The sequence below is a fragment of the Colossoma macropomum genome, unplaced genomic scaffold (assembly GCF_904425465.1).
Source record: "Colossoma macropomum unplaced genomic scaffold, Colossoma_macropomum, whole genome shotgun sequence".
Classification (NCBI taxonomy): Eukaryota; Metazoa; Chordata; class Actinopteri; order Characiformes; family Serrasalmidae; genus Colossoma; species Colossoma macropomum.
In genome coordinates, this window is record NW_023494810.1 from 19,576,190 (window position 1) to 19,717,700 (window position 141,511).

General features: G+C 38.5%; 6 protein-coding genes across 12 annotated transcripts; all 6 read right to left on the bottom strand.

The window, feature by feature from the left end:
• Positions 1-23,078: 23,078 nt before the first annotated feature.
• On the bottom strand, positions 23,079-27,169 carry timm17a (translocase of inner mitochondrial membrane 17 homolog A (yeast)). The gene is made up of 6 exons (XM_036559617.1): positions 27,071-27,169; positions 26,343-26,442; positions 25,688-25,751; positions 25,149-25,277; positions 24,219-24,329; positions 23,079-24,114 (listed from the first exon to the last, which is right to left on the bottom strand). Exons 1-6 carry the CDS (start codon positions 27,094-27,096, stop codon positions 24,044-24,046), a joined length of 501 nt encoding a protein of 166 aa, XP_036415510.1. The 5' UTR covers positions 27,097-27,169; the 3' UTR covers positions 23,079-24,043.
• An 11,584-nt stretch (positions 27,170-38,753) lies between these two features.
• Positions 38,754-43,871, bottom strand: lmod1b (leiomodin 1b (smooth muscle)). Its single transcript, XM_036559932.1, has 3 exons — positions 43,429-43,871; positions 40,773-42,548; positions 38,754-40,312 (listed from the first exon to the last, which is right to left on the bottom strand). The coding sequence occupies exons 1-3, from the start codon at positions 43,696-43,698 to the stop codon at positions 40,286-40,288; spliced, it is 2,073 nt and encodes a 690-aa protein (XP_036415825.1). The 5' UTR covers positions 43,699-43,871; the 3' UTR covers positions 38,754-40,285.
• A 314-nt stretch (positions 43,872-44,185) lies between these two features.
• Positions 44,186-53,366, bottom strand: shisa4 (shisa family member 4). The gene is made up of 5 exons (XM_036559902.1): positions 53,110-53,366; positions 51,356-51,533; positions 48,965-49,101; positions 47,602-47,793; positions 44,186-46,655 (listed from the first exon to the last, which is right to left on the bottom strand). Exons 1-5 carry the CDS (start codon positions 53,165-53,167, stop codon positions 46,615-46,617), a joined length of 606 nt encoding a protein of 201 aa, XP_036415795.1. The 5' UTR covers positions 53,168-53,366; the 3' UTR covers positions 44,186-46,614.
• A 2,985-nt stretch (positions 53,367-56,351) lies between these two features.
• ipo9 (importin 9) lies at positions 56,352-78,850 on the bottom strand. 3 transcript variants are annotated; one of them, XM_036559713.1, is made up of 24 exons: positions 76,890-78,850; positions 73,635-73,696; positions 73,452-73,538; positions 72,740-72,941; positions 70,694-70,782; positions 70,460-70,546; positions 70,252-70,371; positions 69,044-69,144; positions 68,818-68,876; positions 66,921-67,072; positions 66,716-66,814; positions 66,360-66,466; positions 64,365-64,504; positions 64,084-64,246; positions 60,915-61,141; positions 60,664-60,812; positions 60,441-60,569; positions 60,001-60,276; positions 59,029-59,195; positions 58,799-58,932; positions 58,585-58,704; positions 57,908-58,015; positions 57,310-57,386; positions 56,352-57,200 (listed from the first exon to the last, which is right to left on the bottom strand). In XM_036559713.1, exons 1-24 carry the CDS (start codon positions 77,053-77,055, stop codon positions 57,090-57,092), a joined length of 3,132 nt encoding a protein of 1,043 aa, XP_036415606.1. In that variant the 5' UTR covers positions 77,056-78,850; the 3' UTR covers positions 56,352-57,089. The 3 variants fall into 3 exon arrangements, with proteins under 3 accessions (XP_036415606.1, XP_036415608.1, XP_036415607.1); XM_036559715.1 differs by lacking the exon at positions 76,890-78,850 and adding an exon at positions 76,528-76,632; XM_036559714.1 differs by lacking the exon at positions 76,890-78,850 and adding an exon at positions 75,594-76,445.
• A 130-nt stretch (positions 78,851-78,980) lies between these two features.
• Positions 78,981-103,004, bottom strand: kdm5ba (lysine (K)-specific demethylase 5Ba). Of its 5 annotated transcripts, XM_036559707.1 has the most exons (29): positions 102,813-103,004; positions 101,775-101,866; positions 101,509-101,670; positions 99,912-99,989; positions 99,257-99,379; positions 98,976-99,146; positions 96,266-96,394; positions 96,035-96,128; positions 95,820-95,896; positions 95,089-95,247; positions 94,633-94,752; positions 94,386-94,544; positions 94,021-94,202; positions 93,596-93,758; positions 93,257-93,376; positions 92,950-93,144; positions 91,058-91,239; positions 88,763-88,884; positions 88,504-88,654; positions 84,640-84,754; positions 83,940-84,295; positions 83,167-83,305; positions 82,874-83,053; positions 82,607-82,759; positions 82,036-82,449; positions 80,692-80,782; positions 80,372-80,592; positions 79,970-80,239; positions 78,981-79,834 (listed from the first exon to the last, which is right to left on the bottom strand). In XM_036559707.1, exons 2-29 carry the CDS (start codon positions 101,799-101,801, stop codon positions 79,706-79,708), a joined length of 4,482 nt encoding a protein of 1,493 aa, XP_036415600.1. In that variant the 5' UTR covers positions 101,802-101,866; positions 102,813-103,004; the 3' UTR covers positions 78,981-79,705. The 5 variants fall into 5 exon arrangements, with proteins under 5 accessions (XP_036415600.1, XP_036415604.1, XP_036415603.1 ...); XM_036559711.1 differs by lacking the exon at positions 101,775-101,866 and having other exon boundaries at positions 101,509-101,707; positions 102,808-103,004; XM_036559710.1 differs by lacking the exon at positions 101,775-101,866 and having other exon boundaries at positions 102,813-103,003.
• A 354-nt stretch (positions 103,005-103,358) lies between these two features.
• rabif (RAB interacting factor) lies at positions 103,359-106,928 on the bottom strand. The gene is made up of 3 exons (XM_036559716.1): positions 106,759-106,928; positions 106,416-106,579; positions 103,359-104,401 (listed from the first exon to the last, which is right to left on the bottom strand). Exons 2-3 carry the CDS (start codon positions 106,566-106,568, stop codon positions 104,153-104,155), a joined length of 402 nt encoding a protein of 133 aa, XP_036415609.1. The 5' UTR covers positions 106,569-106,579; positions 106,759-106,928; the 3' UTR covers positions 103,359-104,152.
• Between the last annotated feature and the right edge of the window lie 34,583 nt (positions 106,929-141,511).

Below are 141,511 nucleotides of genomic sequence, written 5' to 3' on the forward strand. Positions count from 1 at the left end.
CCCCTGTCCCAGCTTTTTTGGAACGTGCTTTTGGCATCAAATTAAAAATGGGCATGTATTTTTCAAAAAACAAATTTTCTCAGTTTCAACATTTGATTTGTTATCTTTGTACTATTTTCAATGAAATACAGGGTTTAAATGATATGCACATCATTGAATTTTGTTTTTATTTATATTTTGCACAGTGTACCAACTTTTTTGGAAATGGGGTTGTGCATTCTGCACAGCATCCCAACTTTTCTGGAAATGGGGTTGTGCAATCTTTACATAATAAAGACAAAATCTGTTCAATGCAACATGACTTTACAGCATAAGAGCATTATAACAGCACTGCATGCAGGGTCATTAACCTGCACTATATGTAAATTTTTGTCAAGGAAAATAATTCAGCCATGGTTACTGTTACTTTCAACTTTCTCTCTTTTAAACACACCATGGAGTGTCAGTGCACACTAACACACATACTGGCACAGCAGTTAATATACAGGGAGATTCACTCGAAAGAGGCCCCAAATATTCTGTAATAACTCTCTCTAGGACGAAGCACTCTCAATGAAACAAAGTGCAATGTGCTTCTCAGTATATGGAGCTTCGAACAAGTGTGGAGTGATGAGGTAGGTGCCGGACAGCCATCATGACATTTAACTTTACTAATGCTTGCCGATACCTTCAGGAACACAGAGCGCTGCGTTGAAATGTGTCTGGCAGAAAATGGAGATCATTTCCAGCATCACATGTAATGCAATCGATTACACATATGTCAAGGTATGTACTGCATTTTTTTGGTTTAGATTGCTTCATCCTAAGGGGAGTTACACCAGAATATTCGGGGCCTCTTTCAAGTGAATAGAATAAGCACAGATTCTAGTCTAAGCATTTCTCAAACACATATTCAATAGAAATTCTAAGGTGGCAGGCAGACAACTTTATGGCTTTAATAATGAGCGTATTTAACAGCTACAAGGACAACAGATTATAAAAATGCTTATTTAATAAACATGGTTAAACAATACTTAAGAGTGGTTTTGCCTTTTCTGGTGGTCCATCATCATGAATAGCGCCTGTGTTATCTCTTCGGGTGCTTGTGCATCGCACTAGTGCTGCTGTGGTATACCATCAAAGATTTGCACAGTGTACAGATCACCTTTTTTGTCGTGTGCTAATTTGAAGTACTCCTATGCTTTTGATGCCTTGAATTTTTGTAAACTTTTAGAAACGTCTTTCACAACTGAGTCGGACTCTGCTGCACGTGGCATGGTTTTTTAAAACTGTAGCGTTGCATGTAGGTGACTAATGACTGGAGCCAAAAACTAAGTGAAATGAAGAGTTTTCGAAATCAAAAAGCTAAATTTATAAAAAATAATAAAAACTGATAGGTAGGTTTAAAATATCGACATTGATGCATTTTCAGTGTCAATGTCATTAATTACATTGACTAATTGTGGAAGCCCTATTCTCCTCGTCCCTGAACACCTCCTCCTTAGTAGAGAAGGCAGAACAGCGCCTCTACTTTATAAAGAGACTGAAGAGGGCTAACCTGTGCACATCTATTCTAAACTGCTTCTGCAAAAATATCATAGAGAGCATCCTGGCCTGCAGCATCACTGTCTGGTATGGAAACTGCTCCTTCTCAGAGAGGAAAGCACTGCAAGGACATCTACACCAAATAATATAAATGAAAAGCATGCAGCATCAGGAAAGATACTCCTCCATCTATCACACTGACTGGTTACAGTGCTGAATTAACTCCCACAAAGTGGATTTCAACACTTTTTGAGGGTTTACACAGTTCCACACTGTCCAGAGTTAAATTAATCCTTCAAATTGTTAAGTTCCTTTTTTTTACTCAAAGTGCAGAGTTAACGTAACACTAAGCTCATCAAAAATCTCCATGAATAGCTTGTTTGTGATTTTCAACCAAAAGTATACCACTTATTTGACAAAAGACTGAAATGTCTTCGTCCATTGCACAGAGAAGGTGAAAAACTTTGCTCATTATTTGAAGTAACAACAGTAACAAATCCCAGTTTTTGTTTCCTTCAGGAATAATGTCACCAAACAACAGAGGGATGTTCTTCACAAGACATGATGTTTGAATAAAATGCCAATGCTATTGCCAGCAAAATGATGTTTGTGAGACTTTTTTTGTCCTAAATCCATAATCAAAACCATAAATCCTGGAAAGCAAGTGAGTCCTGTTCTGATATAACACTTTATCTCACTTTATATGCACAGTCACTTATATTGGTAATTATAAGTGCACTGATAACCAATACATGCACAGCTATTATTGCTGCTGTGGACCAACATCTATTTTCTCTCAATGGTTGTATAGCTACAGGTACTGTATATTTAGAGATATGTTTACTGTATAGTGCACAGTGTGGACAGTAACGAAGTAAATGTAATTCGTTACTGTACTTAAGTAGTTTTTTCGTGTATCTGTACTTTACTGAAGTATTTCCATTTTTGGTGACTTTTTACTTTTACTCCACTACATTTCAAAGTCAAATATCTTACTTTTTACTCCACTACATTATGCGAAATCTGTTGCTCCTTTTGGCTTATGTGTGCATAAAAACGTAATGTCAAAACGTAAGAAGCACGAAGCAAGCACACCAATCAGGGTACAGCATGCACTTTGTTTTGAGCTTGTTTTGACCTGTTGGACATAACTACCCAGTGCAAGCATACGGTTCAACGTCAGTGCAACAGGGTAAAGGTTTGGGAGAGCCTATGCCAACATAAATGATGGAAGAAACTCCTGACTCTAATCAAACTTTGTGTAAATAGACCACAATATAGAAATATGTACACATATGCAGTTGTGACTGGCATGTTTCTTTTTTCTGAATTTATACAAACACCATTTCATTTTATAGTAAATTCATTTTGGCTAGTTATGTTTATGAACAGAGACCTACAGATGCAATGTAGTAAAGGAAAACTCATATGTGAACCTGTGTTTAAAGCAAGTTTTTATTAAATTTAAACTTGTTTAAATTTAAATTAATTTTTATTTAAACTAAGTTGCAATTAAATCTTGAACCGAAATTTTTGCTTGTTCGCAAAAGGTTCGTTCATAGCCACTTAGTTCTATCTAATGGAAATTGTTTGCCTTCAGTGTTTTGTGCTTTTGATAATATTAATAGACATCAGCATCAGACTAATTAATGACATTCTAGTAAAATATTGGTGTTCCAAGAGTGTCACTAGAATATTTTCACCTAAAATGAGTTGATAAAGCAAGAGTCTTGTTACAAAAATGGTAATAAATAGGAGATTAGAGCCATAATTAATCTTTTAGTACTTTCACTTTTGATACTTAAGTACATTTGAAGGCAAATACTTTTGTACTTTTACTCAAGTGGAGGTCTAAAGGGAGGACTTCTACTTTTACTGGAGTTATTTTTTACCTTGGGTATCTCTACTTTAACTCAAGTACATGCTTTGTGTACTTCGTCCACCACTGGTATAGTGTTTGTATAGTTTGCCTGTATTTATTGAATTTATTTTTATTTTTATTATTATTATATCCATCTGTTGTCAGCTGCTGTTCTGTAGTACCGTAAATGCAAATTTATCATGCATTCATATGTCAAGGTACTTACATTCTGTGACTCTCAGTACTGGATCCTGTCAGGGTGCTGATATTCACAGTGTTAAATTCTATACTTACTCCGCAAAACAGAATGAATTTTATTTTCTTTGCATTTAAAACTAGCTTATGCTGGTACACAGGGGTGCAAAGAGTACTGAAAATCCCTACTTAAGTACAAGTACTCTTAGGCCAAATCCCATTTCACTCCTTGCCCCTACCACTTAGCCCTTAGCCCTCTGTTTTGCGCGTTCACATCTAGGGTTAGGGTGTCCCAATTTTTGTTGACATAGAGGGGTAGGGGGAAGCGTTAGGCCTACAAACAGAGGTTTTTCAGAGGCACATTCCAAACTGAATGTTGTGAGAAAAAAAGAAAAACCGGCAAGATGGCTGTGCAAGAGACCAAAGAAGCTCACAAATGTGAGTATTTTCTCTGTTAAAAAACTACAATAGCCATTGTATTATCTTAGTTTAATGTCGTTACAATGTATTACAAGCATAATGAAGCAATGTTTTTTTTTGGTTTTTTTTTTTATTTTAGGGTTGTCCCATTTCGTAGGGCAAGATTTCAACCACTACCCCTTGTAACTTAGTTCCAAGGGGTTAGGGTGACACTCGAGAATGAGGGGTAGGGGTAAAAAGAAGAAATGGGATTGGGCCTTACTGTAGTGATAATTTACTCAAGTACAAGTAAAAGTATTAGCAAATAAAATTACTCAAGTAAGAGTAAATAAGTAGTTCGTTAAAAAACGACTTGAATATTTCCGCTGTCACAACCTGAACATATTTCTGAGCTGACACGGCTACATTACTGAAAATAATCTGTACAGAAAAAAAACCTAAAGCAAAAGCTCCGAGAGCTGATACTGATCACAGTTTGCTCTGCTAGTGCACATTTACACACCTTTCTGTGAACTGTGTAAAGAAAAAGGTTTACATTAAATTGCATGCATTTCATGGTTAGATGATTATATAAGACGTCCTAGTTTATCTGTTTCTAATAAAGTATTTTAGAATCTCTGAAAAACTGTGTAGAGGATATTACTGTTTAATTAAGTTCGTTTAAGAGAAAAAACAGTCAAAATTCTGAGTAGATTGCTTAATTAATAATGTAATTTTAGTGTGAGTCCTGCTGCCCATCAGCTCCCTGGACTCTAGCTTAGGTTAACAGGTGTGAACCTCTACAGACAATAAGCGCATTCACAGCCTTTAAACTGTATATTTTCACTGATATCTGTCCAGAACATTCTACCATTAAAATCAGCAGCAACATCAGCATTTTACCCAGCTTTTACTGTAATATATTTCATTAGTAATCATGCTGATCACTTCATACAGAATCAGATATTATTACTGCATTTCACAGTTAAACAGCTACACAACCTCTCACAGTTAAAGAAAAACACCAAGGCAGAGAGAGACAGAGAGACAGAGAGAGAGAGAGAGAGAGAGAGGGCAGGGAGGTGGGGAGGGATCAGATCAGGCCAGTCAACGACAGCATGACAGAATCACTGTCCAGAGTTTATGAAGAGACTGTATTAGACTAGACTTCTTGTATCACAGCCGTTCACGACCATTTATCTCCAAAACAGCAGGTGAGCTAGGCTGTATTTTAAACGGTACACTGTAGGCTATGGGCGACACCTGTTAACTAAAGTAGCTGACAGACACGTAATAAAATGTACACAACAGATTTCAAGTTTAATAAACAGAAGCATTGTAAAAGAAAGAAGAAAACCATAAACACAGTATCTGTTTTAGCTCGGATTAGCTAGCTCGGCTAATGCTGCCTCAGGCTGGAGTCGAGTTGTGAAAGCGGACATCCCAGCAGGTTTCGTGTTTGGTCGCTGATAATAACGCCATTTTCTTTAGTTCATGAGAAATGAATACAGATGACTGTATGGACGCGGTCTGTTCCTCGTGTGTGCTGGTTAAGTGCTACTCTGTCCTTCTCCACTAAACTGGACATCTCTGTAGTGGTTTTCCTGCCGGAGCTGCAGTTTTTTGATTGCTGAATCTTTCAAATTTAACCGCGCTTGGTTCTCATTGGTTTCTGAGCTGATACGCTCATCATTTATTTTTAATCTGTAATGTTATGAAAATGAAAGTAGTGAAGTAAAAGTATTTAATTAAAAATTAACTCAAGTAAAAGTACTATGATTTAATTCTACTCCAAAAAGTACCGTTACAGGGAAAATGTAATCACAATAACGAGAGTAAATGTAATTTGTCATCATACATCTCTGGACTGGAGTTTTATACCTTGTAAGACCCATTTAGAGGCAGGCATTAAATCTGATTTGTAGTTATCCAGTGCCACACGTTATCCAGTGCCACACTCATCAGAGAGGTAGTTTTGGGCACAGGTTATTGCATTTTTATCAAAACCAATCGTGCAAAAGATACTTATAAGAAGAAAGTGATTAACAGTATCAAATGCTTTGTACCAAAAGCAGCACAGTGCTTCTTTCTGTCTACGGCCATAAAAAGATCATTTAAAACAAGTGTGCTAAAAGAAATGGTGCTATGTTTTTTCCTAAAGCCAGATTTATGGAAAAACAGGACAGAATTTTCATAAAGGAACAATTTATGCTGGGAGTTCAGTAAAGATTCTAAAATTTTACTTAAGCACGACACTTTTGAAATCAGTCTATAATTATGTATATATAAACACACGGTCAGCTTGTATGATACGGGTTGGAACAGGAAAAAGTTGTTTTAGAGAGTCCAGGGGTGGAATTGGACCACAAAAAAAAACAAAACAAAACAAAAAAAAAACAGATTTGCCACAGTTTTTGGTGAAGATAACAAACATGTTAAGTCACTTTCTGATGTTTAAGACTTTGGCACCAGATAGAGAGTGAACAACAGCTGAGTGGAGCTTCATGTTTCTGATAATAGAATCACCCACTATCAAGGTGGTTGGTGGGGAGCAGCTGGTCGGTGCAGTGAGATGCAAAGGGGATAGACACTGGGCCCACTGCTCAATGTCCAGCACTGGTGGGTAAAAGGATGTACAGGCAGCAGTATCCAATAAAGGGATGCTCCTGCTACTCAGTAGAGCAGGTCTACTCAGTCAGCAGGAAGTGACGCTCCTGCTGATAACATCCATAGTGGAGGGAGCAGCGCCCCTGCCAACAGTCAGAGCTCAGTGGGGTGGCCATGCAGCAGCCTCAAGGAGAGAGGTGGAGGGATGGGTCAGCTGCCCAGAGGAATTCCAGGACGGAGCTGGGATGAGATGAATGACTGGAGAGCTTACTCGAGTGCACCTGTTGAACCTCAGATGGACAGTTCATGGCACGGCGTGGAGCACCACACCCAGGGAGGCCAGGGATCTTTGGCCTGAACTGGTACCACAATTGAGTGGGAGAAATCGCCAATCAGGTCCTGTGAGCTGATGCCAACATCCTCATCATTTAGTATTCAAAAGAGTACAGAGATTCTCACTTCCAGTTCTGATATCTTCTGACTCAAACATGTACTGCTGTCGCATCCAGCCAGAGAGCTGAGTGGACACACAGTAGTAGGAGGCTCAGAGGCTTTTAAAACAAAACCAAGATGATAAAAAAGATTGTGTGGATTAGGCTGATCTGAGAAGAAGCTTCTGAGTGCTTTTGAGCTCGAGTTACAGGACCCTAATCATAACTGTGGTGTATATCTAGCATTATAAGAGTGATTCTGGTGATCATGGGTAGTACTGCATTGCTTTGGGTATCTGCAAAGTGTCACAAACAAATCCAGACTTGTCACTGATGGCCAACCACAGAGACTCAACAGCTGTATAGTGCTGGGTAGGTGACTTTTCACCACATGCAGTGATAGATCAAGGTCATCTCCTTGATCATCTCAGCTTAAGCTACTGAGACTGTGATTTATTTAAATATTTTGCATTATTTAATGGGATCTGTTGGGTTTACAGTTTACAGTTGAGGGTGATGCATTTCTTGCATCATGTCACACTTTGAGCTTCCATTACAGTTGATAAGGGAGTTAAAAGCATGCAGTAATTCTAAGGCATCAGGGAAGTTTCATATTGTTTTAATTTCTGCCACTGAACCTGTTACACTCCGTATTGTGAGCAGAAGATGTGGGCAGATATTCCAGAAGAGGGTGAGACACACAATTTTGTCAACAAGTGCTCCACTGAAGACTCCATCCTGGGTCAAGGAAGCTTCATGCTGAAAATACTGCTACCTGAAATAGGGACAGTATGGTTGACTCTAAGTGGAGAGATTTGAGATGAACTGGCGATGTTTTAGTGACAGGAGTCAAATTCAAAGTGAAGATTCCTTATACGATCAGCATTTGTCTTTCCTTGTGGTGTTGCAGGACCCTAATTAGGCAGGAAGAGATACAGCCTTTTACAGCATATGAAGACAAACAAGGTCCAGAGACTTTGCTTAGGACAAAGTATTTGGATTCCTTGTCAAACAAGAGTGTTTGATGATATAGCATGGACAAGACATGCCATTTCTGATGGTGACACATAGTATGCTACACATGCCATTCTACACATAGATGTTCTATATTCATACTCAATGCTGTACACTTGGTGTACTAGTGGGTAACCAACAGAGGTGGAAAGCACCAAATTACACTCTCGTTACTGTACTTGAGTACAATTTTCCCTGTAGTGATACTTTTTGGAGAAAATGAAATCATAGTACTTTTACTTGAGTTAATTTATAATGAAATGCTACTTTAATTTTTAATAACATTAAGGAGTAAAAAGATTATTAGCGTCTCAGCTCATAACCCAATTAGAAGAAAGCCTGGTAAATTTAAAAGATTCACCAATCAAAACAGAGGAGCTCCCAGCCACAAAAACACTACAGAGACGTAGGCTGCATTCAAAACCGCATACTACCACACTAAATAGTATGTCAAAAATATGACACAACCCCCAGAAATCCACTTCTTAGTGTAGTATGTGTAGTATAGTAGCACATGGTTTTGTCTGCAGCACCAGTTGAAGCAGAAAACAAGAGGATCATTTTACCAGCACACATAAGGAACAGACTTCAAACGGTCATCTTCATTCATTTTCAAATAAACAAAAGACAACGACAGTAATAACATTTGCTAAAATCTGTCAACATCTCTGCTTTCCCCCTTTCACTTAACCCCCACCGGGAGCAGAAGCAGCTGCCTAACTAGCTAATCCCAGCTAAACAGGTACTGTACTATGTTTACTCTTTTCTTCGCTGTAGAATAAAATGGTGACTATTTATTAAACTGAAAATCAGTTGTGTATGTTTTATTGCAAGTGCCTGTCAGCTAACTACTTAAGTTAACACTGGTGTCAACTCATACGATTTACCTGTGTAAAATATTGCTAGTTTTGTCACAGTTTTTGGAGATAATTGGCCATACAAGGGTTTCATGTGGGAAAGCTAGTCAAATACAGTTTTCCATAAACTCCGGACAATAATTCTCAAGCTTAACGCTTGTCCTAAGCAGTGATCTAATCAGACTGCAGTGGAGAATGAAGCTCATTTGTCGCATGGACATTTTGCACAGCTGTATCATACAACAATGAACCATTCAATACTTCAGATCATCACCAGAGTTTAAAAAAAATGTTATGATCATCGTTTGACTGTAGACAAAAACGGTAATCAGAATGTCTGCCATGTCACTGCATTGGCAAAAATACATTTAGTTCTCAATTTCACCCTACAGATAATACTACATCGTCAGACTTTTATTCTGTCAGTTTACCACAGAACACAGCCTGACTCTGCTTTGCCTCTCTCTCTGCCTCTGTGTTTGTCTTTAACTGTCTGTCTTTAACTGTCTGTTTATACAGTAAAGAGACATTTCTGACATATGAAGTAATTAATATGATTTCCAGAGGAATATAACACAGTAAAGATAATTTGCTGCTGATAAAGATTTTAATGGTAGAAATGTACTATACAGGTATTATGAACGTAATGTTTACTGCCTGAGGTTAGCAGAGAGGTTAACAGAGTTGACGGGCAGAAGGACTGTCCCTAAAAATTACATTATCAGTTGAGTAATCTATCTGTTATTTTAATTGTTAATCAAGTAATCTTTCTATATGGACTTATCTAAACAGCAACACACTTTGCACAGCTTTTCAGCATTTCAGGGATTCTAAACTTCTTTATTGGAAACTTAAAGATTTAGGAAAAAAGAATTAGGAAGCCTTATAATCATTTAATCATGAAATGCATATAGTTGTACATATGCATATGTACACCATGGTCCTTACACAGTTTACAGAAAGATGTGAAAATGTGGAGTAAAGCATACTGTGATCAGTTTCAGGAAACATTTTTTTCTCATGAAATAAGCACAGGTTTTAGTGGACGTCCTGTTAAAGTTGTATGATCAAGGTTTATTGATTTGTTTACTGTCAGTCATGAGATTCAGACCTGGCACACGCTCTCAGTTTGCTGTAAAGTTAACAAAGATATGTTATCCTTGTTTATCATCCATCAGATATACTGAGCATGGATAGGTTCATAGTTACCTTGGATGTCCTGAGTACTTGTAGACGTGTACATTGTGATAATCAAATGAATACTTGGTAATGACACAGGGTTCAGTTAAATTATGTCCTAGCATACCAAAGGGTGAATTAATTGGCCCTGAATGACTCATATGCTATTCAGATTTAGTTGACCTATGAAACTGTGTCAGCCATGTGGATTATTCCGTTATTCTCAGCTCCTATGTCAACAAAAGTTCATAGAACAGGTGTGTCAGCTAATGTATATAACAGGATATTCTAAAGGTCTCTTTAAACCAGGATTTGCTGAAGACAGTGCATGTTAAACCAGGATTTACAAAGACTAGGGTCTGCAGGCTGGGGTGTGGCATGATGACTAAGGAAGAACTCACAAACAAGAGCAAAACAGAGCACTGGTTGAACAGAGACTGGGCCATAGCTGACATCACAATGTGCTATTAAATAAAGAACTACACCACTGCATCTGGTCTCCTGACTCTCCTTGTTGGTGCAGAAAATATTCACATCAAGGCAGTCAAAAGAAGGTCATCAGGTAACCTTTTTTCAGTTCTATTAAATGCACGCAAATTTTCTAGCTATTAACCAGATGTAAACATTTCAAGTCACTGCACAAGGGTGCCCAATCCTGGTCCTGCAGATCTACCACCCTGTGCATTTCAGATTCAACACACCTGGCTTTAATGTTCAGATACCCCTGAAGGCCTTCATTACGTGTATCAGGTGTGTCAGATTAGGGTCAGTAGGGTGGTGCATCACCAGGACCAGGACTGAGCACCCCATCCTAGCATATGTGAAACTTGGAGTATTTTTATGCAGGTAAAAGTCTACAGGCTTGATAGTGGATATTGCAGAATGTCAAACTCGAATGGAAAACTTTTATTTCATTTATCTAGCACTTTTTCTAAGAAATGGTGCATGTCTTGCAGGGACAAAAGTTATGATTGACTATGTGACTGCAAAGTGTGATCATCTACCTTTCTTCCTCTTTCAGGTTAGACATTCCTCGCATGTTCACCCTGGTATGTTGGCTCCAAGCTAGCAGGTTAGCTTGGTGCTATATTAGATTTTGATGTCAGTGGTAGTTTAAATACAGTCATTTTAAGCATGTAACAACAGGCATTATTTACTTTGTATGCCTCAGTTTTTTAATTGACTCTTAAATTCTTTAAAGGCTTGAACTTAAAGTCTGTCTTTTATTATTGGTTATTACTGGAGCATTAGCCTTAGCCATTAGCATAAAAATCACAAAAATCATATTATTAATTTGTTTGTGGGTCAGCAATTTTTGGTATTTTCTACCATCAACTACACTAGGGGTTCCCAATCCCTGTCCTGGCTGCTGTGTTTCCTTATAATTAAATATTGTGAGGCCAAACTGTAGTGTAGACGTTTTACTGCAAGCTACACTCAATGTCTTTACAGTGAATCACATTTGTAAATCCATCTTCCCAAAGGCTAATCCCTAAAGTGTCCCTAAAGGTACAGGAAAATGTTCCCTTTCTAGAGACAAAGTGTGGATTACCTTTATTTTGACAGACACTGGGGGATTATTCTGCCCTTGCTGCTGGAAGGTCTGTTCCTATCTAAATGTATTAAAAAAACAAAGCCCTACGAAATGCATGTGTTTACTTTTCTAAATACTCAGAAAGTAAGCTATTTTACACTATGAAACATATTTATGCTGTTTCTTAGCAAATCTAATTTGCTAGTGTGAGGCACTAGTGAGCTGGTGGGCTGGAAAGCATGTAGTTATGAGCCAAGATGTAGTGACCAAAAAGAGATCCCAACCGAGTGATTTATTTACAGGCTCAAAAAGAAGGGGAAAAAGTCTTTGGTAGAGAGAGAAGAGACAAAAAAGGTTTATCTCTCGCCATCCACTCAACAGGGCAAGATCAGTTATCAACATAAAGGGCCTACCTGTTAAACAGAATTTTTATACGTACCCCCAACGTCATTTGGTGTACGCGGACCACAAGAGTCAAGAGGCTTTTTATTGTCATTCCGTCTATGTACTTGTACTTGTACACTTGTACACAGTGGAGTGAAATTACATTCCTCCAGGAACAAGGTGCAACAAGGAACAAAAGTACAAAGTACAAAATTACAAAGTGCGAACGTGCAGACATTAGACACAGTAAACAGACAGGACAGTGTAGCACCGACACAGCACCGATTTGGGAATCACTGTCCTGTTGGTTTCCCTGGATGCCCCACCAGACTCCAATGGGAGCTTTGATCACAACCCAGGGAGGAGGCACTTGCAACAACAAAAGGAACAGTATGGAGGAGACTGGGGATTTATAGGGACTAGGACAGTGGAACAGCTGTTCCTTTGTGCCAAATACCCAGATCTAGTCTTTGTTATTTGTTATGTTAAAAAACCTGGTCAATCAAAGTGGATGACTGATGATACTGTGGAGACTGCAGAAAAAGAGAATCCAAAAATTAAGAAGAAAAAAGATCTTTTAAGAGAACCTACCTGTAAATTAGAACAAGGACTATGTATGGTTGCATTCTTGCACCATACCTGTTCAATCTGTAAGCAGAACATAAAGAGAGAAGCAGGAGAGAAACAGGACTGGAGGAAGATGATTGAGGATTCAGCATTGGTGGAAACAACAATAACCTTCAATATGTGGATAATATAACACCTAGAGCGGAAAATCTATAAGACCTGAAGACCATTACAAGTTAAAGTTAAAGAACAGAGTGAAAAGATGGAACTTTAGCTTGATATGAAGAAGACTAAGGTTATGACGACAGGAAAGCCTGCTAACTTTTCCATTGATGGAGAAAATGTGGATATGGTGGACAGCTTTTGCCTACTCAGATCAATTATTAATAACAGAGGATCCAGCACTCAAAAAATATAACACAGATTGGCAGAACGAGGAGGAAAGAGCATGAAAAGATCTTGTCATACAACAGTTTGTCTCTACAAACAAAGATCAGAATTGTCCAGGCTATGGTCTTCTTTGTGGATGTAAAAGCTGGACAATAAACAATTAAGACAAAAAGATATAGATGCCTTTAAACAATGTTGTTGGCAAAGACGTTTGAGAGTACCTTGGATGGCAAAGAAAACAAACAAATGGATTCTTAAACAAATCAAGCTTTACCTCTCACTTGAAACCCAGATAACCAAACTGAAGCTCTCTTATTTTTACACATATTTTAAGAAGAGAAAATTTATTGGAAAAAACCATTATGCTTGGAACAGTAAAAGTGGAAGAGGATGACTAGCAACAAGATGGATGGATACAATCAGAGGAATCATGAATCAGCCATTCAGAGGCCTGAAGACCCAAACAAAAGAAAGGATATTCTAGAGAACCACTATCCACATGGTCACCAGGAGTCAGAAACGACTTGATGACTTACTAAAATAAATAAATAAATGTGTACCTGATACACGGTTGTATCTGGATCTCAGTGTAAACAATCCATGATGTAACGTTAGAGCAAACACAGCAAATAATGTAATGTTAGTGAACGTTAACTAGGTTGCTACAAATGCTGCTGCAAAGCTAACCAGTTGCTACCACAAACATTAGCAAACAAGATGAAACAACACTGATCTATTGGTTCTGTCTAACAGCAAAAATAATGTTACCCACCTGTCAAGCAGAAACAACCTCCTCATCCCTTTTCTGCATTTCAACGCTCAATTTTCTCAATTTTCCTGTTCCAACTTAAATGGTGCAGCAGTTATATTTAGCTGTGTCAGGTGCAAAACAAAATTGCTGCATGATTTGTACGCAACGGGAAAACTCAAATAGGAAGCCAAATTCAGTCATCAACTGTGAGGAATATTTGAAAGGTCACCTTCACCTGACTGCTTCCTACTGCATGCAACCATCTTGCATGCACAACGCTGGTTGGACGATCATTGTCTTTGTGTCTTAGGGAAGGCAAAACAAAACGTGGGAAGGGCCAACGTTTTCACAGGGATGGGCGCACAGCCAGACCAGCCATGTAAAAACAGAAACTCGGCATACAACACACACAGAGGGACCCTTGTAGGAAAAAAGTATACTCAAGTAGTGTTAAAGTTATATGCGTAAATTTTGTTATTAAACAAATAACACACACCACATACCATTCACATAACAAAAACATACCACACATCATACACAAACCACAAATGCACCACACACTCTAGATACAACACACATACATATTCTACACACAGTTTACACTGAATACAACAACCACTCCTCACAACAAACACTCTACTCACCACACACACTCCAAACAGCACACAGACTCAACTCACCATAAGGTAGCAGTGTATTTAAGGCACCAGTGGACTTAAGGTATCAGTAAATTTAAGGTGGTACTGTATTTAGGGTAGCAGCAAATTTAAATATCAGAAAATTTAAGGTGGCAGTGAATTTAAGGTATCAGTAAATTTATGGTGGCAGTGAATTTAAAGTATCAGTAAATTTAAGGTGTACATGGATTTAAGATATCAGTAAATTTAAGGTGGCAGTGAATTTAAGTTGGTAGTGGATTTAAGGCATTACTAAATTTAAGGTGGCACTGAATTTAAGGAGGATTGAAAGTATCAGTAAATTTAAGATGGAAGCAGATTTGAGGCATCAGTGAATTTAAGGTGGCAGTGGATTTAAGGTATAAGTAAATTTAAGGTTGCAGTGGATGTAAGGTACCAGTGGAATTAAGTAGGCATTGAATTTAAGGGAGCAGTGTATTTAAGGTACCAATGAATTTAAGGTAGCACAATATTCAAGGTGGCAGTGGATTTAAAGTATCATTAAATTTACGGTGGAAGTGGTTTTAAGGAATCAGTGAATTTAAAGTGGCAGTGTACTTGAAGTGGCAGTGCATTTAAGGTGGCGGTGAATTTAAGGTAGCATTGTATTTAAGGTAGCAGTGTATGTAGGATACCACTGAATTTAAGGGAGCAGTTTATTTAAGGTACCAATGTATTTAAGGTGCCAGTGGATTTAAGGTATTAGTATATTTAAGATGGCAGTGGATTTAAGGTACCAGTGAATTTAAGATAAATGATTGTTTACTGTTCACTCAAACTAAAAATAATCTATATCACAAAATCTATATTATGCTATATTATGCTATGTTATGATCTGTTTCTCCTTCCAAATACAGTTAAGTGAAGCTCCATAATGGAAAATATACATGTGGATGAAATATATTGTCATATTAATATATGATACACTAGCATTAATTACTTCCGAGCTAAATCAGCAACATTTTCAGACAAGTAAAAAGCCCTGTCAAAGTCATATCCTCCTCGCGAACAGCAAAGATTCGCTCCATAGTAGACATAATATTCGTATAGACATATAGACATAATATACGTATCCTGAAACTAAGTTGACAGTTTTCCATTAAAGAGAACAATGAATAATCCGTCAAATTCTGTTAAATTCACGTAATGCACTTGAATGAAATTATAAATGTCATTCATGTGTATTACATACCTGGTTTGATAATGTTACATTACAGTTATTCTAAGACTTTGGAGACAGTGTTTAATTAAGGGGAACATTTATAATCAATTAAAATGCCTTTTCCAAATCTGTTCCCCCTGCTAATTACAGCTAAAAGAAGCTCCATTATGGAGGATTAATATTATAGAATAATTATAGAAGCAGATATTTCTGAACATGGTTAGTTTGGAGAAAATGTGTAGTCATTTTAAAACAGTGATAAACTTGGATTATTCGATGACTTATTCTTAAACATTAGAGCTTTTAGTTGTATTTGGGGCAAAGGAACAGATTAAGAACAGCTTCTTACCTGTCTCTAAATGTTGTCCATAATTTAAAATTGATATGCTTAGTTCCAAAGTAACTGCTAGGGCATTATAGATTAATATGATTATATATTTCATCCACATGTATAGTTTCCATTACTGAGCTTCTCTTAGAATGCATTTCACAGCAGATCTGCATAGGATATTTTGTCTGAAGAAAAAAAAAACTGTATTAACAACAACAGGTCCAGTAATTATATGTTCGATAAAGCAGTATTTATTATGAATGTAGTAATTTTTAGTTAAAGTAATAAATCTATTGTGTTACTTTTTTCTTTATTTTGCGTGTCTCAGGATGCCCAGATAAACACGACATGATTCAGATTCCATTATGAACATTATTTTTAATTTGAGTAAACAGTCCTAGTGATTAACACTTTATGCACTGTCCATCGCCGACTGGGTGAATACACGCTGCCGTGCAATCTTTTTTGAACCTTTTTGCTTTATGTAGTCGCAGTGTTTGCTGTGAGTGAATATATGCATGCAAGGACCTGATTTGTCAAAGGTAACGTAAATTTCATGGGAAACTGAATCGGATACAACACTGGCATGGTGTGGTGCAAATGCAGGCTATAGCTAGCTAGTTTGTTTTCTTCTTTGTTTTCAGGTGGTTTCGTTTGAGTACTGAACCACAAAATTACTTGAAATGCCCATCCCTAAAATATAACTTGACACTCACTTTCTGTAAAAGTTACTATTGCAGTAAGTTATTTGCTATGTTTAGCCAGCTAACGGGCTAACTTATTCTGGATGACATCTGAAAACAGGGCAAAAAAGTGTGCCTCTTTATCAGAAGGAAAAATACAATTAAATGACATCATCCACATATGACGTTAAATTATCATTAGACTGCTTCCTACAGTTTTAAACACATGCTTAAAAAAATGCAGCTAATTGCATTAAAACGTTAAATTGGTGGAAGACTGCTGAAGGTTGTTAAAGTGTTGCTAAAATGTTGCTAGGTGGTTGCCACAGTATTTAATTAGGATATTTTAATAGCCTAAATCAGCTTATCATGGGTAAGCAGTAATATGAAGCTGACTCTGTACTTAATTAGCCTGAGTGCAGGTACATTTGTAGAGCTTTTCAAATCGAGCTACAAGAAAAAATCTATTGTGTTTCAGTGAGTATCAGATGAAGAACAGAGAACTGCAGGGAAACCTGCTTCTTTTGTTCAGATTTCTTTTCATCTGTCCTCAGTCTGTACAAGGAAGCCTGCTACCAGTCTAATGACGTTAATTCAGTGCACAGTAGCATTAGCTTAAATGTAGCAATATTCATATTTTAACTCTTTAATGACCTTAAAGAGTTAAAATATGGATCCAGTGATATTGACAGAAGAATGTTCACAGAACAAAACATATATGGTTCTGGGTATTTCTATTTAACACAGGGTGCAACAGAGGTGACTTTTCGTAAACCCCATTCATTCTGGCCTAGAGAAATTGAGCTTAGACTCAGAGTTCCTAATATGGGCACAAGAGCATGGCGCTGACTACAAAATGACGACACGACTACTGTGGTCTATAGCAGAGTTAGACAGTTGAAGGTTGTTTTAGTGTTGCTAAAATGTTGCTAGATGGTTGCCACAGTATCTGAGGTGGATGGTAATGTGTTGCTAGGTGCTACCTTAAACTGCTACCCTAAATCCACTGCCACTTCAAACTTACTATTTTAAATACAATGCCACATTACATTTACTGATACCTTAAATACTTTGCCACTTTAAATTCATGACCACCTTAAATTTACTAATACCTTAAAATTACTGCAACATTAAATTCACTGCCACCTTAAATGTAATCATAAATTCACTGACACCTTAAATTCACTGCCAACTTAAATTTACTGGTATCTTAAATACAACGCCACCTTAAATTTACTGATACCTAAAATCAACAGCCACTTTAAATTTACTGCCACTTTAAATGCAATTCCACCTTAAAATTAGTGGTACCTTACATGCAGTGCCACATTAAATTCACTGCCACCTCAAACTCAGTGCTGATACCTTAAATTCAGTACCACCTTAATTGCAATCTACCTTAAATTCAGTGCTACCGTAAATGCAGTTCTACCTTAAATTCACTGCCACTTTAAATTTACTGATACCTTAAATTCACTGCCACCTCAAATTCAGTGCTACCTTAAAAACAGTGCCAACTTAAATGCATTATTTGTGCTCATATTGCTGTGCAATAGGCTTTTTACAAAAACTGTACATCGGATCACACAGAAAAGCACAAGCAATCTAATCAGCTATAGGTCCTACGATCCTGCAAAATTTCGTGGCTCTAGCTTTAAAACTACAGGAAAAGAAACATTTTATTTTTTGACCATAGAATAATAATAAGATTATAAAGAACAGCAGGTTGGCTTTTTCAAGCCAACTGCGTAATAACAAACTAGACCACTAAACTTTGGTGTAACTTTGGTTGACTGATTTGCATACTGTGACGTGTCATCGTACCATCCGTGCCTAAAGACCACTGTAGTCCACGTTATACCCACATTAGGAACTCTGGGTCTAAGCTTGATTTCTCATTGGCCAGAATGAGGAATGAGGCCAATTGTATATGCGAAATTGCCCCTAGGTGTGAATATATATGTCTGTGTGTCTGCCCTGCAATGGACTGGTGACCTGTCCAGGGTGTATCCTGCCTTCCACCCAATAACTGCTGGGATATGCTCCAGTTCCCCCCGCGACACTGAAGGATAAGCGGCTTAGAAGGTGTGTGTGTGTATGTGTGTGTAAGCTACACAAGACTAAGGTGGGCTATGGTGGTGTTCTGACGAGTTTTGCTACCTTATCGAAATGTTCTACTGAAGCGCATGTTTACAGATATACCCATAAATGGAACCTCTAGGTAGGACATTTTGACAGCCTAAAACTCCTTGTCAAAAAATACGGCCAGTGTTAAAACTAAAAGGTTAATTTTAGCTTTAGCACACGAGCATGGCGCTGACTACAAAATGACGACACGACTACAGTGGTCTATAGCAGAGTTAAACCAGATGCGGCTGCAGAGGCGAATTTGACCACAATAAAAATGTTAATTTGACAGTTTAAAAAGATGTTTAAATTTTAAGCAAGGCTGGCATATTTTATTATTACAGAGCAATGCATTTCAGCTGTTAATGAAAAAAGGTATAGAGTGTAGATACTCTTTAAACATGAACAGAAATTAAATCAACAAGACGTGCTCTTACATCACAATACACTGAATTGAGGAGATATAGAAGATATAGGAGAATAGTCATCTTTAAATAAAATATAATTTGGGATTCTATTTGTAAATTCCATTTTACCAATATCAAATATTTATCAAGAAAAATGAACAGATTAATTAAATGGATAACCTTATTGCAGTCTTTGTAAACTAAATATCACAAGTTTCTATCCTTAATATAATGTTTCAATACATTCATTGTTTTACCATAAAAGTTGCATATATCCTCCCCCCCGTGGGTAATATTTTGAGACAACACTGTTGAAGGGGTAACATTTATGAATGATCCGGCATGTGACTTTATTATTTAGTACATTAGAGGGTTCCATAGCTTGTTCCAATCAATCACAAATTTTGAAGCTTACTGAGAGAGTACTTCAAGTATACATCTCGGGATAAACAGGTCTCTAACAAACTTATTATTCATTTTTACTTGTAATTACACGTATATTTTGCATTCTTCCTGCTCTGCTCTGATGCTGTGTTATCCTTATCAATGAGAACACAAGGTTTAAGATGTGATTGTCTACTGGCGCAGTTTTGCTTAATGTAGCATTGTTAGCCTTTACGTGCACAAAGCTGGACAAAATACAGGCTCAATCTCAAATGGCTTCCTAGTCCCGATGCAGTGTGCAATACATAGGTCATTACATAACAGCGTATTATATGTCTAAATAAAAAGTTATTTATATTCAGTCCTAGCTGCAAAATCCTACCTAACATTTAGAGCATTCTTTGGGTGTAGAAGCCATAATTTTATGACGTATGCTGCACACTATACAGAGAGCCATTTGAGATTCAGCCACAGACATGCTCTCATGCAAAACCAAAATGATACTAACATTGAGCAGGTTTTTGTACGTACCACTCTCCTTGTATTCTACCTGATTGTTTACACCCATAAACTTAATACAAATTGGTATTAAACTAAGAGAATGAGACTTATATATAAGATAATCGTGAATCCTCTCTAGCGTCGTAAAACGTAATGCAGTGTTCACATGCATGACAGTAGTGCGAATGCGCAATGCGAATTGGGCAGAGGACGCAGATGAGGTAGTGATAGAAGCCAAATGGAGGAAACACACGTGCATCTTATTCTAATTTCTCTGACTATGCTATAAAGTCATTAGATGATTACAGTTAATGGAGTAGTACTGCCAAAGGATGATTTACTAAAAAGTTGACGTGGTTGAATTTTAATTAATTTCAGTTGATAATATGATAAAAATGTTTATTATCGGCAGGCCTGTGAAAGTGATGACTGAGTGAAGGACGTCTCATTGGGTAAACAAGTTTGGCATGGATCCTTTTGTCCTTGCATCTTTTCCTCAAAGGGAAGAGAGGAGCAAAGAAAGGACACAAGGATGAATGACTGGCCTCTTATAAAACCCTGTAGCCTACCTTACCTTTTTAAAAAAAAACTCCCCAATAATGCCAAGACTGACCTCCAGTGTTGACTCTCCGCTAGAGTGACCAATGGTTAGCCTCGACTCCTTTGAATCTCATGACAACTCGTTTTTTTTGTTTCTTGATTGTCCAATGCCATTCTGGCCCTTACATACAGTCAGGTTAGAGCTGGGCGATATGGCCAAAAATGTTATCACAATAAACAAAATTCATATCGTTCGATATCGATACATACCGCGATAAATGTCAAATCATTATTTCTTTCGAGTTTGAAGGCTGATTTTTGCTCCTGGGTGGTTAATTGCTGTTTTAAATGATCCTTTATGGTCGGAACACGACAAACACTCGCCAAACAGTGGAACATTTCACAAATCTGTCATGGGAGAGTGGGAGAAAGTGTCTGGTGAGCTGTTTTTACCAGCTGGAAAAGCATGGCTATTTTGTAATAGTCATAATCTAAGAAAGAAAACAGATTATTTTTAACTGGTGACGAGTGCTCGGCTACCCCGTTACAAATGACATCACAGTATTCAGGCACCAGCTAGCGACGACTGGATTTCTCTATACTATCATAGTAGTTTAAGTGGTGCACCGCAAAATATCAACACCAGACAAACAGAGTCCTCTTTTTAGGTAAACTGAAAGCGGTGCTTTTGTGTCGTGTTTGATCTACAGTATCATCAATTCTCTGTGTGATGGAGCGCTGCTTCAAGTTAGCCAGCTGCAAAAAACAGCTAGCTTGGAAAGCTAGGGCTCTCCCGCTCTCCAATGCCTGACAGCTACAGTTTACTTTTGTTTAAATCAGGGCTGTAATTTACATGAACCCACATCTTTTTCACTTTCGTTGCTTGGGAATGCACTAATACTTAAATATGACGGTTTGGCGCTGTAACAGCACTTTAGTTGTGAGGAGTGTGATTGTGATTTAACGCTGCTGAAGCTGGTTAGGATGTTAGGAAAGAGGTGAGTTCACTGGACAGTATAGTTACACCACTGACCTCATCACTCACACTCGGTCACAGGAGAACAGATCGCCGGTCGCTCCACGCAAACAGGGAATGTGTAACTCCACGTTTCAGCCGTTGCTAAAGACTCATCTTACTCGTGGCCCCCTCCCTCTCTAATCATGTAGAAAAACTCGGAAGTGCACCCTCTCCTGGCGACAGCAGAGTAGTGTCGCTTTCTTTGCAGAAGATGCCTCCAAGGCTTTCGCTAGAAAGAGCAAGTGTGAGAATGGTGTATTATATCAAACATTTATCGAACATGTTGTATCGCTCTATCGAGGAAAAGTTATATCGCGATAATTATCGTTATCGTTTTATCACCCAGCCCTAAGTCAGGTCCATAAATATATGGACGTAGACAAAGTTACTGTTATTTTAGCTATCTACTACAGCATATTGAATTTGAAATTAATCAATAAATATGAACAGTGAAGACTTTTCAGCTATTGGGAGTATTTACATTCATTTTTAAGGACTCAAAAGTAATAGGACAGTTGACTGTTCAGATGTTTCATGGCCAGGTGTGTTACTCCCTCATTATTTCACCTACAAATAAGAAGATAAAAGGTCTAGAAAACCGTTTGGTGTAGCCAATCATTGTTAAAGAACGTACTGCTGAGCTCAGAAACACCAAAAGGCCAAACAGGAAAAACAGATTAGAAACTGCCAATCAATCAATCAATAAATAAATACAAAAATAAAAAAGCCCATGAAGTTCTTGAACAACATCTTCTGGACAGATGAGACAAAGATCAACTTGTACTAGAATTATAAGAAGAGTATGGAGAAGGGATGGAAGCGTTCATGATCCAAAGCATACAACCTTGCTTCAATGCAATGGTCAAGTCAGTCACCCAACTTCAATCCAACTGAGCAAGGATTTCACTTACTGAGGCAAAACTAAACATAAAATGTCCCAAGAAGTCCCAAGAAGAACTGAAGACAGCTGCAGTAAAGGCCTAGCAAAGCATCACCAGAGGGGGAAAAAAAAACATTGTCTGGTGATGTCTATGGGTTCTGGACTTAAGAGTGCCTAAAAGTGTGTGTTTGGAGGTGGGGTTCTCCCTGTGTTTTCTTAGTGTTTCTTGCATTATGCTCATTATTAAGTGATCTAGACCTCAATGCTTAAATGAACACACATTACATACATAAATAAATCAGAATAGGAATTAAAAAAAAATATATAGACAAGCAAAGAAGTCCATTGCAACATAAGGAAAACACATCCAACAGCAAAATCTAGCTCATATTTTTATCTGTCTATGGCAGATGTCTGCTATAGACACAGATAAAAATGCGCAGGGTCTCTGCTCTGGGCTGCCTTACATAATTAAAGCAAAAAAAGACAGCATTTGCTAAATTGTACCACATACGATCCACATGAATAATGCTGGTACGTTCTTCCTTGCAATAACAACAGCTGAATCTATGTAGTGTGTTCTGTAAGTGATCGTAATTATGCTGTAATGTAAATATTGCTAACGTCCACACAGGCACTGTCATTGACCAATGAACATGAACGTAAGTGCTTAACTCCAGTACAGTAATAACTGTTTATTCACAATAGTATTCAATCCAATTTGACATCTGCCACCTGAAATCTGTCCACCGTTTTAACCTTTTATCTGAAAAACATCCTTTGCCCATAATGGTCCTAATATTATTCTGTTAAGCTGAATGAAGCACAAGAAGACATAAAACACATAAAATCTGCTGTACCTCTTGTAAAAAATAAATAGCAACTTCAAAAAGTGAATAGTTCAGGGACATTCAGATGGTAAAGGTTTATGAAAGTAACTATATAACAAGGGCTTAAGCAGAACCCATGAGACAGAGGACGTTAAGGCAAAATATTCCACTAATGCATGTCTGTGTAACTTTTATATACCCACATACATGCAGACACACAATCATACAAAGTGAATCACATCCAAACACACAATTTCAGTTGCTTTTTGAGCAAACGGTCCAATATTGGTCTCCTTGCTATTCTTAGTCCATAATTTAGCGGCTCAAAATACGACTCATCAACTAATAAGCAAGCCTTTAATGAGCTTAAAATAAAGGTGTTATACCTAGGAAAATAAGCCATGGAGGACTACTCCAGGACCAAAGATGGGAAACACTGGTCTGTCTGAATAAACTGGCATCATCTACAGTGTTCCCAATTTCTGTCTTTACCTGATGTCAACAGACGTATGATGAATAAAGTGAAGACACTTCAAGGCAGACATCACATCATTCATCCCTTGCTGGACTAAAGAAGACTTTAAATAGGGTGAACTACAAACAAAATAGCTGAAAACAGCAAAAGGGCATACTGCAGAAGACCAGTGAAAAAGTGTTTGGCCTTTTCATTCTCAGACAAAAGTTCCTAATGGTGGGCTGCATTGGTGCATGCTCATTTAATGAGAGACAGTTCCACAGGTGCTTAAGTGCAACTCTGGCACCCCAGATGAGTTCATGGAAATTTGAAAGACCTCAAGACGAACTGGCCTCTCACTGGTACTGTCTGTAGTCCCCAAAAGAAGGGGCAGGCATAGGAGCAGGTTCCTCTGCAAACTGTGGACCTAAAGGGGGAAGAAAAAATAATGGTGTTTAAACAACTCAACACCAAATGTTCATGACTAATGACATCTCATGATAAGGCGGCTATAAACTTTTTTGCACTCACCAGTAGGGAACTGTGAAGAAGCAAATCTTGTAAGAAGGATTCCAGCACCTTCTATCAATGCTAACAGTATGCCTCCCATAGCAGCAGAACCAACCATGGCAACCGGCCCATCTAAGAACAGAGAGCATGGATCAATATCAATTTAACAAACCCTAATAGAACAATGGCAGATAGCCAACACAGAACATCATTTATGTGTATTATTAACATAACACCTAGAGAGTAGGAGTGAAATAACACACATTTGTGTTTTTCCTATGGGTAATGCAGTACGGTTCAGAATGGTACGTTACTAATCTGAATCCAGAACTATCTGTACTTGAGATACATGCATCTCTTTCCAATGTCACAACAGAACTGAGAAAGTAAGTTCTCTGGAGGTTGTCTGGTGGTCCCATGCTGGTGTGTAACCTCAAACAACAGTAGCAACAATGGAGAGCTTTCTGTGAAGACTGCATTGACCAATCAATGGTCTGTGCTATTTCTCGCTCCACCAATACATTCCAGCCCACACTTGTTACTCTGGATAGAAAACTCAGGTACGGTATAGGTTACTCGCCAGTGGAAATTATGGTAAAATGCATGATCCCAGACATGTAACCTTACCGTACTATACTGCAGTGCCTAGTCAAAAAATGGGAAAAGTCACATTGTTGCACCATGATACAACATATTTTAGATACTGGGGAAAAAAAAAAACAAATATGTTTAAATATGCACAAAGAAGAAACAGTTTTGGATTTTAATCGTTCTTACTTTCATGTTTCATTTCGTTTTAGGAATATCATGGACTGTTTTTTATAGAACAGTGGAAACCATTCCAATTTGTGTCAGTATGTCACAAATATTTTTTTTACTCACTGAACTGTCATACAGTTGTATACCAAAGTCATGCATGAATCTGAAATATAGGCCTAAATCCTGACTCACTTCTTGCAGCAAGGATAGCACCCGTCATGGCTCCACTTGTTATCGAGTTCCAGGGATCCTCTTTTCCCCGCACTTTCACCAGCCCGCAATCAATCATTGAAAAGAGTCCGCCCCATACAGCAAAACTTCCTGTAAAAATTTCAAAACCATTTGGGGATTTTAAATGTGTCTGAATTTCTAGATTCTGACATGTAATAGATGTTCCAGAGCAGTGAAAGCAACTCTAAATTCTACTATGTAGACTTTGCACCAACTTTTATAGTATATGTCACAGTATTAAATTTTCAAGACACCTGAGTAGGGATGAGTAAAAACTATATTCCAAACATACTAAACTAAAAACACTGAATATAGATGGTTTATTAATGTTAAGTTCATTTTTACTGTTTGGCTTAAAAAAAAGGCCAAATTAGCTGATTAATCTTTAAAATATCTGGTAGATTACTACATTACTAAAATAATTAACAGTGACATCCCCTTTACTGAAACATGCCATAACACTGAGATATGTGAAACAATCTGTAAGAGTAAACTCTTACCTCCTAGTTGTGGGGCTCTTGTCCTAACGGCTGTCATGCTCCCCCTTAGTCTGTGGTTCATTCCCTGAAGAACAGAAAACATAAAAAATACACATAAAAATGTAACGTAATGAAATGAACATTACAAATTCCAGCATAGGCTGATCAGCAAACAGAGCAATTATGGATAAAACAACTGAATAAAACAAATTTATGCTAAAACATGTGTGTAAAAAATGTGTGATTGTTTTAGATGTATTGTCCCACATTATCCAGCATTATGCAAGAAGACACAGTGCTGTTATCTTGTAAAGAATGTACATAGTCAGAGTGGCAATAATTCTGACGTGTTTTTGCAATATAAGCCAACCCTAATGATACACACGGTTCACAAGTATTTCATCATCTTCCTGCAGTAAAGAAAAGCTGTTCCTGAAACAGGCTGTCTTAATTTTTAAAGACCTACAGTGTCTTGCAGAAGAAAGTAATTGAAAAAGATGATACACTTGATGAGAGGAATCCAATCCTCTTGGCACGTTTACATACAACTACATTTATCAAATTTTAATACAACAGTGTGATAACAGTGCATTACAGATGTGATTTAGTTTTTGTCAACAAGTCAAATGACCATTACTATCACGGCATTTCAACTACACAAAACAGCTGAACTTACAGCAGGTGAGTTTCTAAAGCCTTTAACAGCCTGGAATATTCCTCCACCTATTGCTCCCATGGTGAATGCACCGCCACAGTCGTCCACTATCCTCCACGGACTGAAAGAAGACAAGAGACCAATGTAAATACAGACACAACCATTTTTTTTTCACAAAAAACGAATCAGGACAGCTAAGGATTGTGACAGATATAACTGCTACTTGCCATTTCTAATTTATATAAACTTATCTTTTTGCGAAAGTAAATGTGAGTGTCTTAAACACAATATCATGTTATCGAAACAGAGCCAAATTACACACCACAGCGGCAAGATATCAGAGCAGAATAACTAACTTCTAAACTACCATTAGAGTAAGACAGATACGATACAGACAGCAAGCTTGCTAACGTTATTTAAAATACAACGCAAATTGTACTTTCAGCAAATTAGATAAAACCTGCCCAGTCTCAAAAGTTTTATACCTACGTATGGTCACTAGGAATAAACGACAAAACCATAGTCATTCCTAATAGTGCTAACAGAGCTAAAGGAGCAAGGTCATCCAGCTCGTCAGGTTAGTTAGCGCAGGCATCGTGGCAGCAAAGCGTGAGTCAATCATTCCACGTGATGCTGATTTAAGATCAATTTTGACAAGACGTCCAATTACCAGATTTATTTCAGAGAGAACACAGATAACTAAATTAGCAAACGACAACATATCAAGGTATTTCAGCTGACCGGCTTACCATGGCTCCCTCGCGTACTCCTCCATTTTGTTCTTTTCCTGCTCCGTGTGACGCAATCAGAAACGTGAGGATTCTATGTGACGATCTGCTTGACGACAGTGTCAGCCTGTTTAATCAGGCCCTCTAGTGGGCCGAGAGCAGAACTGCGGGAAAAGTTTGTTAAAAGGGCCGTTTCTTGTTACAAGCAGTAGAGTAACCTGAGGGAAGAAGCCCCCAAGTTACTCTATTACCCCGCCTTATTTTCTCTGGTGTTCAAAGGATGGGCCCAAATCTAATCAAATCTCGATACATTTACTAAATGGCTATGGTCTAATTAATTTTAAATTTTATCTGGTTCACTGCATTTATTGCCCAGAAATTTCCGAGAGTCAGTTGACCAACTTTTGGCATTGGATAATAAGTGATGTATGTATTTATATCAAGTTTTACCAGGGGTGTTGTTAAAGTCCCCTCAGACATGGGCCAAAAGGCCCCCGTTAAATATAATTTCTTTAGATTTTAACCATAAAAACACAAAGTTATTTGCTGTATGTTCACTGACTGACTAGCATTAGCATTATCTGCTAGCTGTACTGATCACTGTCTTTCTTAGCCATCATGTTGGAGTTCAGTTTTGCAGTTAGGCACTGACACATCTGATACATGGTTTTGTCATCATCTTAAATTGACTGCCACCTTAAATTTACTGATACCTTAAATTTACAGATACCTTAAATCCCCTGCCACCTTAAATGTACTGCTACCTTAAATCCACTGCCACCTTAAATTTACTGACACTTGAATCCACTGCTACCATGGTGTGTAGAGTGTGTGGCATGGAGTGCTTGTTGTGTGTTGAGTCTGGGTGTGTGTAGTGTAGAGTGCTAATGGTGTGGAGTCGTTGTTGTGTTCAGTGTGTGTTGTATGTAGAGTGTATTTTGTGTTTGTGGTGTGTATGATGTGTGTGTGGTGTGGTGGTTTTGTGGTGTGTATGTGTGGTGTATGTGTGGTGTGGTATGCGTTCAGTTTGTGTGTTTTTCGTTGAGTATGTGTGTGGAATATGTATTGAGTATGTGTGGTTTGTGATGTGTTTTTGTTGTTTGTGTGGTGTGTTTGTAGTGCGTGTGTTTTGTTATGTATGTGGTGTCTGTTTGTGGTGTGTGTGTGTGTGTGTGTGTATGAGAGAGAGAGAGTTCTGTGGTGTGTTGCGTGTGTTTGTGCTGTGGGGTGTGTTAAATATGTATTGTTACGGTTGTCACTGTTGTTACTGTGTTATTTCTCTTAGAATCGTTTATTACTTTTTGATTTCTGTTATTACCATTTCAGTTTGGTTATTACTGTTATTGTTGTTATTGCGGGCCATTGGGCGGTATGCTTGTGAGTCTGTGTGTACTGTGCATGAGTGTCTGTGTAAGAGATGTGCATTGTGACATTACTTGTGGCAGTTAGACTGAATGTTCTGAACACTCCACCTTTCATTTTTAATGGGAAAATTTCATCTTTGAACGATCGTCGAACTGTCCATCGGATCGGTCCAAAAAGTACGGGCGCACTATTCCCTTATATGAGGAACATCTGTGCAAAATTTGGTCATTTTACATCAAAAACTGTGGACCGTGAAAAGTTGACCAAATTTGAGTGTAGAATAATAATAATAAATATAGCCGCGAGCGGCAATGAGCGGGTTCAAGCATGCAACAGCAGTACAGGCCCTACTGCAGGTTTAGCCCATTAGGCCTAAAAAGGCCTCAAGGTTTTGGTTTAGCCCATTAGGCCTAAAAAGGCCTCAAGCTTTTGGTTTCGCCCATTAGGCCTAAAAAGGCCTCAAGCTATGGGTCTTATTCATAGGCAGAGTGAACAGAACTGATAGGAAGTCAGTTCATCAAAAGGCCTTCAGTTGCCATAAACAAGAAGCAGTGGTGTTTTAAACACATTATAGGTTTGCATTCATATGTACTGATCTACACTGCTTTGTAGAACATCCAAGAAGTTGCACTTGCACAGTGGAATGATTCTATATTTAAGCCATTGATTTGATGTAGGCCATAATGAAGCCCAATGAACTCATAAGAGGTCCTAAGGGTGTAGAGGAGCTCAGTAAAAGTGGGTCAGAATTGGTGAAAAGGCCACAATATGGTATGATTCTTGATCAGGGACCATATCCAAAGATGTTTACCAAGTTTTGGTCAGATTGACCTTTTGACCTTTGTATAATAAGCCTTCGTATAATGTAGTCTTCAAATGAATAAGCCAAAATACCAGACAAACAGTATAATTTGTGACAGAACATGCACTTAGAAAGTTGTTTAGGTGATTGATCTGAGTCGTATGGCACCATTTGTTTATCTGTCGACCTTGTAATAACATTGTAATAGCATTTTTATTGATTTTTCAGTGCGCCCCCTAAAGGCCAATCTGGACCAAACTGGGCAAACACAATTATAGTCCAAATATGTAAAAGTCCTTAAAGTTTGGACATGATCTGACCAATGACTGTTGAGTTATAGCTTATCAAGCTAACAATGCCATGGTCGCAGTAATTAATTGATTGATCCACACGACCCTGAGTAGAAAAGTCAAAATGTTTTTGATAATTATTTACCTACACATGCCAAAGAATTTTTCCAGACCAAGTTCAAAAAGATTGGATCAAAATCCAGGGACTAGTTCGAAAAGTAGGCTTTTTAAACAGTTACCGATTACAAAAAAACTATGTAGTTTTGTAATAAATATGCATTGGCAAAATTGTTTGGAATAACATACTTAATATGATACACAAGGACTTTCAAGTAAACTTGTAATAAAAGAATAATAATATGTAATAATAAGTTAATTTTTATGAATAGCGCCCCCCAGTGGCCAAATCTTTTGAAACTTGGTTGGTTGTTAGAAAGTGGCTAAATGTAGAGATCATTTAAGTTTCATGATGATTGGTCAATGTTAAGCCTGTCAAAAGCCTGCTAAATGCTTATTGGCCGATGGCAACCATATACTTCAATGAATCAAATTGTCCTTATGGATTCACTTATAGTCTGGCCAACAGATGGTATCTGCAAAGTTTCAGCTAGATCGGATGTACGGATGCTGAGAAACAGCCATGTAGCATTAACTCCGACCCCATAATTACATATGCGCACAAAAATCGAATGGCTACCTCAAAATGGGGTATTAACATGGCCTGTGAAGTTTGAAATTTTTTGGCTGAAGGATTCTTGAGTTACAGATTTCTCAATTAATTCTGAATTATTTTGAATTTATCCAGAAGGGTTCATTTGCATATGGCAGCCATGTTGTTTAGAAAAGTCTAAATGTTTTTGATAATTATTGACCTTGAGGCTCTTCTGAATTTTTTGACACCAACTACATGGGGATCGGGCAAAAATTGTAGGACTAGTTCGCAAAAGCATATTATGCAAATGAGCTCAAAATCTAAGTGGGCGGAGCTAAATGGTCCCAATGGCAAAGTTGTTTGTTTGGACCCAAGGAACCAGGAAAAAAATATGTCTTGTCAAGGAAAAATCTTTTTTTAGGAGTTATAGGCCAAAACGCGTTGACCTGCGCAATAGCGCCCCCTTGTGGCCTACTGGGCTGATTCCTTGCGCCTGAGTAGCGGGAGGGACTACTACCTATTGACCAAGTTTGGTGTCTCTAGGACTTACGGTTTGGGCTGTGCGTTCTGTTTTAGGGAAGAAAAATAATAATAAGAAAAACCTTGACAATTCCAATAGGGTTCAATGCATTGCATGCTTGAACCCTAATAAGAAGAAGAAGTAGAAGAAAAATCCTAGCAAAAGCAATAGGGTCCTACGCACTGCGTGCTTGGACCCTAATAATAAGAAAAATCTTGACAATTCCAATAGGGTTCAATGCATTGCATGCTTGAACCCTAATAAACCCTAATAAACCCTAATAAAATCCAAGCAAAAACAATAGGGTTCTACGCACTGCGTGCTTGAACCCTAAACATAGCCGCAAGCGGCAATGAGCGGGTCCAAGCACGCATAAGCACAAGAAGCTCTCATGCACTTTGAGCCAAATAGGCCTAATCAGGCCTCATGCAGTTTGGGCCTTCGAGGCATAGAGGCTGAAATGAAGTCTGAGTTTATCGCAAGGCCTTCATTTGTCATGAACCATTTTACTTTCAACATATGTTTACATTTCTATGGACTGATCTACAAAGGTTTGTAGAACATGCAAAAGATTATCAACATAGATGTCAAAAATACATGAGTAATGGTAAAATATCTGTCATAGTTCTGTTTGCAAGGGGTTTTGTTTCTCCATGTTTAAGGCTTTGATAATCAGGCCATAATGAGACCCAGTGCACTCATAAGGGGCCCTTTTGGCATAGAGGAGCTCACTGAAAGTGGTTTAGAATTGGTCAAAAGGTCTCCACATGTTATGATAATTGATCAGGGAACTTGATCAAAGCTGTTCACTGAGTTATGTTCAGATTGACCTTTTGACCTTAGTATAATAAGCTGTAATTGTTAAAGGAATAATTCAAAATACTAGACAAGAAGTGAAATATTTGACATGACATGTAATTACAAAGTTATTCAGGTCAGTGAACTGAATCAAATGGTTCATGTGTTTATCTGTAGACTTTGTAATAACACTGTAATAGCATCTTTAATGATTTTTGAGGTTTTTGACAGCTAAGGCGCCCTCTAAAGGTCATATCTAGACCAAATTTTGCACACCTTGTCTGAGTCTCAATAGATGTAAGTGCTCAAAGTTTTGAGATGATACAACCAAAGACTGATGAGTTATAGCAAATCAAGCTGGCTATGCCATGGCCGCAGTGATGTATTGAAGGAGCAACACCAGGTCGAGTGAAAAATTCAATTTTGTTTGATAATTATTTACCTAGAGAGGCCACAGAGTATTTCTAGACCAAATTCGAGAAGTTTGGATCAAAACTCAGAGACTAGTTCGAAAGCATGGTTTTCAAACAGTTAACGATTACAAAAAACTATGCATTTTCATAATAAACATGCAATGGTAAAATTGTTTGGCATAATGTACTACATAAGATTCATACAGAGCATGGGTCAAAATTAGTAATAATATGTTCATATCATGTAATAATATATGATTTTTCATGAATAGCGCCCCCTAGTGGCCAAATCTGTTGAAACTTCACTGGTTGTTAGAAAGGGGCTACATGTAGACACCATTCAAGTTTTGTCATTATTGGTCGATGTTAAGCCTGTCAAAAGCCTGCTGAATGCTGATTGGCTGATGGCGGCCATAAATTTCAATGAATCAAATTGTCCTTCAAGATTCACCTATAGTCTGTCAAGTAGATGCTACATGCCAAGTTTCAGCTCAATCGGATGCACGGATGCTGAGAAACAGTTAATTGGCAATGGCCCCGCCCCCTAATGACGTATGCCCACCAAAATTAATAGGCTAACACAGAATCTTGGCCTTAATGTGCATGTAAAGTTTCAATGTTTAAGGCAGAAGCATTCTCCACTTATAGAGTTTTAAATGAATTATGAGCTATTTCAGAAGGGTTCATTAGCATATGGCAGCCATATTGTTTATAAAAGTCAACATTTTTTTGATAATTATTGAGGTTCAGACTCTTCTGAATGTTTTGATACCAGAAACATGAGGATTGAGTGAAAAGCCTAGAACTAGTTCGCAAAAGTAGGTTTTGCATATTATGCAAATTAGCAAAAAATCTAAGTGGGCAGAGCTAAATGGTCCAAATTGCAAAGTTGTTTGGCTTGACCCAAGGAATCAGCCACAAAAAGAATTTTGTCTCTACACATCATGGTGTAGAAGTTATGAAGCAAAATGTTCTATGTTGATGTTCTATAGCGCCCCCCTTTGGCCAATCGGGGTCATTTTTGTTGCCTGGCGAGATGCACACAAACTACATCTAGCCACCAAGTTTGGTGTCTCTAGGCCTTACGGTCTGTTCTCCACAACACGTTTTTCAGGAGAAAAAGAATAATAATAAGAAGAAGAAGAAAAATCCGAGCAAAAGCAATAGGGTCCTACGCACTGCGTGCTTGGACCCTAATAAGAAAAATCTTGACAATTCCAATAGGGTTCAATGCATTGCATGCTTGAACCCTAAAAATCTTGACAATTCCGATAGGGTTCAATGCATTGCATGCTTGAACCCTAGTAATAATAATATAGCCGCAAGCGGCAATTTGCGGGGTCCAAGCACCTGGAAGACCTTGAGGAGTAAAGTAGCGGCCCCTGGTCATAGACTGCAGCAGATCTTCAGATTTTTAAGAAAGTTCTCCTTTTCCTATGATTAAGGCCGCTAACGGATACATCTGCTACAATCTATGCAACTCATTTTAACATCCATGACAGGAATTCGAACCCACAACCCTAGAGTTCAAAGGCAGAGGCTCTAACGCTGAGCCACAAGACGTCTGCGGCAAAACTGCAGTTTTTGAAACAATTTATTGAAAGGATGCAACAAGGAACCACGCACCATTTTAGGACAAAGTAGCAGCATAAACAAATTTCATGTCTCTGGACATAGAAGGCAGCAAATCTTTGGATTTTTAAGAAAGACCCTTCATTAAGATAATTAAGCATGTGTTCACAACAACTGCTACAGCACCATCCAACACCAGTATAGGGAATCAAACCCACAACCTTAATCTTCAAAAGCAGATATTTTCATGGTGAGCTACAAGAGGCCCACAGCAGACCTATTTTTTTGAGAGAATTTATCGGTCTAGAGCAATAAGGAACCTAGCACCACCCCATTGGGAATTAGTTTCCACCTTGCAATTGCTGTGACTACTGAGTAGTATAATTTCAAACGAAATCATAATACACTGTCAGTTTGTCATTTTGTACATTTGTGTCAAATTTGGTTATATTCAGACAATTATTGGTGTATTATTAGCCTTTTATGGCAGAATAAGCCAATTCACACCAAATTATTCAAATCTTCAGCCACACTGTGCTTAAGTCATGATATTTTCAATATGATTGTTTTAAAAAAAATTTAATTTGATTTAAACTCATGAATTAGTAAGCAATGTCTATTCTCCATCTTTTTTCAACCATGATATTACTGAAAGTTTTTTAAGACTTGTATTTGCAAAATTGTTAGGCTTAGTGAAAAACATAACATTCAGAAATGCTCTTCGCTTAAAGACATACAGTAAAGCTTTCCATGTATATGTCAACAATGACGTGCAGTTACTGATTTGGCTCCCTCTGGTGGTCAGAGAAAAACTGTTGCTCTGAACAAAATTTGCTGAAATCAAATTATAGGATTTCCTGTACAGTACAACGTACACATTATGCAAAGTGTTAATGTGTCATTAAGATGCATAATTTGAAACAATAATCATGTCTTCATTTTAATCTTAGACAGGAATAATTACATTTTAGATTAGTACATTGAGCATTGTAAGAGCCAACTTAAGCCAATTCAAACCAAATGTCATATGTTTCCTCAACTGATAATTTTCAATGTATATATCAATTTTAGTCACAATCGGAGCATAAGTGACAGATTTGTGGTCCCTTGTTTCCGAATAGGCTGGACCGCACTGATTGATCCATAACTTGCAATAATATTGTGCTTAAAAGCCAAGGTTTTTTAAATAATTATTGATCTTTAGACTTCGACGGTTGTTTAGAGACCAAGTTTGAGACAATGCAAAAACATTTCAGCAAGCAGTATGAAAACATCAGTTTGTAAACTCCGATGATTTACAGAAAAACAATAAAGTTTTTTAAAAGACTTGTATTTGCAAAATTGTCAGGCACAGTGGAAAGCAAAAATTACAGAAATTGTCTTGACCTAAAGACATAGAGTAAAGCTTTCCACTAATAGTATATTTTTTATTAATTAGTTGAACATTGACATTTGCAGTTATTGATTTGGCTCCCTCTGGTGGCCAGAGAAATATAAAACACCTCTTGCTCTAATTAAAATTTGCTGAAATCAAATTATATGATTTCCTGTACAGTTAAGCAACCTACACATATTTGCAAAGTGTTAATTCTTATTAAGATGCATAATTTGAAACAATAGTCATGTCTTTATTTTAATCTTAGACAGGAATAATTACATTTTAGATTGTTGGCAGTACATTGAGCATTGTAAGAGCCAACTTAAGCCAATTCACGCCAAATCTCATAGGTTTCCTCAGCTGATTATTTGCAATGTATATATCTTTTTTGGTCACAATCAGAGCATAAGTGACAGATTTGTGGTCCCTTGTTTCTGAATCGGCTGGACCAAACTGATTGATCCATAACTTGCAATAACATTGTGCTTAAAAGCCAAGGTTTTTTTTAATAATTGTTGATCTTTAATAATAATTGTTGACAATTTAATAACTGTTGAGACTTTGACGGTTGTTTAGAGACCAAGTTTGAGACGTTGCAAAAACATTTCAGCAAGCAGTATGAAAACATCAGTTTTCAAACTCTGATGATTTACAGAAAAACAATAGAGTTTTTTATAAGACTTGTATAAGCAAAATTGCTTGGCTCAGTGGAATACATAAAATTCTGAAAGTTCCTTTGCCGCAAGATAGATGTTGCAAAGACTATGACCATAAGTATGTTTGAAGTCATAATTTGCATTTAATGCTGATGCTCCCTCTGCTGGGCAGAAAATATATTACCCTTATTAATTATGTGGCCATCCTGGCTTTAACTCAAATTTCCACATTTCCTGTGCAGTTTTGGAACAGACATATAATTGCAATGTTTTAGACGTTAATAAGATGTGTAATTTAAAACTATTATCTTTTCTTTATTTCATTCATAGAAGAATATAATGCATAGAAAAATATAACTTTGCATGTTTCATCAGAAAACAGTAGTGTACAAGTTTACCAAGATTTATCACAATCACCTAAAAACTAAAGAATCTATAGCCCCCTAAGTCAGAAAAGGCCAGGCCAAACAGATTCATTGGTGTCTCATGTCTGTTCTTTGCAATAAAGTCAAGTTTTTTTTGATAATTATTTACCTACGGACTCCACAGATTGTTTGAAGACCAAAATTGAAACAGTTGTTTTAAAATCCACAGACTAATTTGAAAAGCTCAATTTTCAAACATTGATCAATCAAAGAAAAACTTTACAGAATTTTAAAAGACTTGTATTGGATAAAATGTCATGCTCAGTGTAAGCAATGATATTTATTGATTTATTTTGATATATGATAAAATTTATAGGACTTATTCTCGTTTATACTCTGTAGCGCCACCTCATGGCCAATTGAGGTCAAACTTTATAGGCTATTAGAGATTGCCTATATGGACACATGATATAATTTTTGTGATGATTGGCCCTCCAAATGCCTGTTGAAAGCTTATTGTCCAATGGCGGCCATATTTGTCAAATGATTCAGTTGTCCTTAATAGATCTTGTAAATATTAGGCCATGGATACAGCATGCAAAGTTTCAGCTCAATTGGCCGAGCGGTTGCTGAGAAACAGATTTTTCGCTGTAATAGCGCCCCCTATTGAGTAATCGGTATCAACCTTGGTGGGCTTCCACAGAATCATGTGGGGTACAGGACATTTATGTGAATTAAGCCAAACCCAGAGGGGCTTAATTGGCATGTGCCAGCCATACTGTTTATAAATATTCAAATTTTTTTTATAATTCTTGACCTCCAGACTCCCCTGAACATTTTGAGACCAATATTGTGTTGATATCTTGAAAAACCTCAGACTAGTAGAAAAATGTAGATGTCACATATTTTGTCAATTATGATGATAAATTTGGGGACGGAGCTAAAAACATGCAGAGGGGCATTGATGTAGAATAAAGCAAGGATTATGTAGAAGCAAGAATTTTGAGGGTAGCCCCCATGGTTCAGGAGATATGGGCAAAAATGTAAAATGTTGCTCTATAGCACCACCATCAGGCCAACTGGGGTCATTTCAGTTGCCTGAGTAGTGGGGGGGAATCTACACCTACCCTCTAAGTTTGGTCTTTGGATGACTTACGGTGTCTTCTCCACAAACCATTTTAGGGCAGAAAAAGAAGAAGAAGAAGAAGAAGAAGAAGAAGAAGAAGAAGAAAAATCTGAGCAAAAGCAATAGGGTTCCATGCACCTAAAGGTGCTTGGACCCCTAATAAGATTCTGATGAACAGTAAGTTGGCTTTTCCAACCCTACTTAATGATATGGTCCTTTAAATGCTGCTGCAAATTTCATCTCATTATTGTGAAACATTAGGAAAAAAACTTTTTTCACACGTTTTGCGGGTTATTTATTTATTTATTTTCATTTTATTTATTTATTTATTCATCCATTCTGATAACTAGATGTTGTACAATAACTAATGCATGTTGTTACAGAAAAATAAAGCAATTCTAAAATTTAAAAATATAAGCCACAATCACAAAACAACATAAATTGACAGTATTAGCAAGATCATCTTTGTATCAAGTAAGAATTGAAGTGTAGCCACATTTATGTACTCTAATCTATCTAAAGATAATGTTTGTATATTTTACTTTATCATGTCTAAAATCCATTCAATTCAAAATACTGAGTCTATCTGTAAGGTTTTTTTCGAGGAAAGGTGAAAAACTCGTTAATACCCTTGATTTCAGAATAAACACTGGTTGGAATTTCCAGACACTTTTGGACAGTGGATTTCAAAGTCTCTTCTTTGCTCGGTAGACATTGCTACACTTCAAGGTGATGCTGACTCTTCAAAAACTATAAGAATATAAGAAGTGATTACTGCAGGATCCATGGCCAATGTTCCTGTATAAAACAGGCAGCTTTTTGAATTACACATTGCCAGACCAGCACATTGATTTCAGTCTCTCTTTCTCTCTCTCTCTCTCTCTCTAGTCCTAGAGACAGCATGTTGGCTATCTTCCCATTATTAGGAAGGAGAAAGGAATGAGTTGCAGCATGAGTCTACATTGAGAATGACCAAATATAGGCATTTCATGGGTGAGGCGGGCGAGGTAGGGGCAAATGCACTATAAACTGGCCTGCTGTTGTTCAAATCACTCCTCAGATTTCCAGCAGGGCTTCACTGCTGGATAAAGGTCTTGAAACAAGACATTTCTGTTGACACAGCATCTGCTGTTCCCGGGATCTATGTTATCACAATATGTAAAATGTTCCCTCTTTAACAGAGAGGACCATTTTCCAAGGGTGTTTCATTTGCAGTGCACTACTAAGTACATGTGAATGTCCAAATTGTAACGTGATTTGCAGGTCTATGATCTTAGCAAACCCTTACCAAAGTACACTGTCTGTCCAGAACTTTAGAGACAACTGCTCATCCAACGCTTCTTATGAAATCAATGGTATTAATTGGGAGTTTGCCCATACTTTTAGGTTTTTAAGTGCATTCAGCCACAAGAACTTTAGTGAGGTCATGTACTGATGTTGGATGATTAGTTCTGGATCACTCCACTTCAACCCAAAAGTATGGCATAGTACTCCATCACTCAAGAGAATGCAATTTCATTTCTCCAAAGCACAGTGCGTGGGGCTTCATATCCCTCTAGCTGACATTTAGCATGGGGATCTTAGGCTCACATGTGGCTACTCTTGTAAAACTTGTAAAATTTAGTAATTGTGCTGTGAGGAAATCCAATCAGTTCAGTCAAGCCTACTATTTTTATTCTGTTGACAAAAGACAAAACACCATATGGCCATTTACAACAAAGCATTAGATTTGCTTTGCCTTAGCCAAGAAATTTCTTCACTACACGGTATGTGTGCTGCAGTACTTTATTAGGATCTGTTTAACATTGTGTGTTTATCATAATGACAACTATTCATTTGTCATGAATTAGTCATTCTATCTGCTTATGTCATTCTATCTTTACTTATGGTGTACACTGCTGAACATCAAACAAAAGCCAATTATGCCAAATAAGGCCTTTTTTACTTAAACAAGTTTTATCTTCAAGATTAAGAGAGTGTTGTTATGAGTATGAGTGCAGAAAACCCAACAAATATCCAAACGTTTTTAAAAGTTGATAATACTGGAATGATTTTCTAAGACATCAGAACTCAATCGAAATAATGAGTCCACTTGTGTCTCCATCGGAGAGATGAATTAACTGGCATGCTACCATTTCTTACAGAATAATATTTCCACCTGCACAGCTGATACCAAAAGGACAAGTGGCACTCAAAATTGTGGCACTACACAATGTTGCCAAATGTGAAGAGCTTACAGTTCTACACTGTGGAAGACACTGAGATCAGTCATCAAAAACATGACACACTCCACCCAGCAAAAGACTGTCATTTTTGAATTGTGTAATGTCTTTGTAAGCACTTGAAATCATATCTTTTCTATTTAGGAAGTCATTTTCATCCTGAGTCATTTGCAAAACTTCAGCATTAATAAGATTCATCTGCCTTATAATTCTACTAAGACCTAGTATACTATTTAGGGTATTAACGTGAATCGACTGCTGTGTTTACATTACAGGAAAGTTTGAAAAATAATTCAAACCAAATAAGAGATTTCATATTGCTGTACACTCTTGAAAAATAAAGGTTCCTAAATGGTTCTTGGCTTGGATGTATGGTTCCAAGATAAACCTTTGATTGGCTTTTACACTATGTGGACTGTAAAATAAGTTTTTAACACTTCCATATTTTATTTACAAAAAAATGGTTCTTTATAGAACCATTCATTGAAATGTTCTTTAGTGAACCAAAAAGGGTTCTTATATGGTATCACTCCAAAAAACCCTTCTTGGCACCTTTGTTTTTAAGAGTGTCCACCAGGCACATTTACAACATTTTCCATAATGTGTTAACCATAGCATTGTACAATTTCATAATATTTGATTCAGTTCCCCTTTAATTCCCTGATAATTTAGAATCTGTTAACATCATGATTTGAATTCAAAATGATATTTTCCTTTTTACTGTCAACACAGTCATACACACATACAAACTGTACTGCACACACTCTTCAATATACCATATGAATTGCTTCACTTAGTGCAAACAACAAGCAAGGCATCAACGGGTACTGTCAATTTCAGCTTCTAAGAACCACAACTTCACCAAGCTTCCATTCCTCTCCATAGTCCACTGTACTGCGGGAGAATCCTGAGCTGAAGCTGTGCATCCTACGCAATGATACCACATTCACACCCTTCCTTTCATAGTACAGGGCAGTAGTAGACTCTGATGCCTGATCTCCTCAAGGTCTGTGAGATGTTTGGCCTCTTTCTCTTGCCCTTCTTTTCTTTGTCTCTCCTTCACTCTTCTCTGTCTGTTTATTGCAGTAGTTTGGGTAATGCAACCTTTGTGGAGAAAAAGGGAAAAAAAAACACTAATTAGAGTCCTTATGAACCATCTGGATGCAAAAGAATTACTCTTTAAAGGGCAAGTCTCTTCATTGTTTCATATGTTTGGTCCTACACTTTTAAAAAAAGGTCTTTGCACTGTGCCATAGAGGAAACAATTTTTGTTCCCTGAAGAACTTACTAATAGGGTTCTTTGCATGATAACAATTTTGGTTCCCTCAAAAACCCATCTTAGAACCTACACAAAATTTGAATGTTCTATGAAGAATCCTTACATTGTTATAGAACTTTTACAAAGGTTCTTTACACTTCCAAAAGGTTGTCACACTCATAAATCCAAAAGAGATCCAAAAGTAGTTCTCCCTATGGCACTGCTCAAAGAATTATTTTGTGGAACCACATTAACAGTACTCAACTTTACTATTAAAATAAACGGTGGGCTATTACAATTCCTTGCCTTTTTGAGTTGTTTAATGTTGGCACCCCTTATAGAGGCTAGAAGTTGGTCTCTTGAATTTAGACTTCCACCTCGGCCTCCAGTCCTGTCATCAAGCTTTCTTCGAGACACAGGGGTCAGGGAGTTCTTCAGGAAGTCACCATCCATTATTGGGGGTGGTGGTGGTAAGCCCCCAGGTGGTGGAGGTGGGGGCGGTGGACCACCAGACCCCTTTTTGGGTGTTAACTTAGGAGATGGTACAGGAGATGGAGTGGGAGATGGCTTTGGTGAGCTCCTTGGAGAACCTTTGTTGAAGCCAAGCTTCGGGACCTCAAGTGCGTCTTTCTTGTCTCCATTGCCTTGGGCTTGGGCTTGCTTTTGCTCTTGCAGCCGCTTCTGCCTCTGCCGGTCCATGTTGCGACTGAGGATGTTAGTCATGGTCATACGTGGACCGGCTAACTCAAAGTGGTAACCCAGTTTTAAGAGTGTTGTGTTTTCCTTCAAAATCTTCGTCATCTCCATTTCCGTCTTGCCTCCACAGATGTGCCGCTGATTGTGGAAACGGAGTTCGGTGAGGGTGGAATTGTGCTGGAGGGCCTGGACCAGTGCCATGATGCCTTTGCTAGTGAGAAGGTTTGAATCCAGGTTGACGCTAGTGATGGTTTTGTTGTTGCGTAAGGTTTCTGCAATAGCGTAGGCCACATGGTCATCTGCACGGCAGTTAGCAAGGGCAAATGTCTTGATGTGTGTGTTGTTACTCAGAGCTTCAGCAAACTGAATGAGGGTTTTGACCTTGATTACCTCAGAGTTGTTGACATTGAGTTCAGTCATGCCAGGGTTGTTGCATTTAACCCTTTCCAGATCTTCAGCAAACATGCTAACAGACTCCTCTTCCTCTTCCTCTTCTTTGCTCTTTGTTTTTGTGTTTTTTTCTGCCACACAGTTTCCAACTTTTTCTTCCTTGCTGGATTCATTTATATTTTGGAATGTACTTTGCTCTTTGGCTTCCTCTTTTCCCTTGTCGATAGAACTCATCTTTAGCTCCTCTTTCCCTTTTACAATTTCTTTATCCATCTTCTCTTTCTCGTTCTCTTTATCTGTGCTATCAGTTTCTTTTCTAACATTATTTTTTATTGAATCTCTATTCTTATCATTAGACTTCACCAACTCTGGCCGTTTGTCTGTTTTCTCCCTCTCTTCTGTCTTCCTCTTTTCATCTGGTTTAATCTCTGCAACCTGATTTTGTTTTTCTTCTAACTTGGAAACAAGGCTTTTTGTCTTGCTGTCTTCTCTTTTCCTGACTTCATCTCTTCTCTCACGTTCCTTCCTTTCCTCCTTCTCCTGCTTCTCTTGCAACCTGGAGATCAGGTCCCTTGTCTTGCTGTCCCCTGATTCCCTCTTCCGGCTCTCCTCTTTTCTATCCTTCTCTTTAGGGTCCTCTTTTTTATCTTGAAGCTTGGATATCAACTCTTTCGTCTTGCTGCTGCTGTCTTTTGTCTCTCGTCTTTCTTTGAGCTTACAATCATCATTCTGTGTTTTCTCCGTGACCTCACCTTTCTTTGCAATTTCTTCCTCCCTCTTAAAGGGCCCTGCTCTGATATTTTTGGGTTCTTCTGTAGTTTTTGTGGTCTTATTCTCCATTTTACTCTCTCGTTCATGAGGAGCACTGGGTGTGGAAATGCTGGCTTGTCTATGATGGCCTACATCCCTGGTGTCAGTCTTGGGGACATTCTTCTCCTGACTCAGGCCCATTTTTCTCAGATACTCCTGCTTCCGACTTTCCCTTCTAGGCTCACCCTAAAAAAAGAACATAGCAGGAAATATTACTGATACATGCACAACTTATTACTTAGTCAGAGCAAGAGTCACATGAGTAACAGTCCCCACACCCAGATGTTTGTGCACTCTATTAAGAACATTTTGAATTTTTCATACTGGAACCAAGAAAACTTCAACACAGTGAGCTTCTAGTACTCTCTCTGTTTAGCCTAAAGTTTTCAGATTATACAGCTAAATATGACATTAATTACTATATAAACCTAATGAGAAATGTTCTGTACATTGAGTATCAGATACTTCATGTTTACATTTGTGTGGCCAGCCTTTTTATACACAGGCATAAATCTACACAGTGGCTGAGTGTTTGATTTGTGAGCCATAGTCTGTTTTGCTGTGCAAAGCTTCCAGCCATGGCAGACATAACCTTAAAAGGCAGCGCTCAAAGAAGCAATCAACCAAGGAATCCCATCAGGCCTGGCCTTCAGAACCACCACAGAGTCGAGAGATTTCACTTCTTTCGAAGAGCTTAACACAAGCATGGTCTGTGGTTAAGACAGCTTGTTCTAGCTTTTACATCACCTGTTTCCATATGATTAGATACAAAGACTAAGACTACAATGGCTGCATCAAATGGGAAACATGACATACATGATGCCTTCAAAATGTCACTACAAAATGAAACAATTTAAAAACAGTGCCCAAAATACTATTATCACTAGTCAAGCTGCAGTTTCCTTAAAAGACTGAGGAGTTGCAAAGGAAGGTGCACCATCTTCAGATGCTTACTGGACACTTGAAAGGATGGTTGACCGTTATGATTACTGTGTGTGATTCTTTCAAGCTCAGCTTAACAATTCTGCTAGACCAGCAGCTATTAAACATTGCAGCACTGACATACCTCTGTGGACAAGTTCCTTTGCAAACACATTCTGGACTCATCATCACGATTGCTCGAGCCTGACTCCTTTTTATAAGGTGCGCTTTGTTTTAAATCAGTTTGGTCCACAACGATGATTTCGCTCGGGTCGGGATCCGGCACAGTGGACACCTCCTTCTGCAGCTCCTCCATTTCTTCTGGTGACAGGTTTGACAGCAGGTTGTCAAGATCTGGGTCCTCGCTCACCTGGCGCCCAGTTCGCGTCAATCCCCTTACCTTTCTCCGGGACATGACTGTGCACTTCAATAAAACACTCAATTTACAAACGAAACAATTCTATATATGCATATGGCTGTGGTTGTCTCACCCCTTGTATATTCCCATAAAGCAAAACTGATACATTTAAGAGAAGGAGCAGTGGAGCCCGTTCGGAGGCACAGTACCGGAGGCTCTCATGACTGCTCTAGTCTGCATGGACATTCCTTGAAATCCATTATGACTGCATGCCCATATTTAGCTGGTGGTGCACACTCCTTTAAAGGCAACTGGGAGGGATGTAGTTTACTAAAACTCCAAAGTATCTGGGATACTTATTTCCTATTTGTGATAACGTGTGACTGTTTTTCTTATGTAGTGATGAAATAACAGCCTAACACAAATGTTCCACAAACATTCTAGAGAATTTAACACTGATTCATATTGTGTTTACAGCAATAAGTGAATGATACAAAATTCATAAAATGTTTTGTTGACAAGAACAACTGAAGAGACATTCAAGTACAAGACCAGTTGTTTATTGTAAAAAGTGAGCTTTGCATTATAGTGCTTCCATTTCAGGCTGTTAGATTAGAACTCTGTTATAATGGGTAGAATTTAAGTTCTAACTCTAGTAAAGTTTTGCATCATTCCATGAGTGAAATGGTTATTTTTTGTTATGTAAAACATATATCTCTTTGTCTTTTGTAGATATACAGTATCAGTTTTCACTTCACATTCCAAAGGGATGAATAAACAATAAATTACACCAACACTCTCTACATAATATCACAGGATATTTGCATTAAAGTATAAGTAATTTCAGCAGTACACAAACCATCACAACTAAATCTGGTTCGTATACTCTGTACCACAGGGTAACTGCAAATGAGTTCCAGTTTAGATTGGTATTTATGGCATTAATGTGAGGAGGTAGTAACGCTTACTTAAATCACAGCAGATACAAACGGTTTCAGAAATGTTTTCACTTAAATTCCTTTTTCCAATAAACCTACCAGTGTTCTCAGTGGACAGTTCCTTTAGTGCTTTCATCAGAAAAGGTATCATCCCCAAATTGTCTTTCTTTACAATTTGATGATCTCATAAACTTTCTTGAACATTATTTTTATCTCAACATACACTCACTGACTACTTTTTTTATGTAGGTACACCTACCTTGCACCTCTACTTCTTGTCCATTTTATCAGGTCCACTTTCTGTATAGCTGCATTATGTAGTTCTACATTTGTAATGTTTCTCTGCATGATTTGTTAGCCCTTCTTTACTCTGTTCATCCATGGTCAAGACTTCGCAGGACTATGTTTAAGTAGACATTTAGGTCGTGGATCATTCTCAGCACAGCAGTGACACACACATGGTGTTGACATGCAATTGTGTGTGTGCTGCACTGAGGATCACCTACAGCAGTGCTGCCTGAGTTTTTAAACAGCTCAGTGTCACTGCTGGACTGAGGATCACATACAGCAGTGCTGCCTGAGTTTTTAAACAGCTCAGTGTCACTGCTGGACTGTTCACCATCCAACACCAACAGTTCACCATCCAAAAATATCCAATGAATAGTATCCTGTGACCAGAAACTGACCACTGATGAGGGACTAGATTATGACTAACTCAAACTGTGTGGCAAGAGAGACAAGTTATCGTCTCTAACTTTACATCTACAGGGTGAACCAAGGTAGGAGTGTTCTAAAAAGTGCACAATAAGTGTACACAGTGTTTAACTCCAGCAGCAGTGCTGTGTTTGATCCACTTGTACCAGTGCAGCACACTTACCTGTCACTACCATTTCAGTGTCACTGCAATAATGAGAAAGATCCATCATCCAAATATAACTGCTTAGTGGTGGTCCTGTGGGGTTCATAGTCATTGATGAACAGGGCACAATGGCAGGGCTAACAAATTATACAGACAAACAAACAGACTACAGTCTGTAATTGTAGAACTACATAATGGACCTGATAAAATGGACAATGGGTGTAGATACAAGGTGTAATGAAGTGGCCAGTGAGTATGCATCAAGACCGTTAAAGAAAAAACAACAACTGAAATAACAGAGATATGCTCCGCTAAGTTGCATGAGAAAATCATTTGAAAACAAAATTTATAGAAAGGCTGTGAATTTTAAGTAAGTATATCTGTTCTACCTCTGTTATCGTCAGCTAATTTTATTGACCTCTGTAAGGCAAAACATGTTGATTAGGTAGCATAAGCTACAGCAACAGTTAAAGTTGGGTTGAAGTCTGAAGGAACCTTAGTTAAGGGACTTACTTAATAAACTGCCATTATTAAGTAAGACACAAACATGAACAGACAAAACTAAAATTAAAAGTAATCAGCTTGGTGGTAAAAAAAAAACTAATATATAAGACAAATCTAAATGCTGTGGAATTTTTATTAACTCAAGTTTTTGGACTGTCATTCATATGTGCTGTAAAATACTGTAGTCTGTTGTTGTAGACAGACTGACAAACACATAAAAAGGAGTCTGCAGCAGATGAAACAAAGACAGTCCATCAACCTGCAGCACAAGTTTTCAAAAACACTAAAAACACTAAAACTCTAAATGTCCTTCATGTGAATGTTACGCAAAAAACAACTGTGATACACCAGGGAATTAAAAGTAAAAAACCAAGATGGCCTGATGTTGGATGGTATGTAAATTGGTGAGGGAGTTATATGTTTCAACGAAGGTAAATATGTCTTAGCAGTTAGTAAAATGAGACATGTGTTCACAGTGGGACTCACTCCAACAGCAGGCAAACCCAGGCCATTCATGCTGCACTCCAAAGAACACTTGAGAAATAAATACAATAAATAAATTAACATTTTTAAAAGTGCCACAGGTTAGTCAACGGACTCCTCAAGAGCAGTGTCTCATGCCACCAACTAGTCTTTGTTGTGCTCTCTTAAATGGAGGATTCCTCAGTGGTCTCAGTGGCCTGGGTACTGTGGAGGGGAATACGGTGGAGGAGCTGCAATACAGAACACAATAAATGAGTTAAGCAAAAACACAAAGCTTACCTGCTTTATCATAAGCAGCACCAAATACAACCCTAAATCAGAAAGGTTGGGATGGTATGTTAAATTAAAACTGAAAACAGTGATTTGTAAATTATTTTTGACTTGTATAACACTGAAAACAACAACCTGATGTTTTACTTTGTGCAATTTATAGTTTTTTCAAATGAAACACATTTTAATTTGGATTCTGAACAGCACAGGGTCTTTGCCGTTGCACTTTGCGTTTTAAAATGCCCCACACATTCTCTGTTGGGGACAGGTCGAGACTGCAGGCAGGCCAATCCGGCACCTGGACCCTCTTCTTCCTCAGCCAAACCTTTGTAATGTGTGCAGAATGTGGTGTTGCGTTATCTTGTTGAAATATGCATGTAAGTTACTTTGGCCAAGATCATTGACATGACCCTATACCATGACACACCCTGGCTTTTAGACCTGTAGCTGGTAACATTCTGGATGGTCCTTGTCATCTTTGGCCTGTTTCACATTACATCTTTATTTAATTATTCTACCTCATTACTAGTCTTAAACCACCCCCATCCTAACTTTTTTTGGAATGTGTTGCAGGCCTGAATGGCAGGAACAGATGTATATTTACAAATGAAGTGAAGTTGACCAGTAAACATGAAATATTTTGTGTTCATAATGTCTGCAATGTCAAAGTAGTCAGAGTAAATTTCAGGAATGACTACTTTCTTTTTTTTTTTTATTTGCATTTTCCATATCATCCCAACTTTTACATGAGTTGGGGTTGTATATTATGCCTTTTATACCAGGGTGGAAAGTGTACTAAAAATTTCTCCTTCTTCTACCTCTGCTTTTACGTGACACATACAGAGAATAAAGGTAACTCTATAAGCCACTAACCTTGTCTAGTAGATTTTTAAAATAGTCAATTACCTCCTTGACTGTACCCTGGATCAGCAGGAGGGTAAGGGGGGTAAGGCCCCTGCATCATCATAGGATAATGCGGAGGCATACCAGAGTACTGTGAAGCCACAGGATATCCAGGGTTCTCAGGGTTTCCAATGGGTTTACCATATGCGTCATACATGGGTTCCACAGGGTAGCTGGCCATTGGAATCTGCTGGGCTGAAAGTTAAAGTACGTCACTCACTCATAGCAGGCTGAGTAAACTACAGGTGTCCATGCCTAAGTATCTGAATGCATCTATTTAAAAAAAAAAAAGTAACTAATATGTAAAACATGCTGATAAAACCTTTAATGTTGTGGTAAAATGAAGCTCTCTCAGCCTTTTAGCTGTCTCTTTTCTGTTAATAATATGATTTCTCAATGCTGTCATTTATTGTCACTTAACAAAACCAAAGGTTTGTAAATTTTTTTTATTCGTTTGTGTCACAGACTACCATTTTGAGCAAACAGACATATGAATAGGACCATCCTTCAAAATTCAGTTAACAATTTTATTGTTGCTCTGATGAAAGAAATCAACAAATCCATAGTGCTCTAAATTCTGCTGTGAATGTGTGTGCATGCTCACTCAGAAACTATCACAGGGCATCCAGTAATGAAGGTAGCACAGTGCTTCCTTTATATAGTTTATATAGAAAACAAGACAGCACACAGAAAGCTCCAGTTTCGCACACTGATTCATTTTACAATGGTCAATGCAGACACTGGACATGCATGCATTGTAACTATCTGGGGCAGATTTCAATGAGTTAGACAAAGTCTCTGAATGTATCACTGACAAAATGTTAGGTAAGAGGGTCAAGAATTCTCTAAAACATGCTGTGCATCATATACGATACTTCTGGGTTTCTATAATACAAATAAATTAAGGTTCATACCTATACAATGCATTAGCTCCTAATGTACATTTAAGCCCTATTTGAGGTGGATTAGTTTTACCATAGGCGGTCCAGTAATAGCCCAGACGTTCCTGTCAGCATAAAGATTAAAATTATATAAGCCCAAACCAACTAACCACAACTACCTCCAAGGCCAAATTTAGGAAAAATGAGAAATTGCACTGCCCTGTGAGACCAACGTTCAAGAAATTTTATTTTCCTTCTCCTTCTAATTGGGCCATCAGCATATTACCTAAAGAGGAATAGGTTTGACCAATTATATAAGATACTTCACTCTGGAATTATTACTTAACATACCTGAAAACCCCACACATTTCAAATTTGTACTATACTAACATCACAGATCTCAAGGGTAATCACTCAAATTTCAGGACTACCCCAAGTAAAAGTAATCCAGCTTGAATGAGTTGTTTGTTTGTGGTGGGGTGTACCTTCATAAGTTGTCCTGCCTCGCTGCTGGTGGCGCTGGTATAGGTAGCAGCATGAGCACATGAAGCAACAGACCATGGTGGCAATGGCAGCCACGAAGAGCAGGATAGATGAAGCAATGCCTGCTATAGTGGAGGGACTGAGGAGCAAAACATTGATCACTCAACTACATAACAACTACACTCAGTTACACCTATCGTGTACAAAATTCACCATATAGATGTGCTTTGTAGTTCACTGACCATCTATTTCTGCACATTTTATTAGCCTCCATCTTACAAGATGTTATTTAGGTGGTGGGCCATCCTCAGCACAGAGGTGACACTGACACAGTAATGGTAATGTTAGTGTGTGCTGCACTGTCCGAAGTTTATCAGGCCCAGTGGTGTTGCTGGGGTTATTAAATATGTCAGTGTCACTGCTGAGTTGAGAATTGTCTCACAATCACTTATTGCTGCTTACTCAAGACTTCAAGGATGACTAACACAAATTGTGCAAGAAAATTAACTGTGGACCAAAGAGTTAGATGTGTCTAATAAAGTGGTGTGTACTGTGCTGTTCTGTACAGACTGGTGGTAAAACGGCCAAATTGTACAGTTCATAACATCTGTATGGCTCACTAAGAACAGAAACAGAACTTTTTAAATGACTGCAGTTACATTACTGGTGTTTGAGGGATGGAAAACATGCACTCTAGCACATGACTTTTGCCAGGAAACTGTTTACTGCCTCCCCTTAAACTAACCACAGATTTCGTAACATTCCTGCCACACACACAACATGGACAAAATGGATCTCTATAATAACTTGCCTGTGATTCAGAATAAACTGTTAGCCATCCACAGAGCAAAAATACAGCGTTTGTTTAAAATACACAAATTGTCCTTAATTCTGTGTAAAATGCAAAATAAAAACAACAGCATATTCCAGTGCACAACACTCTAAACTCAGTATAAATAGCAAAAAGTGAACAGAGTAAGACTTCCCATAGGTGAAAATCATTGCTTCATTATAATACACTTGGTTTAGATTGTTTTTAAACAGATCCTGTTTTACTGATTAACCAAGAGTATTACAAGCATTCTTTAGTATTACAAAAGAACGTGCACTAAAGAACACAAAAACGCAATACCTCAATGTTCAATACTAATTTTTCTCGAAATTACCATTGTGCAATCAATATGTAATTTCTGGTCACCACTCTGCACACATACCTTAGGAATACATTTGTTTTAGTGTTGTAAAATAATTAATATACAGGAACCATAGACTACTTATTTTGTATTGATGTATGTGTGCAACTAAAACCCAGTACTAAAACAATATATTTTAGTCTTAACAATAAAGTACTGAATTTTTTATGAAATTTCTCTGTGGATTACAAATTTTAGAAACTCAGCTCCTGATGGTTTTGTATTTGGCTGGTTTTGCCTGCAGATAATACAATTTAAACAATACCACTAGTAAAATGGTTCACAGTGTAAATTTTAACATTCTGGAAAACACAGAACTTGCCATTTTATTGATCAAAAGTCTATACATCAGTTTAACAGGAGAACCAAAAGCAAAATCAATAAAACAATAAGAGTCTTTGTCCAGGCATCTAAGCTCAAACTATTCTTGTTATTCATTTAATCCCATCTCAACAGGTTTTCTGTAATTTAAGAGCCTTCTGCCTAATGAGTATCTCTGGTGGACAATCTAGATCCCTTTAAAAATAAATTTGCAGTTTTGCAAGTCTAAGCAGGAGGCTGCTTAGCCCAGCATTATTCTGATCTGTGTGTGATGTCTTTGACAGAGAACACTAAACTCATTTATTGCTGTTGACTCAGGAGGATAGCAGAGGGCTGGGAAAGAATGTACTTTAAGAAAAAACATAATTATTACAAGTTAACCCCCATTCATTAACCTAAAAGAAGAAAAGCGGAAAGTATATTAGTTAGCCAGGTGCCCCAAGGTCTTGCAAGTATATCCATTACCTCGGAACAGTATTTTTGATAAAATCAAGCTTTGAAACTGGGAAATCTTGCTGCATGGAATAGCTCTTCTTTAGGGTACAAAATATATCTAAAAATCAAAAAATAAAAGTTTGAACTGTTTAAATTTAATAATACAGTGCCAATACACCCCTCTGTCTATTCCGAGAGACTTTCATTTGCTGTCTTTCAAGGAAACCACTGTCAATGATCAACACTATGTATATGAGTGCACCTATCAAACAAAGTGTTGGTATAATTACATTCTTACCACTTCTAATTGGTTTCTGGGTATTTCAAGAAGACTAATCCACTCGAAATCACTATGTCGTTACTTTAGAAACAAATTGTTAGTTATTTGTATAAAAATTGTGCTAATGTGAGGTGCTGGAATGTGAAGGTGTTTACATGCTGTACCTGAGATGGAAGAGCATACACCGTTTCTGTCCCCTCTCTGTGATCATCTTGAAGCCATCCAGGCAGCAGTAACGCCGGTGGCAGTTCCCACAGCAGAAGGAGATAAGCGGGCAGTCAAAGCCATTGTGCCAGGTGCCATTCTTGTCCACGTACCACAGGCAGTCCTCATTTGCACTCACTGTGTGCAACAAAGGAAAACACAGATTAACCAACAAATAAACTCTCTAAAAAGCTGTCATAAGAGAAAATAGTGAAGTGAATGATTCTGCACCACTTGTTTTTATAAATAAAAGTTTTCTGTGTTGATTTCAAGTCACCTTTCCAATTTCTGTTTGCGCATTACCTAAAAATACTGAAAGGCACTGGAGAAGGAACACAGCAAGTAGGCCTGTTTTAGTGGGTAATCACTTTTAACCTGAAGTCTAGTTCAAAATATGACTCAATGTGTAATAAAGGTGTGACAATTTCAATACAGTATCCAGTAATAGGGAAAAAATGTTTGAAATTTGTGCATGAGCATTTAAAACTGTGTCGTTTATAATATTTTATCAGGCTAACATTACATGAACAAAGCAGGACTTTACAAGACACCCCATGGACATTCTCAAAAAAAAAAACACATCTTTGCCTTCCCCTTGCAACAGTTGCTTAAATATAGGCCACTCAACCACCTGCTTCAAAGTCTCAACTCTTGGATTAGCTTTCAGTATCTAGTTGGACAAAAGTTCATAGATTTAAGAATGTTTCTAACCCTCCTATTATGTTCAACTGTAAGGAACAGCAATAATGCTCCTGGGTCAAATTGACCCAATGCATGTTTTGATGCCATTTTTTGATATAAATATCTCTCTTTGAGCTAATGGCTGTGGGACAATACTCTCATCATCTGCCAATTTATCATTATTATCAGAATTGATCTCAAGATCATTTGCACTTCCAGACACTTCCTCCTCTTCACTATCCTTAACAATGATATGTTCCAGACCCTCCTGGGGGCTGTCATTTCTCTGCTCATATTGATCTTTTCAACCTCTGTGAGAGTACAGATGCGTAGTGTTGGTATGACTATAGATCTATATAGGCTATTATCTGTAATAAGAGCAAGAAAAGGTTTCATGCTCCAAAAATTATTAAAAATATTTTTCCTGTATGGTTGAACTTTGAAATAAGTCCATTTGAACCGCGACATAACAGAAGGGTTAATCACCTAGTTGTCGTCATGTACTGTCTGTCACAGCTTAGTTACTGTTCAGGTCATCGTTTCTCTTTAATGAAAACAGCCATGAGCATCCCCGTATAAGGAAACACTAAAACTGATCTATTTCACATGAGAACCACTTGACAGCAAATAATCGATAGGCTGCTTTTATTTATTTGTACTCGTATAATAGCACATGAGACTGCCTAAAGTTGGGTCTTACATGTGCAACATTTACGGAGAGAACATGTGGCCTGAACGTAAACACGTTCAGGGACTACAAATAAAGAAGTGGCATTAACGGTTTAAATTATTTAACCCTGACAAACGATCCACCGATAGGTTGCGAACGTGATTTAATATTTTTATAAAAATGTACACATATCCATGTGTATGTATTACAGAAACACCGTGCATCACCACAGTATTCTGAGACCGTTTTAACGGGCGTGGCTGTACTGTAGACTCATATTTATCGCTTTCACGTGCGGAGTGTTGTCTTCTGCCTCTCACTGAGGCCTGTGCACAAAGTGGAGCAGTGCTGTTAGCGCCTTACCCTCACACGCCGACAGAACCGCGCAGAGCACCGCTACAGCCACGGCAGACAGCGCCATTTCCACTCCAGCGAGTTATCCTGTAACCGTAGACGGAAGAAGACCTTACATTTGTATCGAGTGAATTAACGTTTTAAACGCTGAGCTGTAGCCTTGTAGGTGGCTAGCTGCTCATGCGAGCAACATCAGCCTGCGGTTCGTGTAGAGTTACACACGCGGTGCGTGACGCTGCACGCGGGCCGGGAAAAACCACCGACTCCTCAACACCTCCTCCCTCCGTTCAAGGCCGGCGCTGATTTCTCCATGATAAATAACGAAAACGAGTTGAAACAAACGCTTCATCAAAAGGTCATCGTTTTAGCTTTTAATACACCTTTTTATATAAAAAATTCAGTTTGAAATATGTTACTAGTAAAAATCGAATTCCAACATGTACAAAATAAACTTTAATTAGAAGTAATATTTTAGCATGTAGAAATTATAAATAAAATTTCCCCCATCTTATTTTAGAGACAGGGTCCGTTTTTATTAATTGGAATTAAATTACATAAAGCACCTATTCAGTTTTCACAAGTAAATATTAATTTTCGTTATTTATATTTTATATTTATATTTAATTCGTTAAAACAGGCAGATTATGCTGACAGTAGAGCACCAACGTGCTACTACACAGCAAACACACAACGTTTTCACAACATTGTCTACTTTCTTACAACGTTGCTACAACGTTGTCAAAATGTGGTGCTATTTACGTTGTCTGAACAATGTTGTCACAACCTCATTATTCAGTAAGGTTGTCAGATGGGATTATAACTACCTTTTGGCAACTTAGCAAAACTCCATGGAGTTCCATGTTTTTCAGTGAACTCCGCGCTGCTGTGATCATGTTAGCCCCATCTGTGTTTGTCCAGGCAGACGACTCCGAGAGCAGGTATCCCCCAGAGATCCTCCGCTATATACTCCCCATATAGCAGAAATACATTGATTCAATGCTGAATTATGCTTGCATTTTGTTGTTTAATGCAGATGATGGAAAAATAACATTAAACGTTAAACAGATCTATGTGGTAAATGTCAGTTAATGAAATTCTCGCACTTAAGTAATGTGGATATAAGGATGATTTAGGATTGCATGTGTGTATGGGGGGGATATCAGACTGGAATGATTGTCTACACTGATGTCAAAAGGATATGTTCGTCGTTAAAATACTGTCAGTGTAACTGTGAAAAGTGAGTACACTTTCCTTTAAACAAACGTCTGTGCAGCGTTTTTGATGACACATGAATGACACATGAACGTCTTCTGCATTCAGGACACAACAGAAGGATTTACAGTTCTGTGTTGAGAGACAGTTTTCATGGATGACAGAATGTGTATTTTATGCTTTATTGCAAGTTCGTGATGTGAAATACCCCGAGTTCAACAGTGCAGTTCATGAGAAAAGGCAATGTTTGGAATTGTAGTTTACTGACGTTTTTAATTAAATGTGATTTTAATTATTTTTTTTAATATTTATACAAAAACACAAAAAATGAAAATGAAATGAGTTACTCCAGCAGTTATTTTTGCATTTACTCCCAAATGACAACAGCGCCTCTCGCAGGTCCTAGTGCCCTATAATCGCTGTAAAATTTGAGCTAAAATCCCCTAAACCTGGCCTAGCGACGCCCTCGAGGGCCTTTTTTTGACTTGATTTATTTCCAATAAAATAGACCTAAACAGAGAAAATGTTCAGTCTGTTTTTATTTCTGTTTCAGCTGTCCAGAGTCACAGTCTGCACTGCTCCCGTTTTAGTGTTATTCTACGTAATAAACGTTTATTTTTCAATTTGCAAAAGAAATAAAATGCCTACTAAAAATATTAATTTTTATAATAACAACGACTTTAAGTGTATTATTGTCATTAATTAGCATGAAAGCATATTTACTATTTTGTGGTAAATAACAATCGCCTAATTACACACGGATCGATTTATGTACCCCAAACTGTAATATTGCTTAAATTAGAACTTAAGGATTTTAGGAGATTGTGACAACGTACAGACAACGTAGTACAGATTACTTTTGCTGTCTTGTTAACGTTATCACAACCTCTAGAAAGTTGTCCGACAACGTCACAACGTTGTGACAACGTAGAGAGCACCAAGCAGACAACGTTGTGGGAACCAAAACTGACATTGTCACAACGTAACTGTTTGCAGGGTGGAAGAAAGCCAGCTCTACTGATGAATTCCCTCATTTCATCATAAAATAGCTTCCCACCAGCAGTGAACCGATTTTTATGACTTACAGTGACGTTACCAGCCTACTACGAACTACTGCCTTCCCTGAGTACAGACCCCGGACCACTGGTAGGTGTTTCACGGCTAACATGTTGAGAAACTCTGTGACAGACAAGTTTACAAAACGCTACACTTAACAGTGAATATAAGAAAAACACATCCGACGCTTTTTTGAAATCGATATGCTTTTCATACAGCAAATGTTTTTCTCAGCACCTCCGTGCTTTTCTTCCGCGTGATGGGTTTGAACAAGCACCCTAACGATGTTTAGTCGTATTTACTAATTCACTCCCTGGTATATACAACCAATACGATGAGCCTTAAAGCACTACAACAGGGGTGTCCAATCTTATCTACAAAGGGCCGGTGTGGCTGCAGGTTTTCATTTCAGTAATAGAGGAGCTCACATTATTAATTTAGGTTTTGTCTTCAGCTGTGCTACAGCTCGTTTTGAGGTAAAACCTGCAGCCACATCGACCCTTTGAGGATAAGATTGGACACCCCTGCACTATATGGTTTCTAATCCTGGTCCTGCATGGATGTCAGATACCCTTCATATTTTAGTTTCCTGCTTTTACATACTTCAAGAGTGTGTTAATGACCTGCTTAATTGCATCAGGTATGTTGTGAGCAAAGGAAACTGTGCAGGGCAGTGGACACTACAACATGCAGGGTACTTCAAGGTGAGAACTGAGAACCATAGATGTAGGCCATCACTGTGCAGCAGCTGCTTTAATTTAACTTTACAATTAAACTAAATGTTAAATACTCTTAACTAATAATTAAACTCCACTTTTTAGTCTCCAACTTAGTTATGTAGTTAGCAAAACTACAAAAAACAAAACTTGTAAAGTTTGCAACACACTCTGATGTCACTAATCTTTGGCAGTAGTGCCCATTTGTGCCCAAATGCAGAGAATCAAAATGTAGTTTCAACAGGCATTTAAGACAAAAAGATGGAATTTGAAAATGACACTTTCACGGGCCTTTTATTTTGAAATCTCATCCAAAACTCCAGTGGATATAAGGACACAAATAGGCTTTAGATCACCATGGCAACAATATGAATCCCTCATACCCACCACACTGCGCAGCCATAAAGACACAGCTTACAAAAGCTTATAATAACAAATCTATTTGTTCAGATAAGGCCGCCAATATTTCCAACTTTTCAAAGTTAAAGTTCATCTGCCAAAATATGCCTTCCTTTACAGAAAGATTTTAGAACACCATGAATTGGTAAAGTGAGAGGATTACAAATGGACAACAGTTGATACTTCTTAACCATTTCTATACTGATATCGGTCCCTTTGCAAGAACTCACAGACCCTTTTTTAACCCTTTTCATTACACCGAAAGCTTCACTTTAGTCCACTGGGCAACATTTGTGCCCTACTAACTGTATCATTTGCTCCACCCTTCCAATCCCCTCTGGGGTCCATTCAGGGTGATTCTCACCTTTTCCTTTTTCTATAGCGTTTTTTGTTTCAGTGTTTCCTTCAACAGACCATCAGACAGGGCAGGGCATGTCAGCAAGTGCATCATCTTTGAAAAACGCTCCTCAGTTGTGCCTGGGTTTTGCAAGTGCCAGTTAAAACGGCTTTCCAAGTCCACTCCAGTCCAAGTTTGGAAACGTATGACCAAGTGGTAAACACTGAAAAAGGAGAGTTTTTTTCACTGATAATGGGGAAAATTACAGCTTAGATACCAATGGACTGCAAGACTCTTCTCTCAGAATCATTTAGATGGCCAGAAAACATGCTGTAGCAAGGCTGCTGGGCAAACTGAGTCAGGAAATCTGTCAGATAGGCCTGGAAACAAAAAGGAATTTAAAGAACAGACTCTACAAGCAAAAGTTCACTGTAAACAAAACTCCTTAAAACCCCTTAATGCAGAAGAAATGAACAATGAGCAAGTTACCTGAAGGTCAATTTGATATATAGGATCCTTCAAGGCATCTGGATCATCTTCATCATCATCCTCATAATAATCATCATCTGAGAAAAAAAATCTTGTTAATCAAGGTATTTCACAAAGAACCAAAAGCAATGAATGTCTAAAAGGAAAAGCTCTAATGTGATGAATTTGATATACTGGTATAAATTCTGACTTGCTGTTGTGGTGGAAAAAAATAAATGAATAAAAATCATCATCATCATCATCATCATCATCATTGTCATCATCGTCATCATCGTCAGTGCACCGAGGTAATGGGTGGAGTCAACAGCTTAAACTGATGATGCTACTAAGATGCTTGGAATAGTGACGTGTAAACAGGCTTGGAATAGTGACGTGGTCCTACATCAACATACAGTCTAAGGTCAGACAGACTACTAACTGCCTTTTCGCTTTTCCCCTAATTGTGCGAATTATACCGGTTCCAGGAAAAACTGCAGGATGATGCAGATACAACAGTCGTTTAGTTTGTTATATAAAAAGTATCCATTTATTACTGAACAAAACTGTCCTAAAGATCAAGGGCTTTAAGTCATTTCTATAAAAAGTGTCCATTTCTCACCATATTTGTTAGAAGATATGAGGTCTGAAAGAAGCTGCCCTTCTAATCCTTCGTCATCCTCTTCCTCCTCCTCATCCTCCTCTTGATCCTCCCACATTCCTCCTGAATCTGAAATGGACACCAGTTTCTCTAAGCAACCTTTCACTTAACTCTACCTTTAATTGGCACACAGCTCCCCCAGCTGTGTGCCAGTTTCAAATAGTGCAGTTCACTGAAATTTATTAATTGTCAAATTACTCTCATTGACTAAAATGTGCCAAAGCTGTGCCCCATAATCTCAGTGTGAACTTCACTTAGTATAAACAAAGGTTTATGAGGAAAGGCCTTAAATCAAGGTAGATTTTGGCCCATGCAAAGTAAGATTGCTCACACTCTTAAGTGTAAATGGCACTCATCTCTCATCTCCATGCACATAAGCTGTTGAGCTGTTTAAGCAAAATGTGAAGGAATCAACCACCTTTCAGTGTTTGAACACTTATTTTTAAATGAATGAAAGCAAATAGGACATTCACAAGCTCAATCACTGCTATAGTGTGAGAGGAAGACATGAGAGAGAGACATTGATCCAAGTATTGATCATTTCCAGCAGACTTACTTTAACTCTCAATTCTTACACGAAAATGACACATTATTGTGTACATCAACATGCAAGTTTACAACCCTGGTGACTGCAGTACCTTGACTCCAATCTGCAGGATTTGCTCTATTTGCATTAGCCTCCACTACAGAGGACAGTTCATTGACAATAAGTTTAAAGATCTTCACCAGCAAGGGAATGTTGGTCCATCGTTCTGGGTCTGAAACACATTAAATAGATTTATCATCAGACTTCACAATACTGACCACTAGAGGGCATGCTGGGTTAATAGCTGTTGAAATGTGCAGTCTTACTTTTGGCAGATTTGGAGCGTGTGCGAATTCCTTCATCTTGGTTAAAGATTTCCTCTCCTTTGACTACTATGTCCTGCAGACGCTTGTCATTGGTATTAAGACCATGCTGAAGGAGTTTACACAAAGCTATAGCACTGCAGGCAGAGGGAAATGATCAGAGAACAATGATTCAGTCTCTTATGATTTAACCTTGTGAACGACAGAAACCAGAGAAGGTCACAAGCTCCCACCTGACTTTGCCCTCATACTGCCCATAGAAGAGATGCTGGCGGCTCATCCATTCAGTCATGACAAATTCCAGAGCCGGCTTTCCCGTGGGCCCAGGAAGACTGGACAAGAACTCCAACAGAGGTTCTAGCTGTGAGTGGACCAGGTGGGCAAACACCATGATTAGAGACTGTAGGGTAAGAGAATAAGAGAGGAAAGACTGTCAAAAACACACTCGCACTCAAAACACACTCACTGGCTGCAGCCGTATTATACAGAGTGGCTAAAACACATCTGAAATCCAGTGCAATTCTACATTCTCTTAAAAATGTGAAATAGAACATCATACTGATGCCAGAAAATTACGTGTGTTGATACTACAATTTGAATACAAATTACAAAGAAATACAAGCCCAAATCATTGGTGTGTTGTAACGTTTCTATTACAGATGTACTGTTTTTTTGCCACTTAATCGCGTGCTTTAATACTGAGTATTAGCCAACACAAGGTCCTGATTTTCTATTTGCATTTTTGTAGATACCTTGGTCTACAGTGCGTACAAGTACATGAAAGTTATAAATCTAATTTAGGAAAGGTAGGCTGCCAATTACTTTAAAATGGAACACTAAAATCATGTGGGCAATGTGTAGAGTGTGACACTTTAAAATGATATACTGCAGCCAAAAATATACTTGAAGCGAAATACCAAAGCACCCACATTTTACATATGTCTAGTCCTACCAATGTAAGTCAGTTACATAAACTGGTATTGCATATATTATTCAAAGTCCATGTTCACATATTCCCAATATGCCTCACTGCCACAAGTCATGGATATCATCTTTTCCCTGACACCTCTAAACAGTGGCACAAAATGTAAAGTAAATAAGATTCACTTTAGATCGGGCATAATATAGCAGATAACCAATCAATTAAAACATGCCTGAATCAGACATCCCTCTTTCCTTTCTTGTGGAAGAGGATGAAAGCCTACCTGCATAACACTCAGAGTCTCGGCTTGCTGCATCTTGCTGAGAATGGCACGCAATACTTGGTCCAGCTGCTCCCCCAGCTGTGTGCCTGCACGGGCTATCAGGGTGGAAACCAGGCGGCCCACAAAGGCTGCAGTGAACTCAGACGTGCGGGGGTCCAGAAGCTGACTGACCACCTGCATGACATACCACAGGCCACTGTGGCCTTGCTCGTCCTGCCACTGGCCCACCTGTTCCAGAGCCACTGAGACATACGCCCGCAAACACTCGCCACCGTTCTACAAATTTAACACCAAAAAGTCTGGATGCAGAATTCTGTCACATCATTGAAACACTTTCAGTCTTACCTACTATCATTGTCATTGCTACCTAGAACAACAACTACCACTGCCCATGTTGGGAGTTGGTACTTCTGGGACTATGTTTATTAACAGCTACTCACCTGCATTGTTGTGTTGTCATCGGTGCGAAGGGTGCACTGGGCCACGGCAGGGAAAGCCTGGCACACAAGTATCTCAGACAGAGGAGGTTTAGTGTTCCGAACAACTGTTGTCAGGATATCAATAGCTGTCTGTTCAGAAAGTACAATAGTTAGTGATTCATGAAAGAGTGTTATGAGAAAATTCAGTAGAAGATGAAACCTAAGCCAAGGAAGAAATCCTTACAGCACAAAGGCCTGAAGGAATCTTATCAGGCGGCGCCTGCATGATGCTCACAAGTGTAGGGATGAGGCGCATCTGCATAGGGCCCTGGCAGGCCTCAATCTGAGCCAGCTCCTTAAAAATGTCCTGGGCTAAGGAGGCCACCACAGGATCTAATGAAATGAAGAAAGAACAATGTATAAGAAATCCTGAAAAATTGAACTTCATGGAACACAAATTACATAAATGAACAACAAAAAAAGGGTAGGCTATACCATTGCTGTACTTAAGGAAGATGGCAATGGTGAGAGGGCAGATCCTGTTCTCTGCACTAGTGGTAAAAGCTGGATCCACTGTACACACAATGCAAAGGGTCTCCATGACTAAGGTGAGGACTTCTGAACTGAACTGCGCTGCCAACTGTACCAGCCCCTCCAAGATACTGGGCAGGTAGGGCTGCAGGACGTGGGTACTCTCCGACAACTTCAACTGATCACAGTACCTGGTACACATATACATGAGAAACTCAGTAACTCTGTTTCAATCTGTTATAAGCATACATTAATTTAACACTTGCAGCTCTCAAAAGACGTTAGTTGGAGCTTGTGATCAAATGCGCGACCTTTGGTCAGAAACAAAAAGGCATCTTAAATTTCAGTGGGTCCTTTAAGGCCACTTCCACACCAATAAGGATATTTCTGAAATTTTTCAATGAATTTTGGGCACCCATCCACAGGAAAATAGTGTCACTAACATTACAACATTAACTTGCTCATGGTCGTCTTGTACTAAACATGCGTCAGGACTATCCAACATGGTTGATAACTGGGTTGTTTTTATGTGGTTAGTAATGGTGCATTTGATTATTTGGCTGTGTTTAGTATTTACTTTGTCTTTGCTTTTCCATTACATTCCTAGTCCACACATATGAATCCTGCATGTTTTTTTTGTTTATGTCCAAAAGTATCTATTCCTTCTAATGAGTAAATTCAGCAGCATAAGAGCCAAACCCAATGTGTCAGCTAGACAGGTATAAAGCTCCCCAGCATTAGGCTATGGGGTGTGGAGCAGTGGGACTGCGTTCTCTGGAGCTCTAGAACACCATCGAAAACTTTTAGGATGAGTTAGAGTGGCCTTTGTGATCCAAAACTACTCATCCAACATCACTTCCGCTCTAACTAATGCTCTTGTGGCTGAATGCAATCAAATCCCCACAGCAATGTTTCAACCACTACTGTAAAGCCTTCCAGGACTCTTAAGTTGCAAAAAAGGGGAGCCGACTCAAATAAGAAGTGTAGCTAAGAATTTAATCCCAGTCAGAGGTACCCATCCACAGTGTAGTTTTAGATAGTCATTGCATTGTTGCGTTTGCAACCAACTGGGCCAGGTGTATGTACAAAAACAGGGTGCAGTGCAGAATGTGCCTTGATGCAACTGCTTGTAAACAAGCTCAAGACAAAAGATAAACTGAAAGTTCATATGATGACATGGGTGTTAAGAAATAAAGTTCTTACACAAAAAACATTCTACAGGGGTGTAAATCCTACTCCAGCTACAAAAACACAGTTTACTAAACATAGACAGTGAGTGCATATTGCAGCCACATCATTGCATATTTTGCACTCAGTCTTCTAGACACACATATGTGGGCTGTTTCACAAATTTTGCCAAATGCAAGTAGACATCTGCAAGGTGCCATGATTTTCTTTTATTGTTTATTTGGAGGATTTCACAAAGGAAGAAAAATCCCAGTGTATGAATGCATATCGCACAACAACAAAAAAACGAAAGATTTAAAGCTCAAACATGAAATGTAGATGCTTTAAAAACATACAATTCGTATCAATTTACTAATGATTACTTGATCATTAGTAAATTGATACGAACTGTACATTTTTTGAAGCATCACTACGAATAATTTATAGTGAAAAATTATTCGTAGTGATGTTTTTGTACCCAGTTAAAATATCAGCTCAGCCCAGGTATTAGCATTTAATAAGCAGTTTAAAAGGTGTTTAGGAAGCAATTTATTACCTGACATGGGGGGAAAATCAAAGATAATAAAAGTTATGTGGAATACAGTTGTGAAATTTTCTAAAAAGTATGCGTTTGTAATGGAATCCCTGGACATGACCTGCCAGGCCATCTGTGAGTTGGCATGGCCTAACCTACTAGTGTTTTTGCTATATATACTTTGCAGTGGAAGCCTGTTGCTGCAAAATTATCGCCACCACTGCTTCAATATTTTATCAAATGTCAAAGTTGCAATGATAAAACAGTTTTTTTTTTTTTTTATTTTGAAACGACGCATACAAGAAGTGGAGACATGTGGCCAGAGATTCTTTAATATAAGAGGACATGGCAATCCTTTGCCGTTTGGCAATCAGACCTTGTAAGCTGTAAGCAAATCATATCGGACCTTGACGTCAGCGAAGCTCTTCCAAGTGTTACGGCAGTTTTCTACAGCAACAGCAGCATCGAGTCACCAACATTTACAAACTTTACAAAGTTAGTTTGGAATAAATCATTACTGATTACTGCCGTTATAGTTCACTGAAATACTAATGGTTACAAACTACAGCCGTTTAGTTCTGCATATAGTTGCACCGCGGGGATTGTACCGATGCCATAGTTGACTAACAGCAGTTAGAGCCACTGTTAGAAACACATTTCTGGATTACTGCCTTTGACAAGTCTGCTACAAGCTGCTGTGTAACATGAACATGGCTTTTATTGTCTGAAGATTGTGAAACCAAAGTAAATGAATGGGAAAAGAGCATAGTTTGTATGTTTGCTTGATTACTAGTTAGTTATATGTTCTTCTTTATACTGCTTTAGCTCATTTTCAAAAATCAATGCAAAACCAGTCACCATGACTTGCTCAAAGCCACGATCGAGCAAACTGGAGTGGAATATGTCAGCTGCACTTTCAACATCTGAACCTACTTTTCGCACATTTTGCATGTCTGTCCTTATAATGCATATGAATGAGCAAGAGAAGCGCATTCTGTGCTCCATGTCCCAAAAACTGCGGTTAGGCTCATGTGCCAGTTTTGTACCTAACACAACGGCAGAATGCATCTGAACGGCGTCTGAAACAGGCGCAAAAGGCTTAGTACAACATCATACTCCATATATTAATCTTCTTCAGACATTTGACATCAAATTTTATGATGCACTAACGCCACCTACTTAGCTGGCAAGCTCTTGTGAGTTTGCATATTCAATTTGTGTTCTTGTATAGATGCAAGGGGTTTTTGAAAATATTCTTGGTGTCCACAGAGATCTTTTCAAAACATGTGAATGGGATGTGTTTTCAGAAATACCAGGATGTGTGTGGATGAGGTCTAAGCAGCTTCAATATAGTACAAAGAAAAAGAGATGGGAGAACAGAGTGGAGGGGGGGAGAACAAAAAACAAAAACAAAAACAATCTTAAACTTACCCCCAGATAGCACGCACAGCAGAGATACGGACAGATGGTGGCTGGCTGTCATGTAGACCACTCACTGTTGCTTGCAGAAACTGCTGGATGAGCTCTGGGGACATGGCTGCAGTGAAGCGACTAGCTGCCCACAAAGCCCGGCCCAGCAGGAACGGAGAGGCAGCTGAAGGAAGGCACGGCGACGTTTGACAAAATGGTGTATTCTTTTGCCTACATTTCATGTATAAAAACACAACTTGGCACTCTATTACACAGTAAGGTAAAGACTGATTTTTACTTACTTGCTAGATTGAGATCGGTGAGGATGACATTGGCAAGGAAGCCATGCATGTCGAACTGCACGCGACCGTTCTTAACATTCTCTGTGATGATGGTCTTGACTGAGCCCAGAGCCAGCATGCAGGCTTCATGGATTTTCCACCTGCACAACACAACAGAAACAAAAGAAAATTCAGTGTGATAACCAACGATATTACTTTTTTTCACCTGACTGATTCTCATTACGAAACCTGTATACATACATAAGAAACAACAAAACAAAACACAAAAAAACAAAAAAAAAAAAAAAAAACACCAAACCAGTGCGATTAAAAAGCAGCAGGGCCTAATGTGTTTTTCTGTAGTGGACTCAAATTTGTATTGCAGTAGTCAAATTATCCAGTCCTATTCAAAACAGCATTATGCAAAAAAATTGTAAAAAGTGTAATTCACCTTTACACCACTGTCATAAATACAAAATCGTGCTGAGCCCGCCCACCAAAAGTACACAACCATTTGTGGACAAGCTGAAGGATACAGAACACAACTCCCTTTACGCATGCACATGCGCCACGCAGGCATATGGATACTTCATACTACACTTTCAACTTCTATATTTCTGTGTGTAAACAACCAAAATAGCATAATCTGCGTCCATTTGCCTTCCTACTGTGCATGCTCATGGAGTCGGATTCTGACTCAGATTCAGATGTAATCCGGCATATGCACATGCTGAGAACTTCAGAAGTGAAAGAACCATGTCACCTTACAAGGTAGAGTAATACTACAGGATTTTATTACAGGAGTTTACAAACTTTCAAGGCTTATTTGGCATGAGACTAACAAAGACTGACAAAAAGTTCCATCATGAGATTTTTCTTTGCATGGAAGCCTGAAACGGGACTGACGTTATGAGACTGATAAGGTTACAGCCTACGCCGCAATCTTTCACAAAAAACGCTGACAGGGAGGTAGACTCTGCTGTTGGATTTCTGTTTTCCCATTAGCCATTAGACTGTCTTGCATCCTTTTATTTCTTATCTCTCTTAAGCCAGTCAGAGATTTACTCTTCAGTCATTTGGCAGCCTCTGCCATGATGTCCATACTGAGTCAGCTTCTTATAGCTAGCTGAAGATGCATACTTGTTGATGTGTGCCGTGGTAAAGTGTAACGCAGTTCTCATGAGAGGTTTTGTACCTGCTCTTCCAAAGGTACACAGCACTACAGCAAATGTTTCGGGCCCAGACTGGAAATAACTTTTCTCTCTAGTTGCCATTCTCCCTATTATAAGTCACTGTACCATCAAAATGATTTTGAAGCTGTTATTTCAAGGTAAAGTTGTTATATAATGTTGCTTTAAAGATACTCTACATGTTGCAAGTTTTATATTTTCAAAAACATAAAGAAGTCATTAGTTAATTATGATTTTCAGCTCAATCAAAATTTCTAAGATCTGGAAGATCAGCCAAAAGTCTTTAATTCAGGATTAGGTGTGATGGTGTGCATAAATAAATAAAAATAAAAATAGCAAGCACACATTCATCATACGGTATTATGCAAAAAGATCAACTTGCCGACTGGTCCATTTTGGATGCTGTGCTGAAAGCCATGTAAGTCTCTTTAAATGTACTATTTGCCTTCTTTCCATCACCCAGATAAGCACAGCAGCAAAACAGACATACACTGTTTAAACCATCTAAACTGCTTAAAAAATCTAAACCTTTTTAAACAAGCATCTAAGCAACATAGACGGAGTTAAATTAGAACATTTTTCACACATACCAGCAAAAGAAAAAGAAAAATCTCTCCATTTACAGAGTGTAACAAATTCCCAGTATGTAAAGGTCCATACATATATTCTCAGTACTTGGAAATGATGGCTGTTGGAAACTGAATTTAGACTTATAATTACCATTATTATTACTACTACACTTCCTTATTAACTATTTTTAAATGTACCAAGCACTAAATTGCACAAATTAACCAGTTCACTTCAACAGATCTTGTTTTCAACCCACCAGTGCTCACTGCCAGCATTCTTGGCCTGCTCTGCCTCCTGGAGGTGCCTTGTTGCAGCTGCTGCTAAAGCTGCAGCACTCTCATTCTGGAACTCTGCTGCCACCACCTGATAAACACCAGTTGATGTTAATAAACATGAAGTACAAGCTTAATTGAAAGGTTTAATCAAAATTTTAATCCTAACCCATTATATAGTTATTATACATAAATACAACATGCCCCCTGAATTATGCACATAATGTCCTGCTGATTGGTAACTGCTTGCTTTCAAGTCTTTTAGATAGTATTTTTGGTCAGATTAATCCACAACTCTGACACCTTCACCTAAGATCTTAAAAGGTGATAAAGTTTTTACCAGCAATAAATCTTGAGCAGATATTCGGACAGAATAAGAGAAGGTGTCATCATCTTCATCCTCAACAAACTGCTGAGGATTAGCAGTCCAAACTTTGATCTATATGGCAAGACAACACTCTAGGATTAGACAATAAAACAACCACTGAAGGACACGGAAAAGCACAGATGCAAGAACAGGTACAAATAAAGAGGAGTAACCATACCTGATCCTCTGTAATCTGCATGTAGAGAATGATGTAATAAATGAGCTCTGGTAGTGCTTTCCTGACTGTGCTCTTAAACTTGTTGTTATCCAGAAGTGTGTGGACAAATTCAAAGATGCTGAAGACTAGGTTTTCAAAGCCAAGAACCTCCCCTGAACACACAACCCAAGAAAACAGAAGTTAGTGAACACAGCTTTGTGCTCAAAGATCACTGACCTGACCAATATGAACATTCTGCAGCTGATATTGATACCAATTTTAAAAGGACAAAAATTACAATATACAATTAGGGGTGGGCGATATGGGGAAAAAAAAAAATTATGACAATTGACATTTTCATGATAATAAATATCACAATATTTGACAAAGTGCTCTAGTAGTGCCACATTTAAAAACTCAGTGTATAGTGAGTACAGCAATTGTTTTCATTCAATGTTTTACATACTGTGCTGCACTGAATCAAATTAAAGAGGACTAATTATGCTGTCTTTGTAATTAAACATGCAGTTGTCATATTCTACAAGTACTAACTATATCCCTGACATGCTCAGAAAAGCATACTGTTTATCACAATAACGAAATTTATCACGATTAGTGCTAAAGTATCATCACATTGTCCACCTCCAGAAACAATAAAAGTGGCTGACACATAATAAATTTCTATTTACACTTACATACATGAGTGGTACATTGATACCATTTGTGTTCAGAGTATATGTTAAGTACTTGCAGATACCAGTACCATACTAAGTAACCTACTTAGAATTTAGTAGTTGTAAGTGCAAATGAGCGCAGTGTATTTTAATTTAAACTGTTAAAAACTGATTAAATGGCCTGCATTAACTAGCTATGCTACATTTACTACCTTGAATTAAGTAACATTGCAGTGGAGAAGAGTGGGTTTTGTTGCATGTCAGGAAAGCATAAGTGTACAGCTGTAAGTAAAGTACATTTTTTATTTTGATCCTATGTGCCTCATCTGTCTCTCTCAACAACAGTCTCTGTAGCACAGCAACAGACGGAACCATATCCAAGGCGAATGCAGTGCTCACTTGTGGAGTTTGACATCTTGTTGGAATCTTTTGTTTGGCTGGTTAGTTAAAGTTGTGATGTCATCTAAAGCCAGGCATACGCTGTGCGATTTCATGAATCTTGCTCTTTATCTATGGACAATTACCAATAAAGCTGTCTCATTCAAAATAATAAGCCACACATCAGAGTACTAAGCAAAAACGCTGACAAACAGCTTTGCTAACTAGCACCACACTGTGCACTGAAACTATAAGCAGGCGCTTATATGGGAAGGAAAATAAATAAATAAATAAATACATTAACCCTTATATCTCGTAATTCTATTCAGTCAAACAAAGTAAAGTTGGCATAGACGGACTAGCAAATGTAGATTTTTGAGCCTCCGTTTTGCTAGCCTGCGTCTCTCCAGTACAGGTGGCTGTGACTGTGTGTGTGTAAAAAAAACAGGACAAAATCACACAGCGCATGCCTGGCAGGAATATGCCAAGGCGTAATGTTTAAAGTGACCAACAACTTTGTGTCCGACCACCAAGGCATCAGAAAAACACTCTCATTTGATGGAATGAAAACAGACCAGCTTTCTCCCCTTTGCTCACTTAATTTCTCCTGCTCCTTTACTCTTCGTGACCCCTCCAAAATTGTAAGTTTCTGGGCGCAATCACAATCTTTCAGTACATAAATATTTAAAACAGAATTTTTCATTAGTTGCCTTTACAATTTTTTTTTCTGGGTTAGGATATGTTAACCTCACGCTTAAAGCAGCACTTTGAAAGAACTGTTATTTTTGCTCTTGGCTCCATCAAGTGGCACAAGCATTTAAAAAGCAGGCTTATTTTTCAGATATTAAAAATTAAAAAAAACATACCATCAGAGTCAACTGGATCATCCACTTCTTCTGTGTAGTTGACTTCTGTTCTCACATAAGTAGGCAGAGCTAAGAAAAGTATGCAATGGGATAAAATGCTACACACATTTTCTTAACTTGGATTTACATGAGTACATAATCATATAGTATCAGCAGCCATATACAACTATTTTTGTATCAAAACAAGAAGAGCTAAATAAATAAGAGGACAAACATGAAAGGATATAAAGAAGCACTTTCTGTCAGTGTATTCCACACAATGGGAAGAATTTGTTGCATGGAGGACACCATAGATTTGGGGAAGTTCTTCACTAGCGCAGTTACGGCCTGTTATGAGAAAGGAAGCTTAACAATTAAATACATTGGCAACAGCATTCCACAATGATTTATCCCCAACTAGGGCTGCCATGATTAACTGATCAAACGCAATTAAAAAAATATATACACATCAATAAATAAAAGATTAGTAGGCTGCATGATGACAACGCAATTCCCCTACAGGTCTCACAGCCTGATGGTCTCTCTCACACACACACACACACACACACACACACACACACACACACACACACACACTATAATGCCAAAAGTATTTGCTCGTCTGCCTTCACACACATATGAACGTGAGTGACATCCCATTCTTAATCGACAGGGTTTAATATGATGTATGATGAAGTACCGTTCTGCTGGCAACCACCAAACCCAGACTCATCCATCGGACTGCCAGACGGAGAAGCGTGATTCGTCACTCCAGAGGACACATCTACACTGCTCTAGAGTCCAGCAGCGGCGTGCTTTACACCACTGCATTTGACGCTTTGCATTGCGCTTGGTGATATAAGCCTTGGATGCAGCTGCTCGGCCATGGAAACCCATTCCATGAAGCTCTCTACGCACTGTTCTTGAGATAATCTGAAGGCCACATGAAGTTTGGAGGTCTGTAGCGATCAACACTGCAGACAGTTGGCGACCTCTGCTCACTATGCGCCTCAGCATCCGCTGACCCCGCTCTGTCACTTTACGTGGCCTACCACTTCGAGACTGAGTTGCTGTCGTTCCCAATCGCTTCCACTTTGTTATAATACCACTGACAGTTGACTGTGGAATATTTAGTGGTGAGGAAATTTCACGACTGGACTGCACAGAGCTCCTGAGAGCGACCCATTCTTTCACAAATGTTTGTAGAAGCAGTCTGCATGCCTAGGTGCCTGGTTTTATACACCTGTGGCCATGGAAGTGATTGGAACACCTGAATTCAATGATTAGGATGGGTGAGTGAATACTTTTGGCAATACAGCGTACATAAAAACAAATATATACATAAACAGGGATGTAAAAAGTTTGATTAACTTATTGTCAAAATCAGTATATCAATTGCTTACTATTTTCATCAGAAGTGATAGCTCTAACCCACATGACAAAACAATTCCTTACTTTGAGGACCTCCATCTTGAGGCCACTGTCTGAAGTGGGTCCATCAGGCATCTGCAGGGCCTGCACAAACGCCTCAGTGAACTGCTGTACCACAGGAAAAATCAAAGCTTTGGCAGCACCCTGGGAAAAAAAAGAAAAAGAATGTTTTATGTCTAAATCAATCACTGCAGCTACTTTTTTTGCTAACCCCTCTTCTTCTAATCCTCACCTTTTCAAATACCTCAATAGCACAGATAAGGTTGGCACAAGTGGTAAAGATCTCGACTGCTCTGGATCGTGTGCGAATACTGTATACCTGCATTAACACAAGACAACAGGGCATTAGTGCACTTCTCGAGAACATTAGCAAGCCATTAATCAAACTCTAGAGAGTCAACACCAACCCAGTGAGAGGGTACACAGTGGTCTCTGAAACAGGCTAAATAAAAACTTTATATAATACCTCTGCCATGGTGAAGATTTTGTACATCTCTGGCAAAATGACAGGCGCAACCAGGGGCATCTGTGTGTCTGTCACTTCTCGGGTGAACTCTACAGAGCAGATGTTTGGTTTAAACAAACATATTTATACAATTTGTGCTTTTAGTGTGTGATACACATGTACTTAGTCTAAACAGATCTACATTGTAAGTGTTACTGTCCAAATTCTTGTAGACTTGACTGTATGACAGCTGGTTATTGTCAATCTTACATCAATTAAAAACTTTAATTAATCAAAGGTTGTTGCTGTCTTGTTCTTTTATTGCCATGTGCCAATAATTAACATGACATTACAGTCCTGACATCCTTCTCATGGCATTTATCACATCTGAAAAGAATGTACTGACAAATCTGTAGCCAGAATGTAAAGAGAACATTCAGGTGTTTCAAGTATATAATGTCTCATTGAATGCTTTTAGTCTTTCAATAAAATGTCAGACAAAACAATAAATAAAAATAAATAAATAAATAAATAAATAAATAAAATTTAAAACACCAAACACATTTCAAAATGACTACTTTGTTTAAGCAAAGGTATCCCTGTGGAAGCATTTGAGTCAGTCTTCTTTGCAGCACTGCTTTAATTCAGATATATACTGTTATTGGATTCAAGACAGGATTTTGACAAGGCCACTGCAAAACAATAATTTTGTTTCTTTTCTACCACTACCATGTTTGAATGTTAGTATGATCTTCCTATTGCTTTTTTCACAGCACTGTACAATGGTTAGACTTGGGTTTGAACTCTCATCTGTGCAACTGGATACTGGACTTCTTGACGAGCAGACCTCAGGTGGTGAAAGTTGGGAACAGCTTCTCTTCCACACTGACTCTGAGCACAGGGGCTCCCCAGGGATGTGTGCTCAGCCCCCTCCTGTACTCCCTGTATACACATGACTGTGTAGCCAAACACATATCTAACATCATCTTCAAGTTTGCTGATGACACCACCATCCTAGACCTCATCACTAATGGAGATGAAACAGCCTACAGAGACGAGGTCAGCGCTCTGTCAGAGTGGTGTCATGACAGCAATCTCTGTCTCAACATCAGCAAAACAAAGGAGATGATCGTGGACTACAGGAAGCGGCAGAGGGGTGGTCACTCTCCCCTGTTCATCAATGGAGCCGAAGTGGAGAGAGTCAGCAGTGTGAAGTTCCTCGGCGTACACCTCACTGATGACCTCACCTGGTCCCTCCACACCAACACTATCGTAAGATCTGCCCGTCAGCGTCTCTTTTTTCTGCGCAGGCTCAGGAAGTTTGGTCTGCCTCCTCAGATCCTCACCAACTTCTACAGATGCACCATAGAGAGCATCCTCACAGGCTGCATCACTGTTTGGTACAGCAGCTGCACTGCCTGTGACCGCAAGGCCCTTAAAGGAGTGGTGAGGACAGCAGAAGCCATCATAGGCAACAGACTACCAGCCTTAGAGGATGTCTACCAGTCCCACTGCCTCAGGAAGACCAAAAAGATCCAGTCAGACAGCAGCCACCCAGCACACAGCCTGTTCACCATCCTGCCATCAGGCAGGAGATTTCGTAGCATACAGGCTAGGACAACCCGGTTAATGAACAGTTTCTACCCACAGGCTGTCAGGCTTCTGAACAAGCTGTGAAGCTGTGGGTCCTTCACTAAATACCATTTCACTCAGTCTTTTTGTCAGTATTACTATTACATCATGTCATCTCTGCTATGGACAATAACACCTTAACACTAAGCCACTTTAAAGAACAATAACACTGTCACTTAGTCACTTTAAAATGTATATTGTCTGTATATGTGTACATTTCTCTATTTGTGTATATTTTTATCTGTATTTTCTCTATATTTTGTGTATATTTAATATATTTCAGTTAGTTTTTTACTTATTTACTTTCTGTAGAGTGTTTGTCTGAGCCTCACCACAAGCATTTCAATGCATAAATGTCCTGGCATGTTGTGCATATGATAAACTTGACAAATTGTGTAGATAGCCACATCTGCACAAACTCAGAGGGGTCAGTACCTGTGAGGACTCTCATGGCACCATGTACAGCACTGACATCTCCACTGACTAACATGTCCATAAGAAGTGTGAAGAGCTGAGGCCAGGCCTCAGGCCAGTCCCAGTGGGCAATGGCTGACACTGCATAGGCCACACTGGAACGCACCTTACTGATGGCTTCCCGCAAGCCACCTGGCAGAAGCTCACGGATTGCTGCTTTGGCCTAGATCACAAGAAATGTGAAGAGCAACACACGTTGTCAAAATAAATGCAGGCTATGAAAAGCACAAGAACAACAATTTACAATTAGGGCTGGCATTATCAATTATTTCAGTAACTGAGCAACATACAAATTATTTTGATGATTAATCGAGCTGTTTCTTCTTCTTCTTCAAAAAAAAGCCAATTAAAACTGGAACTGCAAAGAGTGAAATAATTCAAGACTGACTGAATTTAAAAAAATGGACAAATAATAATAATAATAATAGTAAAAAAAAAAAACAATGTGCCAATTCATAATAGGTGTATCTACTGGACTCTCTCACTTTCAGAGAGCCCAGAGTGAGAATTAAAAACTATCATTACACAAACTGCCAACTAATGCACATTACTGGTGATTCACTGAGAAGGTAAAGTATAATCAAAGACTGTATTTACCAGAATAATTGTGACAGCCCTACTTGCAACGCATTACTCTACTGAACTTCAACCAAAGAAGTAAACACCACCTCACCCTTTCAGTAGTTTCTGGTGGCCTGAACTTCTCTGACTGGGCACACCAGTGGGTCTCAACATACTGCTTCAGAATGACAGAGGCAAGCTGCAGTGGATAAAAGTAGACATAAAATGGATGAAGAAAATACTATACATTACAACTCTTCTGAGATAAATTCCTGAAATATTAATGTCCCTTCACCTGGCGAATAGCAAGTGCTCCCTGGTGGTCAACAGTGAGCTCAGCAAGGTGAACTCCAAACTCTGTGGTGGAAATGTAAAGGAAATGTAACTGTTTCCACTTTAATCAACGAAAGCACTGTCACATCTGACTTATCGAAGCCTCTGTTTTAACAGTAATACAATCAAAGAGAATCAGTCAAATGCTAGACTTTTAACAGAGGACAGCTTCATGAAAATTTCAGCCTCATGTTGGTTTTTTTTGGAATAAATGCATATTTCACTACAACTCTCACTTACTCCTGGCTTCTGTAAAAGTATACCTACAATATGTTCAGAGTTCATGAGAGGTGCCATGTCTCTCTGTGCCAGGATTTAGCTCAAAGAGACACTAGAGGCCGGGAAACAATGTTACTGCTGACACCCAGCACACAACAGCTTCCTCAGTGTGATGCAGAGGCCAGTTAGGACTCACTACAGCAAATTCCATCATCTGCAAAATCAGCCTCATTATATGGGGAAGTAGATATAAGTGTATGCACCCATCATAGATTAAGCAAGCAACATAATCAGCATTAATGCAATAGAGCTACATTCTTTAGCAATAAAACACAAAAAGATAAACATTATTGGTGCGAAAACATTTTCAGGTTCAATAAGGTTTTATGATTGTGAGGAGAAAATTTTCTTCCATTTTTGATCCAATTCTAAATACTTTTTTTCTATTAAAAGTGTCTTTATTCTACAGAGCTTACTGTATTACAGAATGGTATGCACCAAAATATAAAATAAGCCCAAAGATTAAGTCACTTTAGAAAAACATCAGCCATTTGAGCATGGGTGCATCAAAGACAGCAAATGACACTTATTAAATAGTATTAGATTCGATAGCACTGATATGGGAAAAAGCAAGCTGATGTCAATATCTGACATACATATCAGCCGATCCTGACATACAAATTAATAAATGAATGAATAAAATGCAGAATGTTAGTTTAGTATAGTAGCCCAGCACCACCTAAACATTCTGCACCTCTGATGTGATAATACAGTACAGTACAGTACTATAGTAAATACATAAATAACAGTTTGAACCTTTGAAACCTTTTCAAAACAAATCTCTGCTGATACCAATATCAGCGAACATCCCCCAGTACTCTCGGCTCTCATGAGTACAGGAGTAAACGGTGGACTGAACTTCTACATTACTCTTATTAGATGAGAGAAACGATTTTTAACAGAGAGGCCTCTATTTTAACAGGGAAAACGATCAAAGAGAATCGGTCAAATGTTAGAGACTTTTAACAAAGCACAACTGTGTCAAAATTTTGGCCTAATGTTAGATTTTTTGCTTCTTTCAGTACTAAAGTATATTTCACTGCTGGGCAGCCATTAAGCATGCAAAGGTGTAAATCATTAGTGACTACACAACCAACTTTATTTCAAAATCACTTACACAGAATGTCAAATGGCACCCTATGTAGTACAATATGTAGGTCTTAAAATAATGACTGGCACCCAAACAGTGAATAATGTGTCTAACAAAGAGCGATTTGAGATTCAGCCACATGTGCACAATTCTCTATAGCTACTGCACAATTTTTGTGTAGAAGTCCAAATTTAAGAACTCACATAGTTCACTATATAGGGCAAAAATTAGTCATTTGGGGCTTAGCCACACCCAGCAAACACACAACATTGTCTACTTTCTTACAACGTTGCTACCACGTTGTCAAAAGGTTATGCTGTTTACGTTGTGTGAACAATGTCGTCACAACCTCATTATTAAGTAACACTGCCCTATGACAGGACGACTACCTATTGGCATCTTGGCAAATGTTCAATACACAACGTAAGGGAACTGAGGAATTCTAGCAGATTGTGACAACATACTGACAACGTATCCACCACGTTGCTACAACTTTCTAGAAAATTTTCAGATAACGCTGTAACAGCTTTGAGGAATTACATTGCAACTTACATGTGAGCACCAGATCAAAAGGTTGTCAACGTTGTCACAGTGTAAGCGTTTCCAAAAAAATGCTTTCCATGCCCTCCATGTAAAAAAAAACAAAAAAACCGCAATGTACGGTAGCTACTAAGCCTCTCGACCACAATGTAACGTCACGTCCGGAGTTTAGAGTGCGGGTCGGCAACTAGCCCCTTCCACGTACACTCCTAGTTTTTAACTAACGTTAGTTTTTTTGATACTGTATTAAACCCGTTAACGCCTTTATAAACAGAAAGATGATATTGGAAGAGAATTAGTGAAAGAAATTATTAATACAATAACTACTTCAAATACAATATCGTTGGTATTTGTACCGTAGACAGAATCATTGTGAATCGAAATAACACTGAAATAGGAATTGATACCCATCATCCTGCCTAATGATACCTAACTATCATCAATCACACACCACCATTCATGTTTAACTCCAGAAACAATCTTCAGATTCAGAGTCTTTGTAGAGCGGAATGTATTCAGAAGATATAAGTGGACTTCAAAAGACAATTTAAGCAAATTATAGTAAAAACTGAACTTTACATTTGGAAAGCAGGCAACGCTGCTGACGGACAGAGCAGGATGCAACTAACGTTAGGCGGGAAGCACATCCTGTGGGAGCACCGGTAATTACTGTGATGCTTCGAGTGTATCCGCAAATAAACTATATAGCTACTCTAAACCCCCTCGATAGTAGTAAGGTCTGTTGTAAAATGTATGTTACTTTTCTTACTCTTGCAAAGATACATTGCACTATACACAACACAGCGGACATGACCAACAAATGTAGCCACATTGTTAGCTATAGCAAAAATATTGCTAACTAGCTACCTAATGCGGCTAACGACAACACATTTACTACAAAAATGTTAGTTTGCAAACTATCAACTGTTACAGCTAAGACAGTTACCTCGTTTGCGTTTTAATGATGAGCACTTGTTTATTCCAGGATCAGTTTAACATGAGTAAAATTACACCCACACTGCACGTGTCGCTCGCCGACACAAGCCAGCTTGCCAGCCTGCTAACCCCAAATGCTCCGTGAATTAGAGGGTGACTGAGAACTGCTGAAGCAGCTCCGTTCACACCAAGTGCTACGCCGATAAAACAACGTCTAACACCTTGAAAAATGCTTAAGTGCAGATGCTGAGTTTTCTTCACATAGGCCAGCGCCTCTGAGGTTCACATGGTGACATGCACTTCGCTGAGCAGCAGTGTAAACGGAGATAACCGGGTGGGCTATTATTAACTAGCCATAACTAAAGCGCTTACCTTCTGTTACTTCTAACACCTTAATTTGCTCCTCCGCAGCGGCACGCACTTCTTGAACCGGCGAAAGAATGGCAGTCAGTGTCTCAATTAAAGCCTCCTTTAGCCCTTGCTCAACTGGACCCGCGGGTGAAACCGCGCCGGGTGCTGAAGCGCTCATGCCCGCCATATTCTCTCCAGGCTTGCCGAAGCAATGGCGGCAGAACCACGGTGTAGCGACACCACTGCACTGGAACGCTGCGCGCCAAAGCACCAAAGAGGAGGGGCTTTACGCTGATGAACTGTTTCCACTCTTTTCAGGCTTTAGTAGTTTGACACCTCAGCTCCATCTTCAGGAAGGGAGGTAGAATAACAAGAACGTTCCATCAGCACTGCCGCCGTAGTTTATGTCTTGTGCTATTATAACACATCGTATCAAGTTCATCCAAAACAGTACAAGCACAACAAATAAGTAGGATTGGGCAATACCAAGAACCACTGCTAATATCCTGATACTGACTCTTCAAAAACCTGCTGGTACACGTAAATATGAGTAATCATTGTGATTTTTACAGAGAAAAACAGTAAATTACATCAAAAATGCATTAATGAAATCCTTTGTATTGTATTGTTCTAAATTAAGCTGCCCCATAATATCCCTGTTTTGTGGGGTGAAACTTCATATGATCATGTGGCTGTCTGTGCCAATACTTTTCTGTATCAAATACAAGTTACAGATATTCAATGTAATGCTTAAAGAAAACACTTTGTATACATTCATTGTCAAAAAAATAGTTGCACACAGAAGGAAGTGTCGGATTGCAAAGATATTCAGAATGAAGATAAAGGTTACCGGGAATAATTAATTAATAAAAAAATGTGGGCAATATTTATTGAGCTACACCTATAGAAGTAATGTCTTTCAGTATGGTGTCGGGCCGCCATGTTTGCTAACGCAACATGCCAGACCTCTCGGCCTGGAGTTGTAGAGATTCCTAATGGTGTCCTGCAATAATCCATCCCATGCAGCTTCAATATTCTCACACAGTCTATGCAGATTTTGCGGTAGAGGTTGAGTGTGCATCCAATAACATCCCACACATTTTCAATCGGGGATAGGTCTGGCGATGCAGCTGGCTATGGCATAGTAGCTGTGTCTTCAAGGCAAGCTCTCGAGACGACAGCAGTATGCGGACGAGCGTTGTCCTGTTGCAACAGCACGTTCAGTGCGTTCAGAAAAGGTAGGGACCACTGGTTGCAGGATCTCATTAATGTAATGTTAGGCTGTCAAAGTATCTGTGATGAAAACCAAAGTGATCTGGCATCCTACGAAATTGTACCCCACATCATGACACTAGGCCTTCTGGTCATGTGACACGTGACAACAAACCGTTCCTCTTGGCACTGACCACTGTGCCTCCACACACAAATTCGTTCGTCTCCACCAAGACAAAAGCGGGACTTGTCAATGAAGATGACCTGATGCCATTCTGAGTCACTTCATGACAGTCTGGCACGCACCATTGTAGCCTTGGGCGACACTGACATGGTGTTAAGGGCAGTCGTCGTAATGGTCTGCGTGCATGTAGTCCTGTGTCATGCAGCTGTCTCCCAATGGTGCTGGCACTAACAGGATGACTCATGGAGGGCATCACTGCTCGCTGAACATCCGCACTCCACGCATGTCAGACAATCCGTCCGTTCTCCCTCTTCAGGGTTCGTGTAGCTCTCCCAGACCCTTCTTGTCGCTGGTGCGTGCCTTATATCCACTATACCGCCAACAGCATGCTATGGTAATATCCGCATGACCAGTATCGCGCGCAATACGTCGATAAGACCATCCTGGACGACCTTATGTAGTCAGTCAGGTACAGCGATAAGTCTTTGCTTACATCGCATGCGCTGCCAAGCATGAAACCTGAATCATTCGGATGTCTCACAATGTCAAACCTACCCAAACCTACCCCCAAGTTTCATTCCTGATTATTTCTGGGTGCATCTATTTTTTTTGACGATGAGTGTATTTGTAAAGATCAACTCTCAAAAAGAAACTGGATGTATCAATCCACCCTCCCCTAAAAATGAGCATTTCCATAATATTGCCTTGTGGAACTGTCAGTGAGAACAACTCATTTTATTCCACAGCTGAATTAACATCATTAATAGTGTTTCTTTTTTTTAAGAAACAGCATAAAGTCACAAAGTATAGTTCACACTTCTTCTGTCTGCTACATCACTCAGACGACCTACATCAGGATTCTGTACAACCGTCAACAATGCAAGAAGCTACAGATCAGAGCAGATCTCAAGCTACCGAAAATCAGGGCAACCAGCATAGACAATGCTGGGATAAATAAATAACATTATTAGATACATGTACCAAAGCAGGGTTCCAAAAATAAATTCAGACCTATCTGTTAAAAGTCCAATTAATACAATTTGGTGGAAAAAGCCCCAAAGCAAAGTCTTCTGATTACTTCACGTTAGAAGGAAACATGGCTTCTGAAAAACTGAATCCAATTTTACATTCGGGGAAGCTGATATCCCTCTGCTGCGTATTCACGGGATGGAGACTCCTGAGGTACATCTCTGTATCATATCTTCTAGACAAGAGAAAGAACGTTTATAAGAGGAAATGTAAAAATACCAGAAAAGCTGACAAGAGTCTTAAATGGTTCTGGATAACAGTCCTATCAAGAAGAACGTAGCACCGGAGTAACAGGGAGGACTGATTGGGACTTCTGAGGACAAGGAAATGGATCTGGTGCATACTTGGTGCTATAACTCATGTGCAAAACAAAGTCTTTTGACTTTTCAATGTGTTTCTGCTTTGGTCCTCATTACATCAAATCATTTAATGAGCAGTTGACGCAGATGTAGTCCTCATTCTCGGCCTGCTCAGCAGACACACCCACACATGTCTGGTGGAACCACTGATTACAGCTACCATCACACTGGACCCAATTAACCTGCGAGAAAAGAGGAAAAAAGGATATCAGAGGCTGAGAAAGTCTCAGTGCATACACCAAATCATTTGTGCAATCATGTGCTATTAATTAGTACTTAAAGTTAAATGAAAGCATAAGAGAGCACTATAAACTGACCTCGTTGCCCTCTGGCTGCAAACATTGCTTTGCTGAGCACACAGACCAGTCTTCTTCTGAATCCTCTGAACTGGATGGGTCTGAGAGCGAATTAGAAGGGGAGATGTTTCTTTTTTCCTCACGTCTCCTCTCCTTGTTCGTCTTAGGCTTCTTTTTCTTGGGCTTCTTAATCTTGCCTCTGTCCTGCACATCAGGGTTCTCATTCTCCAAGCGCCTTTTGGGATTCTTCTCTAGCTTCTCCCTTTCCTTCTGCAACTCCAGGATGACATCCTAGAATGAAACATTAAAACAATTAATCAGTCTTACCTCTTCATCTCAATACATTAATACAATATAAATAATAGTCAATTACGATGTGTATCCTACACAGTAAGGATTCATGGAAGAACACTGTAGTCTAACCTGTCCTTTGCTGTGGGGTGGACTTTTGTGCAATGGGCTCTTGTGGGGTGGGCTCCTGTCCTGAGCAATGTAGTACTGATGGTCATGCTCACTACTCTGGAGGGAGTGGTGAGAGGGGGAGAACCGGCTAAGCAGGCCTTGGTAGAGCTGTTGCAGCTCGGGTAAAGTCACCTGCAGCAGGAGGCCCTCTGCCAGTAGCTCTTCCAGGTCAGGGCTAAGAACTAAGACACAAAATACCCACACCAAACACATTCAGATACACCAGTGCAATTCAGATTTCCTAGGAGCAGTCACATTAATGCATGAAATTCTCTACTGACCACTGAGAGGAATGCATGGATGAAGCATGTAGAAGGAACCGTTACTCCCTTCTAGGGTCAGAGTGGAAGCCATTCCAGAAATAGTTCTAATCTGTAGGGTATTATAAGAAGAAAAAAAATTGATGAAACCAAGCACCAATAAACATATGTCTTAAGACAACAATCAGCTTTAACACATCCTCCGTTTCAATACATGTTCTCACTAACTTTGCCTCTTTGAAGTGTATAGCACCTAGAGCCCCTTTCACACATGCACTTTTTCCTGGAAATTTAACCGCAATTAAACGGAAAGGGGTTAAGTCTAAATGCAAGCTGCAGTACCATTTTACGTGCCAATTTACCTGCACAAGACCTGGTACACCTGTGAAATTACCAGGATCACTTGTGTAAATAGAAGCCAATACATTACTAAGGAACAAAGACATGCAGATTACAGCCAGTAAAGCTGAAAGTCTCTATGAAAACTTTTTACAGTTCTACAGGAGCGTATTTTGTACATGATTCTAGAAAGAAGCGGCAATAAATAAATAAAAAGAAAATAAAAACAATAAAATAACAAAAAAAAAAATCTATTAGTTTTTTTTATATTAATGGAATGGTACGTTAAAATCTAATTTCTACAATGTTCTACCTCTGATGCACTTGATCAACCAAGACATGTTCAGTGTCTAAAATTTTGCTTCTTTAGCTTAGTGCTGGAGCTGAAATGCTAATGTTGCAAAAAGACACAAGTCAATCATCACCTAAATCATGCATCCAGGTCTTCATAAAATTGATGTTGTTTACGACCATGTATGACAAGTTTGAAATGGCTGCCCTCAGCATTTAAGTTTTAAAATACTGTTAATTTTATAGTTCATAGAAAGTCATATTGTGTCCTAAACCAGATCAAGATGTCCTTAAGACCTTAAAGAAGACCTCAGTGTGGTTTTAGTGGGTTGACAGTATTTACAGAAAAGATCTGGGAGATTATGGACTTCCGGTGTTTGTTAGCAATGTTAAACTTTTCTTGGCTGATCAACTACATCTGGGGACGGTGCAAATTGTATTTTTTGCTGAACTATTTTTTAAATGTTGATGTATTTGATCACTCTGACTTGAACAGCTTTGTCCAACATATTTTGGGGGACAGAAAATGAAATTACATCAGATTGCAATTCTCTGCTAGAATTCTCAGACACAATCCATCACTCCAAGGGCTCTAACAAACTTCAAATGATCCAACAAAGTAACAAAAATGAATTTAAGATGTTGTAGATTTCCCCAAGGGGAAATAGTGCGATAGGCCAACCACAGAATGTTAAAATCAGTACTGAAACAGAGAAAGCAATTGTGCAAGCTTACTTTCCCACTAAATTGCTGTGTAAAAGGGGAGACCTGTTGCACTCTATGCTGCCAACGCACTGTCCTCTCGATCAGATAACGCAACGCATCACCCTCTGGTAGACGGACTCGGATACGCTGAAGAGAGGCTAGCAGGGGCAACACTTTGTCCAAGGGGGGCTTCTTGGATCGACTGCAGCGCGGGCATAACCACAGCTGCCCAATCTGTGTTTCCTGGAACCCTGGTACGCAGCCACTGTGGTAAGCATCGCGGCAGAGTTCACACTGGAGCATGGGGCCTGCTGGCACTGTATGACACAAACACACTGTAGGTGCAGAACTGTTGTGTGTTGGCTGAAACTTTGCCTCATTTGAGGTCCTCAAAACAGACAGGTTCTCCAGCTCCTTCAGACGTACCTCACCAAGAGTGGCCATCTATTGAGTGGGGAAACACAATTAAATGTGCCTATTAAATCATATGCTCCATTATGCATTACAGCCATGATTTACAACACGATAGTACTATGTATTACGCATCAAAATATGTGGAATATGCTCTATTTATCTTTGTGTTAAGTAGAAGAAAACATACTGCTGAGGTTGTGTCTTTGCTTTCAGAGAGAGCTTTCTCCACATCACTGAGACAGTCCAGTTTAACACCTGTTTTTTTGCCAGTTGGGGAGACATCTTTCACTCTTTTAGATTTTGATTTCAGACACTCTGTCTCACACTTGGGACACAGGACCTTAAAAAGAAACATAGACACAAAAAAGACAAAGACACAGTGCAAAATTAAAACATAATTATTCACATACATGCATACAGATCTCGAAGTCTTTACTGATCAGCAAACATTCACCTCCAAGAGTGACAGAGAGGAGTTCTTCAACAAAAATGTTTTAACTGCACTCTCTTTCCAAGCCTGCACCTCAGACACCAGGCTCTCCAGCCGAGCTAGTGACTCCAGCAGAACTGGGATGCCCTTAGCTTTTGAGACCAGATCAGACAGTGTGGCAAGAACAGGGACACGCCCACCAAGCTGCAAACACAAATACAAACTTAAACAATACTGATACAAAGGTAATATAAAGAAAATATACTAAATTACAGTTTACTATATGCAAATGCTGAAACAGATGATGGGATATTGACCTGTAAGGCATCCGCCTCCTGTATCCACTCTCTGGCCTTGCTGACAGCATCCTTGAGCTGGAGACAATTAGGCAGGTAAGCATGAATACTGTTTACTTCCAGCAAGGCTGCCTCCAGCATCTCCAGATTATGACAAGGCCTACAGCAGAAAGATATCAAACATTAACGCACACACACACACACACCACACACACACACACACATATACAAAAAGGGACTCTCATTACTGATACTGAATTCAGTATACATTCTATGACATGCAAATAGGTTCCTCATTTCCACATCTTCAAATTACACTACATTATATACAGACGTGTTAACAGGGTGGCATCCTACAGAATGGCTTGCACTGCTTTCAACATATGGACAGTGGCACAGGCATACTGGTGGTCACAATACGTTGATCCTGTTAATCTGTCAGGAAGCAGCTTTGCACTCCAAATGCTAACCCAGCACATTTTACCTCGTCAGGACTGACTAAACTATTCAAGCATTTTTTGTGCATACTGGTAGAGAACAAACTGTTGTTCTCTACCTTTTTACTTGACAAATACACAGGAATAAAAAACTTAAGGCCCAGCTAATTTGCAAGTGAAATCCTGCTTGCAGCATATGCAAACCTGGTGTGGTCCAATAAGCTTTACAAAGCAGCTATGCCAAATCTATTTCAGCACCCATATCTTATGGCAAAGCCACAAAGACATAAAAAGACAAAAAAAAGTGTGCACCTATCCATGAACAATTGCTATAAATAATGCATGCTACCCCCTTACCTGGCAGTCAGCATGTTATGCGCCTTCTCCTCCCAGTGCTCGCACACAGTAAGCAGTTCCTGCAGCCAGGCCATAGTCCTCTCCACACAGGCATGGGGTGCCAGTCCCACACCCTGGTCAATCAGCCTCCTCATGCAGTCCAGGCTGAGGCTAGCAGGCTGCTCGCTGGCCTGCTGCACAGCCTCCACCCACCGCGCCTGTTCCAACCTCTGCCTGAGCACGGCCAACTCCGGCAGGTCCACATCCAGACTGGTGCCCTCATCGAGCAAGCCTTGCAGGGCCACTGAGCCAGGCATGTCCTCAGCCAGGAGGTCTGCACTCCGCTGCTGGAACTGCTCAATGCGGCTCAGCAGAGCCTGAGGTGAGGAGAGAAAAGGAAGGGGAAAGAAGGAGGGGGAAGAGAGACTAATTGATTCTATATTATCACACATTAACATATGATTTAAATGAAAAACTCCAGCCATTTTCAACCTTTTCTGCATCTGCTACATATTTACATAGTTATATATATATAGTAAAAGACTGCCTCAAAGCACACTTATAACAGAAGTCAATGAGCAGGTGGTGAAGCAAGTGTGAATTAATATGCTTTCTACTCTTTGACTATGTACAAGGAAACACAGACCAAAATATCACTGATTTTTCATGCTACATGTCTAGTCTATTTTTCAGACTATTGACAGGCAATGTGGTTCAGTACCTTGAGAAAAGGGGCCTGTCTGATTGTGCAGGGCAGGTCATAGAGCTGCTGGATAAATGACCTCAGCTCCTCAACAGTGAGCTGGTTCTGAGATTTTCCTCCACCAGTGCGATACCTACACAAACAGAGTTTAGTAATCAGCGATGAAATGCCCACAACCAGACAGTCCTTATGCTAATATCAGAAAAATGTAGGCCTCCAGCATGTGGCCTGTTGTAATTAAGATGGCTTGGAAAAGCCAACTTCCTGTTTTGTAATTTTCTTATTACTATTCCACGCTTAAAATATGAAATGTTTCTCATCCCGCAATTTTTCAAGCTAGAACAACAAAACTTTGCAGGATCGTAGGACTTATACCTGTCTAGGTTGCTTGTGCTTTTCTAAGTGATCCGTCATTCAGTTTTCATAAAACAATTGTTCAAAGACAATATTTTTTCCCTATAGGAAAAGAATCGGAGTAATGTTCAGAACATCTAACTGGTGTAAGTGATTTCCCAATGCGCATCTCGCACACAGACACGCATGCACAATACACACAGACTCACACAGTTACAGCCTAATGCACAGCAATAACAGCAAAAACAATGGATTTAAGGTGGAAGTAAATGTAAGGCAGCAATGAATTTAAGGTAGCAGGAGATTTAAGGTAGCAGTGGATTTAAGATAGCAATGATTTTCAGGCATCAGTAAACTTAAGGTGGCAAAACATTTAAGGTATCAGTAAATTCAAAGTGGAAGTGAATTTAAGGTGGTATTGAATATAAGGTATAAAGCACATTTAAGGCAGCAGTGAATTTAAGAGGCATTTTTTTTTTTTTAGGTATAAGTAAATTAAAAGGTGGCAGACGATTTAAAGTGGCAACTGATTTAAGGTATCAGTACATTTAAGGCAGCAATAAATTGAAGATGGCAGTGGACTTAAGGTAACAGTAAATTAATGGTTGCAGTGACTAAGGTGTCAGTGGATTTCAGGTATCATTAACTTAAAGATGGCAGTGGATTTAAGGTATCAGTTCATTTAAGGTGGCAACAGATTTAAGGTGACAGTGAATTTAAGGTATAAGTAAATTTAAGGTGGATGTGGATTTAAGATACCATTGAATTTAAGGTACTAGTGCATTTAAGTTACCAATGAATTTAAGGTAACAGTGTGTTTAAGGTAAGTGAATTTAAGGTGGATGTGGATTTAAGGCAACCACTGAATTTAAGGTAGCAGTGTATTTGAGAAAGCAGTGTATTTAAAGTAACAGTGAATTAAGGTAAGAGTGAATTTAAGGCAACAGTGTGTTTAATAACACAGTGACTATCTAGCAACACTTTAGCAACAACCTGTGAAACCATAGCAACCATCTAGCAACACCTTAGCAACTATCAACATTCTATCACCATTTTAATGTTTTTAACATAATTTGTGCTTTCTGGACTAATCCAACATATGGTTTAACTTCAAAGATGAAGTTTTACCTACTGGAAACAAATGGCAGAATATTCAGAACATTCAAACTAACTGCCAGAAATGCACATTGTCCACACAGACACTCATACACAGTATACACAGACTCACATGCATATAGCCTAACTCACAAAAATAGTAACAGTAATAATAACAGTAGTTAACAGTAGTAATAACAAAACTAAAATGGTAATAGCAGAACTAACAGTGACAAAACAGTTACGACAAATAAAATTTGGATTTGAGAAAGCTTTAAATTTAAGAGAGCAATTAATGTAAGGTAGCCTGAGATTTAAGGTGGCAGTGGATTGAAGGTACAAATAGACTTAGGGTATTAGTAGATTTATAGTGGCAGCGGATTTAAGGTAGGAGTGGATTTTAAAGTATCTGAAGATTTTAGGTACCAGTGGATTACAAGTGGTAGTGGATTAAAGGTACAAATGGGCTTAAGGTGGTAGTGGATTTAAGGTAGCAGTGGATTAAAAGCAGCAGTAGATTTAAGCAGTAAATTTTGAAGATACAGGATATTTAAGGTGGCAATGAAGTTAAGGTATCAGTGTACTTACGGTGGCATTGGATTTAAGGTAGCAATGGATTTAAAGTAGAGCTGGGCGATATGGCCAAAAACGTTATCACGCTAAACAAAATTCATATCGCTCGATATCGATACATATCGCGATAAATGTCAAATCATGATTTCTTTCACGTTTGAAGGCTGATTTTGCTCCTGGGTGGTTAATTGTGGTTTTAAACTATCACTTACGGTCTGATCATGACAAACACTCGGCAAACAGTGGAACATTTCACTAATCTGTCATGGAAGAGTGGGAGAAAGTTTCTGAGCTGTTTTTATCATCTTGAAATGCACAGCTGCAATTTTTGTAATAGTCATGATTTATGAAAGAAAACAGTTTATTTTTAGCTGTCTGGTGATGAGCACTTGGCTACCCTGTTACAAATGCTAAACAAGTGGCCAACAACAGTGCTAAACTCTTTAGTTTCTCAACATCGTCAACTCGATTCAGGAGGTCACTGCCGTCACTCCTACCACATCCATGTCAGAGCATATCACAGTATTCAGACACCAGCTAGCGACGACTGGATTTCTCTATGCTATCGCAGTAGTTTAAGGGGTGAACCGCAGTATATCTGACATTCGCTGTGTAAAAGCATCATCTGCAGTGTGAATCTCTCACACCAGACAAACAGAGTCCTCTTTTTAGGGATGTTTAAACTGAAAGCGGTGATTTTGTGTCTTGTTTGATCTACAGTATCATCAATTCACCGTGTTTTGCCGGAGCGCTGCTTCAAGATAGCCAGCAGCTAAAAACAGCTAGCCTGGAAAGATAGCGCTTTCCCGCTCTCCAATGCCTCACAGCTTCCTCAGTTTACTTTCGTTTAAATCAGGGCTGTAACGAACATGAACCCACTTCTTTCTTTCACTTTCGTTGCTCGAGAATGCACTAATACTAACATATGACGGTTTGGCGCTGTAACACGGCGCTGCAGACGTGATTTAACACCGCTAAAGTTGTTAGGATGCATGGAAAGAGGTGAGTTCGCTGTAGGTCAGTACAGTTACACCACTGACCTCGTCACTCACACTCGGTCACAGGAGAACAGATCGCCGGTAACACTCGTGGCCCCCTCCCTCTCTAATCAAGTCGAAAAATTCGGAAGTGCGCCCTATCTCCTGGCGACAGCAGAGTAGTGTCGCTTTCCTTGCAGTAGAAAACGCCACCAGGGCTTTCGCTAAAACGTGGAAGTGTGAGAATGGTGTATTATATCGAACATTTATCAAACCTGTCTTATCGCTCTATCGAGGAAAAGTTATATCGCGATACTTATCGATATCGTTTTATCGCCCAGCCCTAATTTAAAGTATAAACAGATTTAAGGTTGCAGGAGATTAAAAGGTAGCAGCGGACCTAAAGGTTTATCTGGTGTTAAAGAGGCATTGGATTAAAGGGAAAAGAGGATTTAAGATTTAATTTTGAGGTCACTGTAGATTTAAGGGGGCAGTGGATTTGAGGCAGTAGTGGATTTAAGATGGTAGTGGATTTAAAGCAACACTAGATTTAAGGTACAAATGGCAGTAGACGTATGGTAACAGTGAATTTAAAGTAGCAATTAATTTAAGGTAGCAGTGACCAACTAGCAACAGCTTAAAAACAACCTGTGACACCATAGCAACCACGTAGCAACACATTACTAACCACCTTGGACACCATAGCAACCACCTAGCAACATTTAAGCAACACTTTGGCAAGCATCAACATTCTTCCACTATTTTAACTTTTGAAAGTAATTTGCTGGCTTTTTCAAGCCAACTTAAAATTTGTTCATGAACTTTTCACATTCCAGTTCACATTATATTTTGGTGGGTATACACAAGTTTAGAAAGGTTGTACCTGGTCTGTCTCTTGCCATTAAGTAACTGCTGGGCCACTGAGGCACTCTTCTCTGCATCCTGGATGATTTGGCGCAAATGCCGCAGCAGGTCCATCTCGGGGTACATCTTCTTCTCTGCCTCCACAACCAGTGCACGAAGGTCCTCCAAGTCTGGCAGCAGAGGAAAGAAAGAATGAGTATCATACACATACATTAAATGTCGGAATGTTTACCATGAGAGAAACAGGAAAAAAGTTTAAATTGTCACCAGGCACTTACCACTTTTGTCTTGGTCAGTCTTCAAAATCTTGTTAACCTTAGAAGCCCAATCATCGTATGACTCTGCACGTGTTCCAACAGCCTTAAACATTTGGTTCAACACACCCAAGGTGTATTTATAACTGTAAATCCACACAAGAAAAGAGATACATGTAGAACAGACAGTTTTTGAGCATACAGAGGTAAATAAAATATTTTTAAATAAATATCAAAATATATGTTTAAGTGCTTTATTCAATATTTTACTTTTAAGTTATTGCCAAATATATACTGTATATGAATATATATGGGAATTATCCTTTTACTATTCAATTATCCATTTACTACATGTTTAAATATTTTTTATCAAGTTATCTCCCTTTTTCAGGTTTTGATCAACATTTTTGATCAAGGCATTCTGGATATTAGTTTAATTAGAACCATTCATTTGCATTCATAATTCACACACATCTATCTAACAATTGTAATCTTTTTATACATTTATTTGCAACAGAATTGGTATTATAACACTGAAAAAAAATTAATAAAAAAAATACTCCAAACTTCCAAAAATCAATTCCAAACCTTCGACTGATACTGTATCTTTACTGAAAGAGAAAAAAAAAAGTCATAAGAATGAGAAATAATTGAGATACAAAACTGCAAAAATTAATGCTTTAAGCTTGTGCAAAAATTGGTGTGCACTTGAAGCACACTTGAGGGAAGTACATTTAAGAGCATATCAGTAGTTCATCAATAGTCACCAGTAAGCTTGAAGGTTTTGGCATCTGTTAAAAACTCATTTAAAAAAAAATAAAATAATAAAAATACTACCCCTTTCCCATAATAGTTGGGACACTATTCAAAACGTAAACATCACACACAAACTCACAACTAATTAGGCTGATTGGCAATAGGTCATTAACATGACAGGTATAAAAAGAGCATACCAGAGAGGCTCACTCTGAGAGTGAGAGGTTCACCACTGTGAAAGACTGCACAGGAAAACAGTGCAACAATTCAAGGAAAACATTTCTCGAAGAAACTTTTGGGATTTCATTTTCTACAGTAGATAATATCATTAATAAATTCAGAGAATCTGGAGGCAATCTCTATTTGTCACGGACAAGGCCAAAAATCAGTATTGTCTGGCCATGATTTTCAGGCCCTCAGGCAGCACTGCATTAAAAACAGACATGATTCTATAATGGAAATCACTGTATGGGCTCAGGAACACTCCTGAACACCAGTATCTGTGAACAAAGTTAATCGACGCATTCACAAATGCACTTTAAAACTCATATATAAACTCATACATAAACACATATAAAAGAGGATTTAGAATCACCACCACCTTCTCCGAGTCTGAGCTCATTTCTAAGGCAAAGAGGAAAAGTTCCTGTGGTCTGATGATTCAAAATTTGAAAATCTTCTTGGAAAATCATTGATGACGCATCCTCCAGGCTAAAGAGGAGAGGGACCATCCAGCTAATAAGCGTACAGTTCAAAAGTCAATATTCATGGTGGTATGGGGGTACACTAATGCATACTGCATAGCTGACTTGCAGATTTGCAAAGGCACCATTAATGCTGAACAATACATACAGAACATACGCTGCCATCCTGACAGCATCTTTTTCAGGGAAGGCCTTGCTTATTTCAGCAAGACAATGCCAAACCACATTCTGCATGTATTTCAACAGCTTGGTTCTGCAGTAAAAGAGTCCAGGTGCTAAACTGGCCTGCCTACAGTCCAGACCTGTCCACCGTGGAAATCATTTGGCGCAAAACAAAACAACAAAAAAAAAGAAAAAAGAAAAAAAAAATAAAAAAACACAAAGGATTTGAACGGCTGACCAGCTGAAATCCTATATCACGCAAGAATGGAAAACATTTCACTTTCAAAATTACAGCAACTGGTCTCCTCAGTTCCCTAACACTGCTGTTAAAAGAAGAGGTGATGCACTGCAGTAGTAAACATTTCCCTGTCTCAACTTTTTTGAAACATATTGCTGGCATCAAATACATATTTATTTTAGTTTACATTTGACATGTTGTCTTTGGACTATTTACAATTGAAAATAGGTTTTAAATGATTTGCACTTAACTGCATTCTGTTTTTATTTACATTTTATTTACATTTTTCTTTTTTTAGAAAAAGACTGTACATAATACACCTTTTAATGATTTTTTAATTAAAAACTACATATACCTTATTCAAATACTTGATTAAGTACAAAATTATTAAGTCGAATTCAGATAGCCATATATTTGAATAATCACGCACATCCCTATTGCAAACATACAGGGACTCACTTCAGTGTGTAGTTGCTGGGGTCGCAGGAGCACAGGCCCTGGAGGTGGTGTAGACAGACCAGCTGGTTCGGGCTGCAGGGACACATGATGGCAGACAGGTAACAGGTGGTCCTGCACTTAGCACACTGCCTCTCCTCGTCTGGTTGCTCTTCATAGTCCACCTGCTGGGAGTGCCACACACCCTGGGGAAAAGAGCATGCACACGTTGGGATCAATTAAGTATGAAGAGGAGGATTTTACATACAAACAGAAAAGGGAGGAGAGTGGCAGAACATAAATTATAGAAAACTGCATATGCACTAGTCTTCAGCCGACTGACTCAGGAATCGTCCACTGATGGAATCAGATCGGACATAAATGCCAAAAAATGTGCTGTTGATTTAAGGTGTGCAAAAGTAAATCATATGCTCTTTAGAATAGGGCAAAGAAACTTTATTTAAAAACAGTGCAAGGCAGCACATTTTACCATGCTCGGGCTTAAAAAACATATGCTGTACCCTTCTATGTGCACATCTATAATACAAGTAACAGTAACAGACTGATTTAACTTGGTAGGCATTAGACTATATTAGCAATTGGCAGTGGGCTGTGGGCAGATGGTTATTAGCTGTATTTCTGTGGTAATATGTAGTGATCTAGGTAAACACTAAATGACTGTACATAGATACAGATTTAAATGAATAGAGCTTGAAGATTCCTTTAACTTGCAGGCTTACCATTCTGTCATTAATAATAAGACTTCTTTAGTAAATACCATACATTTCTTGGTAACTACTATGAAAAAGTTACTAATTTAGTTATGAAAGTGAGGAACCTTATGGACTCCTGGAGTTTTAAAGCAACATTATGTAACAACTTTACCCTAAAATAACAGCTTCAGAATCATGCTGATGGTACACGGACTTATAATATGGAGAATGACATCTCTGTCACTGCCACTCCGGCTGCTACTGCACTGAGCAACTTTGTAGAGCATGCACAAGACCTCTCACGAGAACTGTTTAACTCTTTACGGCACCACGTCACACACCAAAATCTATAGGTCTTCAGCTAGCTATAAGAAGAAACTAACTCGGTATTCCCAGCATGAACATCACGGCAGAGGCTGCAAAGAGACCAAAGAAGACATTGTCGGAGGAAGCAAGAAAGAAAAAAAAAGAAAGAATGACAAAGAGAATGAGAAAGAGACAGGACAAGAGTAAATCTTGGATTGGCATTTACTCATTGGTAAGCGCTAAAAGAGATAAAAGGATGCAAGACAGATACTGTGCAGCATTTCAGCAAAACTAAAACTTTCTCATTCTTTATTATTCTTTTTGTTATGTTTTGTTATTGTTCATCTTTAATGTCACAATAAATAAATCTATGCAGAATCATATTTGTGTAAAATCTTCTAATATTACTCTACCTTGTCAGTCAACGTGGTTCTTTCACTTCTGACGTTGTCTTTGTCAGTCATTAAGCTTGTCAACAAATGCACGTGTACAGCTGTCCATGAGGGGGCCTCAAAGCAAGATTTATATTTACAATAGTGGTGTAAAAGTGTATTACAACATGTTGATTTTCGCCTAGGGCACTGAAAATGCGCTCAGACGTGCTGGTGACACATTGGCAAACTTATTTACTTGTAATACTAGCTGTCACGGTAAAGGGCTTCTTATTAGGCATGATGCCAACAATACAACTGTCAAACAGTGATGGTTGGGAGAGAAATCAGATGATGGTATCTTTCATGCAATCGCACAATCCTAGCATACACTTCATTAGACGGCAGTCCTTATGCACACTGTTGACATCCCATGTTGTCAGCTTTATTTACCACTTTTGGTGTGCTGTGTTTGGTGTGATGCATTAGGCTAATGTGTTCTCCTGCCAAAAAAGTGATATCTCACCAGCTTGTAAGCCTTCTCACGCAGCTCCTTCTCCTCTTGAATCATAGCACACAAGTCCTTCTGTATGGCAGAGGCCAGCTCCAGCTCCAAGCTGTCTGCCTTGGCCGCAATATTACACACCATCTCATCGTGCGAGAAGACACAGTATCTGTTCAGAGAGCGGTAATGCTCCACACACTGGCGACCCAGAGGGATCTGGAACAAAAATGACATCATCATTACACTATTACTGAGATTTATAGCTCAACGTACCTTAAGACAGCAATGCTACATATTAAATACTGTTATTTACTAAGAAGTGTTTTACCCAGTCCACTGTGCAGAAGTTTACAGCCTCTGCAAAGTTGAAGCCTTGATTGAACCCACTATGATAGGCTCTGGGGAAGGTGATGACAAACTCTCCAGCACACTGATTAGTGCGGTAAATCTGAAAAAGAACAAAAAACATAATTTCTTGTATTCAAACACATTATGGGATGGTCTTCCAGACATGAATTAAGTCTAGCCTTGGCCTAAACTGCAATGCTGATGGTACCTTCCGTCTAGGGTTAAGCTTAATCAGTGTCTAAAAAAACTTAAGCTCTGTAAGCTGTCTGACAGCATGATACTTTTTTACTGCTCCACTGTACTGTATGTGTGCACTCACAGGGACTCCGTGCTCCATTAGGAGATTGGGGTTCATAATGGTGACCAGCTGGTGGAGCAGATCTGGCTGCGACTCAAACAGCTCGGGGGCCAGTTTCTTCATCACCATTTCCAACTGCTCTGCGGCATAGCCAGGAGCACCATACCATGTCTTTGGCTCTCCCCTACACAAACCCACACAAACACGCTAGACCACCGAGATCAAACTCATTTAACCTTGGCGGCCACTGGTTAAGCAAATAAAAAGTGAAGAATGAATTGTGAATGCATGATTAAACTGCAGGTGGATAATTAAACTGGAGATATCACATTAAGCTGAAAGTAAAACCTATTGAACAACTAGTCAACTGTAATTGTACCACATAAAGCAATGTATTTCATTTGCTTAGCATCTGCTTAAAAGTATTAGAATCAATAGAGTCATACCAGTGCAAATAGTTGATAGAGTAGCTCCAGTGATCCTCTATGTGCCAACAGAAGGAGGAAAAGCACATGCCAACATAGAGCCAGGGCAGCTTCATCCCACATATGTCAGCTGTAATGTGAGTCAGCACAGATGCGTCCAGCACCGGCATATTGTTCAGGTTCCAACCACTAGTAAGATAATGCTTAAAGAACAGAAAGAAGAGGGGCTTTGACAAACATTCAACAAATGCTGAACATGCAACAAATTCTAGGCTGTTTTACAGTTTAGTAAGGAGACTATTACTATTATTAATCTTATTACAATCAAATGTAGTAAAATTAAGAGAGTCCATCCTAGACCCATTACGACAGGCAGCACAACGTACCTCTTCATCAGGTGTGACTGTGAAGGTGCCGTTCTTAACAGGGAATCCACTGCCAAAGTCCTTGGAGGCAATGTCTGCCCCATACTCTACAGTCACATCCTCCTCAATGGTACTGACCAGACGCCAGAACTCCTTTTCAACAAGTTCTGTAGGGACCATCTAAGAGAAATAATAAAAATCAATGTCATGGCCTTGCCAGTACATAACTATCCTCTCTTGTATAGCAGAATTGAGGTCTTTAACCCACATGAACAGGCATGTTGAAATAATCTGACTTGAAGGAGTCTGCCATGTCACCAAATGAGCGGAGAGTGTAGTCCCTGGGGGCTTGCTCAAAGCCAAATGCAACCTGAGGCTTGCCACACTCCTGTGGAAAAGAAACATGCATGCATACATTTATAAACCTTGTCAGTTCACTGTGCACAGACCATGCAAGAATTACAAGTAAAAACAAATTACAATCCTTCAGTCAGAACTGTCTCTGGAAAGACAATAACAAATATGGCTCATTACATCTGTGACTGTGTAAACTAAACATTCAAAGGGGACACTGCTGGCCCACTAAAAGCAAAATCTATATTTACTGTCAAAAGTTGAAGTCAGTTGGGGGTTAGTGATTTAGACAATATTCTTAAATTAAGAAAAAACAAATCTACCTCAACCAACCACTGGTTACAGTCAATGGCAGCATAAAAATGCTCACCTGGGCCAGGCACTTGGGGCATCTCCAGTCTCCTTTGGGAACATCATGCAGGGGTGGGATCAGACAAAAGGTGTGGTAGCTGTCATCACACCCATCACATAGCAACAGCCTGTCCTCATCACCCCCTCCACCACATACCAAACACATGTACTGCTCCACCTGTGCAAACATACATAAAAACCAAAGAACATGACAAAACTAAATCTCTCTCATGTTGAATATTCTGAAGACATCATAGGCACAATATGGTAAATTCTGCAAATTAAATCCTTAGGGCAGTCATTAATTGTATTAGTAATAGAATTGCTATGCTAGTAATCAAGTAATTGCCAATTATTTTGACAGTTGGTTGACTAATCAATAGCAAAACATTAAAAATCGTCTGCAACGAACAATTAATAATGCACACCCTTTCCAAAGATTCCAAAATATTCTACTTTAAAAAGACTAAAATTACGTTTTAAAAAATGTGGTAAAATGTACAGAAAATTGTTTGCCAAGCGGAGGTCTTGTAAGAAAGACATGGAGGAGCATTTAAAATATGTATCATCAATGCAAACTGGCAACCGGAGTCACTTTTGATTCACAATTTGAATTGATGATTTTTTTTTTTAACTGTGTAATCTCGACAGCTCTAATATGCATATGGTGCAGGAGATATGACCCATGTATCAAATAGACCAGAAAAGGTAGGTTTCACCACTTAGCTTAGTAAGTGACTTGCTCCTCACCTTTGACTTTTGCCCTTCAGGTGTTGATTCAGCTGGATCTACAGGCTCTTGTTTAACCTGGACTGGAATGTTTTTAACTGAAATAAATGCAACTCAATTAAAAACATTTTGATTGAGAAGGTGAAAACCGCAGAATTGCTTGTGTGGGGACATGGTATAAACACAACTGTTAATTAAAAACAAAACAAACAAAAAACAAAACAAGAGATGGCTACCTGGTTCAGGTTTTGCCACATATGAGCCCATTCTCCTCCTCAGGTTGGGTCTGTTCTCACAGTGCTCACCCTGCTCACTTTTGAAACAGCGACCCTGGGATGGGGAAATGAGCACTTTTTAAAAAGCTGAAGTAACCAATATTTAATCTGGGGCCAAACATGCTTATAACAATGATTGAAACAATCACGCATATTTCCAGTGGCTACATGTTGCCCCTACGGAGCCTTTACCTCTGTGCGCTTGGCTCTGCGAGCAATGGTAGAGATTTCTGAAGGCTGCATTGATTGACGCTGGGGCAAATCATGAGATTTATATTCTTTATCTTTGGTGTCATTGGTGAGAGTGGGCTTCTGCGAGCTCTGGTGGGTTAACACAAAGCAGACAAAACCATAAGTGTCATAAAATTAAAAATGCACACGCAAAATGTAATCAAACAACAATTGCTCTGAAAATTACCAAAGGTATGACTTTCAAGTCTCATTTAAAAACTGTAAAAATATTTTATTTAAACACTTCTAAGTTCTTATTAAATTAATTAGAAGAGCAACGTGAAAATCGACAAAGCAATATTACAATTAGGCTTTCTAAAGTCAGGATAAAAGGGTAAAAGAGCAAAACAGTAAAATTGTGACCTGATGCTCACTAAATGAATACAAGCTTCCGAAGGAAAAGGGAGAGGAGAGAGATGCAGTGGTTGGGGGTGGGGGGGGAGAAGGTAGGGTACTGACAAGCATTTGTTACTGAAAAGAAACTAACCACCAAACCCTCAGGATCATCAGAGCACAGAGCACTGACAAAAAAAAGGAGGAAAAAAAGAAGGTGGCAGACAGGTCTGTATAACAAAACAAACAAAAACACAATGAGAAAAAGGAGGAAAAAAAAACAACAAACACATTGCGATACATATTACACACACACACGAAAGGCACAGAATGTCATTTGTCAATTCAAAGTATTTCACACTGGTATTTTATATTAAGCAACACGTGTTCCTGATTTGAACTACAACATGTTGTATCATCTGTTGATACTGGACGTGAATGCACAATAACAACAGCACTCAACATTAACTGGGGCAGTCTTTCTGCTCTGATGCCTAGAGCAAAGGTGGGATCTTTGGCAAAAACAGACTGGCGAAAAAGCCAACCAATAAAAGGGCCACATTAAAAAAATCCCAACAAATCCAAGGGCCAGAGAGCGTTTATGTTTTAATACGCCAAAACGCCAACAGCAAAATATAGCCCCTTGTAGTAAACCTTAAAATATTACATGTAAATACTTGATATATTTAGGCTACATTAGCTACAGATAGCTGTTAAATCTCTTTAAATGTCCCCAGGAGGTAGGTCTTTTAAACCTATCTGTGTGCTTGGTCTCGACACCGGACATTTTTTCTTTCTGCAAGTTCATAAATTCTTGGGATCAGTTTCTGAGCTGCTGAGTGTTTATAGTGTTTATAGTATTTATGTTAGTGAAAATGCAGCTGAAACACAGCTGGTGTGTTTGGTGATGGGTGCAACTGGGTAGAAAACTGCTGTCCCATAGATTGTTGTTGGGAGTGGGGTGTCAGTGCAAATTACGCTGCAGTGTATGCTGGGGATTGTAGCGCTGCTGACTGTGAAATGGGCTAATATTAATAGAAAATTAAAATAATTTTGAGGGCCGGATTGGATTGTGCCGCCCGCGGGCCTTGTGTTTGACACATGGGACCTAGACATTTTCTTCTCATTGAAGACTCTTCATTTGGATTGCTGTGTAGTCCAGGGCTAGGCTCAATCCTGTCCAGGAAACCAACCATGTATGTCCAAAAGCATCCAGATATTAATTAGTGAATTCTTCTACTTTAAAAGCTGGTGTAGCACAGTTATATTTCTTGAAATACTCTTTACATCCCAATAGCAATCAATAACAATGCTCGGACAACAAAAATTGTTATCTGTGGAGGCCACAGGACTATAAAAACCCCACCCAATCATTTCATTCAGACCAAATGAAATGACTGGATGTCCTATCTGTCAGTCTACCTACCTACATCATGACATGGCCCACATGCCACTCTACATGTGTACTTACTCGCGCATGTGCGGAGTCCGTCATACAGTTCCACACACACACACACACACACACACACACACACACACACCTGAAAGGCAGCAATCTAGGTTCACAAGAATGGCAGAGAAATTACACAAGTGTTTCCACTGCTAAAGAAAAAAAAGAAAAAAAAAGAGGCTCTGAACAAAAGAAGGGTGGATAAAGCAAGAGGTCAAACCAGAGAAAGCATCACTGTGGCTCTTCAACAGTGGAGAAACATGGAGTTGAAAGGCCTAGAAAATTACGCCAAGGTTGCTATTTTTCTGTTTTGCAGGTAATTACCTGGTTTGTTTTGTTTATGGGGTAATGTTAGCAAAGCTACCTAGCTAATCTTTATCTTTATACACACATACATTACATAGGTTTGTAGGCCGTGCACGTTCATGTGCTTTGAGGGAGCAGCTTTGGGAGGAGGGCTGAAAGTAGGGGATGTGATTGTTTCTGCCAGATTTTTTCAAAAACTACCTTACACTTCCTGGTTTCTACAAAATCACCTACTCCAGTTTTAAACTGCACTCATCACAAACTCATACAGCTTGTATAATCCCCAAAGTAAAGCACTGCCAATAGAATGGGACACTCTGGAGCAGCCACACACAAGGCTATGATCAAAATTGTCAAAATCGTTATAGTGTAAAGCCTTCCCAAAACAGTAGAGGCTGTTACTGCAGCAAGGGGGGACAAACACCCCATTAATACCCTTGATTTCAGAAGAGCTAGGGTCTAAAAACTTTTAGACAGATAGTGAGTTAGTAAGTGAGGGATAATGTGAGAGGCTACAAAATGAGAAGGAATGAGAATGAGACTGAGAGAGAAAGAGGGGAAGCTTGGTTTTAACAGCCTCACCAGAAGGCTGGCTCCTGTCTGAAACAGGTAGTAGGGGTACAGAATCCTCTCGTAGTGGGCACGCAAGTGAGAGCCAACAGCCTTGCCGGGAGCAAAGCCCATCTTCAGAGAGATCTGGGTCCATTTCCGCTCTCTGCAGACTGAGTCAAAACCACCCTCCTCAGTCACCAACTGCGAGGAGAACCAAGACAACTAGTTTCACTTAGGCAAATACAGTTTTGGTTGGGTAAGCAACAGTCTCTAGAAGTAAAGCTCTGGGGAGTCAACTTGTAACGGTCTACCTTGTAGAGCTGGTACAGGTCGAGAGACTTGCGCTCTACATGAGGGATTTTCAGTGTGCAGCCCTGCAGCTCCCAAAATTTGGCAATCTGGTCCAGAAAATTGAGCTTCACCCTGGTCTGAGCCTGAGAAATGTGACAGATAAACAAAAACAGAATTTTTTTTTTAATCAAACAAACTAGCATGCCTTCCCTATTTTGTGGTCATGTAACTTTCACTTCAAAATCTTTATTTTTACTCTAGCTAAGCTACGCAAAAGAATGCTTCAACAAAAAAATGTATTATTATTTTTATTATTCTTTTTAAAACGTACTCTTACCCCAAATGTGGATGATCTACAAAGACATTTTTAATGTGTGTAATTTGCTTCTGAAGTTAACTACATTTGCAGCAAGGGGAAAACCGGGTAAGTTTTATTTTTCCTTTAACCATTCATTTGAAAGGGCCATCTTCATAGAGAGGTCACATGATAATGCACGTTTCTAATGACATCTTGGTCATGAAGCTTACAAGTCTGTTAGAATAAACAGACATCCTGCTTGTCACTATAGAGTATGGATTTGACTGTAACTGGCAGCCTCCACAGGAGACCACATGGCTGTATGTTTCTGCAATATGTGAAAAGGCTTACAAACAGTAGGCTGTTACAGCACATACCTCCAACTCATTGAGCCTCTGTATGCGTGGGGTGAAATGCAGTCTGTCCACATCACAGGCAAATGGCGGTTGCCACCCCTATAAGATTAAACCAAGACATGCTGAGCCTAATGATGTGCCATTTGCCACAAACATATCTGGCCTTTTATGAACCTACAAGTTTCCATTCCACATTGTATTAACTTTCCCGTTTTAAATAACATGTCAAATAATATCAGCCCAGCCATACCTACAGCATCATATTTGCAATACTTAGCTAAAGCATTTTCATTGCAGAACAAGCTTTACATTTCCTATTTATGATAACCTATTCCAGAAATACTCTTCATTCATAATACATCAACAGATAAACGGAGCAAAACCCATAACTTCTGACACGTTTTGGAAATAGTATAGTTCATGGCTTGGTACGCGAGCACAAAAAGACACCAAACGACGAAAAGATCAATTTCAAAAATGCAACATTTTAGTTTATCGCTGAGACAATTCAATCGCTAATAAAATCTGACCAAGAAAAGAAAATAAATTAACCTATAACTATGTGGCTTCCTTGTGATTCGTAAATGTGTTCAACGCACTGATTGTCCTGTGCCACAAGTACGAATTTCATATTTGCATGATTATTTTTATCAAATTTCGGTTTCAAGTACTAGCATAGCCAAATGGCAAGTCACATGCAAATCCACCGTCTTTACACAACATGGAGGACAACACCTTTTGACGATCTAGCACTTTTTAGCTAACATATTGCACACGGCCGAAACTAAACTGTATCCCCTTTTTCATTCTTGAAAACATTGCTATAATTCACTTTTTTTTCTTAAAAACAAAATACATGGGTTGCCATGAAAGAAAATGTCAAAAATAGCTTATATACTTTAATTACGTGGTTATGAAACAAAATCCATTAAATCAACAGTGGTCCGACAGGATTACTGACATGGTTAACAAATGATAATCATAACAGCATGATAGATAAGTGAACACTCTTAACCCTAGCCACCATTTGAAAAAAAAATGTCAGCGACGTTGACTTAAGAAAATTATACAAAGTTGGGTGGAGTAAATTCTTGTAAGGCACATTATGAACAAGACGGGGCCAAAAAAGGTGAGAAAAGTTTTAAAATAAATAAAAGTATACAAAATACAATTGAAGCGGCATCAATATGCTCTGGCCTTCGATTTCAAAAGTATCAGTGCTTCGCTTGTTCCTGTTTGGGTGGATGCCCTGTGAGCACTGGTGTAGACAATAACAATCACTATTTTGTCCTCTACGGGGAACACGTTCAGCCATCGAAATGCTGGTTAAAACACATAGTACATATCCTCATAGTACAATTAACTCAGTCTTGCGATATATGCTTATAAAAGTAAGACTGAAGTGACTGCGAGTGCATTCCCATAGCTCGCTAAGCTGCAGACGCACGCGCACACGCCGTTACCGCTGGCCATCTCAACCAGAGCCGCAATCCGCCATGTTGAAAACCTGTCTTTACAAAGTGTTTCGGACTTAACTGTAAGGAACAATCAATGAGGAACACACGCTGCGGTGATGCCTCCATTTCGACATTTTTATTAATACAGCGACAAAACTTACCGGTGGTGGTCGGATCTTACAAATGCCAGTATTCTCTGCGATGGAACGTATTTTGTTGATAAACCCAAACGGGTCGGCGAATTCTTCCCAACTGGGCTCAAAGACAGGGCACTCCGGTGGTGGAATAAATTCGCTGGGTCGAGGTTGGGTCATTCTGGGGAACTGAATCCAAATGATGACATGAAGAAACTGTAGCAAACTGTTTAAAGTTAAAAACAATTGACCAGTTAGAACTATAACTAATTCATAATAAAGAGTGATTACACCTGAACTCCGACAATTAACATCCTCATCCACTTTGGAAACGTACACACGAAGGGGACTGTTGACGTTTTGAGTGTGGTCTCGTCGTGTTCCGCTTCAAAAAGTAGAGACCTCTGTTTAACTGCAACTATTGTTTCACAGCTTTCACTTCGTGACAAATAACATACATAACATTGACCCGTCGACTTGCAAATATACTCATATACTCGAAAAAATAGTGAAATATTTAATAAATAAATACACATCTATTTGCATAAAAAACAATTAGCACCACTTTATACAGATTACGACCATAGCCCGTAGATAGAGAAATTTAAACAACTGTTATAACGTTAATATTACATCACAGACCATTTTTATGTTTGAAATAATCCAAATTTATTACGAAACTATTAATGTTAGAAAAGGTACCAGAAAAAAATGCCTTATAATAATCTTTTTCATCCACAAATTTACAGTAACTCATATAACTGAGACATCTTTAAGCTGCTACAACAATATTTTATGTTACTAATACTCTCTAAAAAAAACAAGCTGAGTTTTGATATCAAACCAACAGAACTTCACTTGATATGTGTGACAACAAATCCAATGACCCAAGATAATTTTTTAGGTATGATTACATTCAGCATGCACAAATCAGCCATTACAGAAGTGGAGAAGTGACTTGCGCGGATTAATGTTCCCCAGCTGAGACCTACATAGCGACCGGAACTACTTCTTTAAATGGACTCTTTCAAGTTGCCTACGGAAGTAGCTAGATGTTGTTGTTCAATGTCGTTACCGGTACTAAGCTAACGCATTTAGATATTACAATCACCACTCAATAGCATGTGGCCAAATGCGTATATTTATTACTTTTACTTGTCAAACGACAGTACGGTAGAATTAAAAGATACTTTTAATTTCAATAAAGTCGCCTGTAGTTAGCTGCGACGTGCACATTCGCATTGTCATTCATGTGACACTAATCTGGGAGGAACATACAGAAGGCCACTGGAAAGCTTAAATATCCAGAGATGGGAAGTATGATACCTTACCGAGACTTCGGAGAATCGCTTCAGTTACAGCCTAGCAGCACTCCATTCCGTGGCTCTCTGGCAAAGGGACAGCCATCACTGCATCAGTCCATTCACACCGTATCAGCTAGCACGTACCACACGTCAACCAGCGGCGCCCAACCGCAGCGCAAGAGACTGACCGTTATTACTGACCCGACCTATCAGAGCTAATCCCAAAATCACAAACGTCGAAATACAAACGTATATGCCCAACCGATCGCCACTTTGCATGGTGCGTCTGCTATTTTCTGACTACTAATACTGATGCGTGTTAAATTATTTTCCAACGTTGACCACGGCAGTGTGGGATTAAGGTACAACAGGACACAGATCCTACGCACTGAATTATAGGCTGTTGTTTTATGTTTTTTTTTTTTGTTGTTTGTTTAATTGGCCAATTTGTTTTGCATTATAACACTTACAGTATTAGTCTGCAGCCAAACTTTGTGTTAAAAAAAAACATTTGCAAAAAACTGTGATTCTGCTGTACACATTCTTTCATATACAAAGTCTCCAACCCAGTTATGATTCGTGTTCAGTTTATTCATCCACGCTCAAAACTGCAAAACTTTTAAAGAAGATTCCAATACTTAACAAGTACTTTTTCCTTTCTTCTGCCTTCATAAACAGGAGTCGTTCGATATGATTTTTAAAAACTTACATCAAGATCCATATTGAGGATTAGAGAGGCTTTCTGCTGAATAAGTCTCCTCTACTACATAGAGACTATGGTGTTATTTATCATGATTTGTCTGATGGTGTCAGAGTTCAGAATGCTGTCTCATATCACACAGTGAATTCTATTTTATAGTATGTTATACTATAAAATACTATGTTATAGTATATTATAGTATGTATAGTAAAGTATGTGAAAAGATGAGTATAGCAAACACACCATTCTTTATGCAGGAGTCCATCAAGATCTTAAAAGAAAAATACATTTAGCAATGTTTACCAGTTTTGCAGTAGAGGTTATTATTGCAGCAAGGAGGCCTTACGTTTGGGAATGTTAAAAAGCATTTTACCGAACTCCTTCACATCATTGTTCAAATAATTAGTTATTAATGGAAATGATTTGTAATTAACAACAGAGTAACACAGTCAAGAGTGTTTAATATAAAAATTCATTACCACAAAGAAAAAAATGACAAAATGCACCTAAAAAAAAAAATTAACCAAAAAGACTTGTCCAGTATGAAACAGTAGTCCCAGCAGGCTGCTAATTAAAAATGGTTATTTGAATCTATGGCCTAAAAGGTGTTCTCATGAAAGCATTTAGGGTATGTAGCACACATACACCAACATCAAGATCAAACACTCTACTCATGGTTAACTCTGTCCAGTGCTACATAGAAACTCTTCTTGTCATCGAGATTGTGCCATCCAATGGGTCCAATTTCACAGTCGGCACAGATAAGATACTTCACCTTGCCCACATCTTTGGTGAAGCCCACGTTCTCAAAGGTGTACATATCATCTACGAGCCAGTGAGCTGTTAATGTATCCCCATCTAAAGTTCCATCAGACTGGTTAATGGTGTTCTTCTTTCGCATCGAAGGCAGAAACAGCTGGTCAGTAGGAATGGACATAGCACAGAAACACGAGTGAGATCGAGTAAATTAGCAGGAGCTCATAAGGCAACTAAAAGTTATAGCTTGTAACAGTTGAAAAGAATGGTCCCTCCCCTAAATAAATAAATAAATAAATACCCCAAATGTAGTCATTTGGCTAGGACATGTTTGGCATCCACAGTTTGTATCTTTAGCTTTGTGGGGAACTACATAGTAGAGGTGTACCCTTGAATTTACAAAATTCATTATTCAGTTTGATGTGATACAGTGGTGTCTCAATTCAATGATTTTTCCTGATACAGCAAAGTATTTGAAAATGTTATGTTAAGTATATGCACTATATAGCCAAAAGGATGTGGACACCCCTCCTAATTATTGAGTTCAAGTGTTTCAGCCACATCCTGGCTAAAATTAAGCACAGAGCCTCGCAATCTCGATAAACGAACATTGGCAGTAGAGGTAGAATGGGTCGTACTGAAGAGCTCAGGGGAAGGGTGGATTCTGGAGCAGTGGAAACATGTTCTCTGGAGTAATGAATCTGATGGACAAAACTGAATTTGGCAGATGCCAGGATAATGCCCCCATATCAGAATGCACAGTGCCAAGTTTAGTGTAGGAGGGACAATGGTCTGGGGCTGTTTTTTAGGGTTTGGGCCTAGCCCTTTGGTTCCAGTGAAGGGTAATGTTAATGCCACAGCATGCAAAGACATTTTAGACAATCATATGCTTGGTGGAAGTTTGGGGAAGGCCGTTTCAGGTTCCAGCATGACTGTGCCCCTGCACACAAAGTGAACTCTATAAAGACATGGTTTGATGAGTTCAGCCTCACTGTACACCTGTGGGATGAATTGGAACATTGATTGTGAACCAGGCCTTCTCCTCCAACATCAGTGTCTGACCTCACGAAATCTCTTTTGACTGTGATTGGGCACAAGTTCCCACAAATACACTCCAAAATGTTGTATAAAGCCTTCCCAAAATAGTGGAGGCTGTTATAGCCTGTAGGGGGTGGGGTTTGGAATGGGTTGTCCTATAAGCTTGTATGTATGTGATGTATAGACGCCCACATATTTTTGGCCATATAGTGTATGCTGACATTTAAATTTTCAGTTTATTAGAGCATTCAACATTTTAAAAGTATAATATTTGAGACTTTAGACTTGCCTGATCTGTTGAGACTGGATTCTAAGCAGCACTGAAATACTAAACAAAGGCTAAATTAAATACTAAACAAACGTGCTAATGAGCTAATATGTTATCCCAGAGCTGACGCACTAGTCACAATAGAACTATTTATATTGTTACATACCACTTAAGAGATTAATATATCATAAAATATTTTGTGGCATACACTTCCATTACTTTTTAACTACATTTTCCTTTCTAAATGTTTGCATAATTCAATTGTTAAGATGTAAACAGTCACCCAGAGAAGTCTAATGTGAAACGCTCAATTCCAGATGCTCACATCATGATACTACATAAAATGGTTATGAATACACACCCTGATGCCTAAGATAATGTTTTATTAAAGTTCTAAGGTAAGGTTTTTGCCTGAGATCATGAATGTGTGCTTCTTTAAAATACATTTTTAAAAATATATTCTTGGCATATAGGTATGTGCAGAAATTTTACTTCTTCAGGCCTACCACTATTGAATCATTATCAACTTTACATATAAAAACTCATAAAGACCCATGTAGGTACACTGGCCAGTTTGAAAAGTAAATAAAATAGCTATATTTTCGTTGTAGACGTCACAATCCCTGGTTCCTATAATCACTGTAAAGAAACAACTCACATCTAACCACTTTAAATGACTGAAAAATCAGTGGAATTTCCCTTTAAAACATTAAAAAAACGACTTGGCTGATAGATTCATTATACAAATGTTAAATTATAATTCTCCTTTAAGAGAAATTCATCTGTGATGTCGCCAGATCACATTATTCTGAGACTACTGTACGCATTTATCATGTATACATTAAATGCTAATTAGGCAGAACCTTACCTCCTTTTCAGCAAATACAGCCATGCCTGGGCAGAGCACCTTGGATCCACAACGCTGGCACACCACTGACTTGATATTTTTCCCATCTTCTGAAACAAGACTGGATGGGTCTACATACCCCTCACTGCGAGAGCACTGATTACTGCTGTCCATGGTGTAAAAAGCTACAAGAGAAACAGTTTACCACTATGAAAACATAAACTTACAGCCCGACGAGGCAATCATTTTCAGTAAAATGATCACATAAAAGCAGCAATGTTTAAACAGCTTGCTAGCTAACTTAATAGCTGCTAAAGCTAGCCAGGTATCGTTAGATAACTATGTAGACAGTAAAAATACTCGCCTCTCTCACACCATAAGGCAATATGTAATTTTTTTTTATCTCAGATATCCTCTGTTAGGTACCGTACACAAATCTGAAATGTGTTAAAATCTTAAAACCACCGGCTCATTCTTATTTGCTGGAACAACTGTTCAGTAACCGCCACTGCACGTAAATAATGCGGACCGACTGGAAACAAAATCCAAATATAGCGTTCCACCTTATACTCTACCAGCAAAAAGCCAGCAAAATCTGTACGGTAACATTTATAAATGATTTTGCATGTATTTCTATTGACCCTATTATTTACTACATTAGAGCGGACCCATACCTTGTTCCAATCAATTACAAATTTTAAAGCTCACTGAAATAGTAGTGCAAGTATACATCTTGGGATATACGTCTCTAACAAATCTATTATTAACCTTCACTTGTAATTACGTGAATATTTTGCACTCTTGCTGCTTGGTTGTTGTGCTATCCTACATGTTTTATTAGTGAAAACACAAAGCTGTAAAGTGTGATTATCTACCTGAATGATTTTGCTTTAAGTTATGGCCGCAAAGCTGGACAAAATATAGGCTCAATCTCAAATGGCCTCCTTGCCCCATTGTAATGTGCACTACATAAGTCATTACAGTCTCTACACACAAACAGTGTATTATACGTCTAAAAATGTTTATTTTTTTTTTATAAATTTATTTTCAGTCTTAGCTACAACATCTTATCTAACATTTAATGCATTATTTGGGTGTAGAAGCCATACTTCTATGACTAATGCTGCCATTTGAGATTCAGCCACAGACATGCCCTCATGCAAAACCACAATGACAGTAACACTGAGCAGGTTTTTGTCTGTACCACTCTCCGTGTACCCTAACCTGAATGTTTTTACCAATAGAAATAAACTTAATACTAGTGATATTACACTAGTAAAGAGAATGAGGCTGATTATATATAAGGTAAACATGAATAATTTCCAGAACAGATCAGGCAGCACTGTAAAATGTAATAATAATCTTTATTTAATCTTTATTTGTATAGCATATTGTATGCCCATGGCAGCTCAAAGTGCTTTACTGACAGGTAATAAAGCTCGACAGTAATAGAAGAAATGATGAGCATTAACTTAAATCATATACGACAATGACAAAGTTTAAATCATAAAGATTAATAACAAGAGACATAACATTTTATTTAAACACTAAGTTAAAGATATATGCTTTGAGTGTTTTGCTTGAATGTTTTTTAAAGTGTGCACTGAGCTTGACTGTGTAATAAAAGGTGGAATTAAGTTCCACAGTTTAGAAGCATAATAAGTGAAAGGGACCTCTCCACATTTTCTGTATTTCATGGAAGGTATTTGCCGAAGGCCAGGATCTGCATATCACATGCTGGAACATAAACAGACAGATATTCTGTGATGTAAGTGGGTGCCAGGTCATTTAAAGCCTTAAAAACTAGTAGCAGAACTTTAAAATCTATCCTCAAAGATACAGGTAGCCAGTGCAGGTCTTTCAAAATGGCAGTGATATGAGTTCTCTTTTTTGTTTTTGTTAGGATCCGTGCTGCCACATTTTGTACGAGTTGTAGAGGATGGATTGTTTTTCAGGAGCCCGGTAAGAAGAGGATAACAATAATCAACTCTGTTGTAACAAACTCATTAAAAGTGTCTCTGCATCGCTCTGAGGACGAACTTTAGCAATATTTCTCAAATGACAAAAAGTTACTTCAGTAACTATGTTGTCATGTGAGATAAAACCGAGCAAAGAGTTTAAGATTACATCCAGGTTTCGTACTTCAGGTTTCGTATCTAAAGCTAAAAAGCTGAGCTTCTTTTGGAGAATTTTTTTCTGAATTTTAGTGCCAAGGATCAGTATTTTAGTTGTTTGTAATTTAGTTGTAGAAAAGTTTGACATCCACTGAGAAATATCTGACATACAGCTGGTAAGCCTGTCAACTGAGACTTAATATTCAGAAGTAATGGAAATTTGTATTGTGTGTCATCAGCAAACCTATGAAAATTGATATTATGTTCCCTAATGACATCACCTAGAGGTAACATGTTCAAAGAGAAAAGCAAAGGCCCTAAAACTGGACCATGTTCTGTACAGTACTGGACCTTGTGGGAAAAAACAAATATATATATATATATATATATATAGAGAGAGAGAGAGAGAGAGAGAGAGAGAGAGAAAGAGAGAGAGAGATGAATGATTTCCCATTGAAACCAAGAACTGCCTATTCATTATATATAATGTAAATCTTTCTACAACTGTGCCTGAGAGGCCTACTCAGTATTCAAGGTGGCTAATTACAACAGAATAGAAGGATTCTGTGCATCAGCTCTAATTCTGAGGTCTTTGACAACATGCACCAATGCTGTCTCAGTACTATGGTTAGAACAAAAACCTGATTGAAACTTCTCATATAACTTGTGTGATATGAAATACGCATTTAATTGCTTGAAAATAACATTTTTAAGACTATACTATATAGGTTTGAAATTGGTCTAAAATTATTTAGACCAATGATAACTATTTAGAGCTGGTAGACCAGCTTTGTTTAGCTGCTCAGAGCTGGATGACCAGCTTGGCCAGCTAATTAGAGCTGGCAGACCAGTTTGACTAAACTGTCACAGCTGGTAGGCCAGCTTGGCCTTTGGTGAAAGCCTTCGGTTTGTCTAAGCTGATGGGAATGACAGAGTTGGCTAAGGGACTCCATCAAAATAGTTGTTCTGCTTTTCTTATGTGTATTTATATTTACTTTAAATACACCAACCAGCCTCATCATTATGTCCATCTCCTTGTATCTACTCTATTTGTCAATTTTATCAGCTCCTTTAGTTTTTTAACACCTGTAGTTTTTAAACACCTCAGTGTCACTGCTGGACTGAGAATAGTCCACCAAACAAAAACATCCAGTCAACAGTGTCTTGTGGGCAGCGTCCTGTGACCCCTAATGAAGGACTAGAGGATGACCATCACAAACTGTGCAGCAGCAGATGGGCTATCGTCTCTGATTTTACATCTGCAAGGCGGACCAACAAGGCAGGAGTGTCTAATAGAGTGGACAGTGATTGAACACAGTGTTTAAAACTCCAGCAGCACTGCTGTGTCTGATCCACTTGTACCAGTGCAACACACACTAACACAGCACCACCCTGTCAGTGCTGAGAATGATCCACCACCCAAATATTACCTCCTCTGCAGGGGGGAGGGGGGAGGGGGTCATTGAAGAACAGGGTAACAAAGTATGCAGAGAAACAGATGGACTACAGTCTAAATAAAGTGCACTTTTACAATATGTTGAGCTGATAAAATGGACAAAGTGTAGATACAAGGATGGGCACTTGAAGTGGTCAGATGGTGTATATGATAAATTTGTATTGATATATCTGCATTACAGTAAGTAAATTACTGATATCTTTATATTGGACACTTAACTACAAAATACATAAATTAATAAATGTATTTGGTTAAAAAGTATAGCATAAATGCAGCAGACAACTCTAAAAGATATGTATAAACACATATGTTATTATCTTATGAATAACTAATAAGGAACAAATGAGGTTTTCTGGTATTATTATTTTTAAATAAAAAATATAATTATTATTTTAATGAATAAGAAAGGAAAGAAATGAATGACATAAAAGAGAAAAGACATGCTCACAGATCCTGGTTGATTATGCAGTGTAATCTGATTTTTTAAATATGTAAATTATTTATAATATTTTATGCACAGCCTAATATAAAATGTTCAATTCAGTATATAAATGTAAATGGCTGTAAGTTATTATAACTGAAAATAGGAAGTGTACAAGGTGATTTTGTACCACTGAAAGCTGTGTGTTATGGCACTTCTGATTTGGCCCAACAAATCACGTGTGACGTATGATCAGATTCACAGTGATTCATACAGGCGTGTGTCTGGGCCTCGTTCTGAAGACAGACCTGCCGCATCTTCTAAACTGTTTTTCACTTAAAGCGCCATAACTGACATTATGCTTGCGACGGGTTTCACCCATTTCTGGTGAGTAATGCTTGTGTTTTTGTGTATATTTCTGCTTATTTTTCCGTTCATTAAGCAACATCCACTTCCTAAGAACGAGCTGATGTTTCTAGAAAATACTGGCTACCGCTAGTTTTGTTTTTAGGACGTAGTTATCTGTCGTTTCGTTTCTCTGGTAATTTAACGCTAGCTAGCTAACCTAACAGGTTAAAGTAGCTGTAAAGTTAGCTAGCTAGCTAACTTGGTTTGGTAAAATATGGCCAGCATTGCCTCAGCTAATTATAACCTGCTATAACTTAAAGTAAGCACAAGCTTAACTAATTACTTGTAAAGTTAACATTGCCCTATATTTCTTACCTTTATGTTTTATTAAAGTTTATTTAGTTTATTGCACATTGCCATCACAGTATCAGTCATTCTGCTGTTAAGATAACTAGCTAGTTTGGTAGGCTTAGGTAGCTAGTTAATCTGCTTGTTCATTGTTAGCTGTAACTTATTCTGCACACACAGCGAGCTTTTTCAGAAGTAGAGACGTTCTCATGTGCCACCCTAAAGCAAAACTCATGCGCAATGTGGCCATGCGTGTCAGAGTCACAGATTCAGATTCAGGACCACCTGGACCACTAGTTCTCTTGCATTTACATAATGTCTGACTCGGGTGTATGATAAAGTTTTAATATCAGTATTTTTCTAAACATGCAGTATTGCAAATGCTGTTAGAGGGGTATGTTAGAAGTTATTGCCAGCTAGTCCAATTCACCTATTTTTGTTCATATATAAAACTTGTAGAAAGAGAGGAGAGAATTTGCCAAGGGGTCCTGTCCAGTTACTGAAAAGTTTGTTTACTTCAATTTTCAGGTAAGTGTGACTGAATTTATAAAGCTGTTTGTTACAGCTTGAAATGTTCTGTTAAGCACTATGTATGGATCAGCTCGGCTGAATGCTACTACCACTAATTAGTTATCCTATCACTGTTAGCTATGCAATGTACAGTTGTCTATTTTTGAAAAAGTATATCCTTCAAGCGTTTACTCACAGATTAACACACATCATATTTTTGTCAGTGGTATATTTGCTTGACAGTTTGCAGTAATCGTATGGATAGTTTGCCTTATATGCAAATACCCAGATCAGTGTAAAACAAAGCATGATAGTGCACTTTATTTTAACATTATAAGCTGCTTAGGGCAGCTCTGGACAGCGCGGGATAGCATGGCTCAATACTGGGGCTGGCTCAAGCAGCATTTTACATGCTTTTAATACTTTTAATATCAATGTACAACCCCATTTCCAAAAAAGTTGGGATGCTGTGTAAAATGTAAATAAAAATGATTGGGTATAAAAGAGCATCCCAGAGAGGCCGAGTCTTTCAGACGTAAAGATGGGGAGGAGTTCACCACTCTGTGAAAGACTGCACAATCAAATAGTGCAACAATTCAAGAATAATGTTTCTCAGCATAAGATATCAAAGAACTTTTGCTTTTCATCATCTGCAGTACATAACATCAAAAGATTCAGAGAATCCAGAGAAATCTCTGTATGCAAGGGAAAAGGCAAAAAAACAGTATTTGCTGGCTGTGATCTTTGGGCCCTTAGACAGCACTCCATTAAAAACGACATGATTCTCTAGTGGAAATCACTGCATGGGCTCAGGAAAACTTCAGAAAACCACTGTCTGTGAACACATTTCATCACTGCATCCACAATTGCAAGTTTAAAACTCAAACGCAAAAAAGAAAGCATATATCAAGTCAAGTCAAGAGGCTTTTATTGTCATTCCAAGTAAACAAAGCGTGTATGTGTGTGTAAGAGCGTAGAGTATGTGTGTGAGGGGGTATTCAGTTCAGTCCTTGTGAGTTTAAAAACCTGTTTGCTTGCGGAACAAAGCTGTTGAAGAGTCTGGCGGTGATGGCACGGATGCTCCGGTACTTTCTACAAGATGGCAGCAGTGAAAAAAGGCTGTGTGAGGGATGGATGGGGTCGTCCACAATGCTGGTGTGTGGTGTAGATGTCCATGATGGAGGGGAGAGAGACCCCGATGATCTTCTCCGCTGTCCTCACTGCTCACTGTAGGGTCTTGCGGTCAGAGGCGGTGCAATTCCCAAACCAGGCGATGATGCAGCTTCTCAAGATGCTCTCCACAGTCCCCCTGTAGAACATGGTGAGGATGGGAGGGGGGAGATGAGCTTTCTTCAGTCTCCACAGGAAGTAGAGGCGCTGCTGGGCTCGCTTGGCTATGGAGTTGGTGTTGAGGGATCAGGTGAGGTTCTCTATGATGTGGACACCGAGGAAGTTGGTGCTCCTGACGATTTCCACAGCAGAGCCAGTGATGTTCAGTGGGCGGTGTTCACATCACACTCTTCAGAAGTCAACAACCATCTCCTTAGTTTTGTCCACAGTCAGAGACAGGTTGTTGGTTCTGCACCAGTCTGTTAGCCGCTGCATCTCCTCTCTGTATGCTGACTCATCATTCTTGCTGATCAGACCCACCACAGTCGAACTTGATGTGGTTTGAGCTATACTTTGTAATACAGTCATGAGTCAGCAGAGTGAACAGCAGATTCTCACTAATTACCGATCCTGGCTAATTGAGGTCTCTCAGTCAGGAAATCCAGGACCCAGTTACAGAGGGAGGTGTTCAGGCCCAGCAGGCTCAGTTTTCCAATCAACTTCTTCGGCACAGGGATGATGGTGGTGGACTTGAAGCATGTTGGAAAGACTGCAGTGCTCAGAGAGATGTTGAATATGTCTGTGAGAACATCAGCCAGCTGTTCAGTGCATTTTCTGAGCACTCTGCCCGGTATGCTGTCAGATCCTGGGGCTTTTCGTGGGTTGACTCTGTGTAGAGTTCTCTGCACATCAGCAGTGGACAGACACAGTACCTGTTCATTTGAAGGAGGTGTGGTTTTCCTCGCTGCCGTGCCGTTCTGTGCTTCAAACCGAGCATAGAAGTTATTAAGCGCATCTGGAAGGGAGGCACCACTGTCACAAGCAGGTGAAGGTGTCTCATAGTTGGTAATGGCCTGGATGCCCTGCCACATGCGCCTTGTATCAGCAGTGTCTTGAAAATATTCATGGATTTTCTTTGCGTAGGCGCACTTTGACTCTCTGATGGCCCGGGAAAGCTTGGCTCTTGCTATTCTGAGGCTTGCCTTATCCCCTTACTTGAAAGCCTTGTCGCGGGTTCTCAGCAGCATGCGCACCTCTGCAGTCATCTATGGCTTCTGGTTGGGGTGTGTTGTGATGAATTTGGAGACAGTAACATCATCTATGCACTTGCTGATGTAGCCAGTCACTGATTCTGTATACTCCTCCAGTTTGATGGAGTCACCGAAAAAGTTGCTGCTTCTCTGAACATCTCCCAATCAGTGTGCTCAAAACAGTCCTGAAGAGCAGAGATAGCTCCTGCTGGCCAGGTTCTCACTTGCTTCTGGTCCAGTTTGGCACGTCTGATGAGCGGTCTGTATGCTGGAGTGAGCATCACAGAGATGTGGTCTGAGTAGCCATAGTGGGGGCGGGGTTCGGCCCTGTATGTGCCGGGGATGTTTGTGTAAACAAGATCCAGCACGTTAACCCCCCAGGTTGCAAAGTTCACATGCTGGTGAAATTTAGGGAGCACTGACTTCAGATTAGCACGGTTGAAATCTCTAGCATCAATAAACAGTCCGTTTGGGTGTGAGATTTTTGAGATCGCTGATAGCGCTGTACAGCTCATTCAGTGCAGCATTAGCAAATGGCCTGCTTGCAGTCCAGATCTGTCACCCACTGAAAACATTTGGCACATGATGAAATGAAAAATAAGACAAAGAAGACCCCGAACTGTAGAGTGGCTGAAATCCTATATCAAACAAGAATGAGAAAACATTTCATTTTCAAAACTACAGCGTTTGGTCTCCTCAGTTCCCAAATGCTTATAGAAAGTTGTTAAAAGAAGCCATAGTGTCATAGCGCCCAAGGGGAGGTGCTAGGAAAGCCAGGACACTAGGGCTACGTTTACACAGCAGGTAAAAGTGGCCCAAATCCGTGTGACACAGATGAGTCATCTGTGTGGCAGTGTGAACAGCAAAAAATGCATTGAATCTGACAATTTCAATTCCGATTTGAGACGCTTTCATATGTGGTACAGAAATCCGATACGTATCCGATCTGCGGCAATGCAACTCTGTCTGAACAGCCAAATCGGAATTCATGCGACTTTTACGTCAGTCCAACTCGACATTCGTCATAATTTCGCGCTGCTGGTTTCTGCACCAAAAAACTAGAAGAGACTCATCAAACCGCTCCGTGTTCGAAGAGGTTTCAAACGAAACGGCCGAAAGCGGCCGGATGAGACCGATGCTGCAGCGTCAGAGAACAATTTAAAGAATCCGAGGACACGAACCAAAGAAGCAGCCGTGGCCGAATAACGTGCCCTTTTTACGTAGAACTCGTACACATTCTGGGTGACGAGTCCAGCTGTCAACCACTGGAACTTTATACTCGCTCCTGTGATGCTGGCGAAGACGAAACTGAAAGCTCCGGGAGCGACAGGCGTTCACTGGCCGTCATGACTGTTTACCTCTGGACGAGCTGCCGTGTGAAGCACTGTTCTTTTGCGCATGCGGGTCGGTTTAGGAGCTGATCTGTTCAGACTGAAGTCGCGTACAGGTCACATTTAAAAGATAATGTGAACAGCCAAACAAAAAATCGGATTTGGTGAGAAAATCAGATTTGGGCCACTTTTACCTGCTGTGTAAACGTATTCTAGGAGTTACAGTTTAATAGCCACGCCTTTTATTAGTTCTCTGAAACCACCAAATAAGTGCACTATTTATAAGTGACGAAAGTAAAATGCAAAAAAGCAAACAAAAACTGAAATATGTTTACAAAATAAACGAGGCTCAATGCAGCCTTTATATAAGTTATTTATCCCCACAACTTAGGGCTTGACAACAATAACTTATGGCTTTAGTCCATAGATTCTGTCCTCTCACAGCGGATGCTGTTTGTCTGCAGGGCACCAAACGCGATCGGACTGTACCACTCAGCGGTGATAATTTCCTTGCTCGTTTACAAGTTCGTAGGGAGAGCTGCGAAAAACCAAACCGCTCCCCCTGGCGGAAAACGGGTGGTTTCTACCCCCTCCCACATAGGACGGTGTTCAGGGCGCGCGTGCCCTTTTGATTTCTTCCCCTGGGGGTCTGAAGGTAAGTATACGGTGTTTTTATCGTCCTTTTTATGTTTTCCTCCTTAGGTTTCTTTGTTTACCGAGTTAGATGTTTGAGTGTTGTCATTTAACCGCCCGCTCCGAGATGTACACCCTCTTCACGGAGACATTTAAATGAATAATCGCGTGGTTATACATCACCTCAAAGTTGTCAGTTCTCTTTTCCTGTGAGGAGGTGTGGCCTCGCAGAACTTGTCTGGTGATGGTGACTCGGTCGTAGTCATCATCACAATTATGTATTTGTAACATATGATATACATGTATGATTATATATTCAATTCATATCCAATTGTTTGACTTACAACAAATAGTTTACATATTTATACATTCATTTCTAAGATGGACCTCCTAAAGATGCCATGAGACAGATGTACTGTTTTGTTGTATCAGATGAGGAGACAGATGAGTTTGAGTGATTTTTTTTATTTTTACTTATCCAGATAGTACCAATGATACATACAAGTTCAAGGTGTAAATCTTTTAAAATCTCTGTTTTTGAAGTGTATTGATGGTCAGTTTAACTGTTGAACTGTTTTAGCCAAGTTTGTACTTCACTGCTTACTTTGTTGTCCAGGTTCAGATTTCGATAGATGAACATAAATCTCATCCAGAATCGATATCTCAACTTATTTCTGTGTTTTATAGTAAATTAGTATGGATTTATGACCGTTCATACCTTATAGGCATAGACTAAACTGGTTATCTAACCTGCTATTTCTGTTTTCCTCTCTCAGCTCTATGTCGGCTTAACAAGTGGGTGAAAAGCAACTAAGAGGTCTTTCATGGGTATTGTCATGTGACACAAATACAGGCACTAAGTTAGGGTATGTGTAGTTCTGAATTTGCATTAGTAAACGTACTATGGCATACAACTGATGAGTTTAGTGGAACTGGACAGAGCTTCTCCTAGTTGGCATATGGCAGGTAAATCTAGCACAGGTTCAGAGGGGTTCTGAGTTGGCAGGCCCTGAAATACTGGTTGTAAGTAAATAATGAAAATCAAGCTCTGGTGAAATTATGTTTCATTAAGATAATACATAACTGTGATTCCCTTTTTTACAGATTGAAACTGGATTTTGGTATCATGATCAGAAAACAATTCTGGATGCATCTTGATGTATTTACATTTGAGATTTCTATAGCCTCCATTATTATTTTACTTTCATGTTGGCTTTAGACATACAGGCTTTTTTAACTTTAACTGTTTTAATGAAATATTATATATCAAATAATGTAATGCTGAGTAACAGTATTATTTGGTCTAAAAAGCGGCTTGCATGGTAATAGTGCCCACTGCAGGAGAAATTTCATACTGCTAGATGTGCTTGTGTAAATGAATGAGTTCATGAGAGAAACAGTGAAGTTTTATATTTTTATAATTTTACAGCTCCTCTGAACCATCAACACGTAAGCTGTACAAAAATTGCTGAGAATTTTCCCTATATTGCACTCTGGGAAACCCCCAACATATTTTTACTTTGTTTGTCCAGGATTTTCCATGACAGGTGCTCAACAGTTTGGACAAAATATTTTGATTTTCTGACCGTATTGAGATATTGAGATTTAAATGACAATTAATGGCTTGTCATTAAAACATATGACGACATTGGTGATAAAGCATAATTAAACTCATAACTGTTGCAATCTGAAAGTCTCACTCTTTCAAATTGTGATTTCAATTATTAGTCATTCAGCCCTGCCTATGCCCTGTGCATAGTCTAGGAGTTTTTCCTGCTGCTCTGATTAGTTATATCAGGTGAATTAGAGCAAATCAACAAATATTAATGACAGGACAGATATTAGGGCATAAGTGGTTTAACTCTTAAAACTGTTAAACAACAAAATTATACCACCACACGTAAATTGTGGTAGCAGTGGCACATTGCTGCCTTGAGCATCTCATTCTTTTAATTTAATAACAGTTTATAACGTCATTTACAGGTTGTTTCCAAAACTGGCTGAAGGAGCTGAATATATGGCACCAGTACCTGTGTGTAATATGTTCCATATGTATTTTATATTTCTAAGTATCTCTATGTAATAATATATCTCAAATCTATTATAATTATTTGTATGTACTAATAACATGCCACATATGTGTTATATGTAAATATCTATATGTAATATTATTATGCATAATATTATTATGCTCTGCATTTATTATATACAATACTGTTGTGTAAGGCATCTTATGATATTATTTAAAACTATTTATCCCAGCAGTAAGTTTAGTTTTGTCTGCGATGAATAACAGATCTTATTGTGTGTTAGTACTTATTGTATTAACGTTTAATAATCTGTATTTATTTCTAATATTAGTGTTTTCTGAGCAAATAATCACTTACTGCCCAGATAAACAGGTTTTATAAATTATAATTAAAAGATTTTATGACAACTGATTTTGCACCATTTCTATTTGTCCGTTAATAATGTAACTTTCACACAATGTAAATGGCAGCTGAAGTTTTTATATAATGTAAAAAAAATTAAAACAACAAAAATCGAATATAAGGTTTTTGCTACAACAGCAACAAAAAGTTTAACGAAATGTGTAAATGTGTCAAAATCTACAAAATTAAACACACACACACACACTTTATAGTATTAAAACTTGAGAATTTATCCTCTCTCTTGTTTTTAGCATCTTTTTTGTGTTATAACTTGACCACCACATATTGTAAAATATTGAGTGCATTTACATTTCCAATAACTGCAGAAAATCAGATTTTGTAAGTAATCTGATCAACATGTTTACATGCTCTTGAGTAATCAGATAATGGGAAAACTCCAAGTCTACATGAGTCAGGCAGGAATCGGATTTCTGGTTTACAGCCAGCCAATAAATTCACAGAAGACGTGGCGTAAATGTAAGGTAAAACTCAAACTTCATGCTGTGGCTTTTTTTAAAAACATTGGGTCACTTTATCTGAAAATATGAACATACGTCATCTAGAAGATGAAGAATATTTAAATCCTTCATTTTGTTGGTTGCAGTGTTGCTCCACAAATGTTTTGTTGGCATTTCGCAGGCGCTGTGTTAAACACTGCTTACTCGGTATCGCTGCCTCTTTTGCACATGCGCAGCCTGAGATGTCTGTAAGAAATTCGAGTAAGAGTATACATATGCTGAGAAATCTAATTAGCTGAAATCCAGATGTCTTTATCAGATTTCATAATCGGATTCCTAGACCATACTCCAATCTAAGAAATCGGAGTATGCTGTTTACATGACCATTTGAGTAGATAACTGCAGAAATCTGATTATGATCAGACACACTCATTGTCTGTCTTGAAGCTGGAGCTAGATTTAACTGGTCAACCAGCATGATGACCAGCTTACCAGCTGCAGCTGGACTAAACTGGTCAACTAGCTCAGTAACCAGCTTACCAGCTGGAGCTGGACTAAACTGGTCAATCAGCACAGTAACCAGCTTGCCAACTGGTAGATGGTCAAACTGGTCAACCAGGTCTAAAAATAGCTTGAACTGGTAAGCTGGTCACCAGCTTGAGCTGATCAAGCTGGATTTTCCAGCAGGGTGGGGTTAGCACATTAACTCATATGCTGCTATACTCATATATGCTAGGCTGTCAGCTAAGATGCTAATATGTCGTAGTATGTTACAACCTCCTTTGCACAACTCCACATACTCTCAGTACCGTGTACTGCCTGTGTTCTGTTTTGTATTTATTGTTGAAGTTTTTCATTTTTATATACTGTACTGTATTGTCTGCACTGTGTATATTGTATTGTCTTGCACTTGTGTTCCTGTGTTGCACCATGGTCCTGGAGAAATGTTATTTCGTTTCACTGTGTACTTGTATATAGCTGAAATGAAACCATGCTTCAAACCTGGTCTTGAACACCAATTGAACCAGAGGAAGAGAGAGTGACCAAGAGTGGGGGCATATGGCGTCAGTTTCCTTTGAAATTAGCTTGGACATGCACTATCCACAAAGTACAAGGTCTAACTGTGGAAAAGGCTGTTGTGTCACTCAAAAAGATATTTGCAGCTGGACAAGCATATGTGGCTTTGAGTCGTGTCACATCTCTGTCAGGCCTTATAATAGAAGATTTCAATGAGAAAGCAATATATGCCAAGCAAGACATTCAAGGTTTCATGCAGAGCATGCCTGCATTTATTCAGTCAGACTTAGCACCCTTACTGTCATCATGCAAGATACTTCTGCACAATGTACAAGGACTGTCATGTCACCTGGAAGACCTAAAACAAGACAGAAGGTATATGGAAGCTGATATCATTTGTGTGACTGAAACTTGGTTAAAATCAGACCACTGTGCAGCTGATGTACAAATATCTGGATTTGTATTTCATAGCAGACCAAGGTGTGTTTCTTATGACACTAGTTAAAGAATGTTTGCTGAACTAAAAGAGCAACAACATGGTGGTGTTGGTCTGTATTACCAGGAGCATATGAATTGTAGTGTCCATAATGCCAACATATTTCAGCTACCATGAGTGTGTTGTACTGAATTGTTTTAATAACTTAACTTAAGTGAATAAATGAAGCACTTCAATCCAAACCATCAACGAGTTGGGGGGAGGGGGATACAGGGGTAGAGTAAAAGAGGATGGCCCCTTTGGGAATACATTAGAGCTGAGGTGCCCTTATAAGGCTACATTCAGACTGCAGGCAAAAGTGGTCTAAATATGATAATTTCTGCTATAGGCCCCAAATGTCTTTGTTTTTGTACCAGTTTGGAGGAAAAAAAGAATAATTTGACTACTTTTGTAATTTGGTACTGAAATCCAAAACATAAACACACAACACTGCTCTGTTTTAGCACTCACATGATTATTTATGTACAATTTGTGTTAATCCAACTCAAACTTGATCTGAATTTTGCATGCAGAAATTATTATAATAATACCTTCCAAGCGATTATGCTTAACCTCAATGATGCTTAGAAAAAAAATGAAGAAACAAAGGAGTCAAAAGACAGTTACACAAAAGAAGTGCCTTTACTGAGTATAACTTGTATCATCATTTTGGCACCAACTTTGGTTTTAAAACAATAATCTGTTCTGACAGATATTTGCTATAGCATGAAGATGATATGAACAACCACACCATCAGATGTTGTCCACTTTTACCTGCAGTCTGAATGTAGCCTTTAATTCAGGTCATTTAGGTCAAGGAACATCTAAATGTAATAATGGAAATGTAAATGTTTCTCTCGTAATAACTGTTTTAAATGGATTTTTTCACCTGTTTTGTAGCACATGGTACTTGCTTAGATGGATGTTGTGCTTATAATGACCCTGCATACTGTATAGATTCCTCAGAAGTAAGTTTACTACATACACTTACTGTGTTTGGAGTACGTTGTACTTCTGTACATTTATGTTGTGTTAATAATGACCATGCCTGCTATGCAGATTCTCAGAAGATTTATATATGCTGATGTTGTTGCTGTGTTTGGAGTACATTGTAGTTGCTTAGATTTATGTTGTCTTAATAATGACTGTGCCTACTGTACAAATTCTCAGAAGATCTATACAGGCTATAGAACAGTTAAAAGGGCACCTCAGCTCTATATGGGGATTTTTTTTTTTTTTAAATAAAGGTATGTGCAGGATGTATGCAAATTTATGCAGAACTGAAGTGATATGAAAAAACAATGAGTAAACATATGACATTAATGATTATAAATTATATACTTATATAATTAATTATACATTTTATATAATTAATTATACCATTACTTATGAATTAAATGTCCTAAAATAGTTTCCACATAGAAAAATAACATACAAAAGAATATTATGAAAAGTAATTTGCACAATATATACCACTGTCTAACGAGTTATATATCTTGCACATAACTCAGCACACTGATACAGTACTAATTTAAAACCCACTTATAAAACAAAGTATTTGTATATGTAGTAATTTTTACACCACCAAATTTGATTTACTGATAATCATATTACAAAATGATTAGATGACGTGAAATCAATTTTAAAAAAATTATCATATTTCACTATGTGCTCTTTTACTCCTATCAACTTCATAGTTTATTCAGTCCCATCACATTTCTAAGAAAAGTGTGCACGTTTTCCCTCATGAGCATAAAACACACTGCTTTATGGCAATAAAACCTTTGCATACTGCAGTGTTTCACTGAACTTGTATGGCAAATCTATTTGGCTCAAGAATGTTATTATGGAACATGAGCAGAAACATTGCTGTCTGTGGTGGACACTAATACCATTGCAATTTCTGTAGCCCCACCAATAGAGTGATGTCAGCTAAATCACATGTAAGATCTCCTGGCCCGAGACAACCTAAGGCAGAGTGGCATCATGACTGAGATGAATGGAATTTCTATTTCAAATAATGTCAGGACAATTGGACAGGAACACCTGACAAAACTTTGTCAACATGGAATGCACCACTTAATGCAGTAATTCCAGGCTTGGGGCCCAATAGCACATAATATCTGGTATATCTGGTGCAGTGATATCAGCTCAATGACGGGTAAGATCTCCTGGCCAGAGACAACCTAAGGCAGAGTGATATCAGCACCAGTAAGCCCCACAAAAAAGACAGCAACTTCATTCCCAAATCACTGCTCTTCAAGCCACTTTATATTTCTAAACAAATGGATTGCTTTTTACCATCCTACCTAGAAATATCGTTACAACTTTCCTTACAAATATGTTTTTAAATGTCTCCAGAGGTAGAAAACAAATATGTGCACTACCAGTGATTACCTTTCAAAATTATAGCTTTAATTGCTCTAATAATTTCAAAACAGCTGTTTCGCAACGCAATCATATCTTGTATTATGTATTATGACCCACAGTTGTAGGAACCTTTCTGTGTGACTCTCTCTTTCTCTGGTCATTCTGTGTGTTTTCCCTCTTTTGTTGCCTTGTGTGCAGGTCTCTAATTGGCCACATGGCTACGCTGTTCTGTATATAAGAAGTCACTGAGCCACTACCCAAGCAGATGTTCAGGGCTCTCTCCCCTTTGACATCACCTGCAAAGACACCTGTCTAAAGCACTCCAGCACTCTTCACTCAACACTTCACATTGCTTCACTTGTAAATTCTGACAAAAGCTTTGTTAGATTCCATGAAACTGTGTGTGATTTTGGGAAAAGTAGGGGACGAGTGCCTTTTGTTTTGATGTAGGCAATTAGTGTAGCTTTTGTATTTTTGTTTCTTTTTGTTTTGAGGTTTAGTTGGTGTAAAACTATTAGCTGTTTTTTGTTTGTTGTTTTGGCATATGCTCGTTTCTGAAGCCATCATCCCATCCAGCTTGTTAGTTTCTTGCTATGAAAATGAACATGTTTTCTGGTTCAAGTGGTGTCTAGTGTTTAGTCCATCTACTATACAGGGGACAGAGCTCACTCTAAGGTTCTGGTAGTCCCTAAAACAGAACTCAATTTTCAAAGTATTTACTGTCTATTACTGTGTATTTACTTTGCTAAAAACTTTACATATAAGGTAATGTAGAATTTGGATTTGTAGCTGATGGCTCTATAAAATCTACATATCCAACCATGTATGTCTTTGTACTTTGAGTCTAAAACTCAAAAATTAGTCACTGGCATGGTTTACCATAATGTGAGGAATCTAAGAAAGTACAATGTACTCCAAACACAGCAAAATAAAGTGCTTTATTCATAAAAAATGATTCATGTCTCTTCATTTGGTATTATTGTTATATGCTGTGTATGTTCTACAATTTACGTTGTTAACATTACCTGTGCATTATATCTCTATTATGCTTAAAGGACTGTTTCATAACATCAATTCCTTAATATTGTGGAATTTTCAATGACAATACAAAAGTACTTTTAAAATTTTATTTATCTTCATAATATAACATTGGTTATCATACAAGCATAATTAAATGGACAATAATTATGCAACCTAAAAAGATACACTCAGGTACAGTCAAAGAATACTGAAATAAAAAGTATATATTTGCATTTATTAGTACATCAATGGAACAATTGTGAAACACTTTAAAACCTAAAACACAACAAAGCAGCACTGGAAGTTAACAATTGATACTACAGTTTTAACTGAACACCTGAAAATTACACTTATAACAACAGGTACAGCAATTACACTTACGATAACATATACTTTGAGGCAGCACTATTCAAATTTACACTGGCTGCCCATTTCATTTAATACAATTCCTTCTATCTATACTCTTTGTCCATTTTATCACATCCACTTACCACATACTTTGTAGTTCTACAAATACTGACTGTAGTTCACCTGTTTCACCTGTTCACTTTGTTACTCTGTTCTTCAATGATCAGGAACCCCACAGAGCCCCCACAGAGCATATATTATTTGGGTGCTGCATCATTCTCAGCACGGCAGTAACACTCACGTGCTGGTGCCATGTTAGTGTGTGTTGTGCTGGTAGGACTGGATCAGATACAGCAGTGGTACTGGAGTTTGTAAACACTTCAGTGTCACTGTTGGGCTGAGAACAGAATGAGAAACTATCTAGCCAAAGCAGTGTCTGTGGTCAGCATCCTCTAACCACTGATGAAGTACTATAAGATGACTAACACAAGTAGCAAAGCAGCACATGAGGTGTCATTTCTGACTTTACATCTACAAGGTGGACAAACAAGGTATGAGTGTCTAATCGAGTGGACAGTGAGTGAACACATCAGCAGCACTGCTGTAGATGATCCTTTTGTAACAGTGCAACATAAACAAACACGTTGCCACCACATAATTGTCACTGCAGTTCTGTGAAAGACATACCAACTACATAGCACCTGCTCTGTGCAACTTGTTAGGGTCCTGAACATTAAATACAGAGACAGACACAAACAGAATTTTTATGGATAAAGACAAAACAGAGCAGTTTAACTGCAAATAATGCAGACACTGTACCCAATAGTTCAAGCCTCACATAATATCGATTACTCTTCTATGTAGTATAAGTCAAAAAATTTTCTATCCACATGTCAGAAGGTATTTTTTGGCTCACAAACCACAACCATCTAGAACACAGCCTCCTTTGGCTCTTTCATAGTGTGTACATTATTATTATTTCTTCACAGTCACCATGTTTATAGTTCTCAGAAACTTTCAAGTCTGGACTGTCATGCAGTGCATGTATTGCAAGTTTAAAACAGACATTAATTTTTTTGTGTAAAAGTAGTATGAATGATTATTAATCAGGTACTTTCAGAAAACATGTTGATTGAGTTTTGTTAAGATTGACCTTTTGACCTTTATAGAAAAGCTGTAGTCTTTGAACAAATAAGCCAGAATACCAGACAAGCAGTCAAATTTCTGACATAACATGTAAGTACAAAGTTATTTGGGTCAGTGGGTTCAACCACACAACAGCAGTACGAGCCCTTCTGCAGTTTTACCCATTAGGCCTAAAAAGGCCTCAAGCTGTTTGGGTCTTATTTATAAGCAGAGTGAATAGAACTGAAAGGAAGTCAGTCCATCAAAAGGCCTTCAGTTGACATGAACAATCACCAGAGGTCTTTAAAGATAATATAGGTTTACATTCATATGTACTGATCTACACTGGTTTGTAGAACATCCAAGAGGTTGTAAAAATAGATGTCAAAACTACATGACTAATGGCAGCATTTCTCATATATTAGCACTTGCACAGTGGATTGGTTCTATATTTACCCTTTGATTTGATGTAGGCCACAGTGAGGCCCAATGCGCTCATAAGGCGCAGTAATGGTGTGAGGAGCTCAGTGAAAGTGGGTCAGAATTAGTGAAAAGGCCACAATATGGTATCATTCTTGATTAGGGACCATATACAAGGCAGTATACCAAGTTTTGGGTAGACTGACCTTTGTATAATATGTCTTTCTATAATGTAGTCTTTGAATGAATAAGCCAAAATAAAAGACAAGCAGTACAAATTTTCAAATAATATGTAATTAGAAAGTTGTTCAGGTCAGGGAACTGAGTCAAATGGCGCCAATTATTTATGTGCAGACCTTGTAATAACATTGTAATAGCATTTTAGTTTACTTTTAAGTGTTTTTGAGTGCTGAAGCGCCCACTAAAAGCCAAACTGGACTAAAATTGGCATGCTCCATGATAGTCTTAAGCTGAATAAATGCTCAAAGAATGGACATGATCTGACCAATGAATGTTGAGTTATAGCAAATCAAGCAAGCAATGCAATGGCCGCAGCAATTAATTGATTGTTGCACACCATGCTGAGTAAAAAACTCAAGATGTTTTTGATAATTATTTACCTAGAGATGCCAAGGAATTGTTCTAGACCAGTTTCGAAAAGATAGGATCAAAATCCAGAGACTAGTTCGAAAAGTATGGTTTTCAAACAGTTAACGATCACCAAAAAACTATACAGTTTTGTGATAAAGATGCATTGGCAAAATTGTTTGGAATAATATACTACAATGGATTCATATGGGTTTTTCATCCAAACCATAATAATATAGTAATGACATGTAATAATAGGTTTATTTTTATGAATAGCGCCCTCCAGTGGTCAAATCTTTTGAAACTCGACTGGTTGTTAGGAAGTGGCTATATATAGACATCATTCAAGTTTCGTCATGATTGGTCAATGATAAGCCTGTCAAAAGGCCTGCTGAATGCTTATTGGCCGATGGCGACCACAAATTTCAACATATCCAAATGTCCTTTAACAGGCACTTGTAGTCTGGCCAGAGGATGCTGCAGGCAAAGTTTCAGCTTGATAGGATGTTCAGAGGCAGAGAAAATGCCCTGTTTTTGTTGCTCCGCCCCCTAATTACTTATGCACACAAAATTCGAATGGCTACCTCAGAATGGGCTACTGACATGGCCTGTGAAGTTTGAATTTTTTTGGCTGAAGGATTCTTGAGTTACAGATTTTTCAATTAATTCTGAATTATTTTGAATTTATCCAGAAGGGTTCATTTGCATATAGCAGCCATGTTGTATGGAAAACTTGAAATGTTTTTGATAATTATTGACCAGGACACTCTTCTGAATTTTTTGACACCAAACACATGAAGATTGGGCAAAGATTGGAGGACTAGTACACAAAAGTAGGTTTCGCACATTTTGCAGTATTGCGAAAAATCTAAGTGGGCGGAGCTAAATAATCAAATAGCCAAAAGGTTTATTTGGACCCATAGAATCAGGAAAAAAATATGGCTTGTCTGGCAAAAATCAGGTTTAGGAGATATAGACCCAAACACATTGACCTTCGCTGTAGCGCCCCCTTGTGGCCGACTGGGCTGATTCCTTGCGCCTGAGTAGCGGGAGGGACTACTACCAGTAGACCAAGTTTGGTGTCTCTAGGACTTACGGTTTGGGCTGTGCGTTCCGTTTCAGGGCGGAAAAAGAATAATAATAATAAATATAGCCGCGAGCGGCAATGAGCGGGTTCAAGCACACAACAGCAGTATGGGCCCTTCTGCAGGTTTAGCCCATTAGGCCTAAAAAGGCCTCAAGCTTCTGGTTTAGGCCATTAGGCCTAAAAAGGCCTCAAGCTTTTGGTTTCGCCCATTAGGCCTAAAAAGGCCTCAGGTCTTCTATTATATTAGGCCTAAACAGGCCTCAAGCCTTTGTATAGTAAGTCTTTGTATAGTGAAATCTTTGAATGAATAAGCCAAAATAAAAGACAAGCAGTGCAATTTTTGACATAACATGTAATTAGAAAGTTGTTCATCTTAGTGGACTGAGTCACATGGCACCATTTGTTTATATGTGGGCCTTGTAATAACATTGTAATAGCATTTTTATTGATTTTTCAGTGTTTTTGAGTGCTGAAGCACCCCCAAAGGCCAATCTGGACCAAACTTGGTGTGCTCCATTAGAATCTCAATTTGTATAAATACTTAAAGTTTGAACATGATCTGATCAATGACTGATGAGTTATAGCTAACCAAGCTAACAATGCCACATATGCAGGAATTTGGTGATTAATCCACATGACCCTGAGTAGAAAAGTCAAAATGTTTTTGATAATTATTTACCTAGAGATGCCACAGAATTGTTCTAGACAAACTTTGACAAAATTGGATCAAAATCCAGAGACTAGTTCGAAAAGTAGGGTTTTGAAACATTTATCTATTACAAAAAAACGATACAGATTTTTAACGAACATGTATTGGCAAAATTGTTTGTCACATGGTAGTACAATAGGCTGTAGGCGAAAATTGTAATAATATTGTAATAACATGTAATAATATGTACATTTTTGAAATAGCGCCCCCCAGTGGTCAAATCTTTTGAAACTCGACTGGTTGTTAGAAAGTGGGTACATATAGACACCAGTCAAGTTTCGTCATGATTGGTCAATGTTAAGCCTGTCAAATGGCCTGCGGAATGCTTATTGGCCGATGGCGACCACAAATTTCAATGTATCCAAACGTCCTTCAATGCACACTTGTAGAATGTCGAGAGGATGCTGCATGCCAAGTTTCAGCTTGATCGGATGTTCAGAGGCAGAGAAAATGCCCTGTTTTTGTTGCTCCGCCCCCTAATTACTTATGCACACAAAAATCGAATGGCTACCTCAGAATAGGCTATGAACATGGTCTGTGAAGTTTAAAATTTTTTGGCTGAAGGATTCTTGAGTTATAGATTTTTCAATTAATTCTGAATTATTTTGAATTTATCCAGAAGGGTTCATTTGCATATGGCAGCCATGCTGTATGGAAAACTCAAAATGTTTTTGATGATTATTGACCGACAGGGTCTTCTGAATTTTTTGACACCAAAATGATGAGGATCGGGTGAAAATTGTAGGACTAGTTTGCAAAAGTAGGTTTCGCACATTTTGCAGTATTGCAAAAAATCTAAGTGGGCGGAGCTAAATAATCAAAATAGCCAAAAGGTTTATTTGGACCCATAGAATCAGGAAAAAAATATGGCTTGTCTGGCAAAAATCAGGTTTAGGAGATATAGACCCTAACGCGTTGGCCTGCGCTGTAGCGCCCCCTTGTGGCCGACAGGGCTGATTCCTTGCGCCTGAGTAGCGGGAGGGACTACTACCAGTAGACCAAGTTTGGTGTCTCTAGGACTTACGGTTTGGGCTGTGCGTTCCGTTTCAGGGCGGAAAAAGAATAATAATAATAAATATAGCCACGAGCGGCAATGAGCGGGTTCAAGCACACAACAGCAGTATGGGCCCTTCTGCAGGTTTAGCCCATTAGGCCTAAAAAGGCCTCAAGCTTCTGGTTTAGGCCATTAGGCCTAAAAAGGCCTCAAGCTTTTGGTTTCGCCCATTAGGCCTAAAAAGGCCTCAGGTCTTCTATTATATTAGGCCTAAACAGGCCTCAAGCCTTTGTATAGTAAGTCTTTGTATAGTGAAATCTTTGAATGAATAATCCAAAATAAAAGACAAGCAGTGCAATTTTTGACATAACATGTAATTAGAAAGTTGTTCATCTTAGTGGACTGAGTCACATGGCACCATTTGTTTATATGTGGGCCTTGTAATAACATTGTAATAGCATTTTTATTGATTTTTCAGTGTTTTTGAGTGCTGAAGCACCCCCAAAGGCCAATCTGGACCAAACTTGGTGTGCTCCATTAGAATCTCAATTTGTATAAATACTTAAAGTTTGAACATGATCTGATCAATGACTGATGAGTTATAGCTAACCAAGCTAACAATGCCACATATGCAGGAATTTGGTGATTAATCCACATGACCCTGAGTAGAAAAGTCAAAATGTTTTTGATAATTATTTACCTAGAGATGCCACAGAATTGTTCTAGACAAACTTTGACAAAATTGGATCAAAATCCAGAGACTAGTTCGAAAAGTAGGGTTTTGAAACATTTATCTATTACAAAAAAACGATACAGATTTTTAACGAACATGTATTGGCAAAATTGTTTGTCACATGGTAGTACAATAGGCTGTAGGCGAAAATTGTAATAATATTGTAATAACATGTAATAATATGTACATTTTTGAAATAGCGCCCTCCAGTGGTCAAATCTTTTGAAACTCGACTGGTTGTTAGAAAGTGGCTACATATAGACACCAGTCAAGTTTCGTCATGATTGGTCAATGTTAAGCCTGTCAAATGGCCTGCTGAATGCTTATTGGCCGATGGCGACCACAAATTTCAATGTATCCAATTGTCCTTATAATCCCACTTGTAATCTGGCCCAATGATGCTGCATGCAAAGGTTGAGCTTGATAGGTTGTACGGCTGCAGAGAAAATGCCCTGTTTTTGTTGCTCCGCCCCCTAATTACTTATGCACACAAAAATCGAATGGCTACCTCAGAATAGGCTATGAACATGGTCTGTGAAGTTTGAAATTTTTTGGCTGAAGGATTCTTGAGTTATAGATTTTTCAATTAATTCTGAATTATTTTGAATTTATCCAGAAGGGTTCATTTGCATATGGCAGCCATGCTGTATGGAAAACTCAAAATGTTTTTGATGATTATTGACCGACAGGGTCTTCTGAATTTTTTGACACCAAAATGATGAGGATCGGGTGAAAATTGTAGGACTAGTTTGCAAAAGTAGGTTTCGCACATTTTGCAGTATTGCAAAAAATCTAAGTGGGCGGAGCTAAATAATCAAAATAGCCAAAAGGTTTATTTGGACCCATAGAATCAGGAAAAAAATATGGCTTGTCTGGCAAAAATCAGGTTTAGGAGATATAGACCCAAACACATTGACCTTCGCTGTAGCGCCCCCTTGTGGCCGACTGGGCTGATTCCTTGCGCCTGAGTAGCGGGAGGGACTACTACCAGTAGACCAAGTTTGGTGTCTCTAGGACTTACGGTTTGGGCTGTGCGTTCCGTTTCAGGGCGGAAAAAGAATAATAATAATAAATATAGCCACGAGCGGCAATGAGCGGGTTCAAGCACACAACAGCAGTATGGGCCCTTCTGCAGGTTTAGCCCATTAGGCCTAAAAAGGCCTCAAGCTTCTGGTTTAGGCCATTAGGCCTAAAAAGGCCTCAAGCTTTTGGTTTCGCCCATTAGGCCTAAAAAGGCCTCAAGCTTTTATTATATTAGGCCTAGAAAAGCCTCAAGCCTTTGTATAGTAAGTCTTTGTATAGTGAAATCTTTGAATGAATAATCCAAAATAAAAGACAAGCAGTGCAATTTTTGACATAACATGTAATTAGAAAGTTGTTCATCTTAGTGGACTGAGTCACATGGCACCATTTGTTTATATGTGGGCCTTGTAATAACATTGTAATAGCATTTTTATTGATTTTTCAGTGTTTTTGAGTGCTGAAGCACCCCCAAAGGCCAATCTGGACCAAACTTGGTGTGCTCCATTAGAATCTCAATTTGTATAAATACTTAAAGTTTGAACATGATCTGATCAATGACTGATGAGTTATAGCTAACCAAGCTAACAATGCCACATATGCAGGAATTTGGTGATTAATCCACATGACCCTGAGTAGAAAAGTCAAAATGTTTTGATAATTATTTACCTAGAGATGCCACAGAATTGTTCTAGACAAACTTTGACAAAATTGGATCAAAATCCAGAGACTAGTTCGAAAAGTAGGGTTTTGAAACATTTATCTATTACAAAAAAACGATACAGATTTTTAACGAACATGTATTGGCAAAATTGTTTGTCACATGGTAGTACAATAGGCTGTAGGCGAAAATTGTAATAATATTGTAATAACATGTAATAATATGTACATTTTTGAAATAGCGCCCTCCAGTGGTCAAATCTTTTGAAACTCGACTGGTTGTTAGAAAGTGGCTACATATAGACACCAGTCAAGTTTCGTCATGATTGGTCAATGTTAAGCCTGTCAAATGGCCTGCTGAATGCTTATTGGCCGATGGCGACCACAAATTTCAATGTATCCAATTGTCCTTATAATCCCACTTGTAATCTGGCCCAATGATGCTGCATGCAAAGGTTGAGCTTGATAGGTTGTACGGCTGCAGAGAAAATGCCCTGTTTTTGTTGCTCCGCCCCCTAATTACTTATGCACACAAAAATCGAATGGCTACCTCAGAATGGGCTAGTGACATGGCCTGTGAAGTTTGAAATTTTTTGGCTGAAGGATTCTTGAGTTATAGATTTTTCAATTAATTCTGAATTATTTTGAATTTATCCAGAAGGGTTCATTTGCATATGGCAGCCATGTTGTATGGAAAACTTAAAATGTTTTTGATAATTATTGACCTTGAGGCTCTTCTGAATTTTTTGACACCAAATGGATGAGGATCGGGCAAAAATTGGAGGACTAGTTCGCAAAAGTAAGTTTCGCACATTTTGCAGTATTGCGAAAAATCTAAGTGGGCGGAGCTAAATAATCAAAATAGCCAAAAGGTTTATTTGGACCCATAGAACCAGGAAAAAAATATGGCTTGTCTGGCAAAAATCTGGTTTAGGAGATATAGACCCAAACGCGTTGGCCTTCGCTGTAGCGCCCCCTTGTGGTCGACTGGGCTGATTTCTTGCGCCTGAGTAGCGGGAGGGACTACTACCTATTGACCAAGTTTGGTGTCTCTAGGACTTACGGTTTGGGCTGTGCGTTCCGTTTCAGGGCAGAAAAATAATAATAATAATAATAAGAAAAATTCTCACAATTCCAATAGGGTTCAATGCATTGCATGCTTGAACCCTAATAATAAGAAAAATTCTCACAATTCCAATAGGGTTCAATGCATTGCATGCTTGAACCCTAATAATAAGAAAAATCCTCACAATTCCAATAGGGTTCAATGCATTGCATGCTTGAACCCTAAATATAGCCGCAAGCGGCAATGAGCGGGTCCAAGCACGCATAAGCCCAAGAAGCTCTCATGCACTTTGAGCCAAAAGGCCTAATAAGGCCTAATGCAGTTTGGGACTTTGAGGCAGAGAGGCTGAAAAAAGGTCCGAGTTCCTCAACAGGCCTTCATTTGTCATGAATTAGGAGCAGGGGGCTTTAAACCTAATGTATGTTTATATTTCAAGTTACTGATCTACAACGGTTTGAAGAAATATTTGAGTAATGGTAAAAAATTCTGTCTTTGTTGTGTTTGCAAAGTATTTTGTTTCTCCATGTTAAAGGCTTTGATAAGCAGGACATAAACAGACCCAATGGACCCATAAGGGCCCTTTAAGCATAAAGGACCTCAGTGAAAGTGGGTCAAAATTGGTTCAAAGGTCTTCAAGTGTTATGAAAATTGATCAGGGACTGCGTGCTTGGACCCTAAAAAGAAGAAGAAGAAAAATCCGAGCAAAAACAATAGGGTCCTACGCACTTGCGTGCTTGGACCCTAATAAGAAAAATCTTGACAATTCCAATAGGGTTCTACGCACTTCGTGCTTGAACCCTAATAATAATAATAATAAGAAAAATCCGCACAATTCCAATAGGGTTCTACGCACTTCTTGCTTGAACCCTAATAATAATAATAAGAAAAATCTGCACAATTCCAATAGGGTTCTACGCACTTTGTGCTCGAACCCTAATAATAATAATAAGAAGAAAAATCCACACAATTCCAATAGGGTTCTACGCACTTCGTGCTTGAACCCTAATAATAATAATAAGAAAAACTCTAACAAAAACAATAGGGTCCTACGCACTTGCGTGCTTGAACCCTAATAATAATAATAATAATAAGAAAAATCCTCACAATTCCAATAGGGTTCAATGCATTGCATGCTTGAACCCTAATAATAAGAAAAATCTTGACAATTTCAATAGGGTTCAATGCATTGCATGCTTGAACCCTAATAATAATAAGAAAAATCTTGACAATTTCAATAGGGTTCAATGCATTGCATGCTTGAACCCTAATAATAATAATAATAAGAAGAAAAATTCTCACAATTCCAATAGGGTTCAATGCATTGCATGCTTGAACCCTAATAATAAGAAAAACTCTAACAAAAACAATAGGGTCCTACGCACTTGCGTGCTTGGACCCTAATAATAATAATAAGAAAAACTCTAACAAAAACAATAGGGTCCTACACACTTGCGTGCTTGGACCCTAAAAAAGAAGAAAAATCCTAGCAAAAGCAATAGGGTTCTACGCACTGCGTGCTTGAACCCTAATAATAATAATAAGAAGAAGAAAAATCCTCACAATTCCAATAGGGTTCAATGCATTGCATGCTTGAACCCTAATAATAAGAAAAATCTTGACAATTTCAATAGGGTTCAATGCATTGCATGCTTGAACCCTAATAATAATAAGAAAAATCTTGACAATTTCAATAGGGTTCAATGCATTGCATGCTTGAACCCTAATAATAATAATAATAATAAGAAAAATTCTCACAATTCCAATAGGGTTCAATGCATTGCGTGCTTGGACCCTAATAATAATAATAAGAAAAACTCTAACACAAACAATAGGGTCCTACACACTTGCGTGCTTGGACCCTAAAAAAGAAGAAAAATCCTAGCAAAAGCAATAGGGTTCTACGCACTGCGTGCTTGAACCCTAATAAGAAAAATCCGCACAATTCCAATAGGGTTCTACGCACTTCGCGCTTGAACCCTAATAATAAGAAAAATCCGCACCATTCCAATAGGGTTCAATGCATTGCATGCTTGAACCCTAATAAGAAAAATCTTGACAATTCCAATAGGGTTCAATGCATTGCATGCTTGAACCCTAATAAGAAAAACTCTAACAAAAACAATAGGGTCCTACGCACTGCGTGCTTGGACCCTAAAAAGAAGAAGAAGAAAAATCCGAGCAAAAACAATAGGGTTCTATGCACTGCGTGCTTGAACCCTAATAAGAAGAAAAACTCTAACAAAAACAATAGGGTCCTACGCCCTTGCGTGCTTGGACCCTAATAATAATAATAATAAGAAGAAGAAGAAAAACTCTAACAAAAACAATAGGGTCCTACGCACTTGCGTGCTTGGACCCTAATAATAATAATAAGAAGAATAATAATAAGAAAAACTCTAACAAAAACAATAGGGTCCTACGCACCTGCGTGCTTGGACCCTAATAATAATAAGAAAAACTCTAACAAAAACAATAGGGTCCTACGCACTTGCGTGCTTGGACCCTAATAAGAAAAATCTTGACAATTCCAATAGGGTTCTACGCACTTCGTGCTTGAACCCTAATAATAATAATAATAAGAAAAATCTTGACAATTCCAATAGGGTTCTACGCACTTCTTGCTTGAACCCTAATAATAATAATAAGAAAAATCTGCACAATTCCAATAGGGTTCTACGCACTTTGTGCTTGAACCCTAATAATAATAATAAGAAGAAAAATCCACACAATTCCAATAGGGTTCTACGCACTTCGTGCTTGAACCCTAATAATAATAATAAGAAAAACTCTAACAAAAACAATAGGGTCCTACGCACTTGCGTGCTTGGACCCTAATAATAATAATAATAAGAAGAAGAAGAAAAATCTGCACATTGCATGCTTGAACCCTAATAATAATAAGAAGAAAAATCCGCACAATTCCAATAGGGTTCTACGCACTTCGTGCTTGAACCCTAATAATAATAAGAAAAATCCGCACAATTCCAATAGGGTTCTACGCACTTCGTGCTTGAACCCTAATAAGAAAAACTCCAACAAAAAAACAATAGGGTCCTACGCACTTGCATGCTTGGACCCTAATAATAATAATAAGAAAAACTCTATCAAAAACAATAGGGTCCTACGCACTTGCGTGCTTGGACCCTAAAAATCTTGACAATTCCAATAGGGTTCAATGCATTGCATGCTTGAACCCTAAAAATCCGCACAATTCCAATAGGGTAAATATAGCCGCAAGCGGCAATGAGCGGGTTCAAGCATGCAACAGCAGTATGGGCTCTTCAGCAGGTTTAGCCCATTAGGCCTAAAAAGGCCTCAAGCTTCTCGTTTAGCCCATTAGGCCTAAAAAGGCCTCAAGCTGTCGGTCTTATTCATAGGTAGAGTGAATAGAACTGAAAGGAACTCAGTTCATCAAAAGGCCTTCAGTTGCCTTAAACAATGAGTAGGTTTACATTAATATGTACTGATCTATACTGGTTTGTAGAACATTCAAGAGGTTGTCGTCATAGACGTCAAAACTACATGACTAATGGCAGCATTTGTCAAATAGTAGCACTTCCACAGTGGATTGGTTCTATATTTAAGCCATTGATTTCATGTAGGCCATAATGAGGCCCAATGCACTAATAAGAGGCCCTATTGGTGTGAGGAGCTCAGTGAAAGTTGGTCAGAATTAGTGAAAAGGCCACAGTATGGTATCATTCTTGATCAGGGACCATATCCAAAGACGTTCAGCAAGTTTTGGTCAGACTGACCTTTTGACCTTTGTATAATACACCTTCATATAATGTAGTCTTCGAATGATAAAGCCAAAATAAAAGACAAACAATACAATTTGTGACAGAACATGTACTTACAAAGTTGTTCATGTGAGTGACCTGAGTCGCATGGCACCATTTGTTTATCTGTCGACATTGTAATAACATTGTAATAGCATTTTAATTGATTTTTAAGTGTTTTGGAGTGCTAAAGCACCCCCTAAAGGTCAATCTAGACCAAAATTGGCCAACACCATTGAAGTCTAAATATGTAAATATCCTTAAAGTTTGGAGATGATCTGACCAATGACTGTTGAGTTATAGCAAATCAAGCTAGCAATGCCATGTTTGCACTAATTAATGTGTCTGTCAAGTTTGAAATTTTTTGACTGAAGGGTTGTCGAGTTACAGAATTTTAAATTAATTCTGAATTATTTTGAATTTATCCAGAAGGGTTCATTTGAATATGACAGCCATGTTGTTTAGAAAAGTCTAAATGTTTTTGATAATTATTGACCTTCCGGCTCTTCTGAATTTTTTGACACCAAAAACATGAGGATCGGGTGAAAATTGTAGGACTAGTTTGCAAAAGTAGGTTTCGCATACTACGCAAATTAGCTCAAAAATTTAAGTGGGCGGAGCTAAATGGTCCAAATGGCAAAGTTGTTTGTTTGGACCCAAGGAATTTGGAAAAAATTATGGCTTGTCTGGCAAAAATCTGATTTAGGAGTTATAGACTCAAACGCGTTGACCTGCGCTATAGCGCTCCCTTGTGGCCGACTGGGCTGATTCCTTGCGCCTGAGTAGCGGGAGGGACTACTACCTGTTAACCAAGTTTCAAGTCTCTAGGACTTACGGTTTGGGCTGTGCATTCCGTTTCAGGGAAGAAAAGGAATAGGAAGAAAAATCTTGACAATTACAAAAATGCATTGCATGCTTGAACCCTAATAATAATAAGAAGAATAAGAAAAACTCTAACAAAAACAATAGGGTCCTACGCACTGCGTGCTTGGACCCTAATAAGAAAAATCTTGACAATTCCAATAGGGTTCAATGCATTGCATGCTTGAACCCTAATAAGAAAAATCTCGACAATTCCAATAGGGTTCAATGCATTGCATGCTTGAACCCTAATAATAATAATAAGAAAAATCTTGACAATTCCAATAGGGTTCTACGCACTGCGTGCTTGAACCCTAATAAGAAAAATCCTCACAATTCCAATAGGGTTCAATGCATTGCATGCTTGAACCCTAAAAATCTTGACAATTCCAATAGGGTTCAATGCATTGCATGCTTGAACCCTAAAAATCTGCACAATTCCAATAGGGTTCAATGCATTGCATGCTTGAACCCTAATAATAAGAAAAATCCACACAATTCCAATAGGGTTCAATGCATTGCATGCTTGAACCCTAATAATAATAAGAAAACTCTAACAAAAACAATAGGGTCCTACGCACTTGCGTGCTTGGACCCTAATAATAAGAAAAACTCCAACAAAAACAATAGGGTCCTACGCACTTGCGTGCTTGGACCCTAAAGAAGAAGAAGAAGAAGAAAAATCTGAGCAAAAGCAATAGGGTCCCATGTACCTAAAGGTGCTTGGACCCCTAATAATAAGAAAAACTCTAACAAAAACAATAGGGTCCAAGCATGCAAAAACCCTGACAATTCCAATAGGGTTCAATGCATTGCATGCTTGAACCCTAAAAATCTTGACAATTTCAATAGGGTTCAATGCATTGCATGCTTGAACCCTAATAATAAGAAAAATCCGCACAATTCCAATAGGGTTCAATGCATTGCATGCTTGAACCCTAATAAGAAAAATCCGCACAATTCCAATAGGGTTCTACGCACTTCGTGCTTGAACCCTAATAATAAGAAGAATCTTGACAATTTCAATAGGGTTCTACGCACTGCGTGCTTGAACCCTAATAAGAAAAATCCGCACAATTCCAATAGGGTTCTACGCACTTCGTGCTTGAACCCTAATAAGAAAAATCCGCACAATTCCAATAGGGTTCAATGCATTGCATGCTTGAACCCTAATAAGAAAAATCTTGACAATTCCAATAGGGTTCTACGCACTGCGTGCTTGAACCCTAAATATAGCCGCAAGCGGCAATGAGCGGGTTCAAGCATGCAACAGCAGTACGGGCCCTCCTGCAGGTTTAGCCATTAGACCTAAAAAGGCCTCAAGCTTTTGGTTTAGCCCTTTAGAGAATTTTGTCTCTATCTCACTCTGATCAAACGTTACAGGCAAAAATATGACTAAAGTTGAAAAAGATGAAAAATAGCAGTAAAGTATGAGCTCAGTGAAAGTGTGTCAGAATTAGTGAAAAGGCCACAATATGGTGTGATTCTTGATCAGGGACCATATCCAAAGATGTTTACCAGGTTTTGGTCAGATTGACCTTTTGACCTTTGTATAATAAGCCTTCGTATAATGTAGTCTTCGAATGAATAAGCCAAAATACCAGACAAACAGTACAAATTGTGACAGAACATGTACTTACAAAGTTGTTCATCTGAGTGACCTGAGTCGCATGGCACCATTTGTTTATCTGTCGACATTGTAATAACATTGTAATAGCATTTTAATTGATTTTTAAGTGTTTTGGAGTGCTAAAGCACCCCCTAAAGGTCAATCTAGACCAAAATTGGCCAACACCATTGAAGTCTAAATGTGTAAATATCCTTAAAGTTTGGAGATGATCTGACCAATGACTGTTGAGTTATAGCAAATCAAGCTAGCGATGCCATGTTTGCACTAATTAATTGGTTGATCCTCAATACACTGAGTGGAACAGTCAAAATGTTTTTGATAATTCTTGAGGATCAGTGTCTTCTGAATCTTAAGGTACTAAGTTGATGAAAATTGGCAAAAAATCCAGAGACTAGTTTGCAAGAATAGGTTTTTCACATTATGCAAATTAGCTCAAAAACTAAGGGGGTGGGGCAAAAATTGACTGGGGATGCACTTGTTCCGCAAGTCCCAAGGAATCAGCAGCAAATCTTATATTGAATTTTCAGTTTTTCAACATTTTTCTTAAATTATTGAATATTTCAATATATAGGCTAACAGTGAGTGAGCCCCTTTGCACTTAGTCACCTAAATATGTACTAAGTCAATACAATTTTAGTTATTTCTAAATAACATTTTAGAATACTTTCAAAAATGTTCTCTATTTATGCTATGATAATTCTTAAATTTTTCTTTGAGTAATATATATATATATATATATATATATATATATATATATATATATATATATATATATATTAATTCTACATAGATATGGAACATTTTTGTACATTTTATACAAAAATGTACTGAAAACTGTAATTTTGCACTTCACCATAGAAAAATTTCATTTTTCTATAGCATTTTTTCCATGTACATATTTGACATTAACCCAGAACATGAAAACGGAATACTTTTTTAAGCTTTCTTATTGCACTTCTGACTTTTTTAAAACATTCTGTGTAGATATAGAACAATTCTATAAATTTTCTATATAGACACACAACAGTTCTGCAATTTTTCTGTAAATACTACATTTTTCCTTATCTAAACTAAAAATGTGTGAGCCCTGTTGCACGTTGTCACCATGAAGATCTGGTTAGGAAATAATATATAAGTAATATTAGATTATTTCTGTAAGGTTTCTATATAGGCATAGAACAATTATGTAATTTTTTGATATAAACGTAGAACAGTTATGTAAGATTCCTATAAAGAACAAAGAACAATTTTCTAAATTTTCTATACAGACATAGAAGAATTCTGTATTTTTCTGTAATTTCTAAATATTTTATTATCTAGGCTAACAGTGAGTGAGCCCAATTGCACTTAGGCACCAAGAAGATCTGGTAAGGAAATAATTTTTAAGTAATTTTACACTGATGTTTCAGAACATTTCTGTAAAGATTCCATATAGAGATAACAATTCTGTAAATTTTTATATAGACATAGAACATTTTCATAACTCTTCTCTAAAGACATCAACCAATTTTGCACATGTTCTACATAGACCTAGAGGAATTCTGTAATTGTTCTGTAATTTCTAAATATTTCTTTATCTAGACTAACAGTGCCCGGGGCCCATTGCACTTATTTACCATAAAGATCTCAAGCAAATAACTGTAACTATAACCCAAGACCTAAACATTTCTGTATATTTTCTGTGTAGACTTAGAAAAGTTCTGTACGTTTTCTGTGTAGACACAGAACACTACGGTAATTTGTTCTGTAATTATATGTCCATATCTAGACTAACAGTGAATAAGCCTCACTGCACTTCCTCACCATAAAGGTCTTCAGTTGAAAATCCTAACCCTAATCCAGCTATCATGAAACATTTCTGTCATTTTTCTGTATGGGCATAGACCAATTCTGTAACTTTCCTATGAAGATGTAGAACAATTTGTAAATTTTCTATACAGACCTAAAAGAATTCTGTATTTTTTCTGTAATTTCTAAATATTTCTTTATCTAGGCTAACAGTGACTGAGGCCAATAGCATTTACCATAAAAAGCTTAAGCAAACAACCCTAATCCTAACCCAAGACCTATATAACATTTCTGTAAATGTTCTATATAGACATTGAAAAAGAGTTTCTTTGTAGACATGTTCATATTTAGGTTAACAGTGTGTAAGCTCAATTGCACTTACTCACCAGAAAGATCTTTAGCAAGTAACCGTAACCCTAACCCAAGACCTGTATAACATTTCTGTAAAGTTTCTTTGTAGACATAGTGTCACGCATCGAAGCGTGTCACAAGACAACTTGGACTTCATTCCCCAGAACCCTCAGGAGGATCACGTGACTGACTACGCAACTTCCCTCTGACTCTGAAAACCCATCGGACTGCATTACCCACAATGCTGTGGGGAATCACATGACCTCTGAAGAGCTCACACGCTCCTATCAGAGATCGCACTCACCCGAATACTAAATGTTTGATACCTGTGTTTACAGTCATATGACTTAGTTAGATTAGCTTTTAAGCCCGGGCTTTAGTTTAGCTCTTTGCGAGGTATTGCTTCTTCAAGAATATACTGAGCATTTTTCCCGAGTGTTATTTGCTGTACGTTTTTGACCATTGTTTCGTTATTTGACTTTGCCTTTTGCCTTTGCCCTTTTGTACTGTTGCCTGTCTTTGCTGATCTGTGTTTTTGGACCTTTGCCTGTTTTTTGACTTCGTTTTTGCCTTGCCTTCTGATGAACTGTTAGACATAGAATAATTCTGTAATTTTTCTGTAATTACTAAATATCTTGTTATCTAGGCTAACAATAATCCCCATC

What these genes read in the sequence shown, in the direction of transcription:
- timm17a (XM_036559617.1), bottom strand. Translation starts at nt 27,096, where the DNA reads ATGGAGGAGTACGCGAGGGAGCCATG. An exon ending in GAGTACGCGAGGGAGCCATG is followed by an intron (nt 26,443 to 27,070) that starts GTAAGCCGGTCA and finishes GTCTTCTTTCAG; the next exon opens with TCCGTGGAGGATAGTGGACG. An exon ending in TTCTTCACAGTTCCCTACTG is followed by an intron (nt 24,115 to 24,218) that starts GTGAGTGCAAAA and finishes TTCCCCCTTTAG; the next exon opens with GTCCACAGTTTGCAGAGGAA.
- lmod1b (XM_036559932.1), bottom strand. Translation starts at nt 43,698, where the DNA reads ATGTCCCGGAGAAAGGTAAGGGGATTGACGCGAACTGGGCGCCAGGTG. An exon ending in AAAGGAACTTGTCCACAGAG is followed by an intron (nt 42,549 to 43,428) that starts GTATGTCAGTGC and finishes TTCTTTTTTTAG; the next exon opens with GGTGAGCCTAGAAGGGAAAG. An exon ending in ACATTAAACAACTCAAAAAG is followed by an intron (nt 40,313 to 40,772) that starts GCAAGGAATTGT and finishes TTCTCCACAAAG; the next exon opens with GTTGCATTACCCAAACTACT.
- kdm5ba (XM_036559707.1), bottom strand. Translation starts at nt 101,801, where the DNA reads ATGAGGATGTTAATTGTCGGAGTTCAG. An exon ending in CAGTCACACCTGATGAAGAG is followed by an intron (nt 94,203 to 94,385) that starts GTACGTTGTGCT and finishes CTGTTCTTTAAG; the next exon opens with CATTATCTTACTAGTGGTTG. An exon ending in CACCCCACAGCAAAGGACAG is followed by an intron (nt 80,240 to 80,371) that starts GTTAGACTACAG and finishes GTTTCATTCTAG; the next exon opens with GATGTCATCCTGGAGTTGCA.
- rabif (XM_036559716.1), bottom strand. Translation starts at nt 106,568, where the DNA reads ATGGACAGCAGTAATCAGTGCTCTCGCAGTGAGGGGTATGTAGACCCA. An exon ending in CTGTATTTGCTGAAAAGGAG is followed by an intron (nt 104,402 to 106,415) that starts GTAAGGTTCTGC and finishes CCTACTGACCAG; the next exon opens with CTGTTTCTGCCTTCGATGCG.
- shisa4 (XM_036559902.1), bottom strand. Translation starts at nt 53,167, where the DNA reads ATGGCGCTGTCTGCCGTGGCTGTAGCGGTGCTCTGCGCGGTTCTGTCG. An exon ending in TGTATGCTCTTCCATCTCAG is followed by an intron (nt 49,102 to 51,355) that starts GTACAGCATGTA and finishes TTTGCTCCTCAG; the next exon opens with TCCCTCCACTATAGCAGGCA. An exon ending in TCCAGGGTACAGTCAAGGAG is followed by an intron (nt 46,656 to 47,601) that starts GTAATTGACTAT and finishes TCTGTATTGCAG; the next exon opens with CTCCTCCACCGTATTCCCCT.
- ipo9 (XM_036559713.1), bottom strand. Translation starts at nt 77,055, where the DNA reads ATGGCGGGCATGAGCGCTTCAGCACCCGGCGCGGTTTCACCCGCGGGT. An exon ending in TGCAGATTACAGAGGATCAG is followed by an intron (nt 66,815 to 66,920) that starts GTATGGTTACTC and finishes CTTGCCATATAG; the next exon opens with ATCAAAGTTTGGACTGCTAA. An exon ending in CATATCTTCTAACAAATATG is followed by an intron (nt 57,387 to 57,907) that starts GTGAGAAATGGA and finishes TTTTTTTCTCAG; the next exon opens with ATGATGATTATTATGAGGAT.